Source organism: Actinia tenebrosa, unplaced genomic scaffold (genome assembly GCF_029948245.1).
Source record: "Actinia tenebrosa isolate PJP-AT-01 unplaced genomic scaffold, QUT_ActTen_1.0 PGA_scaffold5__44_contigs__length_20552954, whole genome shotgun sequence".
Classification (NCBI taxonomy): Eukaryota; Metazoa; Cnidaria; class Anthozoa; order Actiniaria; family Actiniidae; genus Actinia; species Actinia tenebrosa.
The window spans coordinates 13,539,158-13,640,460 of NW_028292582.1; the positions used below are offsets into that span (position 1 = coordinate 13,539,158).

The following is a 101,303-nucleotide window of genomic DNA, read 5'->3' on the forward strand; positions in this document are numbered from 1 at the left end:
ATACACTCGCTCCAAAGCTACTAAAGTTCCAATGCTTAATATTTTAAGATAATGATAAACAAAAATAAAATGAAAATTTGTAGGATTTAAAGTTCATAATCTCAATGCCATTATAATATATATATATATACATATATATATATATATATATATATATATTATGATAGAATTTTTCCGTAAATGCTTAAAAACATAACCCAGAGCAATATTCAAAGTTTGAAGAATTTTTTTGTACTTTGTAAGTCGCATATTGCATTTTGTGATTTTCCTCTGTCATCTGGCACATCCACTATGAGCGATCGTAAAAAAAAGCGTTATGTGCGCTGTTTTTGTTATCGTTTGAGAACGATTTTTGCCGGGTACATTAAAGGGAACAAAATGCGTTAATCAGTTCCGTGTAGAAAAAGCTCTTTTAGAAAGCTTTATTCTTTGTTTCGTCTTCATGTTAATTTCCAAATAGATCTTGCGTACTGTTCCTATTTTTCGACTGGTGAGAAAATAATAGCTCTTAATTATCATTTTCTTACTGTGAAAATTATTTGAGTCTTTGCTCAGAGCTTGAACAAAAAATTTTCTACAAGAACAAAAAAGCCTAGTTTTTGTTAATCCCTGCATTTAAATTATTATATTATATTCACTACATTTTTCAGTTAAGTTTGCTTCTGCTTCTCTCATGTCACATGTCGCATTTCTTGCGTGTCTTCGGCTCCAGAATTGAGAGACATCCATACAAAACACCTGGTCTGTCTTTCTAATATCTTTAAAACTTTCGATTTTTGCTGATATGCTATCCAAAGGTGCTTTACTTTCTAGACAAAAAGGATTGATCTTTAGTTTCTCTTTCTGAGATCTGAAAATCCTACACTTGATAAAACTGAGGGCAATGAGACACCACCAAAGCCTTTTTATTTCCTATTGGCTTAGCTTGGCGTCGATAGATGCACCAAGAGTTAGACAAATAAACAAAGATGAACAATCCATGCAAAAAACGCTGAACATTTTCATCGAAAAACGCATGCATTTGAAAACGCTATCCAGTGGAGAAATTTTAAAGCGGAGACATATTTTATGGGCCTTACTTACGTATATAATTATTCTCATGAGAATAAAAAACGTTGTGATTTAACCCGCTTGACCTTATTCTCAAGCTCTTGAATGCCAGGTAGGCTTGGGAAAATCTATTTGTTCAACATATTGTTAGTGCTTGAGTAAGACCTATGATAGTAAGGCTACCCATTAACTGTCCGATTATTTTGTTAATTACACACTCAACAAAATTACTCAATTCTGGAGAAGTACAAATCCATCGTTAATACTCTGTAAAATCCCAATTAAGGTGCGGTTCAATTTTGTTGAGTGCACATCATAAAAAAACAAAACAAAACAACAAAACAAAACAAAACAAAAAACAAAACAAAAAACTATTCACGGACTGTATTATATGATTTAGATTGAATTCTATTGAAAAAAACCACCGTACTTTTTGAGTTGAATGTACGCTATTGGATGTATTTTACAAGAGAAAATGCATGACATAACCGGGGTCAAGCTAGAAAATCGTCTCTCCTTGAAATAAAACAGAAGACAAAAGAATCCGAAATTTTTTTCGTATGTTTATACCAACAAAGATTAAGTTAGGTCTTAAGAACAAAATAGTCTCTGTGCTTTTAATTCAACCAGGATCTAGGAGTGTTATTAACTTGATCTATGTCGGGAAAAATTTTAGAAATATTTCATTGTTTGCTTATTGACACGGAAGTTTGCGTGTTTTCAGCCGGACCGCAGGGCCCGGTTGTACGAGGCCTGGATAGCGCTATCCGACGGATAAATCTTATCCAGTGAATAATTTTTTTGGATAGCAGCATCGATTTATTTACTGGAAAAGAATATCCGCTGGATAGCGCTATCCAGCCTTCGTACAACCGGACCCAGGCGCCATTTCAGACTCTGTTATGGTTGTATTTTGGCCGGATTATTCACGCACTTTGAATTGAAAGGAAATTATTTTTTTTTACTATCATTTTATTTAGCTAATCGGCTAGTGGTGCAAGATCTTTCTGTTATCCAGTGAACATGGAATAGAATCCCCCCACTCCCCTCTATTTTACGTTTTAAAATTGTCAATTCTATTTCATTAAGTAGCAAAAATAAATTAAATAAATAAAAAATAAATTAATGTCAATAAATTTATATTATATTTTTCGTTAATACATATACATTTATATTATATTAATATTAATAAATTTATATCATATATTGTAGTTAATATACATTATATTGTAGCCTATAAAGAATCTAGATTTCTGTTTTAGGCCCAACTCAGATTCATTAGATTCATTTGCGAATGCGATGAAAGTGATGAAATTAAAGATTATATTATGTTATACTAAGTAGAGTCGCTTTATTTACATAACGTGACATCTTAAAAAATTTAATTGCATAACAAAGAAAAATATTATTAGAATATATCTATATAATAATATATATGCATGGAATTTAAAATAATTATTTAAGAGTATTATACTATACTTATTATGCACTAGTCAATTGAACCCCCCCCCCCCCCCCCCCCCCCCGCGATCCCCGCGAAACCGGGGAATTTAACATTTGAGTGGTGTTAAAATCAGACATTTTCCCCGGTAGTCGGGAGCAAATTTACTGTTGAAACCCCGGCTATTGTGGCCCCGTTATTTTGGTTTAGTAGTCAACAAGAAACACATTTCACGCGCATTCTTGTGCTACACAGAGCCAATTATTGTGTGTTCCATGCACTAAATATTCAATGCTCAATATTTTCATGGGCTCTGAACCTCAAATCGTGCGAAAACGTTTAGGTTTAGAAATGAAAATGAAACAATGCTTGTAAATATTACAAAGCAGTAGTTTTAATAGATTAATCATGATCTGATTCTACATTCGAACTGACCGAAACGACTGAACAAAACCCGCGTAAAAGAACCTGGGTTTTTTTAAGAACCTGTTAGGCTAAAATTCTCACTTTAAGACCCCTCCACATAAAAACCTATTAAGGCTACAATTTTAAGAAAAGTTCTTATCAGTGGAGTTCAGTGTAAGAGTGTATAGGTAGAAACTGCTATAAGTTTGTTTGAGCATGTGTTTTGTGTAGAACATACTGCTCTGTATACTAGGCTACGAGCTGCCTGTGCTTGGAATCACAACGCCTTCTTGGTATTTTTCAAGATGGTCGACCTCTTGTTTCCAGGCCCGTACATATTCAAACGAGCGTTAAAATCCCCGCTCGATTCCCCGCTGAGAAAACCATTCGTTAAATCCCCGAACCCCCGGTGCAATCATGCTCTTAAAAGCACATCAAAAACGCGTCACGTCCCCGTTCAGTGCCCCGCTAGCCGCGGGGGTCGGGGGTCGGGGGTCGGGGGTCGGGGGTCGGGGGTCGGGGGTCGGGGGTCGGGGGTCGGGGGTCGGGGGTCGGGGGTCGGGGGTTTCAATTGACTAGTGCATTATACTAAGTAAGTGCATTTAATATTTAATGCTCATAAATCTTTGAAAAAAATGGATGTTAGGGAAGCACTACGGGTGGCGTTCATGTGCAGCCTTTTTTCACCAATAAGGAAAAATATCAGGGATATTTTGTATATCCGAAATTGCCAGGTAGATCTAGATATTAGTCTATTTTTTAAAAAAATCTCTATTTAAAAAAAAAAAAATCCATATTCTAATTCAGGTTTTTTCTTATGATGGAGAACACCCTCCGAGAGTATTACCTCTAGATCATTCTGGAGCATTTCAAAAGCCAGTTATTTAAATTTTTTTTCCTTTTTGTTCCCCGATACAGCTCACGATCGGTGAGGAAGCAGGTGAAGGCTTACCAGACGACACTGCCGGCGAATCTTTCTGGCGTTCAGCAGCAGTAAGGGGGACTCGCGATCGATGCCAAAGATTTAGGGGTTTAACCCGCGGAATTGCGAAGATGGGTACAGCAGATTTACCGCAAACGGAGGTAAAAAATATCTTATAAATATACGATGCACGAATGTAAGAAGTTCGTTAACGACTTTTGCATAATTTGTCTAAGACCTAAAGTTATCGTACCCAAGCCAGAACCCTTTTGGTGTTGTGGTAAAAAAATGCAGATAGAAGATGACACCTCCGCACAGTGTTACGAGTGTGGTAAGAATATTCGTAATGCCGTACCAAATGCTACCAAAGAGCAATATTACGCCAATGGAGGTCGTACGAAAACACCTTATAAGAGAATAAAATACTTCCGAGACTGGATGAGTCATATCCAAGGTTATCGACCGGTATATTTAGACACCGAAGTAAAGAAGAAAATCATAGACCATTTAGAAGAGCCAACCCCGCAAAGTCTACGGAAGACATTGAAGAAATTAAGACTAGGGAAATATTACAGAGCTATTCCCTATCTTTTGTCTGAAATTACCGGTAAGTCTATTCCCGAGGTTTCTGATATAAGCAGAGCCGAGTGGATGTTTTGTCGGTTGGATAAGGATATTCCTTATTACCCTGACGTAATTTACGAAATATTCCAGCAAATTGACTCCAACCACCCCCTATTAGGATGGATTCCGAGAAGATGAAATGTGCAGTCGAAATCCCCCTACGTTCTTTTCAAAGCAGATGTCTACTGAGCGAGCTTTCTTTGTAGCTCCTCTTTTGCCTCCTGGTAGATCTTTTTGCGAGATTCCTCGGAAAGATCTTTCACGATGGTTTTTTTATTGCCCGACTTTAATTCGCCGTATTTCTTTTCCTCCGCGAGGATCAAAGAAAACTCCGTGTCGTCTATGCGGCTGTCCCGCAAAGCTTGAGAGACTAAGTCGGCGATGGTGTTAGCCTTTGCTTTTGCTAGGGCTATGTGAGTGTCATGCTTGGATATTTTGCTTGACAACTGTTTCATAATACCTGTTGTGACAGCGGAAACGATGCCGCAAATGGCTCCAACGCCGGCCAAAGGAACGCCAACGACTATTCCAGGTCCGGTGAGTGAGGTAGCAACGCCGGTGCCTGTTAACGCCACGGACATGGAGCCGGAAGTTATCGCGATTTTATGTAGCGTGCTTCGGGCTCTGGCGTACTTTTTTCTAACCTCTTCGTAGTGTTTTGCCTGCCCTTCCAAGTAAGCCAGGATTAAGTTTGCTTTATTGAGCCTGAAGTTTTCGGCATTCATTTCGTTAGGTTCCTTAGGAAGTTCAGGATAAAGTGGAGGTGCTGAAGGTATAACATCCATTATATACTAATGTACGACGCTTTTGGGAATAACATGGAGGAGCAGCCACATCACGACAACCGGGATTACTGGAACTGGAGGGCCTTTAGGAAGATGTTTCCACATGCAGACCCTAGTAAGTTCGAAAGGAGACCCGATGGGATTTACTTCAACGGCTCCAGGATGTACAGCAATGCAGACTTGGAACATTCGAAGCTGGAGCAAGTAGGTGATCAGGTGCAGCGATTGACGATTGTACACCCCGTTCATAAAGAAAGGCCACCAAAACCCGAGCATAAAGCACCTAATTTTCCTAGAAACTTATTGTTAACTACGGAAGATTACCCATTTTACGATGCTGAAGGAGGTGTAAACAACTTCGAAAAGCTGGTAACGCACCTGAAGATTTCAGTGGGTAAACAATCATTTAACGTAATACTAAGAAATATCTATAAGAATACGATGTTGAAGCATACGTCGGGTAAAGAGGCCAGGGAATGGTTAGCAGGGCCCAATATGCGGTATTGGCCACAGCAGTTAAACTTTGCTATTTGGGCTGCCACTAAAGGTTGTGGTGTTGCCGCGGACATGTTTCACATTTCATTTATGCGGTTTCACGTTGCCTTTACGGTAAGGAGGTTGTTGAAGGAGCTTAACGTACCCCTACCGGGAGATAAGGCATTTGATCCAATGAATAACCGATATGACGCCGCAGCCCTGGAAAGGTTAATTAATGAGTTCAAACCACAGCAAAAAGACTTTCGTTATAAGGAGGGTAAGACGCATGGGCTGGGTATAGTTTACGTTTGGGGTGCCAATGGTGAGAAGCCGGCTGACTACGGACATCAGGAATACCCAAGTAATGAGTTAGAGTTCAGTGATATGGGTGGTAATAAGGGTAATAATTCATTAATTACTAGGATTCAAACAAACTACCCCGGCACTTGGGATCCGTTTGTGTTAATGAAAGGAAAAGGTCTAAGAAACCTAGCCAGGATTAACCGCAGCATAGAGGCATTCGTGTACTGCATCCTGGGAGCGCAGGTAAATACCCGCAACCCCATTGTTGGATCCCAAGGCGCTTCACAGGAAACGCAACAAGAATTCCTAACTTTATTTGAGTCTGCAATAATAGAAAATGACATATCTAAATCGGTGCAGAGATATCAATTAGCGGTGCAGCAGTCTAAAGTGCGACTGGATTACGCTTTGTCGCCTGGTTGTTGGTTAATGCCAAGTAATTTGGTTATTAACACCAATTCCGTTGTGGGTTATAACAACAAGCTGCAGCGAGCTACTAAGGATATGAAGTTTGGGGTGAATGACGTGAACTCTGACATGACCAAGGGCATTACTCACTTCGTAGAGAAACCAAAAAAAGAGGTAGAAAAACCATCGAAGAAGGCGCATGTAGGAAAACCCGAACCAAAGAAACCAGTAAAGAAGGTTACCAAGGAATATGACCATAACTTACTAAAAGCCGGCTTAGCAGCTGCAGGCGTTGGTCTGAGCTATTATATATGGCGATGAACAACCCCTACGTAGCTGGAGTAGATTGTGTTTATACGACTTACACAGGCGAGAAAAAATACACCCAGGCATCTTGGGTTGATGTCACGGGGATGTCCGTGAATTTGAATTACTCAGGAAAGAAATTGATCCTTTGTAGTATTTGCATTGGTACGAGCAGCCATGCCAACGTCGGCTTCAGGTTCCTGGATGAGAATGGCGTACTGCAGCCTATGCGTGTGAAGACAAACAACAGGGAGCCTGCGCATTTCTCCGTAGAGCCCAACCCAGTCAGCGCCGAAAATCTATCGGTTTGGACTTTCCACATGGTCGCCGATTGCCATGGGAAGGTAAAGCTGCAGATACGCGTAGATGACACCGGAAGTGTTTGTATAAATAGCATAGAGAATCAAAGGGACGAAGTCTATAACAATGCAACCATTAGCACTCTGACGGTAATGAGTCTATAGTGGATTTCCCATGAAATCCTAATATATATGAATCCACATGTAAGAGAAGATTGGTTCTTACATTACTTAGAGGAAAAAGAGTTTCCTGAAAGCGATATTTGGAAGGACACCGGGTTATGGGTGAAGGTTGGAGGCTTAGGGTTAATCCTGTGCACTATCAGTATTGGGGTGTACAACGAATATGGTATCGCTTTTAGGATTGTTGACGAGGATAATATCCCATTACTACCCTTAAGGAATAAGGATAATAATAGGGAACCAGCTCATTTCTCGTACGAGCCACACAGGAGTAATGAAGATCTTTTACCGATTACTTTTCATATGATAGCTAATTGTCAATATGCAAAGCTTCAAATTAATACCTGCAAGGATGATAAATTCAATATTAAAGTTTGGATAAATACTGTTCATGCTGGGTCAGAATCTCATAAAAATAATATTTGGAATCATAAGACCATTTCTACTATGACTGCCATACCCTTGATACCAAATTATCAAGGCGGCGCGAATACTATCTTTACTTATCCCCAGTCGAGAACACCTCGGGCGCCCGACGACGATAAGCCACCAGTAAAATACTCGGATAAGATTAACCCTTCATCTTCTTCAGGAGTACCACGCCAATAGCTACGACTAATATCCAAATGTTATTTCCCACAAACTTTAACAGTTCGCCGCCGGTTCTTAATACCAGGCTAAGAACGCTACCAAGCAGACCGGGAACGCTGGCTGCCATTGTCTTTCCTAGGGCTATTAGGCCCGCACCTAATTTTTTTCCAAGCGCTTTTGCACCTGAAGCCACACCGTTAATTGCATTCATAATTCCGGCAATAGCACCCGCAAGGGCAACTGCGAACGCCAGCGGCACGCCATACCTCCGAAGGCCTCTTAGTATTTTTTGTCTGGTGGTAAGCCCCAACTCCCTTTCCAAGCCTTCTCTTTGCGCCTGCAACTCCGCAATCCTTTCCTCTAGGGACCCTACTTGCGCCCTAGCTGCCTCCCTTTCTCCGTCGGCGCGAGTTTGATCGTCGATTATTTCCCGTTGCTCTTGTATTTGCCTTTCCAGGTCCTCTATGGCTTGCTCTCTTTGTCTTAATTGCTCCTCCTTAACGATGATTTCCGTGTTTAACCGCCGCTCTTGCATTACCGAGGCTTCCAGCTCCGCACCCAGACGCCTAAGTTCGGCGTTCCTATCTCCAACGTCCATGACTGCGCGGTCGAAGTTCCTTCTAGCAGCGTCCCTTTCACTCAGCAACATGCTAATGCGGTGCTGAGTGTCTTCGTCTTGCGCTTCGTTAGTTTCTTGTAATTGCTGTATTGCTCTTATGTACGCCTCGTCCTTAGTATCCATTTCTTGTTTTAGATCTTCAATATGATCCGCCAACTGCCGCAATTCGGCGTTTTTTTCGTCTAATTGCTCCGTAAGTTCGTCAAGTTGTTCCCTATGTTTGTTTATGAGTTCTTGCTGTGCATTTTCTTCCATGTTGAGGGATTCTAAAGACTGCTCCAACTGCAAGGCAGCGCTGCTGCCCGACGGCGTACTCGTTAGCTTTTCCTCTACGTCTTCCTTGGTAGCTCGTATTTTTGCGAGCTTTCCTTTATCCCTATCCAGAATTCCGGAGATGGCATGCATTTGACTGGTAGCCCTAGCAGTCCTAAGAGTTTTGAAGAGTCCTGAAGCTAACCTTGATGTTTCCTTAGTAGTTAAGCTGGACAGCACGGATAAGTCAGGTCTACCCAGTGCTGTCGTTATTTCCTTCGGTAAGGCATTGTTAAGTGCGTTAGACTTTTTGCTTTGATAAAAGTCGTACCACCTTTCCCTGCCTACGTAACGGACTTGTATGTGCCCCTTAGGACCTTTTTGGAATTCTAAAAGAGTCGAACTGGCTTTAGGATATCTCTTACGCATGTCGGTAAGTAGCTTTTGGGGTACCGTTTCGCCGATAGCTGCCATTAAAGTTGGAGGAATTCGGGGGTCGGTAAAGAACCTTCCTTTTCCATCGCGGATGGCGTAAACCTTAGCGCCGCTTCTAGCAAGTCTACCCATGATTAGTTCCCTGCCGTATTCATCTTCTTCGAACATTAGCTGCGCTTTTTCAGGCATCCACTCGGGTAGTAGCTCCTGAAGCCTTTCAAAGTCATCCGGGGGGTCTTCCATGGATTCATCCATTTCCGTTTGTACTTTTCGCAACCACTCGTCGCTAGGAGCTTCAGGAACCAATCCTAAGTCGTCCATTCGCATGTAAGGTGGGGGGGATTTGCCGGGGTTTTCCCTTTTGAACCTGTCCGTAAGGCTACGTAAGGCACCGCGGGCCCTTGGACCATACTTGCGACGTAGCTTTTCGAAGAAGCCCGGCTTATCCGCTTCCGGCAGCAGGGTTTCATATTCTTCATCGTTAATGTCGACTTGGCCTTCTTCGGTAAGGGGGTCAAAATCCGTTCCTTCTACTTCCATTATATATGATAAGCTCAAAGTTAAATCCCAACGTATTACCTAAGCAGGTTGGCGGGCTGAAAGCGGAACGCACCTTTCACCGGGTCACCTTTACGCCTTCTAGCGCAAAGCCTGGTGAGACGCTGTATGTGGGCGTTCCCCGCCTAACGGATAACCTAGTCTTAGTACCCGGCACCTTGGCGCTAAGGTTTGACCTGGCGGTGCAGCCAGATACCGCAGACAAGCGCTATACCGTCAATAACGTGGGCAGGAACCTCGTCTCTAAGATGAGAATCAAGTTCGCCGGGGAATCCCTTTTAGACTTAAATAGGTACGATCTGTACACCACGTACAAAGATTTATGGTTGACGGCCTTCGACCGTGCACAAAAGATAGAGCAGGGAATTGGAAGCGTTATTCTTCGTAAGCTTCGCAGTGAAACCGACCCGGCGCCTACGGACTCCAGCGGAGCAACCGCAGTAGCAGACGCAACAAGGGTAAAGACCGCCTATGGTAGCAAGTACGTTATCCCTTTGGATTTCGAAGTAATTACGAACCATGGCGCGTATTACCCCAGACAGTTATCCGAGTTACAGTTTGAAGTAACCTTGGCGGACACTACGAACGTCATTGGAGGCATGGACAGCGCAATTAGCGGGACTGTTGATCCTTATTCTATCACCAACTTAGAGCTGCAGTATGAGACCGTGTACAGCGAAGAGCTAGCCCGTAGCGCTGGCATGGAATACAGCTCCGGGAAGGCATTCTTATACGACCACGTAGTAATGTACAAGACGTTTAGCTTCTTGGATAAGACGGATGAGGTTATCAACCAAAGTATTAACCTCCCCCGAAGAAGTCTCACGGGGCTGATGTTGGTGTTTGCCAAACCCTACGAGGCCGGTAAGCGCGACTCCGAAGCCTTTCACAACCCTAACATTACTAACGTAGGGGTCAACATAAACGGCGTTCCAAACAAGGTCTACTCGCAGGGAATAAAGCCCGCAGACGTGTACAGGGAGGCAATGCGCAAGTTTGGCGACCAAATTAGCCCCGAGGAATTCTTTAAGGATAAATATGCGCTGTGGATTGACATGCGCACCATTAACGACGAAGACCTACATGGCCAGGGTTTACGTCTAGTAAATACGCAGGATGGCATAACATTGGAGATCAAACGCACCAAAAACGCCAGTGCCGGCGACGGCGACAAGATAAACTGCTACGTCTTCGTCGTGTCTGACGCGCAACTGAGCGTAGAAATGAATCAGCTAAAGAGCGTTGCCTATTGATTCGTTCGCTGCGCTCACTCATCCTTTTGATAAAAAATATCGTTGGTATATAATGCTTCGCGTATTCGAAAACAACGAAACCAAACTGCAATGCATAGTGCAAGGCGATAAACTATACTTCAAAGCAAAGGAAGTGGCGCTGGCGTTGGGTTACGAACGCCCAAAAGATGCAATTAAGGTGCATGTTCGTGAAAAGTATAAGGTAAAGCTTAGCGAACTTAGAGTGGAGGTGAATCGCCTCCCCTCGTATTCACAGCCTAATTCCCTGTACGTAACCGAATCTGGGTTGTATCAACTAATATTTAGCTCTAAGATGCCAACGGCAGAGACATTCCAGGATTGGGTCCTCGAGGACGTTCTTCCCGCATTGAGAAAGACAGGTAAGTATGAAATAGAAAGGCGGTTCGATAGTCCTAACAAGTTAGTCTTCAAAATGGAAAATGAGTTTGACCTGCATAAGAAAGTCGTGGACTACATACGCCGCTTCTACCCACAGATGCTCATAGCGCCCGGCTTAGGGGAATTGCAGGATTCTGACAGCAAACGCATAAAATGCTGGCAGAAGGGTTATCAAAGGGGTCAACCCGACCTCTTAATACTGAACGCGCATTTAAGGTATGAAGGGCTTTGCATCGAATTAAAGACGCCGAAAGGAAATGGCATACTCTCCGCAGACCAACGCAAGATAATTTCGCAGTATGACGCGAATGGTTACCTGACCATGGTTAGCAACGATTATGACGTCATCTGTCGTGCCCTTAGCAACTACGCGGAAGGCATCCGTATTCCCTGTCGGTGGTGCTGCAAACGCTTCAAGACTACGGAGACAAGGGCAACGCATTTAAGAATATTTCATAGATATAATGATCGTCAACCAAATACACTGGCGTGACCTGATTTGCGATAAAGCATACGAAATAAAAAATTACGTCGTCTTCGAAGACATCGACCGTTTACGGTTAGTCCTCAAAGACTTAGAAGGCAAGGAATATTCCCTTTGGGCGCCGGATTGCGTGCGGTACGTAATTCAGGGCGAGGAATTCACCCACTTACGCAGCTATGGTAAGGTAAATGGCCGATGGAAGTTTGACATTGAAAGAAGAGTCACTCCATCTCCTCTTTGTAGTTAAGCGCCCGCTGCGCTTTAGGATCCGCGGAGCACCAATGGGATCCTTCGGAGAATACCCTGTCGCAATGAAGGCAGGTGTATGTTTTACGCGGCGGCTTACAAGGGGTAATGCAGTCGGCAGGTAGTTCGCAAGTAATACAGTCCATATATTGAAAGGCTAAGAAGGCGGCTGCGTAGGCTAGCATATACCTTTAAAAGGGGTCCTTATTTTTATTGTTGTTTGTTAAATGTTGATGATACTTAACAAACAACAATAAAAATAAGAATGGGATTTGAGACTCTTTGCACAAACCCTATCTTACTATTTTAGTTCCCTTCCTAACTTCTACGGGCTTTCCTTGCCACCTCGTTACTGGCATGCCAAGCATCAAAGCGATCTAAGTACTCTTTAAAGCCACCTTGACCCTCATACAAACACTGCCAAATATGTTGACCGCTCCTTTGACAGCCGCAGCGCTCACAGTTGGCCTCCCAGTACTCTCTATCTTCCCACCTTACGCCTTCGACGCAGTCAAACTCCGCAAACGTTTCGTCTATTTCTTTCTTCCTTTGCGTTAACTCTTTCGTGGTGTCAACCGGACAACATCGGGCGGCAACGTCACCGTGCTCCTCACATGCTACGCCCAGCAGATCGTAATTACCAAGGCATCTATGTCGGTGCCAGGCGTCGGTAACGTCCTCGTCGCAGCGCACGCATACGTTCTTTAAACAAACCCTTCTGCTACGATGGTACTCCAACGCCTGCGCGCTGCTAAACTGCTTATCACAGTCCTCGCAAACGGTAACGTTGTTTACTTCCTTACTGCATACCCGTCTTTCGACGTGATATTGCAATCTTTGCTTGCTGCTGAACTCCCTTTCACATTGCTTGCACTTCATTATAACTAAGTGTTATTTAAGCCTTATAAGGGATACTTAATAAAGTCCTGCACGCTTTCTTTTGCCCAACCGGCCATCGTCAAAAGCGCACCAAACCTTTCTGCGCGCTTCAGACCACACATTTCATCGTACAACTCCTGCACGCGCTCTTTCAGCCGGTCTATCTCCTCCCTTTGCATTTCTATGGTGTCTCTTTTATCTTTTGCGTCGGCGGCAATTCTTTGCACTGCTTCCACTGGCTCCATCGTATATATAATGGATCCGAACCATATTCCCTGCAATGCTCTGATAGTAGGACCCACCGGCTGCGGAAAGACCCAGTTCGTCGTGGAGCAGCTATTAGGACCCTTTAGATACCACTTCGACTACATCGTGCTATTATGCCCCACATACGTGAATAACCGCACCTGGACGGGCATAGGAGTGAAAGATGACGACTTCTTTGTAGATATCTTAGACCCTAACGAGTTATCCAGCCATCTTAAGTTTTGGCACAAGCAATTCCCTAAGGATACACAGACACTCCTCATACTGGATGACATCGCCTGCGGGGACGACGTAAAAAGACGCACCTCCGAATTAGTGAAGCTCGCCTTTAGCGGCAGACATGACAACATTAGCGTTTGGTTGCTCTCGCAGCAGCTTACCAGCGTCTCTAAGCCCTTCAGGGAAAACATAGGCTCCCTAGTTGTCTTCTACACTCCAAGTAAGTCTGACCTGGAAACCATCTTAAGCGACTACGGCGGTGAGATAAGCAAGGAACAGTTACACGAATACATGCGGCACCTAAAAACGCACCAACATTCCAAGATGATCTTCTCTTTGAGGTTTCCGTATTCCATTAACATATATGGACATTGAGCAGCTCTTAGATGAAGTCCCCGCACAGTTAGACGAAAGTAACCTCAAGGAACAACTTAACATCCTTGTGTCTTCGGGGAAGTGTAAAGAAATGATAGGCAAGGAACTTACCCATGAGCAAGTTAATAAGTTGTCAGAAGAGGAAGTTAAGAAGTTCCATAAGAGGTACGAGGCCGCCCTTGCAAGTAAGACCACGGACGCCGTAGCAGACTCAGCCATTAAGCTGGCCACCAAGCTTCTCGGACTTGCGCTGCCCATAGACGACGTGGAGCAACTGCGGAAGGACATAAGCGAGGACTATGTCATCGCCCAAGAACTTAAGATAACCTGTGGGTGGTTGTCGTTGAAGTGTGGTAAGTTAATGGCAGTCGCCTCTGCGGCTTTGCACGTAGCTCAGCACGTCGACTTGAAGGAGGTACTGGTGTCTTGGAAGGACTTCAAGAAGGACAGAGACGTTGAAAAGGTCTTCCAGGCAGCACTTGCTGAGGTACCTGATCAAGTCGCCTCAAGTACTTAGTCAAGTCGTCCTTAAGTCATTCTCAAGTACTTATCAAGTCCTTCTCAAGTCCTTCTCAAGTACTTACCCAGGTTACCTTAAGTTACTTATCAAGTCCTTCAAGTCCTTAGATATAAATGAGTGAACCAGAGTCGAAAGTAGAGCAGCCCCAAGAGGAGCAAAAGATTACCAAGGCTAAATCTCCGGGCAGAGTCGCTGCCGGAAAGAAGCTCGCGGAGATGAACAGGAAGAACAAAGCAAAGAAAGAGGAAAAGGTGGAAGAGAAAGAATAGGAATCCTTTATTAATCCTGGGTACGTCATCGGCGCGTTAGGAGTCGCTATAGCAGCAGGCAGCCTCTACTTACAATGGCGGGCTACGAAGCCAAAAGTAAAATTGGAACCAGCACATTACGCACCTGTGGAACCAGCTGTTAGAAAAAGTAAGATCCCTGAAATGGAGTAATAACCTTCTCGCTTTGTAATATAATGTCAACCGCGTTATTGAAAACTGTTGAAGAAGCAGCTATCATTACTTCCATCGTTGCGGGTATTGGTTGGGTAGGTAAGAAAGTGCTCAAAGAAGACTTTACTGAAGACCCAAGCAAGAGCTTCGCTAATTTTGCTAAAATGACCGCTGCCGTAGGCGGGGCTATCATGGCAAAGAATTACCTACAGAAGGAAAAGTACATTCCTAATGTATAAATGGCTAGCGTGGTCGCAGGTGGAGTTATTGCAGCTTTAGCATTCACTGGAGCTAATTATGGTGGTCAGTATTTGGATAGATTAGTCAGAGGCGACAAAAGCGGAGATTTGGCCGCTGAGAGGAAGAGACACGACTTAGCGCTGGAGAAATATCAGCGAGACGTGGCAGCTTGGAATGAAAAAAGACAAGCTTACAGGGATTGGTTGGATAAGAACTACCAAGACGAGATGCAGGCGGATAAGAACTTCGAAAATACGGACTACGCCTTTAAGCTCTATGCGCAGGCGCACCCCGCGGCATCGATGGGATTGAGAAAGCCTCAGTTCAAGAATTACTACCAGCCTTCTAAAAAACAAAAAGATAGTGAGTTGGTCTTCGTAGGAATCGCAGGGCTGGCAGGAGGCGTAGCTTTGGCGTATCTGCTCTAACGAAGGAAACTGTGTTTCCTGAAATATATGATCGTCTTTTTGGAAAGCGATAAAAATAACTTTACGACTTATCTGAATCCCCCCATCAAAGCCCATAAGGTTCGGCTGGTTAGTTGCTCTTTGTACAATTCTTGGTATAATTTAGTCAATGCCTTGGTCACTGAGCATAAAGGCGGCAGCAATTATCAAGGCGTATTGCTGCCCGATGGACATTACACCCCAATCACCCTTGTTAAGGAATTAGCAAAACACGGTTATACTCTCACCACAGGGTTGCCCCATGAGATGACCCTCAAACATAACATGACGAACTTTACAGTAACCCTAGGAAAGTTTGAACCATTAGGAACTTTATTAAATGTCTCGAAAAAGGCAATTACCACCACGGCAGTTCCCGTAAGTTGGAAAGTTGCATCCTCTTACGAAGTCTATTGCGACTTGGTTCATAGTTACAACAATGGAGAAAAGTCTTCTCTTATGTCCAAGTTTCTGCCCAAAGGTAATCCATTTGACTCAGAAGAATACACTCCCATTTCTTTAAGCTATGATTTGTCTAATTTGGTAGAAAGCATAAACATCACCATCAAAGTGGACGGAAAGACGGTGGATTTTAACGGACGTAAGATCAATCTCGTCCTGGAATTCATATAATGGGCCGCGTAGAGGACAAACTCAAAAGGATTTACTATGGGCCTGAAGGCTATTGGAAAGGAGCGTCGGCCATCAAGAAACTCGCAACCGCGGCCAGGGTATCAGAAGAAACGGCTAAGAACTGGCTAAGAAAGCAAACCCTCTGGCAGGTTTATCTTCCCGTGCCCAAGTACATTCCCAGGCCCAGCTTCACCGTAAATGCCCCCAATGAAGTTCATCAGGCGGATTTGCTTTTCTTACCGCACGACAAGGTGAGAAGAAAGACCTATAGGTACGCTTTAACCGTAGTCGATATCGCAAGCAGATACAAGGACGCCGAACCCATAACCAGCAAGGATTCTGGGGAAGTCGCAGAAGCCCTAGGTAGGATTTATAAGCGCGTCTTGAAATGGCCCAAGCTGCTGCAAGTGGATGCGGGGACGGAGTTCATGGGCGTGGTTACCAAGACCCTGAAAGACCACAGCACTAAGATTAGGAGAGCCGAAGCAGAGTACCACAGGGGTCAGAGCATTGTCGAAAGATTCAATAAGACCCTGGCCGAGCGTCTCTTTGGGTACCAGTATTGGAAAGAGCTGGAAGATCCCTCCAAGCGCAACAGGGAATGGACTCAGAGGCTCCCCCAGGTCGTCGCGGCTTTGAACAACGAGGCGGCCAGGGCTACGGGAATAAAACCCAGGGATGCCATAAAAAAGAAACACGTGGAACACAAGTCCTACGTCAGAAGTTCGAGGGCGGTCGGACTGAAGGAAAAAAAGCTACCCCGCGACATAGTGGTCAGATACCTCTATCAGCCGGGGGAACTCGAAGGTGGCAGTAAGAGAGCCACGGATCCTAACTGGTCTTTGGAAACGTATGAGATTTCGAAGTCCGTCACCAAGGAAGGGCAACCCGTGTTGTATTACCTAAATGGCCCAAGTCGTGGATTTGTCATGGAAGAGCTGCTCATAGTCCCCAAAGACTCAGAGTAGTGCTAGCTGCCCTTCAAAGTAGCGCAGCACCGCGCGCCCGATTACACTCTAGGCATGTCAGTCTTACGTTGCCTCTGCAATGCCCGCGTTTATTATTTATGCGATCCACGGAGAACTGTTGATCGTCATTCGGGTCAAACCTCCATAGTAGCGGTATGTTACATTTGGCACACCTTGCCCCTTTCTTATAGATGTCGTCCACGCATAGGTCGAATTTGACCCCCGCATAGCGGGGATCTTTGCTCTTTTCTTCGTCGTGCCGCTTGTAGCGAAGGAGTTTCTTAGCAATGTTCTCCTTTGCTACGTCCTCTGGCGTCTTATCGTAGCGCAGTTGCGGACCCCAGGCTCTTTTTAACTGTTTGGCATACTCCACACGGCTTACGGCGGTGTAGATAAGGTTGCTCCAACACAGCCGCTGGTCTATGATCCATAAGGTTTCTTTTATGGTAAGCCCCTGCGCGCTGTGGACTGTCATGCAGTAACCTAAGCGCCAATCTGGGTGGGAGGTAATTTTTTCCACCTTTTCTATGGGTACCCAGGCTTTATCATGCGTTACTGCGTTCTGCAGTTGGATGTCGGTACCAGGTACCCAGACGTCTCTTTTTTGCATTCGGGTATCGTGGGGTTTGTAAGAAACAGGTACGGGATGCGTAGGGAAGCGCTCTCGGTGTATATTTAGCAAATCCTTTTGTATGCGAGACTGTGCTGCGCGTTTGCTGCTCAGCACCAGATCCTTTGGATGCCATGTGTGAAGGAAGTCTTCGTAAGACTTCGCTCGTACCCTCTTGCGTAGTATCTTGTTTTGTTCCGCGTCACTAAGGCCCCGAAGTTCTGCTTTCAGGTTTCTTATTTGATCCTTACTGCGGTAGTCGGTGTTAATTTCTTCGGAGTGGTCTACCATTTCTTTTAACCATTTATGGGGCATCTCTCCGGTTATTGGAGGAGGCTGGCAAGGATCTCCGGCGAATATCACTTGACACTTTCAACGGAGGAATTCTACAAATTCCTGCAGGATTTCTAAAGGAACGGTGCAAATCTCATCCCAAAGTATCACCGGGGGTATGTCGTGGATGGCTTCTGGTACCCACTTTTGACCATTCCAGCGGAAGAAGCTGTGGTAGGTCTGCGCGTCGTAACCCATCTCCGTTAATTCTCTTTCCAGACGGTGCGTTGGCGTTAACACCTTTATCTTTGGAAAGAGTTCCAAAACCCTGGTAGTTTTACCACTGCCTCCCGTTCCGTAAAGGTAAGAGAAGCGTTAGTAAGAGATTGGGTCCGCAACCGACGGTAGAGGCTCCCCGGTTGGTTCCACGCTACCGTAAAGATGTTCTCCGTGATATTCTACACGGCCTCTCCATGCTTTTATCTCCTCATCTTTGACGCGCCATTGACCACTTTCTGCAAGTTCATCGGCAGTGTAGAACTCCTGCATCTTCTCTAACACTTCTGGCTTTACATACAAGGAATCCGTGGCTACGCGTGGGATGTCCTCTTTGTCAAACCGTAGCAGCATCGCAAGTAGGTTAATGTGCGCATAGGCTAACATACTGGCACGCAGATGGTAATACTGCGGTCTGTGGTCTTGGTAATAACACAGCGCATTCCATTTCTGTTCTTTTTGGCCTTCTATGAAGTAGTCCCATTTCTCTACGGATACCATCGTTCCTTGGTCATGCGCGCGTTTGATGAGGAAGTTTAACTCACCGACGTCTGTTATTAGGCGCCGTTGCATGTGTTTTTCTCCTTCTTTTGCGCCCTGGGTAAATTTGCCTATGACAATTCGGGCGGTTGGGTTGTGCTCTGGGAGCCACTTCGTGTAGGCGCTATGGCAAAGTATGGCTTCATGCGCTGTGTATTTCAGGAGTTTACGCTCTTCAAAGAACTTTAACAATGGCACTGGTATCCATTCTTTCTCTTGTAGATGCTTCCCGTACCACGCGTAAATTATGGGATGTAAGTCTTTTGCTAACTCCCAGGTGGTCAGTCTGACGAATCCTGTTGCTGGGGCGTCGTAGTGGCCGTCTAACGCAACGCGAAAGAATTGGGAGTCTGGATGTCCGTAACGGCCATAATACTCCTTACAATCCCCAAGGCCTTTGAAACTGGCGGGGTAACAGTGTTTCATATCTAAGGAGACGTATTGGTCTTCGTTGTACTCCATATTCCAAAGACCACCGTGACCGTGTTCTACACAGGCTTTGGAGATATCTTTGAACTCTTTTGGGGTAGGTTTCCAGCCATTTCTCTTTTTGGCAGCTAAGAAGTCCAAGCTGCGGGAGCTGAGCACTTCGTCTGAAAAGTCTTCCCCTAAAGTCTCACATGCACTTTTAATGCGTTGATGTTCCACTTCTGGTCGGTATAAAGTACCATCTTGAGTCATGAACTGACACCCCTCCGCGTCCATTAACCAAATAGAATTCTCATAAACTAATCCTGTTAATGGCGACTCCTTATAGACCTTTGTCTCCATCTTCCTTGGGAACCTTAACTCCCTCCATGCGTGTGCGTTGTGTTGGTAAATTACGATAGGAGCACCTCTGCCTCCATACTTCTTCGTTCCTGGGTAAATAAAACCGTCGGTTATGCCTTTCACATGTATGCGCCTTTCTAACGCGGTTTCTAACTTTTTGATGTTTTCGATGGTTCCTCCAGTCTTACGAGTAGAATGCTCCCATTTCCTGATGGCTTCTCTTCTCTTTGGCGTAAGCTTACCACCCCGAGAGGAATCCTCGAAGAACTCCCTAACCAGCTTCCCAACGCAGTTACCAGGATGGCGCATTGGTCTTAACTTTTTAACATCCGGCTTCTTGATTTCATATGCGCCATAGATGACCACGGTAACCGGGTAAGCGACCTCATAGAACAACATGTCTATTCCCTCCAATGCTCCCGGTCGCGTGTGCTTGTTTAAAACGAACAGGTTCTGCTTACCAGACGCTCTGATAGGATTACGACCCTTTTCTATTATCCATTCGCCGTCTAAGTACTTTACGAATGTCAACTCCAAACGGTTATCGCCGGCTGGCATTCTGTTGATTATCTTTTCAGCCATTTTGTAATTCATGGTTTTGTCTGTCTTTCCCTCCATAAATGTAGCGAAGACAAAGTCAGCGTCTGAGTTATCTATCACCTGATTTCCGAGCTTGCGCACAGTCTTGTTTTGAATGTCGTTGATGGTGGCCATGTATATCTAAGGAATATTTTAACCTCCGTTTGCGATACCAAAATAACTTTAGGTCTTGGTAAAATACCCGTAAATCTGCTGTACCCATCTTCGCAATTCCGCGGGTTAAACCCCTAAATCTTTGGCATCGATCGCGAGTCCCTCTTACTGCTGCTCGTTCACAAGAGAATCAAAGAAAACTTGATTGGATTTCAAGTTCAGTCCTTCCCAAATGCGTGATGGAAAACTCAAGCTTTAATCGAAGTGAATGCAGGAATTATATATGCGATCAGCAAACTAATCCTCTTGAAATTACAATATTGTCAGAGAAACTTGTGAAGGTAATCCCGTTGATAATAATATTTTTTTCATCGATGCTTGGCAATGGATTAGTCGTGCGTTTTGTCTTCTCCGATAGAAGGACATTGACAGTTATCAATATTCTTATTCTAAGCCAAAGTTTCGCAGATATAGGAGCAACCCTGCTTGTAATTCCATTTGCTATTATTTCAGTCGTTGAAGATCGTTGGGTGTTTGGCCACCATTTGTGTGTAGTGAACTGCTTCTTCAACATGTATTTCACAGTAATAACTCTCTTTAATCTTTCTCTGATTTCTCTTGATCGATATTATTCGGTCGTCAGAACTTCCCATTACATGATTCAACGAAAATCTGCAATCTGGACTATCATCTTCATTTGGTCAGCAGTAATGCTGTTTACGTTCCCATGGTTACCGTTTCTAAGCGACAAGGTACTCATTGGTTATTTTCCAGGGTTTTATATCTGTGGACAGCGGTTCTTGAAGCCTGTTGCACGAGTAGAGTCCGGGTATTTTATTTCTATGTGTTTATTTGTTATTTTTTGTCCACTTTTGGTCATCGTGTATAGCTTTCATCAAATCAGCAAACACATTTATGGCAAGAAAAAGCGAATTTCACCGACAATCCTCTCAACAGCTCAAAAACTGTCCATGGACGTGTATGCGAAATCAGCTTATACTTCACTCCTGGTAAACGTCACAAGCTTAATTCAAGTTTTCCCAGCCTGTATCTTGATGGTGGTCGATGGACTTCAAGTGGTAGAGATTCCTTATCGACTAGAGACGTTTCTAAAGTGGATCATGTGGTGTCATTGTGTCGTCAAGCCGATGATCTACGCCGCTCGCAAAAGGAACTCTCGAAACCTGCCAATACACAACAAGCTTATGAACATATTGAACTCTTCAAGCTCTTTTAATGGAATCTTTCAGGCAAAGCAGAAAATTCCCAAAATAAACCGTTTTTGCAGCGTCAAGTATAATGCAAACACACCCTCGGTAATTTTTGGAGTTGAGAATGGGAATTTTTTAACCGGTAAAAAAGACAGAAAAGGGAAGTATATGAAGAAGGCTTGGTCGGTAGAGAACTATGACGGTTAGGCCCAATGACTTCAAGCAAGCAGGCAAGCAGGCAGCCGATCGCTCTTGCATTTGTCGTGATGATTTGAACACAAAACAACGTGTTAAAAACTCACAAAATAGCGCAAGCAATTAGTACCCGGGGAAAAAAATTACTAAATAAACTTTAAGAAGGCAAAGGATAAATAATTTAACTACTATATTCAAGCTAAAAAAGGTTAATTGATTACCGTTTGTTCGAAGCAATTTGAATCCCTGAAGATGAAAGGTAACCCAAACATCAGCTTACCTTTTATTAAAGCATGCGCAGTTGAAACTTCCGGCCCGAAATTCACGGACCGGAAAGCCAACTGAATTCGAAAATCGGTTACAGCCTCTCGTTTCTTGGTGCTGACCATGAGGAACGTGGGCTCTGGGTACGAGATTGCTCTTCTCTATTATATGGGGCAAAATATCGGTCAAAAATACGTGTAGTATACCGGTATTATACAAGTATTATATCCTGGCCATATTCTTGTGCTTGCGCAGTTAATGTCACAGAAAGTGTCAAGTTCTATTGTTGAAAACAATAGCTTACTTGTATTTGATACGCGTATTTATACACGTATTTTGACTTGTATTTCGCGTCATAATCAACGGCTCAAAACAACTCAAAAAAATCCTCACAAAAGCAGAGCTTGGGCTACCTGTGCTCTTTTAGCGGATTTTGGGAGGCCGGAAATACGTCACAGCTTAAAACATCTGAAAAACGTTTTGGAATGGGATCCCTGTGGAGTTCCTGCAAAGGCTGATGGGTATAGCGGGAAGTTTGATAAAGCAAGAACTCGATAACAGAACAACGAATCCCAAAAAAACCTAAAGAAAATTACTAAAAATATCTTCAAATATAACTGATCATCAAACCTTATGATCGAATATACCACCACATATGGATTATAGGCTAACCAAGGTTGCTTATGGTCGTTTAAGAGTATTTGGTAAGTCAGAAGCAGAACTAATTTCCTTATAAACTCCGATACTAAACGTATTGCTATATATTCTTTAAAATAGAATATAAATGTTTTTTCCCCTGTTAAATCTCTAGTTTTAAAATAACTATAATACTTAATGATATACTTTACGTTAATCTTACTCGTTGTAGTTTTAATCGAAACCTTTTAATTCAGCTATTAAAAAAATACTTTGCATACACAGCTTAAAAATCTTTTAAAAGGGAAAAGATACGTGGCGTAAAAAATCACTGTTCAACAGCTCAATTATTGTAACAACAGCAACAGTTTATTGTACCACTAAGATATATATGGTCAAAGTGGAGCTTAAGAGATGTATGAATCTTGGTCATAGATAATGCAATTGCTCCTCACCTTTAGCAGTCCAGTACAGAGGCTACATTGTTTCAGGGTTTGATCTGTGATTTAGCCGTGCCCTGACGTACATCAGCCCAGAGGTCATTTCAGGAGTAGATCTGTGAGTTAGCATGCCCTGACTTACATGAGCACAGAGGTTGTTTCAGGGTTCATTCTGTGAGTTAGCCGTGTCCTGACTTACCTCAGCCTAGAGGTTGTTTCATGGTTCAATTGCTTTGAGTTAGCATGCCCTGAGTTAGATCAGCCAAGAAGTTGTTTCAAGGTTCAATTTATGAACTAGCAGTTAGAAGAGTATACATGGGCATGTCTTTCAAGTCTTTCCTTAAAATATTATTATTTTTCTTAACTTTTGATACATTGCTATGGAAAATTTTTTAAACCAAGCAGGATTTGTTTTCCAAATTGAAAAGGAAATGCATGTAATGCATACTCAAATCAATAAGTTAAGATAAAATCAATGTATTGAGACATGCATGCTTCCAAGTAGACACTTAGCTTCCACTTTTCTCATATCATACCACGTGTCATTCTCTAATGAGATTAAGATTCTTTGCTTGAGTTGTATCCATATTCATGTGTCTTCATGTCTTAGTGTGCAACCGTTAAACAAGGGAATGATACATGGTCTGAAATGGGGAAACTTTACGTCAAAGGTAAAGAGGTCATAAGGGTTAAGGTTACAATGAAAAGATAATGTTGATGACACATTATAGGATTTCCATTTTAAAATATTTGGTTCCCAAATGTTATGTATCATACCACAGGGAACCCATGAGAACAGAGCTGGAAAACACAAAATCCTTCAAGAGGTAAAATAGAATGATTTTTCCATCTATATTCATCTCATAACTGCTAAATGGCATTCTCATTTTTTTAGAATAATGGCAACAAAAAGAATAATAATAATAATAATAATAATAATAATAATAATAATAGTAAAAGAAAAACTCAAGGAACAAGAAAGAAAAGGAAAAATAATGACATCAGAGTTGGTGAGCTAGCTTATAGTTTGCATAATTCATTGAAACTGCAGAAAAGTATGGGATGTTTTTTTGGATGAAAAAAATATGAGAAGCAGAATAGGGGATGGGAAAATAGCTTGAAAATTATCAAAATATATATATTATATATATATGGTAAATGAACATGTGAGGTGGTAGTTTGTGTGAGTAACAGTTAGCCTAATATTTTGCAATCACTATACATCTATACTGAATTTATAACCTGCTATACGCCCAATTAAAATAAGGAGACCAATTTGCATAACTTTTGTTGTGGACTGACTAGCCTTTTGTTGACATGGAAACAAAAAAGTCTTTTAAGAGAGAGGCTAGTCAGTCAAGAACAATATTTATTCAAATCCATCATGTATTAAAAAATGATTTATTTTATTTATTATTTTACCTTATTATTTGATTATGTTCTTTTGTTTCAATTTTGAGAGAGCTGAGAGATTGGTAATCCTATCCCCTATTTCCACTAAACACATTCATGTATTTTCATACTCATTGGAGGCACAGAGATCCATTAGTAATAAGATCAAAAATGATGACATAGGACCTGATTTAGGGGGGGGGTGGGTGGTGGGGGTTGCTATCTGGATCAATTACCTCTGGAAGTGAAATGCTGCCCTCAAACATTTCCAAAACTAATAGTGAGAACACAGAAATTAATGTACTGTCTTTTTATGGGGTGGAGGAGAGGGGGGGGGGGGGGGGGGGGGGATGGCTACTTCCATATTTAGAAGGGAGGGGATGGTTGAAGGAAATTTTAAAAATAACCCCTAAAGGATCTTGTCCAGGTGGGCATGGCAGCTAATGGTTATTAGCTTTAAAAGGTACCAATTATCTGTTATTTAAGTGACAGAAATAAGATGATGAACCAAAAATAAATATCCTGAATTATAACTGGCATTCTGACTTTCATTGATATTGAACCTCAGGTATCGTGTTACATGAAAATCATCCTAAGAGGTATCAGCTTACTTATCCTTTCAGATTGTAACTCCCTAAGAACCCTAAATGGTACAATGAGCATTCCTTGCCTTTTTCGATTGGAGTGCCAACCCTTTTCCCCAGATCCCCCAGGGGCGGATCCAGGAATTTTAGAAGGGGGTGACTATTACAAAGGTTTTACCAGAAATTTGAGGAAAAGGGGGTGACTGTTACTAATTATATACTGAGAAATTTGAGCAAAAGGGATTGACTACCCACCCCTTTTTGGATCTGCCCCTACCAGAGTCTTTTTGGGTAAATGTCAAGTATCTAAGCAGGTATCCGAGGAAACCACTGTGTTTTCTTGTGAAATTCAAAATGTATTGCCTGACTTCATTCTTTTTTGACGTAGAGATGGGGGATGAATATTACAAAAAGAATACAGCAAAGATGTTGAAGTTGAATGCTATTGGCTAATACTACATGTCAGGTAAACTTTTTGTTAGAGATCCCTAATTTTCACTTAGCATGCAACGGGTAAAAACGTTATGTAATATAAATTATAAAATAAATCAAATAGTACGTACGCTGTGATTGGTTGATAGCCGTATTTGCATGAGGGTATGTAAACACAGTTGTGACGTCATACATTTCGTGTTTTCCCGGTACAAGTTCAAAAATTTACAGTTTTTTTCAAGGAAAAAAACGCCCCCAAAAATGTATTTTGAAGACGAAGTTCCAAATTTTGACATGTGTCAGGGCCACAGGCATAACCCTATGGTGTCATGCAGGTGTTTCTGATTGTAATATCGATCATGACAATCTCTTGTTGGTCACCGTAACGAGAATTCCCTCAGGAGCTACAACACACGTCCTTCGTCAGGACAGCCTCGGTTGTTCAGCGAAGTGCTTTCTTATGATTTAAATGCACTGTCCGATAAGGAATACAAGTATTTCAAGGAAACAGTCAGCAGCTTCAAACTCTTTCCAGCGATAGCTCTTCAACTCCACAAAATATTTTCTCGAGGCAAGACGAAACAATCGACTTCGCTGCCGTGTTTTCTGGCTGTCAAATTGAGCAAAACCACGTTTCTTTCAACTGAGAATTCCAGTCACAGTGACACTCAGTTATCTACTTTTGATCACTTTCGTAAAGATAATCAATTCTGAAATCTTTTATTAATATTTCTATTCAATCTTTGGACATTTCTTTGTATTTGTTTTAAAGTTTTAGAATGATAAATATTTAAAATAGCTATAGCGATTCTTTCTCGCTTCACATTTGCCTCCTTGGCGTTTATTACACGAAATTTGATTGGCTAACGATCGAAGTTCGTGATGTATGGAGAATTTGTATTTTGATATGAGAATCAAATTCAAATAGAGATTTATTTTCTTGCAAGTGGTAGTGTTTTCCCTTAGTATTTATTTTATAAAAGCAATAGAAAACATTTTTCTCTGTGTTTACATAGCCTGATAGCAACACTCGGGGGGTTGGGAGAATTCTCGACAGTTATGCAAACCCTCGACTACGTCTCGGGTTTGCATAACTGTCTCGAATTCTCCCAACCTCCCCTCGTGTTGCTATCAGGCTATGTAAACACGGAAAAAGTTTTCTATTGCTTAATCGGGTTATCCATAACAGTAAATGTATTTGGTAATCATGTATTTGAATTATACATGAAGTACCAACCTTTTCGGTCACGCAGGGACTGGAAAATGCCCTTTGGGAAAACAGTATTCGAAATATTACCCTAGGTTACCTTGGGTTCCAGAAACTCTCTCGCTCCAGTGCTTCTCGGTCATAAAAATATGTATAGGAAATCACACGATCTCGAGTACAATTCGGAATTTATGGGAACGAGTGTTGTTTTGTAAGTTTTCAAAATTGGACGAGCTTTTTAGGCGACTCCAATTTGAGAACTTTCAAATCATCACTAGTATCTATAAATTCCGAATTGTACGAGAACACTGCGCGGTTTTTTGTTTATAATAGACTCAACAAAATTGAGGAATTTAAATGGGACTCTACAGATTACAATTAGGGATTTAATTGTACTCCTCTTGTTCAATGATTCTATGATTTTGTTTATTGTATTATAAAGCAATGCATTCAACAAATAAAACAGCTTCTTCCGAGCTCCAGTAATAAAGCACGCAGGGAGTGACGTAAGCACGAAAGAAGTGTAAGGAGAAGCACGAGCCGTAGGTGACTCGCCTCTCACACTTCTTGAGTGTTTACGGCGCTTTCCACTCAAGAAGTGTGAGAGGAGAATAATCAATTTTATGAATTTTATCAAAAATCAAAATAAAACAAAAAATCATAGCAATGAATGATTATACCCATCTTGAAGCTCGTGTTCTGGTATCATGGCCCGTCTACACGAGTGAAAAACGTCTGCGCATGCTCTGAATCCGTATGCAAATGAGTCAAAACTAAGTAAATTTGACTTTCAAACATGCCTGATAAATTGGACTTCACAAAATGCCAAAACGTGGTCTCCATGCTTGAAACTTAAGGCTAATTCTTTCATATTGTGTTTGCTAATACAGTATCTTGGTCTGACAAAAGTATACTCTCGAACTTTTTCGTATACTTGGAGAAAACAAACATTTATTTTCTCACTCAAACTCTTCAAAATTCTTAGAAAACGTGCTGAAGTGCACGAATGCGCAAACGTTTTTCTCTAGTGTCGGCCCGTCAAGTTCCTAAATACTTGGATGCGCACGCAATGCATTAACATTAACACACATTAACATTAACATACTCCTGTTCACAAAGAAGTTTTAAATGTTTTTGCGCTTCTCAAGGCTTCAAGTTTCATGTTGCTTAGCTCATCCCGTAATTCCCTAGTAAACACAAAAGTATTCAATCAGAATATACGGATTAAATTCTATCGTTAATACATGAAATGATGTCCAACTGACGAGTTCTCGTGAGGGAGAAGAGTTACTTATCATTGGCTTCTGATTATTATTTTCCTTTGATTTTTTCTTTCTTTCTTACTTACTTTTTTTCCGTCTCTCTCTTTCTTTTTTCTATTTTTCTTTCTTACCCCCTTTCATTTCTTTTTTACAGTGAAAAAAAATATGAGTGCTTCGAAATTCTGTTATGAATAATTAGTTTAGATTTTCAAATTTTCTGTTGAAATGATTTCGTCGGAAAATGATTTCAATAGTTTCATTTTTATTTGCGTTTACGAACGCACGACGAAAGGATAAAACACATAGAAAATGAATAAAAGGAATAAAATTAAGAAAGAAACAGAGGGAGAGAGAGAAGAGAAGAGCACAGCAAAGCAACAGCAAAGCAGAGCAGAATTTCATTGTCTTTTCCTTTCCTCATTTTTAAATTCTCATTAATTTCGCATTTCTTTTCTCCATAAAGCGATATTTTTTTCTAAAGCAAAACATTCATTGATCAGAAATTACTCTTTAAAAGACCATTGAAGCTGATTCCTGAGCCCGAATTATGATTTTAACACGTAAGATATAATTTTGAATACTTGAACAATCTTTGCTTAACATAGTTATCTTAATAAATGATTTTTCTTTCATTTTCCTGAATTAAAAGCAAAGAAAAAAAATTTTTTTTCTAGTCGACGTCAAACGTCTTGACTGAAGTCAGTGAATTTTCTTGAATAAAAGTTTTCCGATGATGTTTCAACTGAACACGATAAAAACACCGCTTTCATTATGAAATACAAACAAATCACAATTTTATAAGCGTTTCTTTTCTTCTGTTTTTCTTTTCAATAAAATAGATTTGTTGTAAAACAATCGAAAAGGTTCAAAACACATGTCAGTTCGCTGCTCAAAAAAGCAAAACGTTTTTCCATTTTTCCTCTGAAAGTTGGTATTTTAATTTGCAAGAGGTAGAAAATAGCATTCTCTTTTTTAAATGCTCTTTAAAGTTTCATTATAGTTTCAAAATTCGATCAAAATTAGCTTAAAATAACAAGTAATTTATCTTAATTCGCATCAGTACAGATTTGCAGTTGTTTTATCTTTGTTCTTTAGTTTGTTATTACAAGAAAAATTGATCCTGTTTCTTCCTGTTCAGCTCTTTGTCTGGGCTCAGAGCTCTGACTTTTCGAGTGTTCTCACACGGTTACTGGGTGATATCTCACACATAGCTTTATCGAGAAGTCGTTGTTTGCGAAGCAACCAAAGCGAACGACAAACACAGATGCTACGTTTTGGGAACAGCGATTTTTCAAATGCAATGTCAACAATATGTTCTCTCTTTTTTAACCCATTGTTGGAGTATAATAGCATATTAATGTGATGCGAAGAGCAATAGACACAAAAAGAGCCGTTCTTCTTTTCTTTATTATTGTCTTCGCCAGTTTAATAAAGAAAACATTACTTTTCGTGTCGTCTGATCTTCCAAGGCTGTCGTTCTGATCTCAAAGATTTCGTCTTTGCATTTCCAGTGCAAAAAAATCTGGCTGTCATTGACGTTGCTTTCTTAAAAGACTAATTCATATTGTGTAGAAAAAGAGAGTTACGTCTTTTGAAGTTCGACAGGTCTTTAAAACTAGGATTAAGTTCCGTCAAAAATTACTCACTAAATCAGACTTGCTTTCTTTCAAGTTTAATTTATGTCGATTAGGAACTAAACTCTATTTTAAAAACTGACATACTTGACTTCGAAACTCTATTTTATTTGAATTTAATTGAATGGAGATTCGACTTGGCTTTCGTAAGGCTATTTCTACAAGGATTAGGATAACAATTATTCTTTTAACACATGCTTTTGCATCGTAACAGAGTGTTGTGTAAATTCTTCCCAAAAGGAAGGAATTATGCCAAATTTTTGTCTTCAAGTGAATATGTCTTATCTCTCATCGTTAGATTATTGCGTTATTTTAATGTTTCGCTTTTAAATAGGGTTCTCTCCGCGGCGGCTGAGATTTAAAACCGATAGCGGGAATTGTCGGTAGTTTTGATTTATAAACCCAGTAAGATTTCGTGACTGATAAAAGCATTGAATTGTAATTCTTTTTCCTTGTGAGTTTAATTGTTTTCTGTGTGAGTAGAAAGCGAGTGATTTAGCAATAACTATGGCGTCTCGATCTTTTTTGGTCGGTATACAGTGCGCTTTTAAACTAGTTTACATTAGGTGAATGTGATATTTTAACGCCTTCACAAACAATGATCGAAGAAAAGATCAGAAAAGGGAGCGAAAAGCATTCGAGAGGAAAATATTGAAGAGAATAAAATTAGAATTAAGATGGATAATTTCATAAATAGAACAGCAACACAGTTTCAAAAGTTAAAATTTGGAGGCCAAATAAAATTTGCTGCGAAATACTAATAAATATTTTAGAAATTGATAAAAAGGAAAACCTGCAAAGAATGCCGTATGAAAAATCAAGTTTTTAATTTAATAAATAAGTTTGCAACTTCAAAAGCATTTAATTCAATTATTTGCTACATACTTTGGTACAATCTTGTACGTGACTGAGACGGAAGTTATAAAAGGGGGATTTCTCTTAACTAGGGGTAAGAATGTTAAGAATGTTAATTTTTTTGTAACCATTTTAATTCTTTTAGGATAATCCCGTATTATTTTGTTAGAGAATCGATAAATTAATGGCATAAATAATACATTTTGATATCAATCAAATTTATTTATGTCCTTTCTTAAAATCATGTAATTTTTAATTTGAATTTTCGAACGCTTTAGGATGTTTTTTATTTTATTTTTATTTTATTTCTTATCTTTATTTTTATTTCATTTCATTTCATTTCATTTCATTTCATTTCATTTCATTTTATTTTATTTTATTTTATTTTGTTTTATTTTATTTTATTTTATTTTATTTTATTTTATTTTTAATTGATTTTTTTATTTTTGGGAAACTGCAAAAATAATAATTTTCCAAACAAGTGTCCTTTCGTAAACTTGTTACTTAAAATTTTCGAAATTTGAAAGCAAAATAAGATCAATGCAGTATCTTATGAAAGCTTAGCATGAACAACAAGGCTCTTTTACTTATAGGTGAGATTTTTTAATGTGTTCTTTAAAGTTTATTTGTCTTTTGTAAATGAACAGAAGTTGTTTTTCGCAGTGAATTCTAAAGAAAGTTTAAACTCAGTGGAGTGGTTTTCACACCTCTTTTTAGTGACCATAACTTTGACACTAAATTGACAAAGAAACCTCCGCGTGTTTGAAGCTATAGTAAAAGATTCAACGCTTTCTTAAAAAAATGCAGAAAAAAACTTTAACACTTGGATGTTATTTAGTAGGAATATCGGCGAGAAATCTCATCGCCACCTTAGATATCCACCTATCAGAACGCCAGATCTTTCACACCTTTTTCTTGATTTGTAAAGCATCTTTAAAAGAGGTTGAAGTTGACATCAGTTCTTGAAATTTCAAGTTTTGCCCTGTTGAAAGATAAAAGAAGAGCACACAATCCATAAGTTTTTAAGAGAAAGTAGATTTGCTTGTTTGTCAGGAATCAACACTAAGCCCCCTGTTCGTTTTGTTGATTCAACTCAAGCCTTTGTCTTCGCAAAAACTTTTAATGCTGTTTTGTATTTACAGCTGCTAATTTTGGCCAGCTATGTTGACCTTCGCATTTTCTGGCCTTTTTTTCTAAGAAATAAAAAGAAATTTAAAAGAAAACAAAAGAAATTCTTCAAGGGCGAATTTTCACTGTTATTCTCCAGATCACTTGCTCTCCTTCGGCATCTTGGAATAACATGTAAATTTATAAATAAAACGAACATGCAAACTAAAATAATTTTTACTTTTTCAATGTGGTAGTTCAAGGTTTCCTTTTTTTGGAATGTATGTTCCATTCGGGTGTTAGATCGAACAAGAAAGCCCTTTCAGTGTTAAAATACCAAAAATGTGACTGGCATGTGTCAATTCCAAAATGGTTAAATCATGAGATACAAATCTCGCTATAAATATTTAAATTTTGGTATTTTTAAACAAAAGTTCCTAAACCTAACAAGCTGGATAAAACAAAATACTCGAGGCGACTTCCAAACCGTGTAAACTTGTCTTTAACGACTAACTCGAAAACAATTCTAAGGTTTGTACTTCATTGTTTTTCCTGCTTGTAACTTTTTTCTTCAAATGCGACCGCAGAGTAAATGAATGACTCTCAAGTTACTTCTCAGATCCATTTTTGCGGCTTTACATTTTGTAAACAGATAGAGTTTCAGCCTTGTATCCAGCTCCTCTAAATTGATGTAATAATTCCTATCTTAGCTCTGTATATTCTTTCTCATTTATTTACTCTCATCCGCCCTAAATACCGCGCGCGAATCAACTATTGCTTGAGAGCCTGTTTCCACTCACTTTTGGACCCCATTAGCTCTGTAAACTTGGGGCAAAGTGTTTAAGGACCACTAAGTCAATGTTCTATCGCAGTACGACTTTGAAAGGGCCTTTTTAAAATCTATCAAATCTTTTACCTCTCGAAAAAAATCAAACCTTGAATAATTCGATGCTTTTTTTGATTTTCCAATCCCATTCTCTCGAAACGTTTGCAACATTATCCCTCGCATACTTATTTAATTTATAATTTATGAAAAAAATTCAGTTGTTCTTGCTATTCTAGTAGTTTTTTTATATTTTTTTTTATAAAGTCCGGCTTCAAACATCATGCGCTTGTAAAACGCTAGACTCAACAAGTTAACAATATATCGGTTGTTTCGAATTTGTTAATCTTTTTTACTTCAAGTCAAAAATATTCCAGGTAAATGAAATTCAAACTTCTTTTCCATCATTGATGAAGGAAAGTCGAGACAGATTAAACCCAGGGGGTCTTAAGGAAATAATATGATGTAATTGAGCTTCACTAAAATACCAAATGTGGCCAGACACTTTTCGTGCAAATCACGCTTACGTTAAAACGAATTTACGAATATAACATCTTTAACACACTGAAGCTTATACGCGAGACTTGTGAAAACATATTCGAGATTCTAAACTCATTTTCTCTCTACTTTAACTCATTTCTTTACTACTTTTTTATAATTTTTGAAGGTGAAGTATAAGTAAATATTTTAAAAATATTTTTCTCTCTACTTTAACTCATTTCTTTACTACTTTTTTATAATTTTTGAAGGTGAAGTATAGGTAAATATTTTAAAATTCAGTTAATAAAAAACTCCAGATTTTTATTCCCCTCTACTATAGCTATTGAATGTTTACTTCATTTTGTGGTGGCTTTGTTAACTATCATATATATATATATATACGTATATTATATTCCTTATTTTCCCATTGCTTCTTCAACCAATTTTTACCATTTTTACTAAGTGTTATTTTAGTTTCGTGACATTGAATTCCTTTAATATTATTATTATTATTATTAGTTTTGTACGATTTTCTTTGTTTTCATTCTATAGGCGGACATTTTAGAGACAAACTTCCTAAACGACAATGGCAAAAATGTAAAATGTAATTCCTTTACTTTAGAGAGCGAGAAATGAACGTATACGCGAGTTTTCTTTGTCGCAAGAAAAACGCGTTAAAAATTGAGTTAATTCTCTCGCAATTCGTCTATTTAATCTACATGTATAGAGACTAGTCACTTTGAAATATGAAACATCAGTCCTCGATAAGAATGGCCCTTTTCTTTTCGACACTATATGTCACCACTTTCTCCACAAGCCTCTCAATCTACCTTCCAATCTTTGCGAGCCTCTTTCAATATCACTTCACTACACTAAAAAGACATTTTTTCGCGCGCTTTATCGACAGAAAAGTAATCGCACTGGCGATAGAAGATGTTAGACTTAGAGCTCGAATATTAAGATACGATTTTACTTCGAACCGTTGATATAAGAGTGAAATTCTATGGCGTTAAGTGCTTTTTACGTCTTAGGAATTAATTTATTGGCGAGTCATTTTCTGCTGGGGTGACTGAGACGGCTGAGCGTGAACTCAGTAAATGTCTCTATAATGTACCCATAACGCACCCAGAGGCGACAAGGGTTTTGACACCAACAATTCTTTGAATTCTGCATAGACACAACGAGAATGGAATAAATACTAAAGAGAAAATAAAGCAGTTATTTAAAAACTGGGGCATTTGGATACTTGGTAATAAAATTGGAAGTATTTTTTTATCATATTTATAAAAACAATTGCAGAAATGCCGCTAATATAAACTTAATTGGTGAACTCGTTATTCCATTTCTGAAGGAAAGTTTAAAAAAAATTTTTTTTGATACTTTTCTCATTTAAAATAATTAAATCTGAGATAGAATGTTTTTAAGGTCGATCGGAATTTTCTATATATTTTCCTGGGATTTTGTAGCCATTTCAGAGTCAAGTTAAGCGTTTTGGTTTTATTTGATCACTGCGCTATGCTTTGCTTCCTCCATTTAATCTATTGTTTGGGAAACTCCCTTTCCGCTGAACACACCATCACGGTAGTTTATTTGTCCTCGTATAAATCTTTACTAAAAATACAATTCCATGGAACGTCTAACGCTTAACTCGTCCATCCAAAAGGTTTCATCACAGAAAGATGATTAAATTGGTTTTATAAGTTAGAACAGTTTAAATTTTGAGTCGTTTCATTACTTAATTACTCGTTCATCTCGGAACGAATTCATCGAGCTGGGCAAAGCGATCCTTCTATTTTTTCATGTTATTTAACTTTATAAAACCTAGTTTTTTATATTTAAAACTTTCGAAATTTAAAACTAGACAAGTTTACTAACCATTTAGTGGAGTTGAATGGGAGATCCAGTATTACCATCGATCTTGGCACGGACAGGAGTACTTAGGAGAGTTGAAAGCACGTCGCTGGTTTGAAAACTAAATCTAGGATCGGAATGACACAGAGTTCTCTACGTCTAGTGTTGCTATCTCTTACCAACGCGAAAAGCCGTTGATATGAGGCCAGATCTCTTGATTTTCGGATCCTAAATCCTCAAGTTTAAGGTTCTGTCAAAGCCTCTTACTTTCTGTCATTCCGTGTGACCGTTGTAAATGGTCTACGAATCTTATTCTCTGTGGAAACATTTTTCTTCCCTGGTATTCCTAACGTAACGCTTCGAACAGTTTCCGATAATTCTGAGCTTCGAAATTTGGCAGCTGGGGTCGTGGTTTTTTTTTCATTTTAGTATTTTCTTTTTGAAGTATTAGGTATCCATTGAATGAAGATTATTTGTATGTCAATTTTGTATGTAAGCCTCATTACCATCCAGTGTTCGCATTGTCTGATGACGGCCTGTCTTGGAGTGCGGTGTGGTGTTACCATTGAGGCTCTTCTCGCATTTTGCAAGATCGAATTACAAGAGCTGCCAAGCACGCTTAGTGCGTTTTCCCAAAAGCCGATCAACAACTACTTCTTCTAAGTCGCTCTTTTCTTCACCTTTTTATTTGCAGTTCTACCTTGTAGGTGGACCGAAATTGTCTTGCACCAGACTCGAGGACTCGATATTTGAAAGGTAAGAGTGGATCAACATCTGATAGTTTTCAACATCGTCAACGGCAGGGAGATCTTACTAACTTCAGCACCTGCTTCAGCGCGTTCTCTCATAAAGAAAAGAATTCAAAATGGTGGGGCACGAAAATTGCTTGCGAGTTTTCCATTTAGTCCTTAAATGGAAGAAAATTGTTTCTGTTTTATTATGGCGTCGTTTTTATACGAGAAGGCGTATCATTCTGGACATATTGTTGTTTTTACAAGTACATGTTAAAATTAAATAAACTCGATTTTCACTTTAAGCTGACCCTCTTGAAAGAAATTTTAGAAAAAAAGAGGATCCCTCAAATTTATTTACTCGACTTCAATCAACTTTATATAACCGGCTTTTTTCTTTAGCAGTTATTTTATTTACGCGTACTGCAACAGTCTAGTCGTTGGTCGAGAACTTTAGTTTTTTTTTGTCTCAAAGCTGGGCGATCTTCGGCAACCCATTTCGCTGTCCAACATCCTTTCCATAACTAGAAAAATGGTCATATTAGAACTTTCGAAGAAGAAAATAAAATCTTGAAATAAAAAGTGGATCGAAACTTGGCCGAGCTCTCAGATTTGAAGGACAGCTAAAATGAATAAGCGAATATTGTCAGTAAAGTCCTTGTATGCTCTTAGACTGTCGCTACACTTCCATATAAAATTTCTTCGAACTCAAGAGAAGCACGAGGTCTTTTTCCCCATGCTTATAGTAAAAACGCTTTATTCATGTGGTTGAAGTGACATCAAATGGAGAGAAAACTTATATTGTATGTTGGGAATATTCATACATTCTAGAAAAAGTACTCGTTCAATATCAACGCGTAATCGATAGCTTGGGTCCACGTTATCTCTATGCATTTTTTTGGTTCCATGAATTGCAAAATGCAAAAAATTTCTTTATTAGAACTCCTCGGAGAAACATTACAAACAAAATCATTTCTTTTGTCGTTAAAAAACCGAGTTTGAAAGAAAAGACAAGAAAATCAGGGTATGAAGTACTTTCATGCATGTAAACTAAGTGACTTTTACAGTAAGTTTAATTCTCTAATTCCTTATGTTTTGTCCCTGGTCTGCGTTTGTATTTAAGCGGGTTGTGGAAGCTCCTTTGAGATAGTGTCGGCCGACTGCAAACATAATAAAAATACTTCTCTCCAAACATAAGGATCAGTTGAAGTTTTTCCCTGGCAAAAGTTGTTTACATGGCTTTTTACTTATTTCGGCTAACGTTTGTCATTCAACTTTTACTCGAAAAAATAGACAGTTCTCTACTAAAAATCCCTCATTCTCCTTGTCTTTATTCCTCTTTCTATTCTTTCTTCGTAAAGAAAAAATGCTAGAAATTATCCTCTATTATTTAAGGTATTTGACTACAAAAACTAATTTAACTTTCCATGCTTTAAGATTTTCTAATAAAATGATCAAATGGCTTAAATTTTCCAAGCGATATTTTTTGCCTAGGATACTTCAATCTACCCTACGAGCAGAGTCTCCTATTAACTCCTCTACAGGCGACTCTACTCGCAGGGCAGCTTCAATCAAGTTTAAACCCATTTGAACTTATACTTTTATTCATCTTAAGCCGTTTTGCTTTGTCCCGATTATTTCTTAAGTACTTCCAACAGGTATTCTAGTTATTTAACTTCACAAAACACTTTGTCTTGGTTAATCTTGTCACATAAAAATATGTTCCAATTATATTTTTGATCCAAATATCGAGAAGCGAATTTCTTACATCCACTGAATTCCATAAAGCTCCGTTCAAATTAGCGCTTAAAAATAGACACGCATGATAATTTTATCCTTTCTTAAAACAGGTCCTGGATTTTACTAATCTAATTTTGAACAGTTCATAAATCGAGTGAAATTTATCGTTCAATTTTCTTATATATTTATGTTGTTAAATTAGTTAAACAAATTCAAGTTCTTTGGCATCTAAGTTGCAAGCTATTTTAAAAACCTTTAAAGTGGATTTTTGTGAACGAAAAAAAAAAAAAAATATTAGTAAGAAATGAATTTTGGATAAGGTAAAAGAAACAATTTCCCAAATTTTTATACCTTAATTCAACGCCATAAAAAGAAATTTGATAATAAATAGAATTAGGCTTTTAATAAGTTAGTAACAAAGTCCGGCGACAAAGCAAAGAAAAGGGACAAGCAAAGAAAATTCAAATTTCAGGGGATGTTATCAATTGTTATCATCTTTCTGCCTTTACACTTTTAGTGTGATTTGTCACGTTGTTGAAACTCTTCACTAGGAAATAAATGAAAAAAGAGAATGAAGAAAAAAGAATAGTCGAAAGAAATCCTTCTTCAAAACCGCTCAATGAAATTTTAATTTCAAAAACTTTTTGGGGTTATTTTTATCGATTTTTGCCCCAAAATAGCACAAAATGACGAAGAACTTCTCTAATTTTCCATTGTTATGGTTGTATTTTTAATTATTTTAGAATATTTATTTAATTTTTTGACGTTATAATTGTGTATTTTCTAGAGGTTTTGTAGGTGGTTAGAGTTAATAATCGGCTGTGATTCGTGAAAGAGCCATGTGTTTGCAATATTTACTCAAGCTTAAGATGTACAAATGAACAAATCCCAAAGGGCTGGTATTCCCAGACGTATAATCACAGAATAGTGCGTTCTACATTTACCAAATACAATTATAGTGTTTGTTATTTACTCAACATATAATTGAATTTGGATTAGAACATTTGAAATATAAACTTGAGAAAATCGAATCAAAATAAAATTATATTGAGCTTTGGTTTTGCAAGTTGTTTGTGAATGGCTTTCTACGCTTTGAACTCTTTATTTATATAGCAAGTTGTTTCAAACGATTTAAGATTTTTACATTTTACGTGATAAAGGAAGAAAAAATTTCATTGTATATGTCCTCAATCAATTTGTGATAATTTATATAAGTTTTTTTCAACCTAAAGCCACGTGACCAAGTAAACCTGGTACCTTTATGAAACTTTGCATAATTAAATGACGTCATATCCTTTCTTTAACGACAATAAAATATATGTTATTATTATTTCATTTATTTATCTATTTATAAATTAATTAATTCACTTATTTATGTGTATGTTTATTTATTTATGTTTGCGACCAATGCCGTCATATCTATATATAATACAAGAGAAAGAAAAAAAAAAGATAACAAAAAAAAAAAAAAAAAATGGAGGAGCGAAGTCTTTCAATTTGTTTTCAACGTATAAAATTTCCATTTCCATCGAGCTGATCTGAAATAGTGACGTAGGAATGACGTCACTTTAAAACTGAGGTGCGATGAAGCTTGCGAAAAATTGCCGGAAAACCGAAAAATAAAAGCATGCCTGCCATTGCAATGAAAATATAAAACTCGTTAATTATTACGTCACTGTTATCAAAAGCCTATTGGCAACGGGTTTTGTTTTCATTTGGCGGCCTGGAAATTCTTATGTTTAAGATGAAAAGCGATACATCAGTTTTGCAAAGTGTCTCAATTCTGATTGGCTAACATTTTCTCTCAGATCAGCTGGATGTGATTTTAAACACCTTAACCGAGGAAGACTGGTCAAGAATCTTGTGACGATATTCGCGCATGCGTAATACCTAATCCGGTTTGAATGAAATGAATATAATATATCCAAGAAACAGATGTCTCTTCAGAATGTTTTTTTTTTCATGTTGGCATTACTAAGCCTTTCTTCGATGAGCTACTTCTTTTATGAAATGTAACTGTCAGTTGAACATAACTTGCCAAAGGCGGTTGAAAAATTAGATTTAAAAAAAGGCGAGTTGGGAAACTTCATCATTATCTTCAACAAGAAGATATGAAACTCGCTACCATACAACGTTAGGACTGCTAGTACGATATGCTCGTTTAAATCAGCGCTTAAAACTTATTTGTTCGCATCCTGATTTTTTTCTTCGTATCTATCTATCTCATTGGCATCTATCTCAATGATATTGTGTATTTTTATTTATTGGTTTTGACTTTTAGGACACTTATGTAAGAGCATTGAGTTCTAATAATGCTCACGAACTATTATTATTATTATCATTATTATTATTACCATTATTATTATTATTATTATCATTATTATTATTATTATTATCATTATTATTATTATTATTATCATTATTATTATTATTATTATTATTATTATTATTAAGAACAAAAACAAACAGCAAAAGCAACAAAAAAACAACAAAAATAACATCAAAATAATGAAACAAAATAAGAAAAATTATTGGCTAACATAAGTAAAATATGCTTTAAATTCAAAAGTTATTTTAATTTCCAAATTATTTAAAAAATAATAATTATATAATATACTATGAATATGAATATACTAAAAATCTTCATAATTTTATAATAAAAAATAATTTTATAATATTTCAAACCAATACTATTTCAAAGTATTCATAAGGACACTCTCTAAGAGCTTCGTAAACCCCAAATTGAAAATGTTTCCAATACATTTTTAACCGATTAGTAATTAAAACGGTTTAACCTCAATTACAATTATAATAAACCAGTTTGTTATTATTTTTATTTGAGTCCTGAGCCACTAGAAGAGCTTTAAACACTTCATCTTTGGCCCCGTCCACACTATGCCGGATAAATTTGAATCCGAATTGTTATCTATTCGGTTAGGCCGACCGTCCACACTAGTACGGGCGAATCCGGAACAATTCTTCACCGAAAACGAATTTTCGAAATGGAACCGAATAAATAAAAATTCGGATTCAAATTTATCCGGCAAAGTGTGGACGGGGCCTTTATTTTTTGCTAAGTCCGATCTTTGTAAGAAACGCATATATATCTGTATTTAAGTAGTTTTTAAAACTCCATGGTTTTTGATGTTCCCATTAGTACCTAAGTAAATATACCCAGGAGAAAGCTCTCTCTTTATTAGTTTTTTACCTCATAATCATTTAAGACACTCCGATTTTAATTCATGGCCCGGCTGATTCGCATATGTTTTAGTGTTTGTGCACGTCGATGATATTTTCGAGTTTATTCAGTTGCCACGGTGTTTGTCGAAACGAAAATGAATGAATGTATAAATCAGCTTTTTTCACAAAAGTGTTATTTTCGGTTCATTTCTAGCGTTTCAATTTGAACACTGATTTGAAGTTCGTTTTGAAAAACCTTCAAATTGAACCTCTAAAAAATTCGTTTTTAGTTGAAAAAAGTATTGATATTTAAAAAAAAATTTAGTAGCTACTGCTTGCGTGTTCATCTTAAAAACTGGTCTAGCTTTGGCGATGTGACGTCATAGCATCTGTCGCTCCGCGATTTCTTAATTAAAGAGATCAATTTCTTTTATATCCCTTTGGAAAACCGACTAAAATCCTGAGAAATTTTCGCTTATAGCTGTACTTACTCAGTGAAAAAAATATTTTGCTTTTTATAAGAAATCTTTTCCTTCTACTCTGATTTGTTTTTAAAAAAGGGGAAAATGGTAGTTTTCTAGTTCTCTTTTTTTCTCTTTTCTACTCTTCTCTTCTCTTCTCTTCTCTTGTCTACTCTTCTCTTCTCTTCTCTTCTCTTCTCTTCTCTTCTCTTCTCTTCTCTTCTCTTCTCTTCTCTTCTCTTCTCTTCTCTTCTCTTCTCTTCTCTTCTCTTTTATCATTTAATATTCTAGTAATGAAACAGTTTTCAACTCGTTGACTATAACTATAGCTATAATAAAAAGTCAATAACTAAAATTGTACAAAAAGTTGCACAAAATATCCGATTTTTTCCCTTTTGTATTACATAATTAATATTTATTCTACGGGAGAAAAAAAACGGTTTGGAAGAAAATATTTAAATCTTTAACGACGGTTTTGTTTGTTTTTCTCCTTTTGCTACTCAAGTAACAAAAAGTCGGTACCTATTTGTACTCATTTTTTAATTATTCGTCTTTGATTATAATTTGTTTTTTTTTATTGGATTAAGAACCCTGAGCTCAACGAACTTTTAATTGATGCATGTTGTTGGTCTTCTAAAGAATAATAACTTTTTGATAGTGGATATGAAATCATTTTTTTTAAAAAAATAGTTACGTAATGACCAAATTTAGTTGGAAATTTGGTAAAATGTACGTGATTTCAGTTGACCCTCTCTCGCTTCCCGGGCTTTGTCGCTCACTCTCTTTCTTTCTTTCCTTCTCGTTTTCTTTTCTTTTTTTAAAGTTGCATTACATGAGTAGAGTTTGTTAGCTCTTTCCCTTGATTCAAGGGTTATTCTCTAGATTCTCCGGTTTTCCTCTTTTCGCCAAACGAACACGCTAAATTCCAATTCGATCTGTTATCAGTAGAAGTGCCCTGACTTAGATCAGCCCAGAGGTTGTTTTAGGGTCCTATCTGTGAGTTAGCCGTGCTCTGACTTAGATCAGCCCAGAGGTTGTTTTAGGGTCCAATCTGTGAGTTAGCCGTGCCCTGACTTAGATCAGCCCAGAGGTTGTTTTAGGGTCCAATCTGTAAGTTAGCCGTGCCCTGACTTAGATCAGCCCAGAGGTTGTTTCGGGGTTTGTTCAGTGAGTTAGCCATGCCCTGACTTAGATCAGCCCAGTGCTTGTTACAGGGTTTGTTCAGTGAGTTAGCCATGCCCTGACTTTAATCAGCTTAGAGGTTATTTCAGAGTTCTATCTGTGAGTTAGCCGTGCCCTGACTTAGATCAGCCCAGAAGTTGTTTCGATAAAATTGATCTTTGGTTTGATTATTACCGATTATCATATCTACAAGATATAAAAACCCTTGATTTTTAAAAGATATGTAAAAGTTCTAAGAGGAACACGTTTTCTCATCATTTTATCGTAGTTCATTATCAGTCATCCTTAGTTCACTTAGATGCGTATTTAAAATATATATAAAACAGCTTAAACAGATTTCAATTTTTGATATCAAAGCAAATACATTAAAACATTCCTTGATAAGGAATTAAATTTTAGATCTTAAAAAGGAACTCTCCTCTTATAATCTAGTTTTATTCTATGTTATGTTATGTTATTTTATTTTATGTTAAATTGTAACAAAACATCTTTGTACAATTGAAAATACCGCTTCAAACAGGCATTTTATCATAGTACATCAGTTTCTAACTGTTGAAACAAGGTTTTGAGTGTTAATCCAAAACGAAAATTGGGATCAAAACTCATAAGTCTAGTTTTTGGCGCTTTTTGCCATTATTGCTCATTATTGAAAAAAAAATTCCTCTTAAATTGTATTAACTTTTAACGCGTGGAATATCAAGAAATAGAACCACAGGAAATAAGCTCAGTTTTCTTATATTATAACTTACCTTTTTAATTTACTCCCGATAAATCCTTCTTAAGTTTTCGGAATAGTCCAATACTGATAAGTTAAAAAAAAGCAAAGCAATTATTTTCCCTCGATCGTTCTCTTAAGTCTCCTATTTCTTAATCGCATCATCTTGATAACTTTACTGTAATCTTATCTTCTAATTCCAATTAATCCAAAATCCGAGTCTGGCTTCTACGAGGTGAACTCACGAAGCACTAGTATTTTTCTACGTAACCGACCTATTACTTATATCGCTACGGAACACTATTTAGCTATTGAAAAACTAAGTGGTCTACTTAAGAAGTGACAGAAATACAAATGCGTTACCATTTGGGCTTTAAAGCTCTTAATTCAGTGTAAAAAGCCCGAAGAGGTTCCGAAATTCTTTGTTTGTAAACTATGAATGTCGGATAGAATAGAAAAAAAGCATTTAATGTTTAAATGTTCCTGCCAAACTTAAAAATAAATAGAAAGTGAGAAAAATATCAAATGCCCTTGGCGGGAAATTCATTACACACACCGAACGCATAATTTATTAAACTCAAAAATATATCTGTTGCTGCATTTTGTTTCCTTAAAAAGATGCTTCTTTTAGGTAGCAGCAACGACAACATTAGCAGCATAAAGCTTTTGACTTCATTCCTTTAAAGCTCTGCCGTTTTAAATTTTATTGATTATATATATAATCTATTTTAGCGACCTCTTCCATAATGCGACCCCATCAAAAGCGACCACTTCTGTATTTCGACCTTATCAAAAGCGACCAACATGGTCAATAAAGCTCTTACAAATAGAAAGGTTTCTTTTAAACGATGTAGCTTCACTGTAGTCAATAAATACTTTGACAAGCAATCAATCAGGACATGATTGTACTGAAACGTGTAATGGACGATGATGATAATCATAATAATAATAATAATATAATTATTATTATTATTATTATCAGTAGCAGTAGCAGTAGCAGTAGCAGTAGCAGTAGCAGTAGCAGTAGCAGTAGCATTATAGTCTATTACATGCTTAACGGTACAATCATATCGTGAAACGTGTGACGAACTATAGACAGTAAAGTCTGACCAAAGATGCATTTGCAAGTTCATGGTGGACGTAATATAAAGGTGGGACCCCAACATTGGCTTTAGACGAGACCAAGACTGCGAATCAGAACCAAAATCTAGAGTGGTGGGGTATTTAGTCTAGGGCGGTCGTAGCATGTGCGGTCTGATAGTGGTCGTAGTATAAAGGTGGACTCCTTATGTTAGCTTCAGAGGAACCAATACATTTTAAAACAGCCAGAAATGAGTGTCATTATGGAGTGGTCGAAGTAAGTATCTTCAGATACACAATTAGCACACAGTGGTCGGGCTGGTGGTCGCTATACAAGGGTTCTCCGCAAAACCTAGCAAGGTAAATTCCAATTTGGTCTTTGAATCAGCCGTGCCCTGACTTAGATCAGCCCAGAGGTTGTTTCAGGGTTCGATCTGTAAGCTAGCCATGCCCTGACTTAGATCTGCCCAGATCTTGTTTCAGGTTCGATCTCTGAGTGAGCCTTGCCCTGTTACAAAAGGACCAGGATTTAATGGACTGATCAAAAACAGGACAGCAGAAATTGCTGGTCGCTACCGGGTGGCGGTATTGAGGAGGTGTGGTGTAATCGATATAAAAGCACTAACATTCGATGTTTACAACGTGGTGGTCGTTCTGAAGAGGTCCTGAAACCTGATATGAACTGAGCTTAACAAAAAATGATGGTCGCTAGCGGGTGGTCGTATTGAGGTACTGTGGAATCCGATATAAAAACACCAGAAATTGATGGACGCTACGTTGTAGTCGGTTTAAAAAGGTGTTATGCAAAAAAGCGAGCATAACATGGTCACTACCCAGGGTGGCCGTATTGAAGAGGCGTGGTGTAATCCTATATAACAACACAAGAAGCTTTTGATGGACTCGACATGGTGGTCGTATCATAAAGTTGGCTTAGCATCGATCAAATTCAAGGAAAATTTCGATGACATTCAAAGGCAAAAAAATTCTGCTCACACACCATGTAGACGAGAAAGAAGTTGGTGAATACGCTCTACCGTTTTCGTTTGAACGCCCACATTTACCCCAATGTGATTTTATATATTACATATCGTGGCTTTACCAAAAAAAACTCACCTTTTGAAAAAGCTTTTTTAATGTCGGGGGATTTTTATATAGAAAGTAGAAAGGTTGCGATTGTAATTGATGTCATTTTATCGTTATTTCCTATTCCAGGCGGTAAAAAAAGTCGGTAAAGTAAAAGCTTCCTAAGCTCAAAAATATATCCATTTCCGTGTCGTGGTTTTTAAATAATATTATTTTTAATATTTTTGATATTTTTTAGATTTAACGAGCAAAGCTAAAAGCTAAGCGTTGTCTTTTATTCTTTGTATCGGTCAGCTAGCTAAACAATGCGTTTCCAAGGTCTCCCCAATACGATTAATAATCCTATATATCTATTAATGAAATAATTTTACATAGATTACCCCAGATAGAAAAACACTTATCACAGACGATATCACTAGCTCAAACGAAAATAGATTTTTATTGTCTGTTATTGCTTAACTTAATTCACTTTATCTTTTGCTTTCCCAAGATCCATTAGCCAGAGGAGTGAGTTATATATTGGGAAAGACCTTATGCCTTTAACAAGGATCCGCGCTAATATTTGAGTTTGTTACTCACTCCAACGTCGAGATATACTTTTCCTCTAAAACGGTTCGAAAACTTGGGAAGCTTTCTTCCATCGGTTTACCTTTGATTCTGAGATTTATCTTTGAGCTACAAAAGCTCGATTGGTTTACATTCTATATGAGATGTTTGGCTCGGAGTTCCCACTTCAAAAATGCATTTGGACTATTGAGCTGAAGTGACCGGCCCCAAGTCAAAGCAAGCTTATTATGATTGACTCATTGAAAGCTAAAAATGCTTGTCTTTGATGAACCGCCGTGAAACCTTACTCGAAAAAGGTAGGAATGAGAAATGTCTTCTATACTATCACTATTATACTAGTTTTATTTATCTTCAAATCCATTTTGAATTTCTTTCAAATTCCTATAATACTCAGTTTTCAGCATTTATCATGGTCAGTAGTTAAAATATAGGAATACGAGCTATCTAATACTATAGTTCAGTTTTATTTATCCTAAAATCCATTTACAATTTCTTCCAATTTTTGACACTATTTTAAGCGTTTGAAATACTACAACTGTTTTCGGTATTTTCACACACTTTTTGACTAACTTGACAACGAATGAAATTACTCAGAAATTGGAAATTTCCTTATCATAAACTTTTATAAACTCGCTCCATTGCTGTAGAAAATATATGGAATTATATGTGTTTCTTGTAAGTTATGTTGTTAGGTCTTGCTTGTTTTTTAGCAATGAATAAGGACGAGGTTTTCGCTTAAAGACTTTGTGATATCGATATGTTTATTTGGTTTTGATATCACTCATGGCTATAGAGAAGTTGTTTAACTAGGTTGCTTTAGTTTCGTGAGAAAACGGAAAGGAAAAAGAGAGAGAGAGAGGTTGCTAAAATACCACATTTTGGGAATCCTTTTCCAAGGAAATCCTCTTTTGATCCCAATTCAGCTAGACAAGGCTTCCAAGTCACGAGTTTCACTTCTACATTTCCAAAGCATATCTTTCTTCCTTTCCTTTCTCTTTTTCTCCTCTTCTTCACAAAGAACTACTATTTTGGCTCGTAGTAAAGCAGAACAAATGGCAAACTTCGGAATTGAAAATCCCCTGCCCTTATTTAATCAAACCAGATGGTTTTGGTAAAGTTTCTAGCGCTTCTCAGCTGTTGGTTGGCAGCGAATATATGTTAAATTATATATAAAGTTTGGGTGGACTTTGTCTTCGCAATCAATCTGTCTACACTGTTCGACTGTTTGGTAAGGGCTCTGCCTAGCCACCTGCACGGCCGCCCGGCTTAATTTCCAACCGTGAAAGTTTGTTTTAGGATTCACTATACGCTTAGATTTCAAAACAAATAACCTTTTTATGGCTTGACGGGAGATAGTGACTTCATAGTGCGATCCACTCCATTTAGAACGCTAGTTTCCTGTCCGCTAATGGCTCTGATCTTTTTTTACCGACGGTTGATCAATAGTTTGCAAACATGGAAAGTTAGCTTATCATACAGTGGAATACTTCCGATAGCTCTTCAACGCACTAATAGGTGTTTGCTGTGGTTTTGGGAAAGAGAAGAAAACAAACGCACATCAAAAAAAACTTTATTTAGTATTTCTACTTCTTAAACTTCATTCATCTCTTTCTCATACGATTTATCTTTTTCTCTAAATAGTTCTTTTCTTTCTTACTTTTTTCTATTATTGTAGTATCGGCTTTCCATTGAACTTCTATTCTTCCCATGCTGCCTCTATTGTGTTTACTCATCTTATAGCCCCATTTCCTTTTAACCTCTTTATCATTCTCGCACGTTTGATCCCGCTTACATTCATAAGGTTCAAATTCTGATTCTCGGAGCCCAGAACAGCTGAGCTCCAGATCGACCTCAATTAGACTTTACATGTCATAATCCTTGAAGACCGGCTAGGAAAGAACAATGCGACGTAGTCCTTGAACTTCGTGGTCTTCATCTTTTTTAAACAGCCTTGTTTTGCCTCGAAATCCTATCTCTAGCATCTTGAATAGGAAAACAAACAACCCTCGTCTGTCATCTTACCATTACGTATATTAATTCTATACTGACTTGGACAATAGCCTTAAGTAAATCAAGTCCAACTTCATCAATGAATTAATCTAAATCTTTCCAGATTTCTACACGAAGATCAAAGGTTTATGATGATTACTCCAAAATTATGATTAAGATAGGCTTATATCCAGTAAAATCTCAATTGAACACCGAGTATTTTTTGAATATTTATTATCATTGGTATTTAAGTTAATCATATAAAATAACTTAGATTAGTAATACAATTTTTTTATTTAGTTTTAATGAATTATGTAGCAAAATCTTTGTTCTTTAGTTTTATTATCCTTTTTAACGTATTTCGTTCCTATAATTGAATTTTTTAATCCATTATTTTCTCATATTTTGGTGTCTGCTTTTTCGCCGTCTTCTGCTTCGTCGCTGTTTTCTTCTTGTTCTTCTTGTTTTTTTCTTTCTTTTTCTTTTTGTTCTTGTTTTTCTTCGTCGTCTTCTCCTACTCCTTCTATAGCTCTGTATTCTATTTGATTCACTAAAACATTTCTTTCTAACTTCAAAAGTCTTTCGACGTTTTCGCTTTTCCAAAAGTTTTTCAGTATCGCTTAAAAGTACTAGCTTCTGCCAGCCCAGAGCTTCAATGAATTAACCATAATCTCTCTTTCATGAGTTTTGAAGCAATATAATTTGTTTTTACTTGTGGAAACGATCTTTCGAAAAAGCTTTTTTCCTTTTGTCCTTTATCTTCATTCGAAGCTTAATTTTCAATTACGCCAAATTGAATTTAGAAGTTCAAATGCCATGAGATTCTTAATGTAAATCTTCAACAACAGCGAGGAAGTCATTCTATTGATGACCGTGAAATTGGAAGATAAAAACACTCGAGAATTATTTGAAAGCCGAGTCTAAACTAAATGTAAAAAACATATCAGTAAAAAGACTCTTTCTTTTAACACAAAGGAGTCGAAAAAAAAGACTTAAAAATAGCCATTCTCTGCTGTAGACTCGAATAGGATACGTACAAGTAAAATGAGCACTGGAACAAAGAGAGCTTCTTTTTGACTTTATAAACATCACGTCGGCGTTTTTTGAATTAATTTCGAGCTTTCATAATAATGATACTTATTGAGAAAGAAACTTCTCCTGATGTATTTAAGTGAAGACGACATACTGTGTTAATTGGCGAGGAATCTCCTATTGTTGATCGAACAAACAATTGGAAAACTCAACTTGTGTGTGTTTATAAACCTCTTGGCTTGCTGTGAAGAAATATTCTAGTCTCATCGGTTGCTTTTGCATACTGCCCTCACGTAGTCAGCCAGACGACTCACCAACAGAACGGCTTAAACCTTAGAAATCTCCCCCTTGTTTGAACGTCTGTTATTTTTTATTTGTTTTGAGAAGTGTATGTTATTATTCGGTACCGTTTTATTTAAGCCCTGAGGGTGTTAACCAACTTGGTATCCGATAGTGAGCTCTCAGTTACAAACGTTAGTTCTTCCTTGGGATTCGTATGGGGGCTCCCCAGCCCACGTCCGGCTTTTAAAAGTTTCTCTTAAAGTAAACACAGATATTTTTATTATTTGTTTGCGTGTGTAGCTGAACAAAAACCAAGAAAAGGACAAGAAGTTAGTTATTTCCTGGGAAGGGTTGCCAGGGCGAGATTCAATATTTTCCTCACCATGCAGTACCGCCTGCCGATATTATTGACATTCCCATTTAAGGGGATATAGACTCGGCAACCATCCCCACTGCGCAGGCTCCAACTACGGCGACATTGCATGGTATAAAATAGTTCTTATACTATTAGATCTGTCCAATTGACTACATCCTAAATAGAAAACTTGGTCATTTTTACAGCAAATTAATCTGGTCGAAGATCCAGGAAAAGACAACGTAATCGTGTAAGTAGATGAATTCTGAAACAATTACTATACTTCCCAAATTTGTTTTCCAGTCAACTAGAGCAAAATAGAGAAGTCTCGTCTAAAAGAATGACAAAAACTATAGCATATTTCCGTACAATATCTTCCTAAGAGCTCGAGTGAAAGCACTGTGCCGTCAACACAGAAAACTTGTTTGTTATATTTGCATTGTCTAAATTATTGCCGGCATATCGAAGTAGTTCTCTGTCCACGCCTTTGAAACCCAATCCTCTAAAACAAGTCTTTTATTTCGCGATAATGGAGAGCCGTTTTGTACCGTAACGTTTGCTAAGCGAATTGCTTTTTATGTCCTTTATTTATCTTTGCTATTTTTGCATTTAATGTAGTATGGGTTAGAATAATCACGTTCTTTAATTACCGTGCTAATACAAACCTTTTTTTTTTAGTTTTTCTGGCCTCTTTTGTTTCTTTCCATTATCCATTATTTCATCTTGTTATCGATTCATTCGTTTTTCTCTTGGTTGTATAAAAGTGAGAAACTAAGTTTGATTCGTGTTACGGAAATATTCCATTTGTATCAAAATTATCTAATGACCGAGTTTTAAATATTTTTTGATATCAACTTTCTAAAAGGGAGATCAGGTTACGTTGACGTGGAAACCGCAAAAAACATCTTGTGGTAAAACTACATTATTTGTTAATGTTGCTTTTTAGTCTTCGTGAGGAAGGCTTAGAGTTTTCTGATATTATTCTGACGTTTTTATTGAGGCTTATACGTAGTAATTAATGCTATGGTTTTCCAGCCATACCAATATATAAAGCTGTTGCATCCTTTTTTGGTTCTGTTTTGTATCGAAATAGAGTGTAGTTTCTCTCATAATTCACGCGCGAGATTTCTTTTAGATTTCTCTTAAAACGTTTGCAGTTTATTTGCACAAGTCTTAACAGTTCTGTAGAACTAAAAACGGCTGTTTTCGCTTAATTTTTATTTTTTTCTACACATTTTTACAAAGTATTATTTATTACTGTTACATTTCGCGATATGTTTCGTAGTTTGCTCTGAAAATTTTGCTGGGATAGGACACTAGATTTTTGTACGACTTCATGGTCCTAAAGAAAAATCTTTCACTCTTTTTATTTAAAAAATCCTTTTATTTTGCAACCTGAATGTTCTTTCGCAATGTTTTAATTTATGAATATCTCAAAATGTTTTTGTAATAGATTACGTCTTGACTAAATCTTCCAACTCTTTGTTAGAGCTCGGTTAGGAGATTACCGGTCTTTATCGTTAGGTTTCAGACGGAAAGGTCCCTTAATCAACTGAAACAATCTCCAAACGCCAACCATTCGTAAAATGAATACAGTATTTAAAATGATGATTCCTAAAACGTGGTTATCATGATGATTTTACATCTCGTTGGCTGAATTCCATCTCTGAGTCTCATCTCCGATCACGAGGCCAAAGCTAGATAACCAGGAATAAGCCGATAACAATCGCAGGCAAAGAAATATTTAAGGCTTTTTTGATGCCCTTGCACAGATCGTACCAGTTTACTTGATTAATAACGAAATCCTGTCACTATAGTGTTGAATACCGCGTGGTTTTAGAGATTTCTCAAGGTAAAAATCAGCTGATTTTTACATTAATTCCAATCCGATTATTTGCTGGTTTTGTTAGAGCTATTTGCATTGGTTCTTAGAAAAAGTCGTTCCTTTTTTAAGTGAGACAGTCATATCTCGCAGCGGAAGACTTTTTTGTGGCGCTGACAGTTGCAAAAAAAAAAAAAACATTCTTGAATATCATTGGTCGTTTTATGTTCTAAGTTTTTTTTAAAAAAAAAATCCGATCCTTGATTATCGATTGAAAAATACGAAAGAAAATTTCTCTACACTATACTCAGTGGATGAGTTCTTTTTTGACTGAGAACGAAAATTAAAAAATCATAAAAAGGCTGTACAAAAAAACAAAAAAATAGAAAATTATACGACTCTAAAATTGGTTGGAAAAATCTTGACAAAAAGAAAAAAATTTTTAATGGAAATATAAGATGAATTAATTCTGGGGTTTTTTTTTCGTTTTCATTTTTTTTGGAGATGATCATCAGTTCTAGAAAGTAGAGCGGAAAAAAAAAAAAAGAATTAAGTGATACAGTTGAAACCCGATACCATGTGAGGATTTGAAAACAGACTTTTATTTTGTAGATCATTTTCATGCTTCGTGCTGGCTGTTTAGATAGCTGCCATACGTCTGGTGTTTTTACTTCCTGTAGGCAATTAAAGCGTAAATATATACTTTGCGCTCCATATCAAGTTTTAATGTCAAATTAATGGAATTCATTTAGGATAGAAGACTGAATATCACTCTTTAGATTTCATCTTCTCCTTCCCCTTTTTCTTTCTCCTTCTCCTTCTTCTTCGTCTTCGTCTTCGTCTTCGTCTTCGTCTTCGTCTTCGTCTTCGTCTTCGTCATCTCCTCCTCCTCTTTCTCCTTCCATTCCTCTAAGACATCCCATATTATTACTCATGCCAATCATAAATAAACCGAATATTTTTTCGTTTCTTTTATCATAATTGGTCGTTTCGTTTAAATTATTTCAAATTGAAAACTAATAATAGTTGTCTATTTTTTATTTTGCATACCACAATTTTTCTTCGTTTTCTTTGGTATTTTGATATAACTTTGGATTGTTCAGTTCTAACATTAAAACATGTAGAATGGTTTATTAAAATAATAGGTTGTGAAAATCGATACAAATGTACAAGTATGCTAAGAGTTTTTGAAAATGGTATTTTTTCCATTTCTACAAAAGAGAAGCGTACTAAGTTCGTTTGTGTGCAGTTGATTTACAGCCCTTTTTTGGTAGTCATATGCATTTCAATTTGTTTGATTGTTCGTTTTTGGACCTTTTTTCCCATCTTTTTTCATTTTTACCATTTTTGTTGATTTTGATTTTGTTTTCGCTTCAACTGCTGATGTTGATCAGTGCTGCTGTTGTTGTCGTTACTGTTGTTACTGTTGTTGCTGTTCCGGCTGTTGTTGTTGCTGCTGCTGTTGTTTTTTTCTGCTGTTGCTGCTGTTACGCTGTTGCTGCTGTTACGCTGTTGCTGCTGTTACGCTGTTGCTGCTGTTACGCTGTTGCTGCTGTTGTTACTTCTGTTATTGTTGCTTCTGTTGCTGTTTTTGTTGTTGCTGCTGTTGCTTCTTTTGTTGTTGCTGCTGTTGCTTCTTTTGTTGTTGCTGCTGTTGCTTCTTTTGTTTGTTGCTGCTGCTATAGTTGTTGTTGCTGTTGCCTCTCTGCTGCTGCTGTTGCTAAAAATAAATAAACCAACATTATTTAAAGAGGGTGACACATTACAGTCGCCACTTACAAGCTCGTGGCCCTCTATTTTTAACGTCTTTGCATGGGACGGGACCACCATTTAAGGTGTTTATCCAAACCACGGCGATGGTCTAACCATTTGCAAATATTTTTGGAGCAAAGGCAACACCTTCTAATTGAATATATATTTTAAGACTGTGATTGTTGTTCCGGCCAAGGCTTCAATCCAGGCCCTTTTGCACAACAGACTGGGCGCCACAAGCTGAGCCAACCAGGATTATTGTTGATGATGTTACTGCTGTTGTTGATACTGCAACCGCTACTGCTACTGCTATACTGCTACTGCTACTGCTACTGCTACTGCTACTGCTACTGCTACTGCTACTGCTACTGCTGTTGTTGCTACTGCTACTGCTACTACTACTGCTGTTGTTGCTGCTACTGCTACTGCTACTGCTGTTGTTGTTGCTACTGCTGCTGCTATCGTTTGAAAGGTGTTTAAGCTACACACCATTCTTTATCCATTTATCATGAATATTTTTAGTTTACTCTCTACTGATTATTCTTTTATTATTTTATCTACACTTCCTTGTTTCCCGATGAACAACAAGATAAAATCGATAACAGATCGCGGCAGAATAGGAAAGTAAATTTATAATTTAGCTAGCTTCCTAACTAAGCATAACACGATAGTTTATCTTATTAAAAAAGGTGATTGTGATGAGAATACTTTTTTTTACAAACAAACTTCGAAAATGTTTTTTGAGGCTGAAAAAAGTCCTTTTCAAATGAAAATGAAACTTGATTTGTTTCCTTTCTTTCTTTCTTTCTTTCTTTCTTTCTTTCTTTCTTTCTTTCTTTCTTTCTTTCTGTTATTCAAATCTATAATTTTTTTATCCATCCATCCATCCGATTTGAACACACATATAACTATCCAGAAATTTCGTCATCTTTTCTTTATACAACCGTAGCTGAGTAGAAAGAAAACAATTTTGCCAAGAATTGTAGTAGTGTTCTACCAATATTAATAAGGATAAAAACAGGCAATTGTTTTGAAATCCAGCAGATTGTATCTAGATAGTAGACTCGTGGCACTGATGTTTATCGGCTTTTTAAAATTTTTTTCTTAGCAAAAAATGTTTTCCCTCTGGGTTATCGTTTTACTCCTCCTTAGCTTCCGCAAAACCCAACACACTTAATTTTAATCTATCTGTGAGTTAGCCGTGCCCTGACTTTAATCAGCCCAGAGGTTGTTTCAGGGTTCAATCTGTGAGTTATCCGTGCCCTGACTTTAATCAGCCCAGAGGATGTTTCAGGGTTCAATCTGTGAGTTAGCCATGCCCTGACTAAGATCAGCCCAGAGGTTGTTTCAGGGTTCAATCTGTGAGTTATCCGTGCCCTGACTTTGATCAGCCAAGAGGTTGTTTCAGGGTTCGACCTGTGAGTTATCCGTTCCCTGACTTAGATCATTCCAGAGGATGTTTCAGGGTGCAATCTGTGAGTTATCCGTGCCCTGACTTAGATCAGCCCAGAGGTTGTTTCAGGGTTCGACCTGTGAGTTAGCCATGCCCTGACTTAGATCATTCCAGAGGATGTTTCAGGGTTTAATCTGTGAGTTATCCGTGCCCTGACTTAGATCAGCTCAGAGGTTGTTTCAGGGTTTAATCTGTGAGTTAGCCATGCCCTGACTTTGATCAGCCAAGAGGTTGTTTTAGGGTTCAATCTGTGAGTTAGCCATGCCCTGACTTCTGACTTTAATCAGCCAAGAGGTTGTTTTAGGGTTCAATCTGTGAGTTAGCCGTGCCCTGACTTTGATCAGCCCAGAGGTTGTTTCAGGGTTTAATCTGTGAGTTAGCCATGCCCTGACTTTGATCAGCCAAGAGGTTGTTTTAGGGTTCAATCTGTGAGTTAGCCATGCCCTGACTTTAATCAGCCAAGAGGTTGTTTTAGGGTTCAATCTGTGAGTTAGCCGTGCCCTGACTTTGATCAGCCCAGAGGTTGTTTCAGGGTTCAAATTTGTGTGTTAGCCATGCCCTGACTTAGATCAGCCCAGTGGTTGTTTTAGGGTTCAATCTGTGTGTTAGCCATGCCCTGACTTAGATAAGCCCAGAGGTAAAAGTAAATTTTCAATTTATTGTCCCATACAGCTATTCTTTTCATTACTTTTAAATAAAATAGCAATCGATTTTAGCTCGCCATTAACTCGGAATATTTTCGTGCAAGCTCGTTATGACATAACGAGGCTTGATTGGCTTGAGGCTTGATGATTTCTTGTTTTCTATTCTCATTGTTTTCTATTCTTAGTTTTCCATTAACACTACAAATTGGAACACAGCGGCTGTGTTACTCCTAGATTAACCCGAAAGGAAATTCCAGTATGCCCACAACATCAATCATTTCCTTTAACAAAATTAATGTGTTGGTACATTAACACTATGGCTTTTATCCCCCAACTTAATTGACTTATTTTTCCAACTTATGGTTCCAAGGTTTTCATTTTTATTTACGTATGCTTTTCGAGAACTTCACCGTAAACACAAACGACCTGTAGAAATTTAAGTAGATAGCGACTAGTTTTGGAACTAGCTTGGACTGCGTCGGTGTTTTTTTAGTTGAACCAAATGTGTCGTAGTGGATAATTTTATCACCGTAGGTACGAAAGATAGTAGACTGACGTTTCGGACGTTAGTCCTTCGTTGATTGACTCCGACGAAGGACTAACGTCCGAAACGTCAGTCTACTATCTTTCATACCTACGGCGATAAAATTATCTACTACGACACATTTGTAGAAATTCAATGATTCCTTATCAATCTTATTAAATTTGTTTTAGCAATTTTTAAATACCACTATAAGAATATTACTAATTCATTCCACAAGACTGACTTGATAAATCTTAGATTAAATACAATTAATTAAAAATTTTTTCACACGTGAAAATATCGTTACCATGTGTATTTAAGCTATTAGTTTATAAATAAAAACTTTTTATGATGATTTTAAGAAGCTTGTTAAGTTGATTTTATGGATAATTATATAATGAACAGAATATTGAAGTTTTTCAACACTCGAAGATAAATTTGGTATCCCCGCGCGCCCATGTAATGTCCTCTATTTATTTCATTATTTTTTACTGTTTTCACTGCTTGGATTCCAAAGCATTTAGTAAATTTCATTATGCGAGGTTCTAAACATTGCAAATAATATTTTACGCATGTGTAAGAGATTATTTTAAATATTTAGAACCTCGTATGAGCACCCTGTAAAACGACAGTTATTTCTTCAAGTCGTCTTTTCATTTTCATATCCTTTTTTTCTTAAAGAATCTTTTTCTTCTTCTTAAAGAATAAGTAGTTAAAAAATATAATTTATTTCACAAGATTGACTACCTAGATAGATATAAAATCAGTTAAAATCAATCTAAAAAACTTATCCTTTCTTATAAGTTCAGCTTTCGTTCTTCGTTTTTCCCCCCATATAATTGGTCTTAATGGTATAATTAGTTGTAAAATATAATTTATACACAAAAACTGACTGACTTAGGTTCATGAAATCTTATTATACCTTAGCTTACGAGGACTTTACGAGTTTAAATTTTTATTGCGATACAGTTTAGTCTCTCCTTCGAATAACTTATGAGGACTAGTTCGGGTTTCTTCTATTCACAGTTTTCTCGGAGAATACTATAAGTATTTCAAAAACAGTTTATCTTGACTGACTTTACGAATCTAAGATCAACTGAAATTTAATTTTAGATACTTATTTAAATGCTTATTTTGGTTTCAGAGTTATGAAATCTTCAAATAATGACTTCACGAAAACTTGTTCAATTTTCGTAAAAGGGTTGAATATTTTGTCTGAACAATACTAAATTAATAAAGTACACAGATAGTGGAAATTTATCTTTTCTGCAGATTTCGATTGACAGACAAAGTAACGTTTTTTGGTACAAAAAACAAAAAAAAAAAAAAAAAAAAAAAAAAAAAACCACATAAAAAACATTTTAAGGCTAACACCTTCAAAAAGGAAATGTTCTGCACTGAACTTCGTTTTTCAAACTCGTTAAAAGCCTTATGAATTAGCCTTAAATTTCAGTTGTTAATTCAGAAATAAAGTCCTGATAGGCTTTCAATAAACGTTTTTGAAAGTTTTCACTTTGAAAATTATATATCATTGTGAAAATATTCATCAACATTGAGTTGTAAATTTAACGTAAAGTTCAGGAGTGTATGTAAAGTTTATTAGTGCTAATTATCCGTTTATTTTCGACCATTTTTGCTTATCTTTAACTTTGAATCATTGAAAAGTGTGTCTTTATTGTGTAGTAGTAGTGTGGGAAAATGCTCAGCCTTCGTATTCCTTTATTTTTACAAGTTTATTTAAGATTTACTGCCTCATTAGGCAAATAAATCCATTGACGAAGATTAGTTTTAATCAGTTTATAAAATGGGCCTTTGACTGAGTCAAGTCTTGTTTTCTCCAGGCTAGAAAAATAATTGATTTGAAGGTTTTACACCTCGTATTAAATGCCAAAATGAAAACAGTTTCCCAAAAATCCTAAATCTCTAGAGAAAGCTGTTGCTCTTTTTACTTTTTTCATGAAGTTTTGAAAGCTTAACCCATTTTTTAAATTCTACATAAGTGTTCATTTTGCCATACTCTGAAATGGGTTTTGACAATTATTGCCTAAAAATATATATACAAATTATTTCCTTAAGCGATAAGTTTTCGTAATTGATTTTTGAAGCTCGTGGAAAGCTTTCCAAGCTTAACAGAGAATAAACAATCGTCTTCACACGAATAAAAATTTATGTGTTGCATTTAGCCCTCGAAAAAATGCGCAAATCTCAGTCAAATAACGTTTTTAATGCTTGTTTAACAGTCAGGGGTTTTGATTGGCGGAAACCATTGGTCCTTCAACTGACATTAGATAATATAACATATATTTGCAATCCAAGTTTACCGCCCAAACACTCAGCATTTATGGAATTTTTCACATTAGAAATAGCGAATTCACCTTCAAATTTTAATTTCGATTTTTTCCCTTTTTTGAGTGTATTGCGAAACTTTCCTACAGACCTCTTCGGCTATATATATCTTGATTCTATTGATTAAACGGGTTTTTTTTTTTTTTTTTTTTTTTTTTGCGGGGAAAAGCCTGATGTTGTTTGGTGTATTATAGGCCAAACAAATAGTTGTTCTAAGTTTGTGGTTTTCTAAGGGAGCCTCATACATTTCGATATATGGTCATGTGGTCTGTGGTAATCACATCTTATCTTCTCCTTATCTTCTTCTTATCTTTTCTTTTTTTTTTCTTTCTATTTTTACTGTTAGACTACTCAAGAAAAATGCTTAATGACATTTCTGAATTTTGAAATACTCAGCTTTTCTTGTCTCATTGTTCTCCTACAAGAATCATCTTTCTCTGATTTTGCTCTCTCATCTTTCTTTCTTTCTTCTCTCCTATTCTCTCTGTATGTCTTTCTTCCCTTTATATCCGTCGGTGCAAAGCTATTTTTACGGATATTTATATGCCATTAGGTTTCCGTGGAGAAGCTTTACATATAAAGCAACTAAGTAAATGTCACTAAAAAAATTCAAAAATTTTCGCCTTGTTTTATATAGTTTTTGCGAGAACAAGTTTCGTAAACTCATAAACACTTTTACATTTGCAAACAGATTTATATAAAGCCTTTATTTTTTACATTTAAAATTACATAACTCAGATAAATTGAAAACAAAAAAACAGCAAAGTCTTCTTCGGTACGGCTTACAAGAATGACTGACCATTAGACCAGTTCAGTTCCTTTGAGCTTCCCAGAAGCTTTTAAGTTCAAACAATACAAGAATTACAAACCAATGCACTAGGTAAAAAGAAGAGTGCATTAGGGATTCGTAGCAAGGTTTAGGAAGTGAAGACCAGGGCTGAGAAGTTGTAACAATTCAAAAACAATGAATCTTTTTCCGAAACCATCTTCGTGATGTTTCCTGCGTTTTGTTTTATCATCCTTGACAATGGAATCCTTTTAAATCGAACGGAAAGCTACGAAAAGTGAATTATCGGTGTTCAAAAGGTAAATTTTGTATGGAAATTAGATTTTAAGTTATATAGTTTTCGGGGCCAAGCCGTTCAGCTGCAAAATAGTGGAAAATAGACAAAAGATTCCCTAAAAGTTTTGAGTTTTGAATCAAAACAAAAACTTTCAATTAGACATTAAATGAGCATTTCAAGTGTGAAATTTTCAATCCAAACTGAATCAAAATTGGGCGAAAACATTCACTATTACAATCCTAAGTACTTTACACAGCAATTTCAAAGCCTTCTGGAACTTATACAATCTCCAAATAACTTTGGTATGATTGATAGAAGAATATTTCGAATATACACTCCGAAGATGGTCTTGAGGACGAACTAGTATTCCGCATTCCCGATCCGTGATTATGCCTTCAGGAGTCCTTCGTCATTCAGTTTTTTTCAAACTGATGAAAACCTTTTTTTTAGTTTTTGTGGTTTTAATCATACTGATGATATTTTTCATCTGCGGTTTTATGGTATATTTGCGCCTTAAAATGATTATTCCTATAACACGTTAGGTTTGCCAAAGGGCTTGAGAACATCTCCTGATTGACTAGACTATAGAAAGATAACTCGGAGCGTAGCGATGTGGTGTTAACGCACTCATCGTTGTTTTCCTTCCTTTTACGACATTTTCCTTGGCGTGAAATCTTTATAGAGTTCGTTTGTTGTTGACTGTTGATCAGTGAACTGGATTAATTCCAATAACGAAGTTGGTGATGTTTCGATTCCCCGAGAGAGTTAGTCCATGTTTCTATTGTCCACCAGCTGTTCTACTCTGCATTAGCGAACCATCTGCGTGCCTGCAGGCTTAATCATTTAGCGAATTCACATTCGAATTCATAAATCTCACACCAGGTCATCTTTAGCAACACAATGCCCTACAACTATGATCAAAGGGGTGATGTAAGAAAAAACAAAAAAAAACGGATCTGATAAATGCACCTATCCTAGTTAAAATACCCCAAGTTTGTCCATTTCCACTCTCCTTCATGACCACAGTACGCTATACGTCTTAGACCTAGAAAAGTGGAGTTAAATGCGTTGATAGACGTACGCGTTCCAAGAGGCCCACCCACCCACTGATCAGTTTATCAAAGAGACCCTATCTGATTGACTTGGCTTCATTGTCCACAGATTAACACCCACAGTGTCCCCAACAACATACGATATCATCACAGCACGAGCTACAGCATGGATACCCACAACGTCAAAGGTACGTACCTGCAAATCCTATTTTTCATACCTAAATGTTTTCTCTAACGATATATTCTCCATTCCTCTGCTACTGAGCATGCTTATATGTTGCCGCGTGACAGCACTGGAAGTCCAATATCGTTAAATTTTACATAATATGAACTGTCTAAATGCTGTAGCAAGTGCACGCCTATATGTATATCATGCCCATCAGTTGTCCTTTTTCGAGTCACATTTATCAAACGAACACTGTCATAAAGGGTTGTCTCTCGAAATTATTGAATAAATCAGACCTTTCTATTGCCACAAATGTCATCAAATCCAATTCAATTCTTAAATTTGTTTTTGCATCTTATAAGCTTTATGAAGTAAATCAATGCATGAGGTAAGCACTGAGACCATAAAGACTAGAGACAACGCTTATTTGATCTTCAATTATTTTGAATAATGATATTTTTTCGTTCAAATTCTTCTACCATTCCTACGAGGTATTAAGAACAAGGTTTCTTAGAACTTCAATTCAATTCAATTTTTTCACAAACATAAGGAAAAATAGCATACACAATGATTGATGAAGCCCAAGCCATAGACTTACAGGGCATTACAGGACATATAGAATTAATAAATAGTCAGCAAGTATAAAATAAATGGATTGACAATGGAAAAGAACCTCACTATCTTTTGCATCACTTTCTCCAACCGGGTTTATTTATTCCCACCTCAATCTATATTTAACTAGTCGAGCGATAATATTGAGAGAATTAACCACCTTGGGCTTCCAACGGGTATTTTTGTCCTGTTATTTTGGATATCAGCAGCGCATAGCTTTTTGAAAATCAAGGCGAAAGGAAAACAATTTGTCCATTCCTTTGACTCGAACGATTCAAAACCCAGCCGGAAAGTAATTATGAGACGAGCTTTGCAGAGGTAAAAAGTGTGTCAAATAGACAAGCATCCGGTTAGAACGAGTTCTAAATCTCGTGTATTTTATTTATCCACGACATAAAGTCTAGATTCTTATTACTTTGGTATTTTTCGAGGTGGTTTAACGTTACAGCACTGTTTTCTTAAACTGCAATGCGCCGGCTGTTGTGATAAATTATTAAATTTCCAACGGTTTATCTTGAGAAAAACAGTTACCTTTTTTAAACAGATCTTGAGCTCTTCCATGGTCCTCAAAAATTCAGACATTTGGTTGTTCGTTTGCTATTTTTTCGCTTCTTTATTGCTTTTTCGTTTCATTTCTTTTTCTTTTTTCTTTCTTCTTTCGAAAAACCGAGTATACAAAAATACTCAAGCGTAAGAAGACTCATCGTGAATTTCCCAAACTGTCAAGAATCGCTCCATCCAAATAGAAAAAAAACTGACAAAGAAAGCGGAAAAAAGAATGTACAGTTAACCGAATATTTGAAAACGAAGCAATTAGGAATTCAGTGGTTAGTAGGAAATTTAAAAATATGTGGTAGGATTATTAAAGATAACAGTTTTGCACATGATTGTCGTCATTAAATATTTACTTGAAAACTATTGAATTGTTATCGAATATCATGTTATGTTTATGAATTAGCTAGACCAAATGCTGGAAGTGTTGGATAATTGTGAAGAGAGAAAGTTGAGACAGAAAAAAAGATATATTCTATGAAAATATGTTGTGTATTTTGAGAAATTGTTCTCATAAAATTTATCATGGATAGGGCTTTAATTCAGCGATTTTTATGAATTCATCCAAATTGTTTAGTTTAATGGTATATGGTATATATTTTTTACTAATGATCATATTCATCCCTTCCTTTTATTCATCCATTCGTTTCTTCCATCCATATTCTCCATACATCATATACCATTCTATCCATTCGTTCGTTCGTTCGTTCGTTCGTTCGTTCGTTCGTTCGTTCGTTCGTTCGTTCGTTCGTTCGTTCGTTCGTTCGTTCGTACGCTCGTTCGTACGCTCGTTCTTTCGTTCGTTCGTTCGTTCATCTTCATCTAACAAGCCTATGCAACACTTGCTGTCAACCAATTCCCTTTATTCATTCACTCACTCACTCACTCACTCACTCACTCACTCACTCACTCATTCATTCATTCTTCACTCACTCATCAATTCAGTCATTCATTTACTCTTTTCAAACATCCTTCCTTCTTTCCATCCATTCGTCCATCCGGATGCCATAAATTTCACTCGTACATTTTTGTAACAAGCATGTTTTTTGCTCATCAATGGCTCGTGTATAAAAAAGTTATTCTCTCATCCCATTTATTCATCCAATCATGTCCTAATAGACCGTCTCTAATTGATTAAATGAAAACAGACAGACAGACAGACGTACACACAGTACTAAGTCAATCAGTTAATCATTAAATCCAGTCCATTACCCACCGCACAATAAACCAATTAAGAACCCCTTCGAAGATATAATGAACTAACAACAACACCTTACCATCTGATAAACCAATCATAATCTTAACGCGGTGACAACCTTATGATAACCAATACCTTACACAACAAACACCACTCTCTCTTTGATAAGTACTAGATGATTTTAACCTGCGAATATTTGTAAACAAAATTGCCTATGCTAGAAATGATTTTGCTTTTTTTATGAAAACATATCGCCTCAAGGAGTTCTCCGATGCTGGTCGTGTTTTGTCTCGTGATGCGCTCTGTTATTCTGGAATTTTAGTTCTCTGTAACGTCACTCAGCGAAGATAAATCTCTTCCAGATCAATTTTCGTTCCCCACAGGTTTCGCCTAATTAGACAATCACAAGAATGTTGGGCCTCTAAGCGGTTTTTTTGTTTTGAAGCCAGGCTTTTCAAAATATAGTTCATCAGCTGTTCTTTTCCCAGTCGTGTGTTTATTGTTTTTTTGTGTTTTTTTGAAAATGGTAAATCGTTAATCAAATTATGTCAGCACCGATGGTTTTTTTAGAGAGCAAAGTTAGCCATGTGCTTTTGTGTTGGACGATATCGTTTGTATATAAGAATATATATTGTACTGTGTTCGTGTTGGACGCTATCGATATCGTACGACTAACGTGAAACAAGAAAAAGCGCGAGAAACTGTGAATTCTGCCACTATTTCTGATGCTATCGTTATCGCTGTTCAATATTTTTAATATATAATTTTTACCATAAGAAAAAAATAAAAAATAAATATATGACAATAACATTATTAACACTATTTTCAACACAAGATGGTCACGCTTTTACTTTCAATCTCATGCAATTTTGAATTTATATTTACCATTGTTACGATATTCGTTTCGTTGACTACTAGCTGACTTTCATTGTTTCGACTTCTCAAATTTAAGGTCAAAAGTAAAGAGAAGTAGTCTGTATTTATAGAGAAACGAAGATGCATTGACTACAATAGGTAAAACATGTTGGTTGAGCCTGGTTTTGGCTTCTAAGATCTCTTTATAATTAATCGCGATGACTCGAGCTGCAATTCACAATGCAAAGTAAAGAAAAGTATACAGTCTTTCTACAAAAAGAGATGTATTGACTACAATAAGTAAAACATGTTGGTTTAGCCTGGTTTTGGCTTCTAAAAGGCTCCCGTTATAATTTACCACGATGACTTGAGCTGCAATTCACTATGCAAAAGTAAAGAAAAGTACTCTTTATTTATTTAAAAAGAGGTGTATTGGCTTCAATAGGTGAAACTGAACACGTTAGTCTAGCCTTTCTCTAAAATTTAAGATACGTTTTGAATCAAAGCTTTTAAATTTCACATCATAAATCGTAAGATTTTGAACATTTCCACCACAGACTGAAATAAACACTGTTTTTTGAATCGTCAAACTTAGCACTTTAAAGTTGTGTAGCCGTGCCTTCATCTAAAACCCATTTTGAACCTGTCCAAAAGTAATTCATTACGCTAAGCGTTAAAGTGCACTCTCTTATACAGTTCAGATAATGGTTTTGTTCTCAAATAGATCGAAGAAAAAACTTAGTACAGTCATCAAAAATGAAGAATTTGGAACTAATTTCGAGCGATTCTTTTTTGGTCATAATTTTTGGTCATAATTTGCCATTTGCAAAAATTATGGCCGTTTCAAATATAAATACAAGTATATCGAAAGTATATCAGACAGGGCAGGATATCTTTCTTGATATTTTTTCAGAAAGCCCAAGTGATAGACAACTCGAAAAAAATACAAGGGAGGATATCCCATAATTTTTGATATACTTTTGATATACTTGTATATATTTTGGAAACGGCCATATTTTTTGCAAATGGCTGTGTGTATATATATATATATATAAGACAGAAATGGCTTGACAAAGTCCCTTCAGGCTTCATAAGCCACTCTCCATTTTAGCTCCGCCTTTCGCTTCCTTCCCGCCACCCAAAAGCTATCTCTCTGACTTGCCTTACACTAGTTATCATCTCACATTTTCTTATGATAACTGCCATTCGAAATCTTGAAAATAAAGATGTTTCTCTGCAGCAAAAGTTTCTAGATGAACAATATTTGGTTTTTGCTTTAAGATATTTTGATGTCAGTCACTTTACGCCTTTAGACTTTGTTATACACACGCCCCCCGGTGGAAGATGTGTTTTTATCTGCTTGAAGTGAAGTTTTTTTGCCCTTCTTATTCTTGAGGCAACTTGTTATATTTTGGTATCTTTGTTTAGCGATACGTTAATGCATATTAGCAAAATTTTCCGCCTTTAACATGTTATTGATGTTGTCTCTCTCTTTCTCTCTCTCTCTCTCTCTCTTTCTTGCTCGCATATTCTTTCTTGACAAACATCGTGTATGGCTATACAAACATTATATGACACAAGTGCTAAAGACTATGTGTTGGTTTCTTTGTTCACAAAGCATCTCTCTTTGTATATCAATTCGTGTGAAAATTATAGAATGATTTCGCTCAAAATCATGAGAATGCACAACTGAAGTAACATTAAGATTGATTAGAAAGCTAAGAAAAAATAAATAATAGGTTTAATTCTGCTGTCATTCCATCGAAAAATTATAATTTCTTTAGTTTTTTTTGCTTCAGATTTAGTCTAATTTTTGAATTATCAGTTCCAACTAAGGAGCTCTTTTTCGTATTTCTCAAACGGAATACGTTCTTAACGTACCTGATTTTATATAGATACTGATTTCAATTCAAGTTTATGTCTTCAATGCATTTCGAGATCCAGTTTGCTCAACTGTGATGCCGACTCTCACTAGAATTGATAGCTTGAGCTCTTTCAATAAGATTGACACGAATTCACTGTTTGCACTGTTTAATTCCTACGTTCTTAAGTACTTAATGTATGTATACTCAGTCAGTGTTCACGAAGTTACATTTGACTGGGGATTTCAAAGAATGCCCTCTTATTCAAAACATTCAGGTCATTACTGATGAATTTTACAGGTAAAGTCATTTAAAAGTAAACTTTTTAGTTATAGATCAGAAACGAGTAAAAAAGGGGCTGAATTTTACGTTCATTATATTTGTTTTGGTTTCAATTAAAAGCAGGTTTTAATGTTAGTACTTTCGAATAGAAAATTCCTCGGAAGATTAGCCTATTGTCTGTACTTAATTTAAGTTGAGATTAAGCTCTTGCTAGTAGATTATATATTAGTATTCAAGTTGATGTAGAAGAAGAGTTGTATGACTTATAGTCATCATGGTAATGTAGTTTTTGTTTGCTTGTGGTATGAAGATGTTTGTAGATGATGCTTTTTTAGCAAGAAGTTCTCCTAAAAACGAAGAAAAGGTAGGGGAAAATGATATTAATAATAATTTATACAAACTTTAAGGAAAAGGTAGAAAATGTTATTTTTGTTTTAATTATAGTTAGTATGAGAAAGAGAGAGAGAAAGAAGGAAAGAAGGAAAGAAAGAAAGAAGGAAAGAAAGAAAGAAAGAAAGAAAGAAAGAAAGAAAGAAAATGGAGGCAAAAGTGAAAAGGGTAGATATTTCAAACGTGCAGTATTTTAATTAATTTTTAACTCTAAAGAAACCAATTTTCATTTTCTCTCAATGAAAGTATTTAAGAAATGAAAACAGGAATCAAATTCGTAAACTCTCTGGGAATTCTCGTGTTCTTGCCACGTGCATGGAACATTACTGTTCGGTCAGGCTATAATCCTGTCTCATTTAGAATAGCATCTTTAGCAGCGGCCTAATTTCAATATCCTGTGTCCGGTGAAATATTTAATGGATACTATGTACTGTTTTTACTGTTCAAAAAATGCTTGCTGTTAGGTTTGAATATAAGCTAATATACGAACAAGAATTATATATGTTTTGATACATTTGTATGCGTTTATGGCAAACTATTTTTTTTTTTTTTTCCATTGATAAATTAAGTCTGTACCGGTATAGTTGATATCCATTTTTTCCTTTCTTGGGATTTCCGTGTTTTTTTGTTTTGTTTTGTTTTTTTTCTTTTTATTAATTCAAGGCCAATTTACGATATCACAATATGGTTTAAAAATAGATTTTTTTATTTGATTTTCGCTTTGCTTATAAACTTTCTTCTTCTTCTTCTTCTTCTTCTTCTTCTTCTTCCCCTTCTTCCCCTTCTTCCCCAACTTTACAGAGTTACTGGAATTCAAACATTTGGATCAAGTTTGGTTTTTGCAAAACATCCTTCTCACTCGTAGCCACTTTTTGTGTTTCCTATTAATTAGAAATTAGGTTCTATAAATAGATAGCAACTTTGATAAAAATAACCCAAAATAAATATTTGATTAAATCTGTATTTAGTGCTTAGTAATGCTTTAACATGCAAACAAATTTTACTATTCTTATCCACGATTTTAATACATCGAACTACCTAAAATATTGCCATCAACACTTTTACTTTTTTGAATTATTTAAACTATTAAACTACTATTGAATTTAAAACTATTTCCTTGACGATATATGCGAAATATTTGAAATAGATATTCGAGAAATGAGAGATTAGTGCGGCTGTTTGTATAGAGAAAAAATTGTTCGTAAGATGAAAACTAGTGAAGATTCGAAGTCATTAAATGAAGTAATTGTGTTGACAGACCCGTGCATGCATATCTAAATTCCAATAAAGATCATTCTTCTCTTCTCTTCTCTTCTCTTCTCTTCTTCTCTTCTCTTCTTCTCTTCGTCTCTTCTCTTCTTTTTTTGCACTCTTCGTCTTCATGTTCATGTTTTCAAGTAGTGTTTTAGGAATTTATGAATTTTTTCCTTAAAGTTTCGCCGCTTTTTAAAAGACCACTGTATTACATTCAACTACACAAACCATGCTTCAATGTAGTCTTTCCTTTATGATCTTCCTTCACGAATCGTCTTCTTTTGCATTCGAAATTCTTCTTTCGTTTCCAATTCTTTTTTCTTCGTTGTATTCTCAAAATTACCCTTCAGTACAGGCAATTTTTTCTTCATTTAAAGATCATTTATCTTGTAAATTAATTTTTTAGCATCTTTTTGCCAATTGCCATCGTGGAATTTCTTTCTTCTATATCATTACTCTTTTGCCATCAGGCATTGCATACTAGTTAGCAAGTTATTTTATCTGGAATTTATTCTTGTGATTTGCAACATTTTCAAACTGCAATAAAAAAGGCTTTTTTTTAATGTGAGCATGTTTCTCCATTTTGAATTTGACTACGTTCTGTGATTATTTCATGACCGGACTCCATTGCATGCTTTGGATCAAATCAGCAGTAAATTACTTCTATCTAAATATTTTCTCTCAAAACCATGTTGGTCGTTTTCAATTAGACGTCTTTTTTTTTCTAATGCACTTGACCTCCTCCAAGGCAACCACTTTTTCTTCCATTTAAACAGTGGTCGCCTATAAGAGGTCAACTTGCACAAGAACAAGAACTCAACCTGCACTTCTTCCCACCAACCACTTTGCTTTCAGACAATAAGTGGTCGCTTTCCAGAGGTCTTTCTCCTTATGCACTTGACCTCCTTCAAGGCAACCACTTTTTCTTCCAGATAAAAAGTGGTCGCTTATAAGAGGTCCTCCTTCTTCACTCGAAGAACTTGACCTATATTTCTTCCCTCCAACCACTTTGCTTTCAGACAATAAGTGGTCGCTTTTCAGAAGTATTTCTCCTTATGCACTTGACCTCCTTCAAAACAACCATCTTTGTTTTCAGACAATAAGTGGTCGCTTTACAGAGGTATTTCTCCTTATGCACTTGACCTCCTTCAAAACAACCATCTTTGTTTTCAGACAATAAGTGGTCGCTTTTCAGAGGTCTTATCGTAAACTTTTTAAAAACTTTTGCTGTCCATTTAATTAAAAACTGTGAACGATGAAATTTATTTCAGAAAAACAATTAATTAAACCCAGTAGTTTACATCGAGGCCCGCAAAATTCAATATTAAACGTCCAACCTGACACTTTGTCTAAAAAGTCCTGTTTTATTGCTAAATATTTCTTTCTTAACTTCTTATCTAACAGACTTTACTTAACGAGTTAATAATTGGCCCGCCTCAAAATAAACACATTTCCACTGTTTACCAACTTTTACTTTTGTAGTTTTATTAAACAAAACGCTTTGTTAATAACAACTTTTTACCGCTCGAAAACTTGTTTTAACGTTTTCAGATGCACTTAACAATCACCATGGTAATACTAATTTTCTCGAGGAAAGTAAATGTAGCTTTAAGCACCAAATCTGTGCCTGACAGTTTTGACATTTTGCGGTCGTTTTATGACAAAGAAAACGAAAATCTTAATAAAAATAAGATAAACATAGAACAGGCTTGAACTCAAGTGACTGTTTGGTTTTTATTTTACTTAAAGAGTATAACAAAGGAATCATAAAATTGATCTGTTTACCTTATTGAAGTTGCACTTATTTCTCTTTGGTTTGTTTAATTTTTTGACAACATTTTTGTGTATTCATTTTTATTTTCATTTTCTTTTATGTTATGTATTCTATCTGTCTGTACGAACAATAATCTTTTTTCCCCTATAATTATTCACTTACGAAGCATTTGAATGCTTATTGATTATTTCTGCTGTTTAATTTCAAAGACAGCGGTTTTCTTACAAAAGTTTTTGTAAACCTCTCACACATCTGTCTATATTATTATCCTTTCTTTCGTGTTTTTCCACCAACTGATTTGGTATATTGTTACTTTTTATTGGTTATTTCATTTAGTCATGCATCCGTTTGATTGTACTTGCGTTCATTCCTTCTTTCCTTTATTCATCCATCCATCCGTCCGTCCGTCCGTCCGTCCATCCATCCCATCCATCCATCCCATCCCATCCCATCCATCCATCCCATCCATCCATCCCATCCACTCATCCAGCCATCCCATCCTATTCATTTAATTATTCATTCATTCGTTCGTTCGTTCACTAATTCATTTCATTTATTCATAATTTATTTATCCATCCATTTACATTCATAAATCTCTATCATAGAATTATATTCCTTTGTGTCAAATTGAACATTCTCACGTTTCCTTTCCTTCTTATTTATTTTATTTCATTTTATTTTATTCTATTCTATTCTATTCTATTCTATTCTATTCTATTTATTTTATTCTATTTTATTTTATTTTTTTACTTTTTTTCCACCTTTCTTGCTCTCCCTTTGTTTCTTTCTTTCTTTCTTCATTCCAAGTCCATCAACGCATAAATCACTCATCCAATATCAAATTTCCCCATATTCATTAACAATGATTTATTGCCTTCCATTAAAAAAACCTGGCTACACGATTACTATTAGCTTGAATTAAAAATACTCGATCTTCTTCGTTTAATTAGTGAATGGCTAGAAAGATGACGGTCTTTCTAGACTGCACACCAACACGCGCCGAAGTCCAATATCGAACATTGCATTCAGCATAGACTTCACTAAAGATCACCATGGCTTCATAGTGAAGGCCCAGACGATATGTCACTTTCTCTCAAACTGATTCACTTGCCCATGAAGTAGGGAGCTTAGATTTAGACTTAATCCCGATGAAAATGGGGTGTCTCGTTTCTATTGTGTAGGATAGTAGATCGATTTTCTTTGGTGTCAAAAAGATTAAGCAAAACAAATAGAGAAAATAATAAAATATATCCTTAACTGGAGAAATTATTCGCGAATTATTTTTTCTGCTCCTTTGGAATTTTTTCTAGCATTTCATATTAAGGACATATAATATGTTTCATTAAAGAAGACAAAAAGGAACACTCTCTTGTTTCTTTTTTATTGCTTCTCATCTTTCCTTGCATTTCCTATTTCATTTATCCTTTTTTATCCCTTTGACACTCGTTTATCTTTCTCTCTCTCTCTGCTTTCTTTCCTTCTTTCCTTCTTTTTTTTTTTTTTTTTTTTTTTTTTTTTTGCCATTTTCTATTCTCTTTCTCCTTTTCTGTTTTATTTCTTCATTTCCTTACCTTCCAATCTTCCTTTCCCATCTCTTTTTCCCACCTTTTCTCTCTGCATCCCATTTCTGTCAATCTTTTCCGAGCTTCTCTTAATTGAGAGCCACTTTCCATTGAAATCAAAAGAAGAAGAAAAAAAAATTCGATGAACATCTGACCATAAGTTACGCACGTTCGTGTCCGTTTTGCTTCAAAATACATTACATGTCGTTTACTTTGGAAGCCTGAATTTTAAATATCACTTAGCTGTATGGTCGGATCCTTAGACTGGCGTAGTATTAGTTAATGAAAACTTTACACTTCTAGTAACATTACGGCCATTATTGAAATTACATCACGAAAACCTTATCTTTTTCATCAGAGATTTTTTTCCAAGATAAAATTGGGACTTTATCTTACTCCTAAATTTTGTAGGCCAAAAGAATTCGGAAAAAACCTTTCTCGTTTTCAACTCACATCTTTCCTTTTCACTATTTATTCATCCTTTTCTGGCATTTTTTCGCTCTTACTTGATTCAAGAGAGTGTTTTTTAATTTCTTTGGAATGACTACATAAAATAGTTTTTTGAGTATTTTGGGAATTTCACGAAATTTCGATCAAGGCAGATGCGTTTGAATCTGTAAAAATTCAACTATAGTGCATCTGCTCCTTTTGTTCCAATAGGAGCTCATTTTGCTATACTTGACGAAACAGTTATCAAATTCTTCATTCAATCCATCCTTTATACTCAGAAACAAACTGGAGTACACTAAATTGCCGCTTGCAGTAAGACAGAGTCAAGAAAAGAGAACCTCTTTCTGTGTTTGTGTTTGTTTTGTTTTGTCTGGCTTGGAAGCAAAGTGTCTCCGTTCCTAGAACCTCTGGGCCCTCGATCACTATCGGATGTAAGTGAGACGCCAAGCAAAAGTAGTCTGCACTAGAATTATCTTTGAATTTCCTCGCACGTTCAAGGAAATGGAACATGAACAACCCGTTGAAAATTACTCCACCTGGCCTCGTGGACTTGGCATAATCGAATTGCACAACAAACGATTTGGCAAGTGAAGACTGTAGTAAAGTAATCTTACACAAAAATGGTCCATTCTTCTGGGGCTGATATTTAGACACTATTTCTAAAACATCCACCATCTTTTTATTTAAAGAAACTACAAGTAGATCAGGGTGTTTTTCTCGTCTTTAATCATCTTTCGCATAGCAAAATGGCACCATGTGGAACATTCACTTGCTGGGACTTTACCTCGTTCAAAAATGATTAAGCTCATTCCATGTTTTAATTCATAGGTAAAACCCCGCCTATACGGCCATAATCTGCAGACACTCACCTAATCACAAAAACCATAGAATACTAAAAATATATACCCGTAATGGGTTTAGGAATATCTACCAATATATTCATTTTTTTTCCCCCAATCTGTTAATAAATCCTTTTTATTTCGTATTTGCCTAATGACATGTTTGTTACATTGCATAATGAGCACGTATCGTAGATTGGGAACATGATATTGAAATCTAATTGAAAAACAACGTAAATATATCTAGAGCTACATGATATAAAACTAATACGGTACAGTAGATAGCTACTTGGTTTAGGCAGGGAGGTGGTTTAGGCAGCTATTTTCAAGGAATGGTGTGAGAAAGAGGGGTTGAAAATCGAGGATAAATGTAAAGCAACTATACATACACGGATTAATCTCGTGCAGGGATTATGGAGCGATGAGAATTAAGGCTTTTTATGATTGATTTTTAAGTTATTTCAATCAAGTTCTTCTCGTGTGCTGAGTGAATTCAGTAAGCAAGTTCGTAGTTCAAAGATAAGAGACATGATCCCTGGGGAGCTAACTTGTACGAGAGAGAGAAAGCTTTTTACTTCAAGCCTGTGCAAGGTGTTGACGCCTTCGGGTCTTACCTTATACTGTATTCAAGCCATTGCATAATGTCATTTAGCAATTTCATATTTCATTTTAAAAATTCCCTAGAGATTTTCCGAACTGCAGTAGGTTTTCCTTTCCTGTTTTTCTTGTTCTTCTTATTGATTTTTCTTCTTTTTCCGCTTGTTCTTCACATAACCTCCTTTTTGCATGAGGTATGAAATGATACTTGAAACGCTTTGAAAAGCTTCTTACGAAGGTTCGAACAAACGCCCGCCTCGAGTCGATCTGAAAAAGGGAAAAAACATTATCCCAGCCTTTCAATAATCCGTTAAACGCTAAACCTAGTTTTAAAACTTTGTCTTAGTTAAGGAGATTTCCTCAGCCGTTTCTAATTGTTCGATAGAAGATAACAAGTTAGAAACAAGAATGTCCGATTATCTCCGTGCGAAACGGTTGGACAGCGATAGATAAAGACGAGCTAATGGTCGTGCTAGGAGGCTACAATAAGCCCCAGTTAAAGATTTACTCAATGGCAGATAAGTTGTTACAAAGCTCAAACTGTCCGTGTACTTTCCTTGTTGAAAAGAGATTCGGTCGGGCAGCGCATATCTTTTATCGCGGGGAGTAGTCAAAGGAGATAAGATAGAAATCGGCTCAGAACCCATTAACGTGCTATGGCAACACGACAGTCGCCGTACGATGGTGAACTATTCTTATAGATCGACCGAAAATGCCTGAAAAAGGACATTTGATGCCCTGGTTTTTAAGTACATGATTTATGACAAACCCATTTCTTCTGAATAGAGAAGTGTGTTCGAATACATCTTTAAGTTGTTGATGAAATCACAAACACCTCGAGGACGAAGTCCTTACACTAACCTCAAAATGGAAAAAAATCCCTGTCCAAGACTGACACCATATTTTCTTTTTCTTTGTTTCGACCGATTTGCCTGTCATTTTGGCGACGGATGATAATTGGAAAGGGAAAATAAGCTTGTTTTTCCGTGCCCAACCCATTTGGGGGTTTCCTGAGCTAGCCAATTTGAAGTTATTTATTTAAGACGCCTCGGAAGCTATCGATCCACCCCTTGAAAGAGCAACACGCTAGACGTGCGAATAGGGCGATAGCAATATCAAACCAAAAGATAAATGGTTACGATTATTTAAAGGAGTTAGATAGGTTTCGTAACTGAGAAGTATTTTCCTTAGTCAGCGAGGAAAAATTTGTTCATCAATATCTATTGTTGAAAATTTCATTCTGGAGAAATTCGTACCGTTGGAATTTTGTGTCGAAACTCGATTTTTTTAAATGTTAGTATAGATATTATGGTAGAATGGTAACTCAAAAGACAGACCCTTTGTGAATAGATCCCTGCATGGTGTCGTGTGTTGAAAATGTACATCAGATAAAGAACAAAGAATGTAATAAAGTTTGGGGATATTGTAAGAACAACAGAATAATAGTAATGTTAGTGGTAATGACTTTGTGCAAAGAAAGAAAAGCATTGCGGGCTGCACCACGTAATGGTAGCTATATATGGCTATTGATTGAGGATCGTTCTCTTTACATAATTTCTAATTTATCACACGACGGAAAGGCCGTTCGAGAAATTGAAAAAAGCTCAAGCTACATGGATTGTAATTGATCTTCCGTTAGTAAAGTAAAGGTAGTGGGGACACACGCAATTAAAACTCCCCCAGGCGGGGACCTCGAATTGAATGCATTTGCCCGCCCAAATCGATCACGTCGCATGACACCAACAACATCGGTCATTTACCCATCAGAGAATAGCATCCTACGAACCAGTGTAGGCGACACTCCTCCTGACGAGATTCTTGGTCGTCGAAAATCAAACCCCACAATCGCAATCTCGTGGCCTTTTAGAAAGATGAGAGAATCCAACCTACCGAGGCATGAAATCAGCGAAGGTAGGCATCAGTGAGAGGACTTAAAATTTAGCGCGCAAAATGTTGTGTTCCATTCAAAGTCAATTCTGACGGGGTCACTCTAAACTTTACATTCTTATTGTCTCCCATTATTGTCTTGCCGATATAACCGGTGATTCACTAAGTGCAGGCAAGTTTTGAATTTCCGAATCCTCTTTGAGTTCGCTTCTTGGTGCTTTGTGGTTGATGGATGTCGTCTACCTTGACAAGCCTGCGAGCGTCCCATTTCGGCTGCAGGGTATTTTGTCGCGGATAGGTTTCTGTGTAGCTTTTTATCCATGTCAGATTCTTTATCCCACAAAAATATACCGAAGCTTTCTAAGACTTTGAAAAGCTGGAGGGGAGATTCTCGTTAGTGGAGTTTCGGGTTTCATTCCGAAGTCAATACATACTTAAGATCCATTTGACTAAAAGGGAGAAACTTGCAAACACGACAAAAAGGAAAGCACATTTTGTTTTGGCAGTTGGATGAATATCCTTAATGGAAAATATCTAAGACGCTATTGACAAGTACTTTAGACCAAATACTAAATGCTTTTTACAAGAAATCGTAAAAAAAAAACATTAGAAATTTAGTGCTCTTTGCTGCAAAATTATCTTAAAATTGTAAGTTCTATTACTCTTATGCTATCAAATCTCTTGTAAATGGGAAAAAAAAACATCTTTTAAAAAAGTAGCAATTGGCTCAAGTCCTCTACAATTGAATGGTTCAGTAGAGTGAATTCTTTTTAAACTGCGTGCAAAGCTGTTGAAAATTAATTTTGTTCGGCCAAACAATGTAACAGATAACCCTGCTTTCGCCAGGAAAGTACGGTGTTTGAGGTGTTTGAAGCGATATTGGTCGCTCGCTCATCAACAACGCATTTCTCACATCACCTCAGCTGGACTTATTTCCACACACCAATATCTGCTAAAAAAATCTTTTTTTTTTTTTCATTTGGTAGCAATCAGTGAGAACATTCTTTTTCTTCGGAATGGATTGTCAATCACCACCTGATTTGTATTTGACGTGTGTACCTCAATGTTCAACGCCCACTGCCACAATACAACAACAATCGAGCCAGATAGAGCGTCCATGATCAATATCTCAATAAATCTACCTTGAAATAATCAATTTTAGGCTTAATTTTTTTCGTTTCCTTTGCTCTTCCACAGCAAATATCTTTATTTTTCAGCTCTTCCGAGTTTTCGTAGGCAATTTGTTGAGGCTGAGATTTCTCGATCACTAATCTTCACTTCTTAAAAGGAAAGTGTTTAAAAGGAGGCACCGAAGATGTCCTTAATATCATCCGTAAAACAGAAATAAGCCCGTCAAGATAACTGTATATATTGTCACACAATAAATTCTCTCTTATGCCTGATATAGGCAATAAATAAATACCCAACTGAGGAACCTATCTAGTAATGTCCGCAAATTAAGAAGGCTTTGCCTAAGCTCCCTTATCATATCGCATCCTTACGAACCAACTTCTCTGTTGACTTGTTTGTCATTCCTAACATCAAGAGACATGTATTCGACAACACTTTCTTTAGATATTGGTCTTTATATCTACACTTACGTCCAACTTGTATTTCTTGATGTCAACGTCTTTTTTCTGTGATAAATATTGTAAGACTATACTGCTTGTCAGCTAACGTTTGGGTCAAAGAAGAGTCTTTTTTTTATAATTGAAGAACGAGAAACGTTTACTCCACCCTTTGCTTTTAAAATTACCAGCATTGGAGCCTGGAATCTTAGTGTTGATTAAAGTGAAAACTATTTTCTTTTATTTTCGGAGTTTTTGCATCCAAAGGGCAAAAATAAAGACAGAACAAGCATGTATTATTGTAAAAAAGAAAATTACTAGTGTTTTGCGTTAAGACGACATGAAAAACGATTAGACAAGACGTTTTCACTAACGTCTTTCCGATATTTTACTCAGAAGGTGAGACTGATTTATTTACCAAAGATTTAGAAAGATCGTTATAGTTGTAATCCGACGATGTTCGTGCGAGAGCAACACTTGCCAAGCTGGTACAGTTCCTCGAGAAACACAGAACACTTCACTTATCGTTCTATTTCTTTCTTTTTCATCAAGAAAATTCTTTGTTCGCTGTTGTACTTGGTGACAATTTGCTAATCCCAAACTACCACACCTGTTTGGTCGAACGCTTTTTCCTCCCCTCGTACAACAACCTCAATATCTTCTTAACGTCTTCACCGAACGCTAAAGACCATTCTGTGGTCAGCCAAAAAAATAGAGAGGTTTTTTAACGATAGCGGGTTGTTTCTAGAGCAACTTGCTTTTCATCTCCTACAACTCTCATTAATCAAGAACTGTTAATTATAAGAAAAATCTTAGATTTGCAAAGAATGGATTGCAGATTACAGATGGTGGGTAGCTAAAAAGGGTGGCTTTTTGTGCATCAAGCCACCACAAACTAAAGAAATGTTATCTCTGCAATCTTTTTATTTTTCTATGCCATCAAATAGAGCAAAGCAGACTTACTTTTACTCGTGAAAGAAATTTATTTCCATGGCATTTTAACCCACTTTTTATTCACTTGGACGATTTTGTTTTTTAGTTTTTCTTGGATTAGTTTTTTTTTCTTTCGGCCTTTCCATTCCTTTCCAAAGAGATGGTGCGATTCTCTCACAAAGGAGTTGGGAGTATGGGAATTCATTAAAAAAATACTAAATACTATGAAACTCGAATGTAATCTTGCTTATTACTTTGTAATTTGGTGTTCATGAGTTGGTTGAACGCATTTTCAAACGTTCCTTTTCAATCTTTCTTATTGCCTTTTACTCTAGTGATCTTCGACAAAAACAATGACTAGGGTATTGTGCTTTTTTAGCTTACAATCCATATGGATTTCTTTCAGTAACTCAAACTATTCGCTTTAAGATAAAAGAATGTCAGAATTTGAGTACTATAGGATTTTGAAAGATTTAGTGTGAACTAACGAAAGAAACACAAAGACTGCCTCGTGAACTTTGGAAATCAAACCCCAAAGCCGCTTCAAGACAAGGTATTCACTAATATTACTTTCCCTGATTGGTTGTCTGGTCGTATAACAACCACTTGTAGTTGACAGTCACTTTGTCATGTTTTAAAGGAGATTTGCCTTTTGTCAAGAAGAATCCAAACGTGGACAACTGAATGCATCGGTGAAGTGTCAGCCAGGCCGAAAGGCTAGAGCTTCCTCTTTCGTTATTAACTCTGGTTCAGTTTTCATCCGACAAAAAATTCCAGACTTTGCATCGAAGTATTTCGTACTTTGAAAAAATACTAACAGATAAAGTCTGATTCTGGAGAGTTTATAATGTTGTTAGAGCAGCGAAAAGACTTACTTCACTGGACACATGGTATGTACTGTAAGTAACGACAAATAGATGACTGACTGATAGTAGGTACACCGTTGAGTCAATACCAAACAACGAGTTCTTAAAATTTACTTGACTAATTGCTCTAGTTAATGTGCAAACATGAAATATTTGTTTTGTCGAAAGGACCTTTCTACACTGTCATAAAATAATATGCTTTTAGAGCGATTTCTAAGCGGATGAGATGACAGGGTTTCACTCTCGCTAGAGGACGAAGTTAAAAACCTTAGGGGAATTGTAATGTTGTATTTATTTTGACAATGATAACTCCAAACACTTTCGGGAAATCATCTTTATGGCCTTCAAACATAAGCCTCTAAACATTTTATTGTTTTATAAAAATCTTCATAACATCAACAATTTAATGATCACTTAAAGCGTGGAAAATAAAGAAAGTTTCAATTTCTTCCTTCTAGTAGTCTTGGTCTTACCCCATTGAACATCGTAAGTGAAATTGTATCTATAAAAACAGTCTTAACGTCTTAGAAACATAAAACTCTTAAAAGGCGTCCTTATCTGGCTTAGAGAACACAGCAGAAATGTCTAGCTCAAAGCAAAAGCTTCTTAAGTTGTTTGCCTAAATTTCGATAAAGAACCATCTGTCTGGAGTTTGAGAATCGTACCAAAGGTTATTTTCGTGACACAGCTTAAAGTCTAGCTCAATTCCATTGCCCGCCTCCTGCTTGGTTCGCATTTAGGTTGGTATAGAAAGACGATAAATCGAAGATTCGAAGCTTAAACCTAAATGACAAACACACTTAGATGTTCACAATGTCTTACCAAGCATCGTGCAAGACTAGTGTCATAATTATACCTAAAAAATTTACGTTTTAGGCCCGAAATTATCGTAATTGTTGCTTGTTATGAGAAAATTGAATTTGGACAAAATTTGTGATTTTTTTCTATACAAATTTAAATCATTATTTGTTTAGAATTCTTTGGATTTTCGTATTTTTTAATTTTTCAATTTGGAGTAAAATGAAAAGGAGCATACGGACTTCCTTCTCGTAATCTGTATGCTTACTTTTCCAATTGTTTTCTCTTTTCGTACCATTTTTGTGTACCCAGGATTCTTAAGTTTATAATTATTGCATCTGCGCATAATCCCCTGAGGGATACAAGAAGAATGACCGTGAAATCACTTGTATTTTTCAAGTTTTTTTCTTCTTTTCTCTTTAATTTGCAATTCTAAGTTCAAAATTCTGTATTTCCGAGACTAAAAGAAAGTAAAAATTTTACACTTGCATTTTTTCCGCTTTTTTTTTAAAGCTCATCCATTTAAAATGAATATTCGAAGGCCATTAGAGACAGGTGCCAAGCCATTGTTAAAGGAAAGCAAAACAAGCTAAAAACTAACAATATCCAAAAAGCAAAAACCCCAAAATACGAATAACTAGAAATCTTTGAGTATAATGTGTTGCAGGCGGCCAATTTCGTCTTTGAGTTTGTTAGGGTCTATTTGTTTGGATCACATCCAAATCAGTGGAAGAATGATCCCTTTCTTTCTCACAAATGGAATACGGCTGAAAATGTTCTTGATAACAGAGTGCATTCTTATAAGCTTTATTTCGTAGAATTTGTTTATCTTATCTCAGATAGTTTTGGTAATTGGATATGTAGCTTCGAGGCATATAAATTTGAACAAAAATCGTATTTGTTTTTTTTTTCTATTTTTTATTTTCTACATTATAAATTCACATTCTTTTTAAGGCCTGTTTCGTAAGAAGACTGTCGACATGGGGATGTTAATACTAAGAGTGTTTAAACGCAAGACAACGCATACTACCTCATGAAATGTCAACGCACACATTGAATTTTTTTAGTTTACAGAGTCTAGTCTATGATATGTGTTGTGGACGCACACATACGAGAAAGACAGCTACAAACAATATGGGATTTTTTATTTTTCATATTTGAAAATTTAGTCATAAACTTTCACCGATTTCTGTTTCATTATCTTTGATAAAGCATTATGTTTTTCTTTTTTATTATATTCTTAAATTCACTACAATTCATTCAAGATTTATCACAAACTGCAACAATAAATGACGTATTTCTGCAAAGCAAATTTTGAGCGAAAAGTGCCTCCTTCTTTGATGCAAATGAACGTCAAATTTGAAATTCAAAAATATTTTGATTTTAACCTGCTTTTGTTTTATAAGGATACAATGGCTATTAATACTAATTTATCGGCCCATACAGAGATAAAATCCTTGATAAACATCGACAGATAAATTTGGCAAGATTTGACGATAAGTTTGGAGAAAGCTCGTTTGTCCGTTGACGAACTTTGTTATTTGTTTAGGATATATATCTATTCAAATTTCTTTGTGATAATAATATAAAAACGTGGCCCCACGGAGAGTTTCACCAAAACATTAAATACCAAATATACATGATTTGAAAACGAAATTCTGCTAACCGTTAACGAATCTCGAATACGGGGTTTTCTTAGAGACTTTCAAGGCCATTCATTTAGTTTATAGAGTGCATTTTTTTAAAATTACGTGTATGTAGTCCTTGAAAAATAACAATAAACGGTTCAAAGGCTAACCTAGAAACTTTAAATTTATTGTTTATTTAAAATAATAATAATAATTTTTTCGTTTGACTAATCAGCTAGTTTGATTTGGTATATTTGTACATACACTAAGAAAGTATTCCCTTACTTCTTTATTTCTTAGTATGTTTAATTCAGCTAATTTTCCTAAGAAAATAAAATATAAAGGTGACATTTTAACGGTTTTTTGGGGTTTGAATAGTCAGTAGTCGAACTGTGTCATTGTCGAGGTGAATAGAAAAGGCGGAGTAGTTACCGGTGGTTTTGGCGCGTAGTACCATATATATTGGTAAAGGTTATTATTTATCTCCACGTTAGGAAAACGTGGTCTTGCTGGTGGAGTCTTTTCTTTTCTTTTCTTTTTTTCTTTTTTCTTTTCTTTTTTATTATTATTGTGGTGACTTTCCGTTGGTGTTTTTGTTAAAAGCAATTTCGGAGTGCTTCTAAAATTATGAAATTTTAAATTTATTCTTAAGACGTTATAAGAATTAGTAAAAATAAAAGTAATTTTAACCTAAAACAATGATTCTTTCTCTTATAATACAATCTACAAATTACTCGATTCTGATTGGACAAGAGGAGTACAATCAAATCCCAAATTGTACTCTGTAGAGTCCCAATTAAATTGCTCAAATTTTTTTGAAGGTGCTAGAAACAAAAAATCGCACAATCTTCTCATACAATTCGGAATTTATAGATACTCGTGATGTTTTGAAAGTTCTCAAATTTAGCTCGCCTAAAGGCTCGTCCAATTTTGACACCATTCAAAACATCACCAGTACCTATAAATTCCGAATTGTACTCGAGATCGTGCGATTTCCTATACGAATTTAAGAATCTTTACTCGAAAAACGTCTTCTCCTCATTATGAAAATTCCTCAAAGTAAATTTAAATTCGAGTTTACTTCCTCTTTAAGGTGTTTTTTTTTTTAAATGTTGAAATTTCTTTTCAAATGTAGTTTCCTGTTCTGTATTCTTCTGCTACTTGTAATCTTTAAATTCGATAATAAATATTTTTTTCTTTTCTTTTTTTGATGACCAGCAGCTGATTTAGCTTATGCATCATATTAGGCTAATGTTCACGAACCGAAATCTTCTATAATTTTCGTATACTTATTTTTAATTCTAAAAAAATATTTGGCTCGAAAATAAATGTTTTTTTTAGAGGAAAAGAGAAAAAAGTAAGGAAAAGAGTAGAGAATATAAATGAGTTTTTATTTCCTGTGATAAGCTGCCTTCCGTTGTGACTTCAACTAACTCAGACCTCGATAAAAGATTCATTGTCCTAAAATCTTAAAAGCAATAATTGGGGCCCTCGACAACTCGTTAGTGGGGGTATATTTTGATTGTGAATTTAGTGCTTCGAGTTCAAAAGGTCCACAGAAGACGCCATATGGTATGATTGAGTTTCAAGAGGTTTGGTATTTTTATTGTAGTTGGTTTTGAATTACTTTTATTAGGTGAGCTTTTCTTAAATGTTCGTCTTGAAAATAATGATTTTAAAATAAAATAGTTCCTTGTTAATTTTAAAATAGTTTTCATGATATTTGTATTATTAAAGCTGCTACTGCTACTGCTACTGGTGCTGCTACTGCTACTGGTGCTGCTACCGCTACTGCTACTGCTGCTGCTGCTACTGCTACTGGTGCTGCTACTGCTACTGGTGCTGCTGCTGCTACTGCTACTGCTGCTGCTACTGCTACTGCTGCTGCTACTGCTACTCACTGCTGCTACTGCTACTGCTACTACTTCTGCTACTGCTACTGCTACTGCTGCTACTCACTGCTGCTGCTACTACTACCGCTACTGCTACTGCTTCTACTTCTGCTACTGCTACTGCTAATGCTAATGCTAGTGCTAATGCTTCTCTTACTGCTACTGCTACTGCTACTGCTGCTGCTGCTACTCACTGCTGCTGCTACTACTACTGCTACTGCTACTCTTACTGCTGCTGCTGCTGCTGCTGATACTGCTAATGATACTACTGCTGCTGCTAATAATAATAATAATAATAATGATAATTACATTAGCATAATTACAATAATAATTGTACAATGATAAAATAACATGAATAACAACAGTCATATAACAATAGTAAAACCAACGACAATAATAACGATGATTATGATGATAATCATAATCATAATTATAAAGAAAAGATTGATGTCTTCATTATTTGTTAAGATATCAAATCACTCGGACAGCATATTCGTAGACACTAACATCAATCAGGCTGACCTAACTTTTGCAAAACTTTTACAAATTGCTATATATACATATATTTGTATATACTTATTTCAATAAAGTTAGTCACCAAAAACCTAGAAAGCTCAGATCACTGAGGATCATGGGAAACAATTCATTTCAAACAAGTAAAGCTTTTTTGATACAAACTGCAGCTTGAGGATGCTCAGAAGAGGTGAGACTGTAACTGGTGAAAGATGTGCAAGTCCATCGACAGTTATCAAATGTTGAAACATGTAAAATGCATCTACCCATAATCCTTGTCGGCCTCAGCTTTATAGATTTTCAGGTGACTAACTTTATTGAAATAAGTGAGATGCAGAACGTAAAAAAGGTAACTTATTTGCTATTGTTTTTCTTCTATTATATATCAAAGACAAGTATTGCACAAAGTAAAGTTAAAAAAGTTTTTCCACAAAATATCGTGGCTAAGCTATCGTATTTTAAGCATGTTTTACGTTCTGCAACTCATTAGGTATCTGTATAAATGTATACTACAACCTTTCTGCAATCAAGTGTATATATATATATATATAGTGATTTGCAAAACTTCTGCAAAAGTCAAGTATATCTATATATCCATATATAAACTAATTTGCATATTTAGATTCTTTAAATATAACGATTTTCAACCAAAAGTTAGCCAAATATCTAGTATTAATGCTTCCAATGTACACTATGATCACATTTCACCGAAAATATTGTATTTAACCGGGTTTTTTTTTCAATGCACCCGAGATATTTTTCTATTCATTTTCTTTACAGAATTTTTGCAAAGTGCTATAGATATAGTAATATTTACTTAAGACACACAAAAAAAGTTATTTCATGCTGGTTCATTATAGTGTAGATTAACAGACTGGCTGTTTTATAACTTTAATATCGATATCTTCGACCATAAATTGCCCGAGCAACGACGAAGGCATCTAGTTTGCTTCCTCGAGGGCATGTTTTTAATTTGTGAATGATTAGGGAGTTTGTTTTGTGAATATTTCCCCTGACATCGCGTCAACAAGGTGCCATTCATCTCAACTTTTCGTAAAGCAAAACATCTGCTAGTTCTAAATTATAAATGGCTCTCACTCAACGACCTTTTATTTTGACTTCGATACAATTCTGCGTATTTTTAGAACGGAATTCATTTCAGTGTACGATTTGAAAAACATGTCTATAATTTGTCATAATTTTTTGACTATTAATAACAAAAGATGGCACTTCTAAAATTACAATTAAAAATATCTTCAGTCCCAGTTTATCCGTCAGTTGAAAACTTTACAACTTTATGATTTATTTTATCTGAAATCTCTACTACATTGAATGTCAGATTTTTCACAAATATATATTTACATTTTATTGAGACACCAATAATGAATCCAAACCTATCAAAAGTATCCTTAAAAATTCAAATATTATAAAGATATTTTTCCTTTTCTTTTGATAGCAATGTTCGTTTAGGTTTTAGTTCAAATAGAAGCCGTGTTTTCATAGCTATTTCAATGTCGACAGAAGGTTATGGAAGACATTGCTCGTGTTGTGGTTAATTGTTTTCAATCGTCTTCTGTGTTGAAACCTAAAGTCTTCTCTCTACATCCATATATCAGCCAAATACACTCATGTTTGAAGACTATATAGATTTCTAGGGCCTTGTTATTATATTCGTATTGATCAGTCGTGTATTTTGATCTGCCTTGTTTCGTATCTTTATGACCTCTTCAGAAATTGTCACCACTGAAGCCTCTAAGGTCAGTCAGTCAGCGCTGTCTGTTTTGTGAATGCCTTGTGATTATAGTTTCATTCCTCGTCTGATCTTCCCTGACTTCCACCTAACATATTATCTAGCAGAATAATTCTGTAAATCCAAATGCGTACTTGTGTAAGACTTAAGCACCAAAGTGTTAGCTAAAAGAGAGAGTTAAGACCACATTAAAGGAGTCTGGGCTCCAGCATTTCGCTAATGAGATCATCACATCTTTCAAAAGTGACACAGCCAATTATTAAGGAAATTAGCTTGGATCTTCGTACAATAGACTCTCGCCTTGCCCTAGACGATCAATAGATACGACTTGACAACTTTGAATGGTTTTTTAAAACCAAGACTTCAGGAGAGATAACAAAGGGCTTTCTTTCTTTTGTGTGGCTCATCACTGTTTTGAATACTTTCTTTGTTTAACTATTGAATAGAACTAGAATTTAGGTAAATATTTTCCATGCCTATTTGTGTCAATAGATAAGACGTTTTTTGCGTTCTCGATTCGTAGACAACTCTTCGAGGTTAAAATATCATTCGCAAAGCCCCTCATTAACAATCACACACTAACTAATCCGTTTAGATATCAGTGATGGATTGGGCGGAGTCGTTAACAAGGATATATAGAATTTCATTTGGAGGTTGGCGTTATATATTCGCCTAATTAGGAATCTGTATTCTTGCGTTAAGCTTGATTTGAACACAAGAGATGACAAGGCGGACGGGTTTCGTCTGCGCTGTCTTATTTTATCTATATTGGTAAAACAAACCCTAGATTTGCGGAGGTACTGAGAGAATGACATGAATGAGAACGACATCGAAGCAGCTTGACACGTTGCCAATAAAAATCCCCGAGGGTTCGAAAAGCTTGCGCGAGGAGAGAATATAGAATATACTTTCTGCTTGTCTATCTCCCCAGTTAGTAGCTTCAAAATCGAGTAAGGGACCCATTATGTAGTTAAGAGAACGAGATCCTTTACTCGCCACGTGGAAAAGCAAGAAACAATTCTCGAATAATTGACTGTCATTGTCCAACGAATGATCTTGATGGTATTCTTTTACATGCTGACAGCCTTCAGTCTCGCACGGGTTCATCGCGCGCTCAGGCGATTAAAACCAAATGTACAAACGAAGTGCCTCAAAATTAATGCTTGCAGCCTCGTGTAACACCCAGAGCTTGTCCAACTCGGGAAAGAATGACTTGAGAAACTCGAGAGACCGAACAGAAATTTTGATCTCTGTGTCCCCTTCCCACCTGCGCTTATCAAAGTTTGTAATCTTCAAATCTAAAGAGCTTGACACTTGCTGAAAGGTGGTCATCCAATGACAATCGTCTAATTTCACATCAGGCGCCAATTTGTGAAATTTTCGGTTTACCACCTAGCCAATAAACACTCGCTCATTGACAGGGTTTGTCACGTGATGTCACCTTTCAGCCAACCGTCATAATGAATGGTCCCCATGAGAGATCGGAATTTTGAAGTATTCGTTTCATCAGCTGGTGTACACGCTTTGCTTGTAATCCTTGACTGAAGATAACGCACAGTATATAGCTATTATTGCGGGACGTAGGATGAGTGATCAGACAGCGAAAAGTACGTGAACTGGGGTAAACTCTCTTCTGGGCTGACGAGGTCGCTTGAATAAAATTCAGTACTGTGTGGCAGCGTGGTTCAATTTGGTGCGACCACTGCGGGCATTTCCTGTCACGCTCCAATCGAAGTCTTACTAGTGTTATTCCTGTGTTCTCTTTTCAGAGAAGCGTCGAGTGTCAATGTGTGTTGGATGTGGCTCCCAGATTCACGATCAGTATATTCTGCGTGTTGCTCCAGATTTGGAGTGGCATGCTAGCTGTCTCAAGTGTGCTGACTGCCATACGTATCTAGATGAAACGTGCACTTGCTTCGTGCGAGAAGGCAAAACCTATTGCAAACGAGATTATGTTCGGTGAGTGAGGTTAAAGTGAGGGAATTTGCGGTGTCCCTTGCTGGTAGCGGGATTCGGGACTTTGTAGACGTCAAATCTTCGTTCAATAGTCATATTCCTCTAATAATAATCATTATTGAGGAGTTAGAATGGATTTGTTGTTACAAATCTCTGGAGTCCAAAATATTGTTGGACTGACAGCACAACAACAGAACTGAAGCAAGCGTATCTTGACTGATGCACTCAGTTCTGCAGCCAAAGTACGGGCATTTTGTAGCCCGTTGACTGCATTTAAAAAAAGATTAAACCATTCACACTAAAATTAAATGTACCTAATGACAACCATCTTCACACCAAGAATCAAAAGTTTGGACTTTCAGAAATTGTATTTCACACGCAAAATTTGCCCGACTCCGCCTACGGCTTATTGTGGCTGCCAAGGCGGGCAAGTATCTCGTATTTTGAAGCAGGAGACACGAAATACATCTTATTTTCGCGGTTTTTGATCTACTTTTTTGGAATCACAAGCTGTGATCTTATAAGTGTTTGGTTTGTACGTAGAACGAGAGGTCTTATACGGCTGCTTTCAATGCGTAAATTCAATTAGATCTTTTGGTTTTGGGTCAGCAACTATGAGAGTAGGAAATAGATATATTTGCTAAAGTTGTTCTTCAAACCGACCTATTTACTTTCCTAAATCCTCAACATTCTCCCACAGGTTGTTTGGAACCAAGTGTGCGAAGTGCTTGCAGAACTTCAGCAAAAACGATTTTGTGATGCGAGCGAGGAATAAAATTTACCACATCGATTGTTTTCGATGTGTGGCATGTAGTCGACAACTCGTACCCGGAGATGAATTCGCTCTACGGGAAGACGGTCTCTTCTGCAAGGAGGACCATGAAATTGTGGAAAAGGCTACAGCAACGGCTCAAGCAACTCACGCTCGGACTAGCAATAACCAACGCAACTCGCAGTCGGGGGGTAAGTTGTTTAGGTATAGTGCTATGCGGTAGGTCTCTTGTTCTTAGCTGGTTATCGAGCCGTAATCAAATTGGGGTGCGATAACACTATTAGGGACTTGCATTCACCGTACAGATCAAATATACACTTTCTGAGTGAGATTTTAAAATCCAATCAAGTCCTTCAAGGGGAATTATCGACGGTTCCCATTTGCCCCCTCTTGAGCAATTTACGGACGATACAGCTGAATATGATCTCTCTCGAATTATTGTCTGCTGTATATGTTCAATCGCCTTTGAAGGAGCCTATTTCAGATCACTGATCAAACCCTAAAGCAAACTCTTCAAATCAGTAATGATCATAGATGTTGGTTTATTTATTGCTCTCAATGGGCTTCAACACTCGTAAGTGTCTGTGACACGAAAGCCGAAGGTTCTTCAAGCACGGAAAATATATAGCCTTGAAAGCTATATTGTAAACCCTAAGCTTGATGTAGGCGAGCAAAACCGATCTCCTCGGTGAGCTAAAGTGGTTATTATTGCAGAAAATTGTCGCTGAAGATTTTGATACAACACACATCCGGTCCTATAAAGCCTTATTATAGCAATGTGACTGTTGACTCGTCACATCGTCTGTGCTTTAAAATGAGTAATCGCTCCTTACATTTTATTGATAAAAATGTTTAGTTCTACAGATCCAAGGAGGGAGCCTCGAGCGTGTTGAAGATCGAGCGAAGATCTTTTCAAAATGGACAAAAATAGAACCACTATACACGTAGATTTTACAACAGTTTATTTTCCTACGCGTTTATTTTCCTTTTTCTTTATCTTTTTTAGGTCAAACAAACCCATCTCAGAGCGAAGGAACTACAAAACGAAAACCAGATCGCCCAACTCGGGTACGAACAGTGCTAAATGAAAAACAATTACACACATTACGAACTTGCTACAACGCTAATCCAAGGCCTGATGCAATGATGAAGGAACAACTAGTGGAAATGACGGGACTCAGTCCTCGTGTAATTCGAGTTTGGTTTCAAAACAAACGATGCAAAGACAAAAAGAAAGCTACTTTTATCCTAAAATCGCAAAATGCAAATCAACAAAGCGTTGGATCTGAAGACATTCAGGTAAGATGGTCCCTGGCAATGAATCCCACGACCTTCAAACACTAACACAACAAACGCGTTCATCTGTAATTTATTAAACTCAAGCTGTTTTCAATCACGATTTTATCAAAGATACTTCGCAGTTATCGCTCGGGTCTCACGACTTAAGCTGACTTTAGTCCCTATGATCTCCATTTTTAATTCCCTAAGGAGTTTGTCGTTTTTGTAGCGCTAATTAGCAGTATTTAGAGGCAAAGTGTTAATAATTTGGTAGAGCAGTTCTTTTGGGTAGAAATTTCAGCTCTGGGATTCGATTAGCTTCCTTTGAAGAGGTCAGAGTGGTGACCACTTTTTTATCGTCCTTTCCGGTCTCAATGCTCAGACCGAGGACAGATATAAATAACTCGAGGGAAATTAGGATACGAAGAAAAAAAATTTCCGCAACTGATCGCGTCTTGGAATTAGAAATTAATGGTCATGCCTGACCTTCATGTCAGTGCGATCTAATCAATGAATCGCGAGAACTAGTTGTATAATATCGCTTTATAGTGGTTAGTCCAAAGACATGACTCTTTAGTTTCATATTCTCGCATTGTTATTACCCGTTGAACACGTTTTAAGGGTCAATCATGGGTTAGCCATGGCATGAGCACTAGTGGATTTTTCAGATTATTTTGATGTAGCGATGAATTGCGAGCTTTGTTCTTTGGGTTTTGCACCCTGCTGGGATTTCCTATGGTTGTTTTCGTATAACCCTCTTGTCGCTATTGACACCCCGCTAATTTATTAATCATCAATTCAACTTCTTAAAACTACTCCTTGTGTATCTCTTACACAGACTCCCAACAGTATGTCTCCACAGCAATCCATGACATCGCTTTCGGGCGTCCCATACGGACCTAATTCTGGATCAATTCGACCCGATGTAAATATGAGTGATATATCAAGTTACCAGCCATGGAAGGCTTTGAGTGACTTTGCGATGCACAACGATATGGATCAGGGTGCATTTCAACAATTGGTAAGATGGCTCAATCTTTTCTTTAGTTTATGATATTGTACTCCTTGCCTCGGGCCGAAACGGTTTGGGGCTTTCATTTTGGGATATTCCTACCATTCAGTCGTTTCCCATCAACTACCATTATCCTTTCATCCTTCACGATCATTCCTCATACGATGGCATGTTCGATTCTTACTCAAAAGTGACCTTTTTGGTACAATTGTTGTACACGATTTGCACGATTTTCGAATACTCTTTCAAGGATGCGATATACCTCAAGTTAAATCTAATATGCAACACCTCTCCGAGATGTCTGTCAAATTCTGTTCTAATAACCTTGACTCCGAATATTTTCACTTTTAGATATATTCATTTATTTGTCTCTTATTTTGTTTATCATCCAAGCTAAATTTAACAATAATAAAAATTGCAGACTACTCTTTTTGTCAGAAAAAAAAAAAAAAAAGGAAAAAGACTTAATCAAAACTTTGACCCGCTTGATCACCCAAGGTGTCTCCGACTTAGAGATTTTTATCGATATTTTGATCCCCAAATTTTTTTCTTCAATTTAGTTCGAGCGACGTTGTAAATGCGCCATAGTCAGATAGTTGAGCAAATCTTTGAATAAATGATTCTAAGAAAATAGGATAAAAACGTTCTGATATTCACGTCACAATTTTCTCGGGTGTACAAAAATTTCCCTGCACATTTTTTTTCTTTCTTAAAAAATAATGGCCTAAATAAATGGATTTTTGATGGCAGAATTTTAAAGATAAAGATTTAGTAAGGCTAATTGATCGTAAAGTCATCAGAATGGAAATGACCTTTTATCGTATACCTAGAAATTAGTATGACCAAGCTCATATTTTCGCACCTTTTGACAAATTTCAATCGCTTTACAATTACTCGTGTCTGGTCCATGTTTGTCCTTGATGCTTGTGTATCGCTTACTGGTTAAATACTTTCCTTCGGTCTGAACATACAATGGTCCATAGCTCGTTTCTCACGGAAAACTGATTAAGATACATCCTAAAGTACGCTCTTCATGTGGTCCTAATTTGGTTTACCGGGCTGTCGAGGGGTTCCCCTCAAAATAAAATTTATGAGTGTCATAAAATCTTGTCATATTGAACCATAGTGAAAGAGTTCTACCAGTTTTTCTAAAGAACACGCAAACATACTAAGACTCGCACAAAGCCCCTCCTGTCTGAAATGCTACGCGTTGTTTGCTGTTCTATGTTCAAACTAAGTCTTCCCTTTTGATTCTCGTCTCTGTATTGTTAGCACAGCTAAATCAATTTACGCCGAAAGAATTAAGTTTACAACCGTGATTCTTGTCCGATATCTGTTTGCTTTATACTTCGTTTCTGCATATAGATGTTGGCTTGCTGATTCAACCCAACATGGAATAATTTTCAAACCGATACACTTGGATGGACCAAGTATGGATCTATTGTTTACGATCACTTCATCTCCGTTGGCTCCGAGAGAAAAAACTGTTCGAATGTTTGGACCTCGTTGACCTAAACTTTAAAAAAACTCCAACCAGAAATCAGTGTTTGGCCTGAAATTCTCTTCAAAGAGTTTGAGCGTGTGTCCTTTTATCTTGCAACAAAAAGATCGATTCATCCTCAGCATGTGGCTCATCGTCAAAGAATAGCCATCAAAAAACAATAGACTGGTTGCTTTCAAAAAGTTTGCTTAGCAAGATACAAGTCTTCGCACCCAAGCGCTTGTCACTTTTCTAATACATCATAAACTAACTCTCTACCCTTCACTTCCCTTCATAAAAACATCCAGAGAAATAGCTCTGTTCATTTGCGGACGATTCGAGCATGTAACATTGTTCATTAGCTAACAGAATCATTTAGTTTTACTCTGAGATTCGCGATCTAAAGTGATAAGATAGCGTTGTATGTCGTTAGAATTACAAAGATTATGCCAAACCCCTCTCGAAGTCATCCAGATCTCTGTCGCCGATGTTTATATCTTTTGCTTCCTCAGAATGATAATCTCTCGCCCCCATTTAACATTAAGTCCTCAACTTTCTTCCCCCAAATGATGAAGAAAATACACCAGGGACAAATTAATTTTGTACATATTTTCTTTCTCAATTCTAATTTTTTCTGGTTTTCACGCAAAACGAGCCAAATTATAGCCCGTTTTACTGGTGATTGTCTTAGTCATGTTTTTCTTTGTTAATTGGAATGTCTGGGCTGGTGCACGGAAGGTCGAATCATTTGCCATGAATGTTTAAAGCCTCGGGGATAGGAAGAGAGTGATTTCCCGTATTGAGTTGTCTTTGTTTTCTGTTTTAGGTTCATTTTTCGGAGCAAGCCCAAGGAGGGATGCCTCATCAACCAGATGGAATCACTTCTTCAGTAGGAAATTAATACCTCATTCTATAAAATTCACATCATCATTCAAGTCTATTTTAAATATTTTACACACGAAAACATCTTTCTTTCGATCTCTTTCTTTCCGTGCCAAGGTGATTTGAGAGAAAACTGCGAAAGACAATACAAGGCTACGAAAAATCACATCCAAAGACTATGAATTCGTTGAAGATGCCTTGTACTAAGGTCATCTTTAACACTAGCACTGAACAGCAAAAATATTGATTACTATATATATAATATTTTATCGTTTGAAGATTGAAAGCCAAGGCAAACTAAACAAAAATTCCATATCTAGTTGTATATATATATCTTTGAAATATCTCTATTGGCAGGCACCTTGCTTGCTTGCTTATTGTCAGTATCCATCCCCAATGTGCCTGAACTTTCTATTAAAGCTCTCACAACATGGACTACATTTGATTCATATCCTCGAGACAAATTTCCCTTCCTCTTTATTAATATTTATTGTTATTTTGATCCGTGTTTGGTTTGCCCTCGAGGTATTGGACAAAGCTGGAAAAGAGTTCCTAGAGAATAATGCTGATAAGATTGTTTGATGTAATGGTTATGGACTGCTCCAATATATCTCTTACATAAACTGTCCATGTACATACAGAGAGAGAGAGAGAGAGATTATATACATGCAGTGATAGAAAGAGCAATCCTCATATGATGGTTACTATAACTATAGATTATTACTTGAATATCATAACATCCTATAAGATTGATCTAAGTGGATCGAGCTCAACAATATTACCATATTTATATACACAAAATCATGATCTCATTTCCATGGATATATATGCCTTAAGGTTTCTTCATTTTATTTTATTTTTTTCCTTTCTTTTATCATTATGATTATTTTCTTAACTTATTGTTTAAAGAACAAACATCACATTTCTGTCCATGGAACATATTGGTGTATGTGTTTTAATCGTTATTTTTGGCCCCCAGTCAAATATCCAATTTGTGGCAACTTGTCCCCAGGCAATTTTTGATTACAAGGAACAGAATCCCAAGAATTTTCTTTGTAGTAGCTCCTTCGATAGAATTATTATCCTTAACTCATTAGACTGTTGTTTGGCCTGCGTTTGGCTTCTAAAGGAAGATGATGCTTAGTTTCCAATGCAATCTGTCACATGTCCGCCGTGACTACGATAAAGGTTCCTGCGACTATTCGGTGCCACAAGCACAATACTTGTCACCTGTGGACTGAAGACTTCGTTTCCTTAAAGTGACATAACGAACTCCGCCCTGTTTCGCTCAATACTGTCATTCTTAGGTTTCGTTTTGGAGAAGATTCAGACGATAATCATTATCAATGAATTACTGTCTTCTGACAGCTCGTTTCACAGACATCCAAAAAAATATTAGCTCAAGTAAGAACTAAAACTTCAAAAAAAATATCTTATATCTCGTCCGACCACGACATCTTAACGTGACATCTAATCGATACGGATGAGGCGGGAGTTTTTCGTTGATGATCTCAGACGATATATTTTCTTCTCCTTAGATTATTCTCCTCACTTATGGTCAATCATTCATGGTATTTATTCACCGAAAAAAATGTAAAGGGAGTCGGTTGAAATTAAGATATTTTGGGAATGATATCGCGTCAATGGTTTTCCATAGACGCAGGTGCTTGTTGAGCTAATAGTTGAAAAGCAATTTTGACGAGTGGAATGCAAGCCCGTGCCTGATTTGATTCGAGACCTGTCCACCAATTCTGAAAACCTGTCACCTAATATTTCAAAATTTAGACGTTTAGTATTCTTTTCTTACGACAAATTCTTAGATTTTATTGACAACAAGTCTTGGGCATCACACCAGTGTTTTCGTGGCTAATCTTTCTCGTGTCATAACTCAGTGCACTGTCAATGAACTTGTTTTGTTTTAACCCAATCATTTGCATGGCGTACGAGCAGCGATATTGGTGCACCCAAGAATTTCCAGATGGCGGACTCTTTGTCAGTGTTCATATCTATATATACATATATGCTTTCACAGTCATGAGATTCTTTTGTCTTCTAAAAATAGTCACTCTAGGGCTTTGCCTTCCAACACTTTTTAACTGGTCTTTGCAGACCTAAAATGTCAGCAAAGCAGACCGTATATATAGGACAACGTTTAATGAAAGCCTATATACGATTGGTGAAGTTCAGTCGAGCCATATCAATGAATGTGTGGTCGTTCAAATACTAAACAACGCCATATCCTTAAACTATTTTAGGCGTCCATCTGCTCTTCGAATTGCCAATAACTGCGCGATCATTCTAGCTTATATTGCTAACCAGAAAAAAATTGCTGTGACTGTTGGTGGCTGTTTCATAGGTTGGTTAGAAATGCTACGAAAATTCATATTCTTCCCAAAAGCCCTCTGAGATAAAAATTATGCCTATGGCCTCAAGCGCGCACTGGTTTTTGCTACACGATTTGAATAATGCAAATCATGCTTTCATTGAAGCACTTGAGAACGACATGATTTGAAAATCATATCTTCAGCGAAGCAGAAGTATTCTTTTGTACTTATTGGACTTTCGATTAGATTCGGCTGAGTTTGATTTGATTGAAAATTCCAATCGTCCTTGCTTTTTGACTCCGGCCGAACTTTCTTCCAACCTGGTATCATATGGTGTATCCTAAATTCTGCTCAACTTTTTTTAATAGAATAAAAAGAAAACTTTAAAAAAATAATCCGCATCAGTTATTTTATTTAATATTAATAATGCACAAGAAATTCAAAAAAAGAAAAAAAAATGAAAATATTTCCTTTTCTTTCTACGCAATTTCAAACAAATCTTATATTTTTGAAGACGCTGAAAAGATTTCAATCTTTTTACAAATTAACAAATTTTATTAGGATAGATAATATTTCTAACATCAGTGTATCCATAACTGATATGTCTAAATTATCCTTATCCCAGTAATGAAATTTTTGGACATATGTCGAAGTTGCTTTTTTCGTTAATGTATCATCCTTTTTTTTTTTTTTCCAGAATTTTTTTTTTCTCGATAAAAATTCAAATTCCATTTCATTCATAAAACATAATTTTCAAGTAAGCATTTATATACATTTAGTCTTATTATTATAATCCCTTTACTTAAAAAAATCTCCAATTTTGTCGACTCGCAAATTTTCCCCAGTTGTCCATTCCTCGTCCTCAGTCGTAATAATTCTTTGTTAACTTTAACATTGTCCTAAAAGGCTTTTCCATCTCATATTCATCACTATTGGACCATCCACGACAATGTCACTCTTCAGAAACCTTTCACATAACTGTCGACCTCGAACTTTTGCTTTGTAAGCATTAAAAGATAAATAGGAAGAAAAATCGTCCGCATGTTTGTTCCGACATTGTCAAGTCTGGGCAATGTTTGCACGGCCTAAACCCGCTGCTGCCAACGAAATCAAGCACGAAATTGCAGGTATTGAGGATGTAGTTAATGCTGTTTGTTTTCCTTATGCACATATTGTTTTTCCCCTCGTTTAAAACTGCCTTCCAAGTTGCAGCTACAGCAGTAAAGTGTCATATACTCGCCTCCCTGATTCACGTTCCTGTAGACTGATAATTAAAATCGTGTCATTTTGATTACAAACGAGACGAAAACAAATTAAAACTCGTTTTACTTTAGCGTAGGACCGGCACAATACTAGATACAGCTTAATTTTTTATCGCTTTGTTCTTGTGGTTAGCGAACGAGAAGCATATCATATACAACGAACGATTTTGATAAGCTGGTGGACTCAGTCTTCATTTAAGCGCCGATGTTCCATGTCAGAACTTTCACATTCATGGTATAAACAGAATTGAAAATGCCCCAAAAAGCTTTAGTAAATTGAGTCTCAGCTGTCGCTAAGTAAGATAATCAACGCGCGATTTTATTTGGTATCCAAGAGCATTTCCAAGGGTCTTTATTGCAAGCCTTAAAATGTAGTGTTCATATTTCCCTATCTCATCTCTAGCCCTGCTATGAGATACTCCAAACAGTCATTTCCAGATAACAATATAAAATATTGACTTAGAACTGATAATAAGTTTTCAGCCAATACCTACGTATTTATTTTCAAATTGCCCTGGCTTTTAGTTTTCGCTAAAAGATATTCAATGCTTGAACACGTTTTGCTGTTTGACAAGATAAATCATTGTCAACATTTTTTTTACCCGCTTAAAGATAAAAATGATCTTATTTGGACATCACATTAATCTCTCACGTCGACCAAACTTACAGCTAATGCTATTTACTTGCCAAAAGCTCGTTAGTCTTTAAGAAGGATTTAGATCAATTCGAAATACAGTTCCGGTTAGAAGTGAAACGCGGTTTGGCAGATTTGATGGGCAGCCATTTCTTGACAAAAACCTCAAAAAAAAGTCACAAAGCGATGGTCAAAACCCCAGATAAAACTCAAATTTGACTGCTTTTGACTTTATTTATTGTTTAATTATATTTTCCTACAAACCACCCTTTGTTCCTGTGTGTCCACGTCGGACATCCCAAAACTAAAGGTGTCAATGTATTTTCAAAGTGTTGCAAGCGACGCCTTAGAGCTGTTCGACAGATCATCTGGTAATAATCTAATTCTTGACGAGAAATCACGTTAAAACTTGAAAATTTCAACGTGTAAAACTAGTAGGCAATTGAAATACATTTTTAAAATTTAATTTGATAGTTAAATTAGTGCAATATTTGCACAAATTCATATTTCTCTTCGAAGGAAGTCGCCGGGCAACAGGCAAAATGCCTGCTTTGGAAATGAATGTGCCACGCTGAGTCCACTGCAAATCTGCCAATTTTGATTTCTTATATTAATTTGAAACTAAGATTTATTTAAAGCCAAAATGCTCTCGAACTTAACAATTTGAAGTTATAAACACCTGCTTTACGAGTAAAAACCTGATTTCACAAAACGCTATACATTGACATAATTTAGGGGCATCTATAGTGATATGTCGTTTTGTCTCGTGTTTCACCGTTCAAAATCACTGCTTTCAAACCTGGTGCTTCGTGCTTTTTTTCCTAAAACAAATCTTGTTATTTATAAAATAAACGTAGCTCATCTTTAAAGCATAAAGAAATATCCTGTTTAGTAATATTCTTTAGCAAACAATATCAACGATGTAGTGGAACATCTTCAAATAAGCTGGACTGTAAGTAGTTTGGAATATCGAGCACTGTTTGGAAATCTCATGGAGGATAAGAATTTTGAAAACGATAAACTAGCTTATTATCAGTTCTATTTACTTGCTTATCTTTATTTTATCATTATTTTTTTCATTAATGTTTAATTATTTGCTTTTTTTATTTAATAAACACAGGGCGACAAAGCCACCAATGCCATTGTCAGGAACATTCAGCGGCAAAGCTCCATCATAATTTTTGCAGCTCAATTCTCTGTTGCTTACAGTTCAAAGAAACGATTTGTTTATTGTTATTATAGTTTTAGAAGTTAAATTTTTTAATCAATATCGCTTGGCAAAACTTGACCTGCGTAGGACAACTCAGTATTATCGCCTTGTGCACGCGACATTTATTGCGCTTATCAGGACGAGAATGTGTCGTTTCAACACCGATGAAGAAGACGATTAGATATGACTTAATAAACATAAGTTGATACGAAATGGGATTTTATTTTCAATTAGTAAAAACGGTAATCTAGAACAACTGTTTCCAGAAATTCTACGTTCTGTCTTCTTAAGAACCTGGACGATTCTTCGATTCGAAAGATACTATTTCATAGAGAAACACGTTGAATAAATTTGTAAGATCTCATAAGGTGTGTAGATATTGGATTAAACCTTTCATAACACGAACTGTTGGAAGCCATTATTTTTGTACACATCTGGTACAAATACATAGAACAATCATTCAATCCCAGAATCATTTTCAGGGAGAAGAAACTCAATTACAGCTTAGTGAAAATCACTTTTTTTGGCCAAAAACTGTTACTGTTTAATCATGACAAGTCCTCCGTGCTTTAGATTAGGAAGATAAAAATTGGCACGAACAATGTTCTTGAGCAATACAGAAGCCAATCTATTTTCGGTGCAAGATCACAATTGAATATTAAATAAACGAAGCCTGTCAGCAAGCTTACGATGGAAATCTTTTATCTGGCTATCTAAACTTCAAGGGTGACCAGTCGATTTTGATGGTCGAGTAGATTGCGAAAGGGCGCGAGGGACAGATTCCAATACCACCCAAGACGCGATTGTTTCGTCAATAAGAAAGAATTTTCAAAGAATGCGAAGCAATTGTCTGTGAATAGCTCGGGAACTGATAGCATATATGCCTTCCTTACAAAAACATTCCAAATTTTCAAACTCAAGGCTTTAGCTCACGTTTTATTTGCACTGTAAACACGATTGTCGGGGTAGGGCATCGGGTTTCTCATCGTGTTTGCGTTTTCTCCTTTGTCTTCGTGGGAAAGTTCAGAAAACTCAAACCATGGGTTTATTTTCATCCTAAGATTGCTTGGTTGGGACGTAAATAGCTGAAATATTCATTCCTTGGATGTTTGTAGTATAAAAATACCAAACAAAAAGGAAAACGCCGTAAAAATTTAGCAAAATTCCAATTACTTCCTTAAGGACACCACGCCATTGCGGAACTATTACATCATGGCAACAGGAATCTCTGGAGATTTTTTTTTTCAATAATCGCTTTAGTAAAATAATAGTGCTTTTTATATCATTATAATGAGCAAAAATTCCAAGACAAAGAATAATAATAATAAATTGAATAAAAAATTGAACCAAGAACGTCTGTGAAACGTGTCTGAGTTTAACATGTTTTATTTTGCATCCCTTCGTGAGCCGGGCAACGCAAAGCAACGACAAAACCTGATTAACGAGCCGTAATGAAAATATCCCACGGCTCTTAACTCGCCGTCTTTTGTTCCCCATTTATCGAGCAAATGTTTTTCAATGTTTTCTCATAATTATATCCACTTGTTTCTATTGTGGTCACAAGAAAAGCTGTAGTGTGCGAACGTTTATGAGCAAATATTCTCAGACAAGATAGGAAGGCGTAATTGTATTAGAATGCATTGTATGTGGACAACTTAATCTTCATGTAAACAAATAAACTGCTCGCAGTTTGCCGCAATGGAGCGGGGCTCGGTAAGAACTATCTATAATATTCCTTTGAGTATACAGTAGTTCGTTTATCTCCGTTCATTTAGATTCATCGTCAAAGACACAAATGCTTTTGTACTTGACTTCGTGTTCCAGGAATGTTTGCGTTACCATGGTAGCAGACTTAACATCAAGGGCTTAGCGGCCGTGTGTCATTTTAGATTCTCATCACTGCCAGGATAGTCTCCCTCGCATCCGTTTTTAGTGTCGGTCGTCACGCAACGTTGCGTGACGACCGACACTAAAAACGGATGCGAGGGAGACTACTGCCAGGGATCATCAGACAGCATAAAGACGGTGCTCCAAATATCCATTCCTAACATTTTTCTCACTTCATCAGTTTTTTTTTTTTTTTCCTGTTGCTTTAAATAGTATCTAATACCATTGACAAACGGTGCCTTAAGGCTGATTTTCAAGCGTGTTAAGATGGGACTATCACCTAGATAATATGCAGCACTACGAAAGAAATATTTCTTGGTTCTGATGTAGAAACGTTGTGTCAGACAAAAAAATCCTCCAAGCCCCTTAATTGTGCACGTCACTCGATATGGCTTTTCAAGTCATCAAAACTGAAAAAATATATTTGATTATCGTTCAAATTACTTCTCGCTTCAGTCTATTGGCCACTGAACTCAACCATTTCGTTCCAGTTTATAAAATACTTGCTGCTAGGCACTGAACCCAACCATTTCTTGTCAATTTTGAAAATACGGGCTACTAAGGCTGTTTCTTGTCAGGAGTACAAAATACGTGCTGCTATATATTGGCGTAACACATAAGATCGGATTGTTTACCGGAGCCATTCCTGTTCGTAACACTTTTACCAAGAATGGCTTCACTGACTACAGTTAGTTGCATAGTTAGCCCAAGGTTTTTACCGCCAAAAGTCCGATTGTAGAATCCAATCCCTCGAGGGAGGGCAGTGTGTGGGTAACGGAGTACAAGAACCTTGCGAGTTGATACTTTTGATGCTCGTAAAACCACTACTTTTTTCGGGCAAAAACAAAATGAAAGACACCATTGAGATTCCTATTTTACTTGCTCTTCTAGAATTTGGTAACTTTAGCCTTAAAGTCCAAAATTGTGACAATTCGGGATCTGGATTTACTCCTTGGATCGGACTTTTCCGAGGTGGAGTGTGGGATCGAAATAAAAAATTACTTTAGTATTTTAACTTAAAATCAAAGTAAAAAAATTAGCATTATCTGAAGAATTGTTTCGACGCAGTTATTTTTAGAAATTTATTATGGCTTTAATTTTTTTTTAAATATGGCTTTTATGAGAAAAAGAAACGGTTAAGGGTACATCGCGAGAATCTGTTAATTTATTCCACTTATTTTGTCACTTCGTTTCATCTTTATCAAACGAGAAATCAAACAAGCAAACAATGGAAAATCTCTAGCTTGTGGCCATGCCAGATAAAAAGTCGAAACAGAAAGAGAATGGTCGTACAGTTATCATAGGTAGCACAAAGGGAAAATCGGGACAGTCTTTACTCAAGATGGATGGATATTCTGTAGAGTCAACGCTGACATTCCAGTCAGAGTATTATTGTTAAATTAATGACTACGCGTGTGTTTTCTTGACTTATAGTCGCTTGATTTATAGTCAAGGTTTAGTGCAGGAATGGGAATTCATAGGGTGGTATACATCATTGAACGAGAGGTCAGTGGTTCGAGTCCCGCGAGAACCCAACTGAGGCAGATTTTTTAATCTGCTTATACACTCGATGTAGCATACACTTTACATATAGATCTGTACCGAGTGACAAAAACACACTTCATAAAGAAAGTATTAGTCTACTGTGGCAAATTTTTAATCTAGCTACTCAAAGCAGTATTCTATGCTGAAAGATCACACTATGCACGGGATCTCTGTATCATTGGCTGGCAAAGGAAAAGTGCCGTGAAGACCCCAGGTTACAGACCGTAAAAAAAAAAAATTAAAAAAAAAAAAAAAAAAAAAAAAAAAAAAAAAAATATATATATATATATATATATATATATATATATATATTATTTATTTATTTATTTATTTATTTATTTATTTATTTATTTATTTATTTATTTATTTATTTATTTATGTTTATATATATATATAGATAGATAGATAGATAGATAGATAGATAGATAGATAGATATAGATTAGATATAGATATAAGAAATCTGTGAATCAATTTTCCGTAAAATAGTGCTCAATACATCGATAGAAGTAGAGCACCAATATCGGACAGAGATTCATTGGCCTAGTTGATAAACACTTTCCTAGAGGCCATAATCTTAGGAAAGTCTTTAATCGTAACACCATCAAGATCAGTTACAGCTGCATGAACAATGCCAAACAAATCATTGACAATCACAACAAGCGCATTTTACATCCACCGAGAGACGACAACGACACCGCAAACAACACAAAGGACAAGAAAACATGCAACTGCCGACAAAAGAACAATTGTCCGCTTAATGGCAACTGCCTCCAACCATCAGTTGTATACCAAGCCACCGTCACAAGAAAGGACAACAACACTACCGCAACATACATAGGACTCACAGAAAACGACTTCAAAACAAGATACAGAAACCACACCGCCTTATTCCGCCACGAACAACATAAAAACTCGACTGAACTCAGCAAATACATCTGGACTCTTAAGAACAGTAATATCAGCTACTCCATTTTATGGCGCGTCCTATCTTCAAGCTCCGCCTACAACAGCTCCAGCAAAAGACGTAACCTTTGTCTTAAAAAAAAGTTTCTAATAATCTATCGACCGGAACTCTCATCATTAAATAAGCGAAACGAACTTGTATCTTCATGCCGCCACAGAAACAAAGCATTACTACGCAACAGCTAAACTACATCCACTAATTAATTATGTATACTTTTTCTATATAAATGATAGTAACGAATATTCTTATCAT

At 36.8% G+C, this 101,303-nt stretch overlaps 2 protein-coding genes and 1 long non-coding RNA gene across 10 annotated transcripts; all 3 read left to right on the forward strand.

Annotated features, from left to right (window-relative positions):
* Nucleotides 1–20,429: 20,429 nt before the first annotated feature.
* Nucleotides 20,430–21,608, forward strand: LOC148906627 (G protein-coupled receptor 135-like). The gene has a single exon (XM_089038084.1). It carries the CDS (start codon nt 20,430–20,432, stop codon nt 21,606–21,608), a length of 1,179 nt encoding a protein of 392 aa, XP_088894210.1.
* A 10,312-nt stretch (nt 21,609–31,920) lies between these two features.
* On the forward strand, nt 31,921–91,659 carry LOC116286215 (insulin gene enhancer protein isl-1). 8 transcript variants are annotated; one of them, XM_031692668.2, is made up of 8 exons: nt 31,921–31,940; nt 35,258–35,319; nt 59,726–59,804; nt 85,614–85,803; nt 86,501–86,763; nt 87,579–87,871; nt 88,689–88,871; nt 91,169–91,659. In XM_031692668.2, exons 3-8 carry the CDS (start codon nt 59,783–59,785, stop codon nt 91,241–91,243), a joined length of 1,026 nt encoding a protein of 341 aa, XP_031548528.1. In that variant the 5' UTR covers nt 31,921–31,940; nt 35,258–35,319; nt 59,726–59,782; the 3' UTR covers nt 91,244–91,659. The 8 variants fall into 8 exon arrangements, with proteins under 8 accessions (XP_031548528.1, XP_031548527.1, XP_031548526.1 ...); XM_031692666.2 differs by lacking the exon at nt 31,921–31,940 and adding an exon at nt 49,167–49,210 and having other exon boundaries at nt 35,192–35,319; XM_031692667.2 differs by lacking the exon at nt 31,921–31,940 and having other exon boundaries at nt 35,191–35,319.
* Nucleotides 91,660–94,239: 2,580 nt separating this feature from the next.
* On the forward strand, nt 94,240–97,059 carry LOC116286213 (uncharacterized). The gene is made up of 2 exons (XR_004195943.2): nt 94,240–94,675; nt 96,565–97,059. It is a non-coding gene; the product is annotated as an uncharacterized LOC116286213 (long non-coding RNA).
* The last annotated feature ends 4,244 nt before the right edge of the window (nt 97,060–101,303 follow it).

Excerpts from the sequence above, each read along its gene's own strand:
- LOC148906627 (XM_089038084.1), top strand. The coding sequence starts at position 20,430 with ATGGAAAACTCAAGCTTTAATCGAAGTGAATGCAGGAATTATATATGC.
- LOC116286215 (XM_031692664.2), top strand. The coding sequence starts at position 77,245 with ATGTTGTTAGAGCAGCGAAAAGACTTACTTCACTGGACACATG. Across the intron at positions 77,288-85,613 it reads CTTACTTCACTGGACACATG|AGAAGCGTCGAGTGTCAATG; the intron begins GTATGTACTGTA and ends TTCTCTTTTCAG. Across the intron at positions 85,804-86,500 it reads TGCAAACGAGATTATGTTCG|GTTGTTTGGAACCAAGTGTG; the intron begins GTGAGTGAGGTT and ends ATTCTCCCACAG.